At 43.6% G+C, this 144,179-nt stretch overlaps 1 long non-coding RNA gene across 1 annotated transcript; it reads right to left on the bottom strand.

Moving 5' to 3' along the window:
• Positions 1-55,629: 55,629 nt before the first annotated feature.
• LOC137382975 (uncharacterized) lies at positions 55,630-109,979 on the bottom strand. Its single transcript, XR_010977316.1, has 3 exons — positions 109,924-109,979; positions 107,818-107,920; positions 55,630-55,656 (listed from the first exon to the last, which is right to left on the bottom strand). It is a non-coding gene; the product is annotated as an uncharacterized lncRNA (long non-coding RNA).
• Between the last annotated feature and the right edge of the window lie 34,200 nt (positions 109,980-144,179).

Genomic DNA, 144,179 nt, shown 5'->3' on the forward strand with positions numbered 1-144,179 from the left:
TGGCCTTCTTTGGTCTACACTATGATATATTAACAATCTACATTAGTTCCATGAAGTTGCAACTCGAGCAGGTCACTGGAACAATAAGCCAGTCAAGAAAACATCAGAAAATAATTTTCCTTGCCGTATTTGGTTTCGCACACAAATTGCTGTTCTCCATTTAATACATTCTGTGTGCACCAAGGATAACTTCACCTCAGGTGCACATTTCTAGTGACATAGTGACTAGTGATGTAATTATGCAATTGTGCCGCTAATGTCATTCTTCAGCATTTTTCACAATTTGCCAAAAATATACGCAAGGCAATTTTTTCAGATTGGCTGACAATGTCCATTTAGGAGATGAGCAGTTTATACTAAGAATTATCTTGTTTAGTTATTCAATGATTATTTGTGTCACTCTTGATAAAAATTGACTGGTACATTGACAAAAATTACAGTTAGGGAAAGGTCTTATCAGTTTTGTGTTGACTGTGGTAACTGTTACATTTCTTTCAGTTGTGGATGTGCAATACGAAGTAAGGAAAGAACCTAAAGTTGAAACACCAGTGGAAAGTGATCAAACTGGTCAGTACAGATGATGTATGATTTCGTAGTTTTTTAATCAATCTTCAAATAACATCAATGACAAAACTTAAAAAGGCTAAGAGAAAGAGTACAGAACTATTTTTTAAATTTTAAGCACTTTAAATTATAAATGAAATATATTAATCCATTGAAGACTTCTAGACAGCATTGTAGTGGTAAATGTATTCACTTACCACTTAGATGCAAAGACAATTTCTGTCCATAGCATTTTAATTCACTGCTGGTGGAAAGACACCCAAAACATGCTCCCAGTATGTATCACCGCCAGAAGAGTGTTTTGAAAAATAATAGGTACACTCCCACAACTTTAGGATCATTAATTTTATTGAACTGAAAATCACATCGACAATTTTATGATATATGCTCAGTTGTGAGTTTCTTTACTGGGAGCATAATTTTGTAAAATTGGTCCTGTGAAGCCCAGCAGGAGGCAATGATAGCCATGTTTCCTGTGCATGAATTATTTGTTGGTGCAGTATAATTTAGAGATACCTAAAAGTAACACTGCTGACACCTGAATCTGAATAAACCACCTTAGCTGAAAAAATACATAAATTTATCAAATTGCATCAAGTCTTCCAGAATTGGAAAGGCATTGGAAAATAAATGGTATTATTGAAATGAGTTGATGTAAAAAAAATAGTAATCTGGTCAGAAGACAAATTTTCAAAAATATTCAAAAACATTCCTGAGGTTGAAATTTTCCCCGTGTCCCATGACCAGTAACATGTAATTTTGTCTGCCTTACAGACTGTCGTTATAACAAAAGGAGCTAGAAAAGTGTTGTACATTAAGCAGCACAACAGTAACAGTCTTTAATGTCTCTAATATATATACGAAAGCCACTTTATGCAATAGTTTATTGATGTGCATAATCTGCATATGTAAGTTTCTTGCAAAATGTCTCCAGTATTTTGTTGCCTCCTGACATTAGCTTATTTTGGGTCTTTATGCCAACTATTGGAGTGTAATTGCTTGGCTTAAATGGCATAAATGGCATAAATGACCAGCTACAGAACGAGGCTATAACTTAAAAATATTTGGAGTACTATTATTATTGGATTCAGTGCCCCATTTGCATTGTAATTGGCTGAGGCGATCATCCAAAATAGGAACGACTACTTACATGGCATAAAGGAATACAGCAATGCATCCCACCATCCCAGAAACAGCTACCTAGGAATCACTGATAAGCAATGGCTTAGGGAGACTAAGGCTAAGCAGGGAAGCACAAAGTCATCTGCTCAGTAAAGACGTCCAGACCTGTTTAAAATCTTTACAGCATTGCCAGTGACCATGAAAAGTCACTTGAGTCCTCAATTTAGAAGCATCAGGAGCTTTCTCGTCAGCGTGGTGATCTATGCAGTATTCATTTACTGTGCATCCATGTATCAAAGAGGCTCAACAAAGCTAATCATTTAATTATTCTTGACAGTGACTAACTACAACAGCACGATAAAGCAGGCATATTTCTATGAGTTTTCCGGCTTTCCAACAGTGCAGTAAGCTACTGATTCTACATGTTGTTTTGGGCTGATGACAGGTTAATTAACTGATTGCTAAGTTACACATTTAGCTATTCCCTGATTGACATTTTTTTCTGTGGCAGATGGGCTATTATGCGCATTAAGACCATATAAATATGAGTTCAGGTTTTGAGGGAATCCTGCCTTGAGGTGCAGTTGGCCTGAAATTATATTTGAGGAATTAAATCAATAGTTCTTGTGTTTATTATTAAACTTTTAAGAAAATTAGTTTAATTTAGTTTAGTGTAGGAGGACAGCAGAAGACAATTAGGTGCTAATGCAATTAAATGTCCCAGGGTGCTTTATAGGCATTATGAAACGAAATTTGACACTGGGCTACATAAGAAGATATTAGATCCAAAAGCTCAGTCAAAGAGACAGGTTTTAAGGAGTGAAATAGAGATAGAGTGGCAGAGATATTTAAGGAGGAAATTCCAGTGCGTAGGGCCTTGGCAGCTGAAGGCACAGCCACCCAAGGTGGTGCAATTAAAATTGGGAATGCTCAAGACTCCACAATTAGAGGACCACAGAGATTTTGAGGGGCTGTAAGGGTGGAGGAGATCACAGAGATAGGAAAAGGTGAAATGTGAGACCACAGAGGGATTTGAATCAAGGATGAGAATTTTTAAATCTAGGCATTGCTTAACCAAGAGGCAATATAGGTCAATGAGCACAGGGGAGATGGGCAAGTAACGTGGTGTGAGTTAGGACATGGGGAGTAGAGTGTTGAATGACCTCATGTTTGCGGAGAGTAGAACTAGGGAGGGCGGCCAAGAGTGTGTTGGAATAGTCAAATTTTGGAATAACAAAAGTATGGATGAGGTTTTAGCAGCAGATAGGCTTAGGCAAAGATGGAATTGGGCGATGTTACGGAGGTGGAAATAGGCGGTCTTATTGATGGTGTGGATATGTGGCTGGAAGCACATCTCAGGGTCAAATTCAACACCAAAGTTGCGAACAGTCAGGTTCAGCCTCAGACAGTTGGAGTCGGTGGCAAGGGGACTGAAAACAATAGCTTCTGTCTTCCCAATATTTCAGCTGCCAAGGCCCTAAGCTCTGGAATTTCCTCCTTACCTATCTCTGCCACTCTATCACTATTTCACTCCTTAAAACCTGTCTTTTTGAGCTTTTGGTCATCTGACCTAATATCTTCTTATGTGGCCCAATGTCAAATTTTGTTTCATAATGCATATATTTAGTTGGAGGAAATTTCTTTTCATCCATTACTGGTTGTTGGATAAGCAGTCTGATAATTTAGTGACAGTGGAGGAGCCAAGAGAGATCGTGGTGAAGTAGATCTGGGTGTCGTCAGCATACATGTGGAAACTGACACTGATTTTTCAGATGTGTTGCCAAGCGGCAGCATGGAGATGCGAAATAGAAGGGAGCCAGGGATAGATCTTTAGGGGACTCCAGAGGTACTGATGCAGGAGTGGGAAGAGAAGCCATTGCAAGCGATTTTCTGGCTGTGACTGAATAGATAAGAATGGATCCAGGCAATTGCAGTACCACACAGTCGAACAACAGTGGAGAGGCATTGGAACAGAATTTCATGATCAAACATGTCAAAGGCTGCAGACAGGTTGAGGGGGATGAAGAGAGATAGTTTTAGAAGAGGGAATTAAACATCAAGTTCCAAGAAAGATGGGCCCAGATTTGGAGGAATTCAAGGAATTTGGAGAGGAAAGGGAGGTTGGAGATGGGGCAGTAGTTTGCAAGGGTGTAGGGGTCAAGGGTTGATCTTTTGAGGAGAGTGGTGATGACGGCAGATTTTGAGGAGTAGGTTACAGTACCTGAGGCAAAAGAACTGTTAATAATATCAGCTAACACTGGAGCCAGAAAGGGAAGTTGTGTGATCAGCATTTTAGTAGGAATAGGATCTACAGAAATTGCACACAATGAGAAGCTTCAGTGTTATGACCCACCAGGTCATATTATCATATGACTAGATATTGGGCATTAAAGGTAAACTCCTGATCTTAGGGATTGCAGGGACTGTTTACGGGTGAGACCAGTGATGTTGAACCTGAGAGACTATGCAGTGTACCCTGAAATCTATAACAATTACTTTTAGTTAAATCTATCATTGAATAATTAAAGTCACCCATTAATGGGCACAGTTGATTATGCATTTATTCTAATTAATCTTTATATCTCTTCATGTATCTCCTTTCCACTCTTTGGCAGTATATAATAATTTCCTAATATAGTAGCAATTCTCTTCTTATTCCTTACCCTCAACCAAATCCATCTAGCTTTTGCACTATCACCTATTTTATCATTATGAAATGAATACTATCAGTCCTTTTATTCCTCTTCCATCCCTCCTGAATGTTTTGTAACCAGAAACAGTCATAGTCCTGACCTAACCTAAGTCACATCTCTGTTAATATAATTCTATCACTCTTCCCACAATGTCTACTGTCCCTCTAATGCAGATTGCCATTTTCCAATTATTTGCTCAAGTACCAATTGCCCCAAGAGCTTACTGTTCATTCTCCATGCTATTTACACAGCAACATGCATTTTTATAGTATCTTTAACATAGGAAATGTCCCAAGGCACTTCATGAAGCATAGACAGATAAAAGTCAGCACCAAGCCAAAGAAGATATTGAGAGTAGCGGTTAACCCTGGTCAAAGAAATGGGTTTTCATAGGAAACTTAAAGGAGGAGAGGGAGGTAGAAGTTTAGGGTTGGTATTCCAGAGTGCAGGGTCCAGATGTTGAAGGCACAACTGCAGATTGTGGGGCAAAGGGAGTAGCGGAATGCACAAAAAGCCAGAGTTAGAGGAACACAGTTTTTGGAGGTCTGCAGGGCTAAAGAAGGTTACAGAGATAGGGGGCTGAATTTTCAGGCCCCTGCCCCACCCCAAGGTCAGGAATGGAGGCGGGGTGGGCCCTAAAATGCCAGTGCTGGCTGGCGTGTCAGTTTCGAATCGCAGTTCCCGGCACCGGCAATGTTCACCAGGGCGAGGGAAGGGCAGGACCAGGGATACCCATCAACATGTACCACAGACACTTGACAAATTATTGACTCAGCCACGGACATGGAGGCAATTAATCTGTATATAAAGTGGATAGCCAATTTAATGCCATCAAAATGCAATCCAATTTAAAACACATTTCTCCCTATAAATAAAGTAACTAAGTGTACAAACGTCAATGGAGAGCAGAACACTGTATTAGCAATCAAAACATCCACAAGGAATCGCCTTGCCAACTGTCAGGTTGATTCTTGTCTACCTATTGCAACAACGAGCACAAAGGACTTTGATGTAGCAGTGGCAATGAGGTACATTCAGAATCGAAAACATTGTAGTGAGTTGAATGTATTATTATTATTAGCTTGCTAGCTAACTAGCACAGCTAGAAAATCACTTTATTCAGTGCGGAAAATTATTTGCTATTTGACTGGTGAATGACATGAAATTACTTCTCGCAGTCCTTGTTTTTATCACATAATGATGCAATGTTAGCACATGGTGTAGCTAGCTGTATTCTGTCAACAAAAGTAATTTGCGTTGGCATTGCATACTGTTTTGCTTGCGAACGGAAGGATCTAAGAAAGAACCTGCATTAGTATAGCACCTTTAATGATCCTGTGATTGAATTTAGGATGGATCCTGGGTCCAGTCCCAATTCCAAAGCCTACCTCTCCCTGACTGATAAACTGCTTGAGATATGCACCATTCCAGGAATTTCAGGTGCCCAAAGTCTGCTTTAAAGGCATGAGTGCCACTGACTGGGACAAGTGGCCCTCTGGAGTGAGATTGCCAGTTTAGTGCCAATTTGGGCCACTTGGATTCTGTGCTTCAAACCAGGAAGAGTTTCTCTGGAACTGAAGGAATCCAGGGGGAAATACAAATGGATGTTGTTGCTGAGAACTGAGTTTGAGCTGTGAGAGATTTACTCCTGTCTCTGAATTTTAAAGCATTGAACATAATTTGAAAATATATACTGAGCTATTTACTCCTTTCATTGGTATAGACTAACCAGTTTCTTTGTAAATTAAATCATTTTTTGATATGTAAAAATGTTTAAATGTGCCTACTGGTGCCTGTGTGATTCAGAGATGCTCAATTAGAAAATCCTCCTCGAAGGGGCTCAATCAGCAGAAACTCACGAGGCTCATTATTTCCATCTGGGAGTGGGGGCCGGCAACGAATTAAGTGACATTTACGCCAGGGTTAAAGTTACATCAAGTGTTAACTGAGTTGACTTGATCGTTTGTACTGGTTCTGCTGATTTCACCCGAATTGCACTAATAAAACTGGTGGAATGTCGACTCCCTTATGTGACTCCTTTTGCAAATAAACTTCAGGTGTAAACTGTGGCTTTATGGAAAAAAGAGTAATTTATGATGTAGAAAAATATTGCATTAGAATTAAACAATATCTATAATTGATGCACGATTTGGAATTGCTTTAACAACAATAAAGCTTCTGACTCCTAAAATCCATTGCCTTATCTGAAATCAAAAGCCTATCCCAGACTAACCTCTTAGTGAAAGTTTTATGCGCTCATGGTTAGCTCAGACTTGCTGAGGCCCTCGAAATATCTGTGTTCCCGGGTTGTGGTGTAGTTCATGCTCTGGAGTCAAGTTATGTGGTTCTTCAGCTGGTCCTGATTGTGTGTACCGTTACTACTACTAGCCCTTGCTTGTGTGTGAACTATGCAGTGTGACTCCACGTCCCATTGCTGCTTCGTGTTCAAGGACCTAACCTGATGCCCCAATGATCCTCATCCCTTATTTTCGCTGCTGGTAATTTAAAATGTCTTGCCCCAAGCCTTTAAGTTTGTGTTTTAAAATAACCTAGATGCAAACACAAGTTTACAGGCTTGGGGCAAGACATTTTAAGTTACCACAGACCTCAAAATTTTTACCACGGCCACTGGTGTCCATGTACGGACACATTGCTGACCCCTGGGCAGGTCAGCGATCCTGTCTGTCTCCCTATTGAGGCCAATTAAAATACTTCAGAAGCTCGTTGAGAGCTTGTTAGAAGGGGAGGTTCGAATTTTTAAGAGGGCTGTCAATTGCTGATCAGCAAGGGAGGTGGGTACAGAGTGGGGAGCCAGTCATGGCTGCCCTTGGGAATTACCCCAGCCCCATAAGAGGATCAACAGGGCAAAGGGGGCTTGGCATTTGCAAAGGAGTTTCTTTGGCACTGCACAGGTGTTGGGGAGAGTGGGCACTCAGTTCACAGGCATTGAATGGGTTCATCACCCCCCCTGGCATTGGGGTGGGGGGCAGAAGAGCACGGGGGGGTGGTGTGGCTGCCAATAGCAGTGGGACAGCCAACTGCCCAAAAGGAAGGCTGCAGCTGGCAATGGGGGCACAACTGTCAGACGGGGCCCAGTGGTGATAAGGGGTAACACCCTCTGCAGGAAGGGCAGAACCCTGAGCAGCAGGAAGGCATGGGTATCACTCCAACCTCCAAAGGGCATGGATGGATCCGAGGGGACAAGGGATATCCTTGAAGACATGGCTACTCACCCTTCTATGGGAGCCATACAGAGGCACAGAGACAATACAACTAATGCCACCTGCTGAGTAGGACAACCATTGAGCAGGCCATCAGGCTTCTGAAGATGCACTTCTGGTGCCTGGACCGGTCAAATGGCACCCTCCAATACCCTCTTGCAAGGGTCTTTGTCATTGTGGTGGTCTGCTGCGCTCTCCAGAACATGGCCGTCCAGAGAAGTGCGGACTTTGAGGACTGTGAGGCCTTAGAAGGTGACAGAAGCAGGAGCAGAAATTGAGAGAGGTGGAGGAATTGGACGCAGAGGGAGATAATGCTGAACAGAGCAGTGCCCCTGCCGTACAACAAAGTGGCCAAGCACAGTTCGGGGTGTGAAGGGCTCGTAAGGATGCCATGAATGTCAGGGTCCTCCTAGATCAGGAACGTTTCAACTGAGCTCCTCTTGCTCAGGTTGAGGGGCATGACATGGAAGGGAGTCTGAGATACGTGTGCTAACACATACATGGAAACGCAGCCTGGAACATCTAATTACTTATCTCAATGAAGGAAGCACATCTGCCCAGAGGCTTTGCCCTCACTGTGGAGGATCCTGTTACCTCTTTCACCACCTCATACCACTTTTCCTGTCATTGCCGGAAAAAAAGAGTCCCAGACGTTTGGCTTAGTCACCATTTATACAATGCAAAGAGAGGCAAACAGCAAGAACACATCCCAGTGACTCACTCAGTACTCTGTGCGACCTGGTGACCTCCTTCTGCCAGGCTTTGGTAAGAAGACCACCCCTTTCTCCTTCACAGTTTCCAACATTAGATCCAAGTCAACATCAATGAAGCGATGGACGGTCTTGCCACAGGTGCCAGGCTTCCGGCTCTCCTGTGACATCTTGGTTCCCTTTGGTGGCTGGGGAAGGCTTTGGCACACTCAGCAGATCACAATCAGCAGCCTCAGTGATGGCTGCCGTGGGGAGTCTAAATCAATACCCAGTTCATCTGACCCACCTTGGCTCCTGCCCCCACTGACTTTAATTGGATAGGAAATCCATCTCCAAATCAATTAAGGGCTCAACCTGTGAAAATTGGGAGTTGTCATGAAGACCCCACCTGCCAAGAATGAGGCATATTCATTTCATCATATCAACATTAATTTTAAACTTATTTTACAAGACAGCACCAGACACTTGGCTGGAAGGACATTTGCATGCTAAGAGACAGTGCTTGGAGAGACAAAGAACTACTCCCTGGTCCAATTTTTTTAAAATTCATTCATGGGATGTGGGCGTCGCTGGCCAGGCCAGCATTTATTGCCCATCCCTAATTGCCCTTGCCCGATTAACCCAAATGGATTTTGATCACCAGACATTGAAGGTGTAAGGAAGCTCGCATTCCAGGGTCTGCTGAGATGATAGAGTACACAAACGCAGAAGTGGTTAAACCAGCTGGTCACATGACTAACTAGCTGGTCTAGGCTTATTGAATTAGACACAGAACAGTTTGAAGTCACAGACTGCAGTTTGCAGCTGAATCTGGAACAAAACAGCCTCTCTCCTGGCTGGACTCCCCTCAGGAGTCATGACTGCTGGAGCTAGGCTCACTGGCAGAGGGGCTGAGGAGCCAGTGTCCATACTTGGAGCACCCTGAGGGGAGTCCCTAGCTGTGGAGGCCGGCCTTTCCTCCTGCCTTTCAAGGCTCACTTGAACCTTCCTGTTTACCAGAGCAGGACGAGGAGCTGGAGAAGACTCCAGGCGCCTTGTCCTTCTCCCCTTGCATTGAGCTCATGGCCAAAGCAATGGTGTGCTGGTCTGCGCTCATTTGTGGGCTCTGGCTCTCCATTGGGGGTCGCCAACCTCTCGGTGGAGGAAGCCATGTTGTCACATGCCTTGAGACGGCAACACATGGCATGGATGGACTCCTCCATCAACGCTTATGGCAGCGAAAGGCATCTCTCTCTCTCTCTCTCTCTCTCACCCCAATCCCCTCTCTCTCTGTCTCTCTCTCTCTCTCACCCCAATCCTCTCTCTCTCTCTCTCTCTCTCTCACACCCCAATCCTCTCTCTCTCTCTCTCTCACCCCAATCCTCTCTCTCTCTCTCTCTCTCACCCCAATCCCCAATCCCTCCCTCCCCTCTCTCTCTCTCTCTCTCTCTCACCCCAATCCCCTCTCTCTCCCTCTCTCTCACTCACCCCAATCCCCTCTCTCTCTCTCTCTCTCTCTCTGGCATCTCCGTCAGATGTTGTCTTACCTCTCTCTGCAATTCCAGCATGCCCTGTGCTGTCGATACCACAGGCTCGTCATTAGCATGGGCCTGGCTATCCATAATCCTCCAATTGTCAGAGGCCTCGCTGTCTCAGCCTCAGCCAGCCGCTCGGGCACGTTTGTGTTGCTTTCACCAGCTTGTGACCCTGATTCTTCAGCTGAGCAGAAACACACCTAGATGCACAGGTGGAAGGTGCAGGAGAGTCATGGGACGGTGCTTCCTCTGACTGCTGTGCCTCCTCAGAGGCTGACGGGTGTTGAGTCTTCTGCGGTCGCCGATCTGCACGAGAGAACACAAACATGTGTGGGCTAGGCTGTGCAGATCTCATCATGCCAACTATACGTGATGTGGGTCTCCAGAAGTGAACTGTATGTCGATGGAAGAGAATCGTCACTTTCTTATGCAGAGACTTCAGTCTCTCCATCAGATATGGAGCAGCCGCCCTGGGCCCCTGCCAATTCTAATGTCTCCTCCTCTACTATGGAGAGAGACCACAGATCTGGAATGCCTCTGCCAGTCTGGGCTGTCTCCCTCCTGTTATGGGCCTTCTTACCCTTCATGTGGAAAGAGGGAGATCATCTTACTTCGCAGAGAGATCAACCTGACAGTTCTGCTACTGTCAGCCCCTCGTCCCCTATTGGGGTATCAAATATAGCTCGTGCTCCCGTCCACTCTCAGAGGAGCTAATGGAGGTGAGCTGTGAAAGAAGGTAGCCTGAGTCCAAGATGCAGCCATGCCTAACCCGCTCTGCCAATCCAGTTGTAGTGTCTTCCTCCCCATGTCCTGCTTCCTCCGGTGCAGCCACCTGCAGTCCCTAAAAGGGACAAAGGTATGGCGCAGTCACCTTGGCAGAACAAAGGAGGTTGTTGACCCTCTTGCGGTACCGCACCAATGTCCAGGGGGTGACCCCACAGCTGCTGACTTCCCCAGCTGTCTCCATCCAGGTTTGCTTGGTCAGGTGGGAGGACCTCTTCTTGTCATCACTGGGCAAGAGGACCTCCTGCCTTTCTCTTGCAGCCTGGAGGAGTATCTGGAGGAAGTCTTCACTAAACTGTGGGGCCATTCTGTGTCTTGCCTCTGCCATCCAGTGGGGTCTGTATGTAAAGTGGCTGCCCGCCGTGTGATCATGGCGGGCAGGCCGCCCATATGACTAGCGGGAACAGCACCCACTTCCAGGTCCGCTGGAGGGACCCACAACGGGCTCACTAAATTCAGCCTATTATAGACCGGTGAGCCTGACGTCAGTGGTAGGGAAGCTGCTGGAGAAGATACTGAGGGATAGGATCTATTCCCATTTGGAAGAAAATGGGCTTATCAGTGATAGGCAACATGGTTTTGTGCAGGGAAGGTCATGTCTTACCAACTTAATAGAATTCTTTGAGGAAGTGACAAAGTTGATTGATGAGGGAAGGGCTGTAGATGTCATATACATGGACTTCAGTAAGGCGTTTGATAAGGTTCCCCATGGTAGGTTGATGGAGAAAGTGAAGTCGCATGGGGTCCAGGGTGTACTAGCTAGATGGATAAAGAACTGGCTGGGCAACAGGAGACAGAGAGTAGCAGTGGAAGGGAGTTTCTCAAAATGGAGACGTGTGACCAGTGGTGTTCCACAGGGATCCGTGCTGGGACCACTGTTGTTTGTGATATACATAAATGATTTGGAGGAAAGTATAGGTGGTCTGATTAGCAAGTTTGCAGACGACACTAAGATTGGTGGAATAGCAGAAAGTGAAGGGGACTGTCAGAGAATACAGCAGAATATAGATAGATTGGAGAGTTGGGCAGAGAAATGGCAGATGGAGTTCAATCAGGGTAAATGCGAGGTGATGCATTTTGGAAGATCCAATTCAAGAGTGAACTATACAGTAAATGGAAAGGTCCTGGGGAAAATTGATGTCCAGAGAGATTTGGGTGTTCAGGTCCATTGTTCCCTGAAGGTGGCAACGCAGGTAAATAGAGTGGTCAAGAAGGCATACGGCATGCTTTCCTTCATCGGACGGGGTATTGAGTACAAGAGTTGGCAGGTCATGTTACAGTTGTATAGGACTTTGGTTCGGCCACATTTGGAATACTGCGTGCAGTTCTGGTCGCCACATTACCAAAAGGATGTGGATGCTTTGGAGAGGGTGCAGAGGAGGTTCACCAGGATGTTGCCTGGTATGGAGGGCGCTAGCTATGAAGAGAGGTTGAGTAGATTAGGATTATTTTCATTAGAAAGGCGGAGGTTGAGGGGGGACCTGATTGAGGTGTACAAAATCATGAGAGGTATAGACAGGGTGGATAGCAAGAAGCTTTTTCCCAGAGTGGGGGATTCAAATACTCGGGGTCACGAGTTCAAAGTGAGAGGGGAAATGTTTAGGGGGGATATGCGTGGAAAGCTCTTTACGCAGAGGGTGGTGGGTGCCTGGAACGCGTTACCAGCGGAGGTGGTAGATGCGAACACGATAGCGTCTTTTAAGATGTATCTAGACAGATACATGAATGGGCAGGAAGCAAAGAGATACAGACCCTTAGAAAATAGGCGACATGTTTAGGTAGAGGATCTGGATTGGCGCAGGCTTAGAGGGCCGAAGGGCCTGTTCCTGTGCTGTAATTTTCTTTGTTCTTTGTTCTTTGTTCTATTGTTTCAGAAAACTATCCTGGACACACTTTCAAGAAATCCACTACCTTTCTAACACATGCTAGTCTGCTTAACCAAATCTGTATGAAAATTAAAATTCCCCATTAAAACTACACGCTTGACTGATCTCTGCATTTACACAAACCAACATTTCACAGCTACAACCAGGGTGCCCATATACAACTCCTACTACAGTCTTAAATCCTTTACTATTTCTTAATTCTACCCATAAAGTTTCCATTGTATGTTTACTTCTCATTATATCCTCTCTTATAATTGAAGTGACTTCACCCTTAATCGTTAGGGCTACTCCTCCCTGCAACCACTTTTCCGATCTTTCCTTTGGACCTGGTATATTTAGTTTGAAGTCCTGACCATCCTGCAGCCATGTCTTCATAATGGCTACCCTGTCATCTCCTCCAAGTTGATTTTGTGCCTGCAATTCACTCACTTTGTTCGTATTCTCTGTGTGTTTGCATAAAGAATGGCAATTTGGCCACCCTCCCTAACCTGTCCTGTTCTCATGTTTTGCTTCTACATTTCATATTTCTCCTGGTATGATTATGTCCTTCATGATGCAGAAAATCCCCTGTTTTACTTGCACAGCTTTTTCTAATTCAGCTATCTTTTGTTTACAAAAGGAATGATATATTTCTGGTCCCTTATAACTTCCTTTGTTGGCACTCGTACGGCTGTTTTTTGTTCATTCAATTGCATAACTATTTTTGTTAGTTGCTGTAATATTTCTTGTTAGGCTGTCTGATTTTGGGGCAAAATCATATTATTTAACTATTGCTTAGGTTTGAAAGTACAAATCGTGATCGTGGCTGCTACCAGGATAGTGAGAATTCACCAACATGATGTGCTGTGCATGATGGCACACTAACTGCACGTTGATGGAATGGTAGCCCTTACAGTCTCTATGCCTCTCCCATTGATATAAGGATTCACAGAGGCACATGTGTGCAGCCAATGGCGCCCTGCACCATTGAGAATCTCACTATCCTGCCAAAACCATGAATCTTCTCATCCGACTTCTCCCTGCGTAGGGAAAACACAATGTAATTGCCTCTCTTCACATAAAGAGCCTCTGTCACCTCCCAGATTGCAGCAATGGACAGCACACCGGGAGATATTGGATATGTCATTAGCTTAATGTCACTGTGTCCCTGATGGCCACTAGCAGTGCCACCCTCGCCATGGGAAGAGGCTCCCATCATGTTGAAGGAGGTGGCACAGTTCTGTGACAACCTCTTTGATGAACCTGAGTTGCCTCCTGCCTCAGATGGAGGTATGAGAAATGCTCTCAGAAGACCCATAGTAGGTAAGTCTTCTGTGAAGAGACCCCCTCCTCTTCCCTCTTCTCAGAGCTTCCCCTCACTGCAGCCTGCTCCATTTGTTGGTTGTGTTGCAGACCCAGAGGCAATGCAACCACAGCCCCCGTACCTCTTGCAGACTTGGGTGACTAATTCCTCTGGCCTCCCTGGATTGTTTGATAGGCTTACCAATAGACTTTCAAAAACAAGCCATGATACTTGAAGGTCTTGCACCTTTCACGACCACGTCCCAAAGCGCTTTTCAGCCAATGAAGTACTTTTGAAGTGCAGTGCCTGTTGCAGGAAATGTGGCAGCCAATTTGCACACAGCTAGCTCCCACAAACAGCAATGGGATATTGACCAGATAATCTGTTTCAGTGATGTTGATTGAGGGATAAATACTGGTCAGGATACCAGGGATAACTTCCTTGCTCTTCTTCAAATTAGTGCCGTGGGATCTTTTACGTCCACTTGAGAGGACAGATGGAGTCTTTGTTTTTTTTATTTGTTTCATGAGATGTGGGCATCGCTGGAAGTGTCAGCATTCATAACCGTAATTGGCCTTGAGAAGGTGGTGGTGAGCTACCTTCTTGAACCACTGCGGTCCATCTCATGTGGATAGACCCACAGTGCTGTTAGGGAGGGAGTTCTAGGATTTTGATCCAACAACAATGAAGGAATGGCAATAGGTGTGTGGCTTGGAGGAGAACTTACAGGTAGTGATGTTCCCACGCATTTGCTGCCCTTGTCCTTCTACATGGAAGAGGTCACAGGTTTGGAGAATGCAGTCGGAGGAGGCGTAGCGAGTTGCTGCGTTAGTGGTGGAATATTTAAAGTGGTGGATGGGATGCCGATCAAGCGGGCTGCATTGTTCTGGATAGTGTGGGACTTCCTGAATGTTGTTGGAGTCGCACCCATCCAGGCAAGTGGAGAGTATTCCATCACACTCCTAACTTGTGCCATGTAGATGGTGGACAGGCTTTGGGGAGGTGTGTTACCCACTACAGAATTCCCAGCCTCTGACGTGCTGTTGTAGCTACAGTATTTATGTAGCTGCTCCAATTCAGTTTTTGGTAACCCCCAGGATGTTGATAATAGAAGATCCAGGAATGGTAATGCCATTAAATGACAAGGGGAGATGATTAGATTCTCTGTTATTAGAGATTGTCATTGCCTGGCACTTGTGCGGCGCAAAGGTTACTACCCCCTTATCTGCCTAAGCCTGAATGTTGTCGAGGTCTTATATGGACACGGACTGCTTCAGTATCTGAGGAGTTGTGAATGGTACGGAACATTGTACAATCATCAGTGAACATCCCCAACTTCTGACTTTATGATGGAGGGAAGGTCGTTGATGAAGCAGCTGAAGATGGTTGAACCAAGGACACTACCTTGAGGAACTCCTGCAGCAATGTCCTGGGGCTGAGAGGATTGGCCTCCAACAACCAAAACCATCTTCCTTTGTGATAGGTTTGACTCCAACCAGCGGAGAATTTTCATCCTGATTCCCATTGACTCCAATTTGGCTAGGCTCCTTGATGCCATACTCAGTCAAATACTGCCTAGATATCAAAAACAAGCACTCTCACCTCACCTCTTGAATTTAGTACTTTTGTCCATATATGGACCAAGGCTGTAGTCAGGTCAGGAGCCAAGTGGCCCTGGCGGAACCCTAACAGAGCATCAGTGAGCAGTTTGTTTCTGTTTAAGTGGCGCTTAATAGCACAGTCGATGACACCTTCCATCACTTTGCTCACGATCAAGAGTAGACTGATGGGGTGGTAATTGGCTGCATTGGATTTATCCTGCTTTTTATGGACAGGACATATCTGGGCAATTTGACGTCTCATCTGAAAAATGCACCTCCGTCACTCCAACACTCCCTCAGTACTGCGCTAGAATGCCAGCTTTGATTTTTGTGCACAAGTCCTGGAGTGTAATTTGAACCCACAACCTTCTAATTCAGAGATCTAGCAGAATGCATGTTCAGCTGTGAATGATAAGCACAGGCGTTCAGTGGACCTTTGCATTCCAAGTTTCAGCCAGAACAGTTGATTGACATCACAATCCGACCTCTCCTAATGCTTTTGGTACACACATGGTACACCCATACTAGTGCCTTTCCCAGCATAGAGTGCCATGCCAAAAGTGGCCGAAAGCACGGCCCACATCATTTTATAGCTTCAGAGCTTCCATTACCCCAGTAACAGTGATGCTGTGGAGCCCAATCTTGCCGCATAAGAGTTTTTCCCTTACATAACATCAGAATATTAACAGCAATCCAAGAAGAAGAAAAGGCTTACTGCACCAAGATATTTCCTCGCTCTTCATTAAGCAATTCCTTGTATTGAACATCGAGAACTGGAAATCAGCTTTGTGAAAACTCCTAGTTCCTGTCTTCTGGCCTTGTTTACCTATTCTGGTGCTTCTATGAGGTGGTTCCCCAGTGGTTACAACAAGGGAGGTGAAGTCTGCTGAACTTCCATTGAGGACACAGCAGGACTATTGTGGGTGACCTCAAGATGGTTCTGGCCGTACAGGTCCCAGCTTCAGACTGCAATATCTTGGCAGTGACCATGACAGTCTGGCCAAGCTGGCTGTATGGTACTAACAAGGTTGAGAATCTGCTGGGGAGAATGTATGTTGGCCTCCTGAGAGAGTACAGCATGTGTCTCTCCTATGCAGCCAATGTTACTCTCATAGGGCTGTGCTTCAGCACTCCCACTGCTGTGTGTGAGATGTGATGCTCTGAATGCTCCGATTGATACTGTCCTTCATGCTTTGAAAATCATAAGATATGTTGAACCTCAGAGCCATGTAGGCAGCAGTGTGAGCTGTCACCAAAGATTCCAACATTGTGGGCTAAGATGCAGTATTTATGGAGCTGACCACATTTTTCATGATTGACTGCATGGTCTTGTTCCCATGTGGGAAGACCTCATGCAAGTTGGAACTAATCTCTCTGTGCATAAGCTTACTGGCAGGCAGACCAGTGCATTTAAAGGTTACTGGGGTGTAGCCATTGGACTTCTATAAGCTGATCATCCAAGGTTGATGTCTGTGTCTTCTGTCACAAGGCTAGGATGTATGATCATCCTCTGGCGAGCTAGTTCCTTGACTGTCCTATGCCCCTGCTCTAGTTCCTGTGTACTTGCACAGGGTGCTGCTCCCTGTGCAGAGCCCCTTTCGTCCTCTAAACTACACATGTGGCCACTCTCTGAGCTGGTGCTTGCTAGGGTAAAATTGAATGGGCCAAGTGTTCGCATTTAGTGGCAAGGGTAAGCAGAGACAGATGAATGGCTGCTCAAATCAACTGCATTTTGTCATGCAAAGGGAGAGATAGTAATGAGAAGGAAATAAGAGGATAGGTTGTGACCAAATCCTATGGGTCATGTCCTACAGTTTCATCAGTGTCCATGCTCATAACATGCCCCTGTGCACAACATCAGGCATCTACTCCTCAAATTGGGATAGGATGTGACCTTGCCCTCCGCTGGTCTTCACCTGCTGCAGCAAATAGTCTATCAGTTTGCCCAGAAAGAAGGAAGGGAATCTGTTAATGATGGCCCAGTGAGATGTTTTGACAATGTGCACTTGAGGGTACAGGAATGTGAATGTTGTGTGAAAGGTTGCAGAGTGTGGGAGGTGAGGGATGTATTAATGAAACTCACTCCCTAAACCTCTCAGTACTCTACCTCTCTTTCCTTCTTTAAGACACTCCTTGAAACCTGCCTCCTTGACCAAGTTTACCCTAATACTGACTTATGTGGCTCAGTGTCAAATCTGTTTTATAACACTCCTGTGAAGTGCCTTGGGGCATTTTATTATGTTAAAAGTGCTATCTAAATATAAATTGTTGTTTTGGTGAGGACGGCAAGTGGTGCAGAGTGTGGCAATAGCAACAGAAGGTGATGGAGTGATGTGTTGTGCAATAATTTGAGGAGAGTGAAGGGAAGCAAGGCTGGGAAGGATTGAGAGTACATACATAGTAACAGTTGGTGCAAGGCTGAGCAGAGAGATGAGAGTTAGAAGTCTTACTTTAAGAACCCTGATCAGGTTATTAAACATATTTCTGCACTGCAGCCAGTCCTTGGTGTAATACTCCTGGCATTGACTTGATTTGCCACCTCTTCCCACTGGCAACAGGGAAGTAGCCTGGAGATACTTCTGCCTCCATCCACCTCCCAAACTCTTCCACAAGGTCCTCCACTGCGGCGTTGGAAAATCTGGAGTCACTGAACCGTCAGTTCTTTCAGTCATTTCGTGCTTTTAAAATAGCATTTAATCAATACAGCCAAGGTGCACCACCATTTTCAGAATTGCTGGCAGTCTTCAAATTGCATCAAGGATGCACAATTTTCAGGCAAGGCCGACAGCTCTTGGAGGTGGGATCCCTGTCCTTCAAGGGATGGGAACCCCAGCGCTGTGCAGTTAATTACCTGAGTACCATAAAATGCAGCAGGGGCCCAGCAAACAGCCGAGGCAGGGTTCCCTTGCCATCATGGACAGGTGGCAGGACACCACCATCTGCATAAAATTCAGCCCATGGTCACAGAAAATTAGAGGTGGGTGAAGGGAAGCAGGGGTGAGAAGGTTGAGAGTGTTTACATGCCTCAAAGACAGGGCAAATCTGCCCCCACCCCTTCCCAGAGCACCTTCAACAAGCGAGCAACTAATTGTAATTAGTGTGGATGAAATGGATTGAGAAACTGGACAGGAATGAAAGCCGGAAAAGTTACTTTTGTATACCTCACCTGATGCTAATTACACTACTTCTGAAATATATTTCAGATAATGAATGTGCTTGCAGATATGGAGCTGGAAAATCAGATCTTCAGCCTTGTCACAAACGAAAATGTACATAAAATGCGTGTATATGGTAGTGTTTAAACTATATGTCATTACTAGGCGATCTCTCTATTTTCTAGTCAATATAATTATGTTCAAGGAAGTACTGCCCTTTACATCTGCAACTGGATGGATATTGGAGAGCATTACTAGCTGTCTCACAAATGAATGGCTGCTCAGAGCAGCTTCAGTTTGTCATGCAAAGTGTATAGGGGCGGCACAGTGGCATAGTGGTTAGCACCGCAGCCTCACAGCTCCAGCGACCCGGGTTCAATTCTGGGTACTGCCTGTGTGGAGCTTGCAAGTTCTCCCTGTGTCTGCATGGGTTTTCGCTGGGTGCTCCGGTTTCCTCCCACCACCAAAAGACTTGCAGGTTGATCGGTAAATTGGCCATTATAAATTGCCCGTAGTATAGGTAGGTGGTCGGGGAATATAGGGACAGGTGGGGATGTGGTAGGAATATGGGATTAGTGTAGGATTAGTATAAATGGGAGGTTGATGGTCGGCACAGACTCAGTGGGCCGAAGGGCCTGTTTCAGTGCTGTATCTCTAAATAAAAAAAAAGATAACAGTGAGAAGGGGAAAAGAGGGTAAAATGTGAAGAAACCTTATTGTTGTGTCATGCAGCCTTATTAGTTCCTATGCCCACTGCCCACAATGACAAGCATCTACTCCTTGAGTCTGTACAGGAAGTGGCCTCACCTTTCTCTGGTCCTCACCTGCTCCTGCATATTGTGAGTCAACTTGTACTACACGAAAGAAGGGAGTATGATCGTGGTGGCCTAGTGAGGTATTTTGAGGATATGCATGTAAGGGTAAGAGGAGTGTGAATGTTGTGTGCCGATTGCCAAGATATGGGCGATGAGGGAAGTAATAATATGCACAGTAGGAAGTGTAGAGTGTAACAGAAGCAGCTGGAGGAGATGGATTGAAGTACGGGGCTGATTTTATCAGCACTCTAAGGATGGACAGGGAGGTGAGGGACCCATATAATGCTGAGGAAGGCGGGGGTGGAGTGTCCATTGCTTTTCTGACACCATTGAATCTCCTCAGGGGCGGGGAAGGCCGAGGACAGCCATCCCGCCCAGAGGCCAACTGAGGCCCTTAAGCGGCCAATTAATGGCCACTTAAGGGTCTCTTGCCACTGCCGCTGGAACCCTTTGCCATTTGGGGAGGCTGCCCAGTAATAACTGATGGCCTTCCTGTGTGCTGGAAGGGGCAGAGGGGCCCCTCCTGCTTGAGCAATCTGTGGCCCACGGAGGGTCCCTGGCAGCAAAGTCCCACCCACCCCTGTGCCAACCACAGCCCCCCACCCTCACCAACCAGCCTTCCACCTACCCCCTGTAAGGATCTAATCTGTAAGGATTTAACCCTTACTCACACGTGGATTGGATATGATAAAAGTTCAGTTGTGAATCTACTTTATTGAGGCAAAGTAAGAACACGTTTATGACGTTTTACTCAAACCAAAGCAATAAACTCAGGCAACAATTTACAGTTTAACACGGGTTATACTACCCGTATCAAGACTGGACGGGAGACTGTACGCTTTTTCTTGCAGCTTTGATCTTCGGTCTTCAAGCTTCTCTCTCTCTCCTGTCTTTTGTTTTCTTGTTTCTGGTTCTTCTCTGCCACAATGGACCCAATTGGGAGGGTCTCTTTTATCCTAGCTCTTATCCAATTAACCCCTCCCCATCCCAAATCATGTTCATCCTTGAAGTGATCATGCACTGAGCATGCTTTTCTTGGCTAATCATGCTAACCTTACATATTTACATGACACCCTTTTAGTTCAGCATTCTCTTACTTCCTTTTATCTCAAGACTTCTACATCCCGTGGTCTCTTATTTCATTGACAGGCCCCTGTATTCCTGCTTTTCAGCTTGCAGAAGCAGTCTTCCAGGACTCCAGCTTTCCAGCTGCAGGAAGTTTTTGTTACAGCTTGACATTGTCTCCCGTAATCTCTCTACCTTGCCATCATTTATGTTATGCCCTACTTCTACTATAATATACTAGAAAAAAGGGGCTTTAGTAGGGTTAAATGTTTAATAATCTTCCAGAACTTCTCCCTTTGAGGGGAGGATACCCTTATCGATCCGTCATTGATTATCTCTGAGAAAAGTTGCAAACTCTAAGCTATGTGTCTTTTGACATACTTGTCAAATGAATCATTTAAGATAGCAAAGCATGAGAATTCCTACCACTAATATTACTGCCTGGGTCAGTATTATAAATATGGACAGAGCTTGGAGCCATGGGTGCTGTCCTACATTATATACTCTACCTCTTTCCCAAAATCCACAGACGGGACTGTCCCGGCAGACCCATTGTGTCAGCTTGCTCCTGCCCCACTGAACTTATTTCTTCCTATCTTGACTCTATCTTTTCTCCGCTGGTCCAGTCTCTTCCCACCTACATCCGTGACTCTTCTGACGCCCTACGTCATTTTGACAATTTCCAGTTTCCTGGTCCCAACCGCCTCCTCTTCACTATGGACGTCCAATCGCTCTACACCTCCATCCCCCACCAGGATGGTTTGAGGGCTCTCCGCTTCTTCCTGGAACATCAACGCAAGCTTGAGGAACAGCATCTCATCTACCGATTAGGCACACTACAGCCTTCCGGACTGAACATTGAGTTCAATAATTTCAGAGCATGACAGCCTCCCATTTTACTTTCATTTTTAGTTATTTTTTCTTTTTTCATTTTCCAGTTGCAATTTTCACAATTGGCCCTCATATTGCAGTTACTTTGCTACCATTCTCTCAGTTTTCCTTGGTGTCTTGTGCAATCGCTAGTCGCAGAAGTAAGCTTAGTACCAAGATGGTATACATTGGAAGCATGGTTGCTATCTGTTGAAGAAAATCCAGATTGTGCCCAATTGTTGAACAAATTCTCCGGACTCAGACGTTGAGAACAAACACTTTATTGCATGATATCATGGGGGAGCACACCTTACCTAAAGGCGGTCCAGTGCTGCTCCCCTAAAAGCTACAGATCGCCGTGGACTTATATAGTATAAAAGAGGCAGAGCTAACAGTTTCACAATTAGATAGGCACCCACAAGACTGCCTACGTAACGGTGCACCATTCAGGGTCCGAGGTCAGCAAAACATCAGTTTCAACAATAACAAGCTAGTTCCTTAATTCAATGCCCACTCCAGACACAATATCTGGCCGTAACGTCTGATTGTGGTTAGCTGCTCTGTCTACATTTTATGACCATTGGTTAAAATTAGCTACAAGCTGTGTCCTGTTTTTCTGCTTCTACAAAGTTAAGTAATAATTAGCAAAGCTAAGAAAATTTCTCCAACACTATCATGTTCTGTGGCCCCATTACCCTGCAATAAGACAAGATCAATGTAATATTTGTTCTCTCACAGTTTTCAGCTGAGTAATGCGATACCACTTTGTGTACTTTGAATCTCTTTTCCCCAGGAACTGAATCAAATAGACTGCAGGGCTCAAGCAGTCCACAATTGGGTATGGCCCCTTCCATTTGGGTTCATTGGTCATAATTCAGGACCATAACCATGTTTACCACTTGATACTCAAATGGTCGCACTTTCTTTTCAAAATATTTCTTGATCTTCTTTGGCTTCCTCAGCCTTTGTGCTACAAACTGATTCATTCGATTAGTATACTCTATCACTTGTTCCAACCACTTGGAACTACATGGTTCCAGTAGCAGAGGGCTCATGCATGGCAATGTCAGGTATCCCACGGTTTTCATTAGTCACCGGTGTGATCTGATGATACTCCCATTGTTTTGTGTCGGGTTGAGCAGATCGCCATTAGACACAATGGCTGCATACTCGCTCATTGAGTGGGGTGATCTGCACATAGTTTCTTCGACTCTTGGACCCACTGGTTCAGTTGCTGTATCTCATGATCTTTCTGGCTAATAATCTCACCATCCCTCTGAGTGCAGAAATGTAAGCTGGAATGCTCTTCGCCGTCTCCATTTTTAACTTTTTCTGGCCTATCCTATCTTGAATAAATTCTATAACACCCCTTATATGACATTCGGTTGCCTGCAGTCAGGCACCCCGCCAACAGCTCCTGTATCTCATTATCAGAGCATTTACCTAGTTTTTGCTCGAAGACCTGTTTAACATCTTTGGACACCATAATTATACTTATTCTCACGTAAGTACCTTCGATCGGTAGTGGTTCCGCAAAAGCCCTCACACACCAAGAAAGTCCCTCTCCTAAGACGCTTGTTGGCTGGACTCGCTAATCTTGAGATTCTTTCTTTCTCTCAAAAAGAATTCACAACCTAGTCACGTAGCATCTGGGTCGCTACTTATAAAGATCTAATCTGTAAGGATTTAACCATGTACTCTCAACAGGATCGGATGTGACAGAAGTTCAGTTGTGAATCTACTTTATTGAGACAAAGTCAGAGCAAGTTTATTAAGTTTTACTCAAACTAAAGTAATAAACCCGGGCAGCAATTTACAGTTTAACACAGGTTATACTACCCGTATCAAGACTGAACGGAAGAGTGCACATCTTCCCTTGCAGCTTTGGTCTTCGGTCTTCAAGCTTCTCTCTCTTTTTTTTTGTCTTCATGTTGGTGGTTCTTTTCTGCCATATGAGACCTGATTGGGAGAGTCTCTTATATCCTAGCTCTTATCCAGTTAACCAAACCCCCATCGTCCCCAATCATGCTCATCCTTGAGGTGATCAATGTGCTGAACATGTTCCTTGTGTCCATTTAAACAGGCACCTGCAGCGTGTGCTCAGCCCATTTCACACACATATTCAGGTGCAAACCAGACTCTCTGCGAAGGGTGAGAAAACCTTTTTTTGTGACACTGGAGTAGATTTTCATGTAAAATTGGCGCTGTGGATGTTCATTTCCATTGATTTAATCGTTTCAAAAATGGGCAACCAATCTGCATGCTAGTTTTAAACCTGAGTGGCAAGTTGAAAGTCTATCCCATTTTAGGTCAGGCTAATCAATACAACTAATTGTAATTGATGTGATTGAAATGGATTGAAAAATTGGACAGTAATGAAATCAGGAAGAGTTACCTTTGTATACCTCACCTGATGCTAAATACTCTACTTCTGAGATATATTTCTGTTACAGAAGATACTTGCAAACGTGGAACTGGAAAAGCAGATCTTCAGCCTTGTCACAAACGAAAAGGTACATTAAATATGTGTATATGGTAGTACTTTAAACTTTATGTCATTAATAGGCAATCTCTCTATTTTCCAGTCAATATAAATATATTCAAGGGGCACATCTCTGTGTCTTTAATATGTGCAACTGGATGGACATTGGAGAGAATTACTATCTATCCTACAAATGAATGGCTGCTCAAAGCAGTTTCACTTTATCATGCAAAGTGTCTAGGGGAGATAGCAGTGAGAAGGTGAGGTATAATATAAAATTGTGAGTTGTGCCCTTCAGCTTTGTTAGTTTCTATACCCGCTGCCCACAATGGTATACATCTACTCCTCGAGTGTGGACAAGATGTGGCCGAACCTTGCTCTGGTCCTCATCTGCTCCTGCATATTTTGGAGCAACCTGCCCTGCAAGAAAAAAGGGGGTTTGTTAGTGGTGGAATTGTGTGAATATACTGTGACAGATTGCAGAGATATGGAAAGTAAGGGAATTAATACTGTGGATGGTAGAAAGTGCAGAATGTGGCATTGGCAGCAGGAAGGGATGGACTACAATGTGGCAGAAGTGATTAGAGGTGGGTGAAAGAAAGTAGGGGTCTGAAGGCTTGAGAGCGTATAGCTGCCTCAATCAAGAAGCAATTCTGCACCTGCCCCACCACCCCACCTCACGCATCCCCATCAGGTGACTCCCCCCTCCATCAGTAGAAGCCTAAGTAGGACTAGCAGATGGCCTTTTTAAATCTAATTAGGACAGGGAACCAATACGACACGTTCCTTGCGGCCACTTAAATGGGCAAATGCAGTATGCGCTCACTCCATTTCAAACACATATTCAGGTGCAAACCAGACTCTGCGAAGGTTGGAAAACTTTTATTTGCAACATTGGAGCAGATTTTCATGTAAAACTGGTGTTGCAGATGGGATGACTGTAATATAAAATATCCAATTTTCATTTCCATTGATTTCATCGTTGAGAAAACAGGCAACTGATCTGCATTGCTAGTTTTAAGCGTGAGTGGCAAGTTGAAAATCTATCCCATTATTTTAGGTCAGGCTAATCAATGCAGGTAATTGTAATTGATGTGACTGAAATGGATTGAGAAACTGGATAGTAATGAAATCAGAAAGAACCTTTGTTACCTTTGTATACCTCACCTGATGTTAATTACGCTACTTCTGAAATGTATTTCCATTGCAGCAGATACTTGCAAACGTGGAACTGGAAAATCAGATCTTCAGACTTGTCACAAACAAAAAGGTATATAAAATGTGTGTACAAGGACAGAGAAGGGAATCTATGTGTGCAGCCAGAGGAAATGGGCGAGGTACTAAATGAGTACTTTGCATCAGTATTCACCAAAGAGAAGGACTTGGTGGATGATGAGCCTAGGGAAGGGAGTGTAGATAGTCTCAGTCATCTCATTATCAAAAAGGAGGAGGTGTTGGGTGACTTGCAAAGCATTAAGGTAGATAAGTCCCCAGGGCCTGGTGGGATCTACCCCAGAATACTAAGGGAGGCAAGGGAAGAAATTGCTGGGGCCTTGACAGAAATCTTTGCATCCTCATTGGCTACAGGTGAGGTCCCAGAGGACTGGAGAATAGCCAATGTTGTTCCTTTGTTTAAGAAGGGTAGCAAGGATAATCCAGGAAATTATAGGCCGGTGAGCCTTACATCAGTGGTAGGGAAATTATGAGAGAGGATTCTTCGGGACAGGATTTACTCCCATTTGGAAACAAACAAACTTATTAGCGAGAGGCAGCATGGTTTTGTGAAGGGGAGGTCGTGTCTAACTAATTTGATTGAGTTTTTTGAGGAAGTGACAAAGATGACTGATGAAGGAAGGGCAGTAGATGTTATCTATATAGACTTTAGTAAAGCCTTTGACAAGGTCCCTCATGGCAGACTGGTACAAAAGGTGAAGTCACACGGGATCAGAGGTGAGCTGGCAAGATGGATACAGAACTGGCTCTGTCATAGAAGACAGAGGGTAGCAGTGGAAGGGTGCTTTTCTGAATGGAGGGATGTGACTAGTGGTGTTCCACAGGGATCAGTGTTGGGACCTTTGCTGTTTGTAGTATATATAAATGATTTGGAGGAAAATGTAGCTGGTCTGATTAGTAAGTTTGCGGACGACACAAAGGTTGGTGGAGTTGCGGATAGTGATGAGGATTGTCAGAGGATACAGCAGGATATAGATCGGTTGGAGACTTGGGCAGAGAAATGGCAGATGGAGTTTAATCCGGACAAATGTGAGGTAATGCATTTTGGAAGATCTAATGCAGGTGGGAAGTATACAGTAAATGGCAGAACCCTTAGGAGTATTGACAGGCAGAGAGATCTGGGCGTACAGGTCCACAGGTCACTGAAAGTGGCAACACAGGTGGATAAGGTAGTCAAGAAGGCATTCGGCATGCTTGCCTTCATCGGTCGGGGCATCGAGTATAAAAATTGGCAAGTCATGTTGCAGCTGTACAGAACTTTAGTTAGGCCACACTTAGAATATTGCGTGCAATTCTGGTCGCCACACTACCAGAAGGACGTGGAGGCTTTGGAGAGGGTACAGAAGAGGTTTACCAGGATGTTGCCTGGTCTGGAGGGCATTAGCTATGAGGAGAGGTTGGATAAACTCGGATTGTTTTCACTGGAACGACGGAGGTGGAGGGGTGACATGATAGAGGTTTACAAAGTTATGAGCGGCATGGACAGAGTGGATAGTCAGAAGCTTTTTCCCAGGGTGGAAGAGTCAGTTACTAGGGGACATAGGTTTAAGGTGAGAGGGGCAAAGTTTAGAAGGGATGTGCGAGGCAAGTTCTTTACACAGAGGGTGGTGAGTGCCTGGAACTTGCTGACGGGGGAGGTGGTGGAAGCAGGTACGATAATGACGTTTAAGAGGCATCTTGACAAATGCATGAATAGGATGGGAATAGAGGGATACGGTCCCCAGAAGTGCAGAAGGTTTTAGTTTCGGCAGGCATCAAGATTGGCGCAGGCTTGGAGGGCCGAATGGCCTGTTCCTGTGCTGTACTGTTCTTTGTTCTTTGTATATGGTTGTGCTTTAAACTTTATAGGCTGAATTCTATAAGCCCGTCGCTGCGGATGAAAAAATGGTGGCCTGCCCTTGTGGATTGCAAGCCAAAGAGCCGCCGCGATTCCAAGCTGCCTCCTGCCCTGAGCATGTGGAGGGGACGGGTTTTCCGTTCCCAGCAATGGTGTCAGTTGCCTGTGTGCAGGCACTGATGCCATTTTTAAAGGGCTGTCAGCCCTAAAGGGACCTTTAAATATTTAAATATTTGAAGGTAAATTGAATTAAAATAAATAAATACATTTCTTTTGCCCCTCTCGCACCCCCCCCATATCAATTAAAGTAATTATTTGCCCTTCTCCCCCAAAACACTGACCTTCACAATCTGACCTTGCCCCCATAAACTGCACAAACTTTAAACTATGACCATTCCCACCATCCCCTACACCCATGATATTAATTTGACCCCATCCCCTCCACTCCCGCACTGAGAAACGTACCTCCTCCCCACTCCCCACCAGTATTGCACCTCCTTACGCCGGACGGGAATCTGAAGGCGCAGCAGTGCCGGCTGCAGGGGTGAAGATCACGGCGGGCCATTAGGAGGCGACGGGAGACTCATTAATTCAGGTAATTTAATTTATTTAAATATTTAAATAGTGGGCCCTGCCAGCGTCGTGGTCTATGCTGGGCCTCATCCTGGGCCAGCTTCATATGAACATACAAGTTAGGACCAGGAGTAGGCCATTCGGCCCCTTGAGACTGCTCCGCCATTCAATAAGTTCATGGCTGAACTGATTACTCCACATTCCCGCCTACCCCCGATAACCTTTCACCCCCTTGCTTATCAAGAATCTACCTTAAAATATTCTGCCTGTAAAATATTCTGCCTTAAAAATATTCAAAGACTCTGCTTCCACTGCCTTTTGAGGAAGAGAGTTCTAAAGACTCACAACCATCTGAGAGAAAAAATTTCTCCTCATCTCTTCTTAAGTGGGCGAACCCTTATTTTTAAACAGTGATCCCGAGTTCCAGATTCTTCCACAAGGGGCAACATCCTTTCCACATCTACCATGTCAAGACCCCTCAGGATGTTATATGTTTCAATCAAGTCACCTCTTACTCTTCTAAATTCCAGCAGATACAAACCTAGCCTGTCCAACCTTTCCTCATAAGCCAGCCCGCCCATTCCAGGTATTAGTCTAGTAAACCTTCTCTGAACTGCTTCAGTGCATTTATATCCTTCCTTAAATAAGGACACCAATATTGTACACTGTACTCCAGATGTGGTCTCACCAATGCCCTGTACAACTGAAGCATAACCTCCCCACATTTTTATTCAATTCCCTTCGCAATAAACAATAACATTAGTCATCGAGTCATCAAGTTAGACAGCACAGAAACAGGACACCCAGGTCCCTCTGCATCTCAGAGCTCTGCAATCTTCACCATTTAGATAATATGCCTTTTTTAAATTCTTCCAGCCAAAATGGACAATTTCACATTTTTCCACAATATACTCCATTTGCCAGATCTTTGCCCACTCACTTAACCTATCTATATTCCTTTGTTGCCTCCTTATGTTCTCTTCACAACTTACTTTCCGACCTACCTTTGTGTCATCAGCAAATTTAGCAATCGTACCTTCGGTCCCTTCATCTAAGTCATTTATATAAATTGTAAAAAGTTGAAGCCCCAGCACAGATCCCTTTGGCACACCACTTGTTACATCTTGCCAACCAGAAAATGAGCCATTTATGCCTACTGTCTGTTTGCTGTTAGCTAGCCAATCTTCTATCCATGCCAATATGTTACCCCCCGCCCCCACCACCCCCCCCCCCCCCCATACCATGAGCTTTTATTTTTTGCAATAAACTTTGATGTGGCACCTTATCAAATGCTTTCTGGAAATCTAAGTACAATACATCCACCGGTTCCCCTGCATCCACAGCATAGGTAATTCCCTCAAAGAACTCCAATAAATTGGTAAAGCATGATTTCCCTTTCACAAAACCATGTTAACTCTGCCTGATTACCTTGAATTTTTCCAAGTGCCCTGCTATAACATCTTTAATAATAGCTTCTACCATTTTCCCTAAGACAGATGTTAAGCTAACTGGCCTGTAGTTTCCTGCTTTCTGTCTCCCTCCCTTTTTGAATAAAGGGAGTTACATAAAGAGTTACATTAGCTATTTTGCAATCTAATGGAACCTTCCCCGAATCGAGGGAATTTTGGAAAATTAAAACTAACGCATCAACCATCTCACTAGCCACTTCTTTTAAGACCCCAGGGACTTGTCAGCCCGCACCTCCAACAATTTGTTCAGTACCACATGGCGCCCCTGCCATGATTCCCAAAAGAAGGGATTGTGTTAATGGTGGCTTAGGGAGATGATTTGAGGGTATGAGCAGTGTGAATGCACTGGGACAGATTGCAGAAATATGGAAAGTAAGGGAATTAATAATGTGGACAATATAAAGTGTGGCAGTAGCGACAGGAAGAGATCAATTAAAATGCTGCAGAAATAATTAAAGGTGGGTGAAAGGAAGCAGGGGTTTGAAGGCCTGAGAGTACATAGTTGCATCAATCAAGAAGTAATTGTACGCTGCCCCACTGCCCCACTTCATGTGCCCCATCAGGCAAGCAGCCAATTAGAAGCCTGAGTCGCACTGGCAACTGGCCTTTTTTAATCTAATTAGAAAGGGTAACCAATAAGACATGTTCCTTACGTCCACTTAAACGAGGACATGCAGTGTGCACTCAGTCCATTTCACACATATTCAGGTGCGAACCAGTCTCATTGCGAAGGGTTGGAACACTTTTTTTTTAACTTTGGAGTATATTTTCATGTAAAACGGGGCATAGAGCCATTTATAGTATATAAGGAGGCCATTCAGCCCATCGGGTCCATGCTGGCAGTCGGCGGAGCACTCCAGGAAGTTCCACTCCCCCACTCCATCCCAGTAGCCTGCCAAGTTCATTTCCTTCAACTGCTTAAATAATTTATTTTTGAAATTATTGATTGTCTCCGCTTCCACCCTCGTGGGCAGCGAGTTTCAGGTCATTATCACCCGCTGCGTAAAAGGCTCTTCCTCACATTTCCCCTGCATCTCTTGCCAAAACCTTCAATCTGTGTCACCTAGTCCTTGTACCACCAGTTAATGGGACCAAAATGAACAACTTCACATTTCCCTACATTATACTCCATTTGCCAGCTTGCTGCCCACTCACTTAACCTGTCTATCTCTCTTTGCAGCCTCTCTCCATCCTCCTGCACTGAGCTTTGTATCATCAGCAAACTTAGATACATGACTGTCTCTTCATCCAAGTCATTAATATAGCGTGTAAATAGCTGAGGCTCCAGCACTGATCCTTGTGGCACCCTGCCTGCCAACTTGAAAATGCCCCATTTATAATCACTCTCTGCTTCCTGTCTGTTAACTAATCCTCTATCCACGCTAATATATTACCCCCAAAACTATGAACCCTTATCTTGCCTATTAATCTTTTATGTGGCACCTTATCGAAAAATGTTTGAAAATCCAGGTACACTACATCTACTGGTTCCCCTTTATCTATCCTACTAGTTACATCCTCAAAAAACTCTAATAAATTTTTCAAACCGGATCTCCCTTCATAAAACCATGCTGACTTGTTCTAATCATATTATGCTCTTCCAAGTGCAATGTTAAGACTTCCTTAATAATAGTTTCCAGCATCTTTCCAAGGACTGATGTTAGGCTAACTGCCCTGTAGCTCCCTGCTTTCTCTCTACCAAACAACCATTTCCCACGACTCGCTGTTTTCGGTCTTTAAGACAATTTTTTTATCGAATTGGACACTGACCCTCCTATTCCATGGGCCTCACTTTCGTTAACCAGCCTTTTATGTGGTACTTTACCAAATGCTTTCTTAAAATCCATAAAGACAACATCCACTGCATTCCCTTCATCAACTTTCTCTGTTACTTCACCAAAAATTTAAATTAGATTAGTCAAGCATGATTTGCATTTTACAAATCTGTGTTGGCTATCCTTAATTAGCTCAAAGCTTTCCAAGCCCATTGCTTTTTTCCCTGATTATCATTTCTAAAATCTTACCAGTCACTGAGGTTAATGGCTTGTAGTTGCTTGAATTGTGCTTACACCCTTTCTTGAATAAGGGTGTCACATTTGCCACTCTCTAATCCTCTGACACCTCTCCCATATCTAGGGAAGATTGGAAGATTATGGCAAGCCCTTCTGATATCTCCACACTTTCTTTAGCAACCTGGCATGCAAGCCTTCCGGAACAGGTGACTTATCTACCCTAAGCATAGCCAGCCTTTCCAGTATCTCCTCCCTCTCAATTTTTACTCAATCCCATTGCCTCTACTCTCTCCACTTCTACCGATATTTTATCAGGTTCCTCTTACTCAGAAAACACTGATACAAAGTACTCATTGAGTATTCTAGCTTTGCCTTGTGCCTTTAAGCATATATTACCCTCTTTGTCCCAAATAGGATCCACTCCACCTCTTTCTATCCACTTATTATTTACACGCCGGTAGAAGATTTTTGGGTTCCCTTTTATGTTGGCTGCCATTCTTTTCTCATATTCTCTCGTTCCCAGTCTTATTTTTCTCTTCACCTCCCCTCTCAATTTATTGCATTTGGCCTGGTTCTTTCTTGAAGAATTCACCTGGCATGCATCAGACAGCCTCTTTTTTTGTTTCATCTTAATCTCTTTCTCCCTCGTCATCCAAGGAACCCTGTTTTTGGTTCCCTTATCTTTCGCCTTTGTTGGAATGTAGCTAGCTGTACCTGAAGCATTTCTTCCCTAAAGATAACCCATTGTTCTGCTACAGTTTTTCCTTTCAGTCTTTGGTTCCATTTTATCCTGGCTAGATCCCTCTTCTTCACATTGAAATTGGTTCTCTTCCAATCTAGCCATTCTACTTTATACCATTCCTTGCTTTTCTGCATTATGAGTCTAAACCTACCCAAGTGCTCCCCCACAGACACTTGGTCCACTGGTGCGCCTCACTCCCAGCACCAGATCCAGCAACACCTTCTTTCTAATTGGACTGAGAACATATTGATCAAGAAGGTTTTCCTGAACGCAAACCAGAAATTCCTCCTCTTCCTTTCCCTTTACCCGAAAATTATCCCAATCGCTATTTGGGTAATTCAAGTCCCCCAATATCACCACTCTATAGTCTTGCACATCTCTGTGATGTTCCTGCAGATTTGCTCTTCTATCTCTCTTTCTCACTATTTGGAGGCCTATAGACTACCCCTAGTAGCGTGATCATACCCTTTTTGTTTCTCAACTTAACCAAATGGATTTTGTCCTTGGCCCTTCAAGGACATCCCCTCTTTTCAACCCTCCAAAGTCTTCTTTAATAACTACTGCCACCGCACCTCTCTTTTTCCTTCTCTTTCTTTCCTGAATATTAAGTGCCCGGTCCTCACCATTTTTAAGCCACGTTTCTGTTATTACCACTACATCATATTCCCTTACTGCTATTTGTGCTTGTAGCTCACCAACCTTATTCAACACATTTTGTGAATTTACATACATACATTCTAATCCTGTCTTTGCATTGCTCGAAGCCCTTCTCAGTCTGCTCCTAATATGGAACGACTTCCTTCTCTAGTACTGTCTAACACTCATACATTATGCATCTTATTCTCCTTTTCTACTTGTATATGCTGGTACCCATTCCCCTGCCAATTTAATTTAAACCATCAGTGTTGCAGATGGGACGACTGCTATAAAAAACATATGATTTTCTGTTGTTGAAATGGATTTAGAATCTGAACAAAAATGAAAGTAGGCAAACCTATATTTGTATATCTTACCCTGATGCTAATTACAGTCCTGCCGAAACATATTTCAGATACAGAAGATACTCCCAAACATAAAACTGGAAAATCAGATCATGATCCTTGTCACAAACGAAAAGGTAGGTAAAAATAGGTATGCATGTTAGGGTTTAAAACTATATGTCATTAATAGGCAATCTCTCTAGTCAATGTTCTAGTCAATGTACTTGTACTTGTATTCAAGGAGACACTGCTCTGTGTCCATATATGTGAAACTGGATGGATATTGGAGAGCATTATTATCTATTCTACAAAATAATGGCTACTTAAAGCAGCTTCACATTGTCATGCATAGTGTATAGAGAGAGATAAGTGAGAAGGAAAAAAGAGGGTAAGATGTGAAGAAGCCCTGTGTGTTGTGTCCTGCATCCTTATTAGCTTTTATGCCCCTTTCCCACAATGGTAAGCATCTACTCCTCAAGTGTGGACAGGATGTGGCCTTATCCTGCTCAGGTTCTCACTGGTTCCTGCAAATTATGTGTCACCTTGTCCTGCAAGAAAGAAGGGTGTGTATTAGTGGCAGCCTAGTGAGACATTTCGAGGATGTCCATGTGAGGGTAGGGTAGTGTGAATGTATGTGATAGATTGCTGAGATATGGGAGGTGAACGATGTAATAATGAGATGGTAGGAAGTGCAGAATGTGACAGTAGCAGCAGGTGGAAATGGATTGAAAGGTGGTAGCAGTAATTAGATGTGAGCGACTGGCAGTGAGGAGGGAAGGCTCCTAGTTCATATATTTGTTGTATGTTAAATCCCTGGTTCAGTGCTAGCATTTAAATTGCTGGATTGTGCTAAGGTGTTGCATATGGACAGGCTCCTGGTTCTAACTGGGGTTTGGTCCTTGGAAAAAGACTCCCTGTTGGGATCAGATGTCGACTGCCTTAAAATAATGCCTGGGGAAACAGTCATTTCCTGCATCCTTGGTTGAACAAATGAGAAATTCTGCAGTGGCACAAAGAATAGAGGACTCAATGATTGCTGGATTTCAAAATAGTCCAGATACTGGCGCAGGCATCAGTACAATGGAAGAGTTACAGACAAGCAGAAAGGAATGAAAGCACCTTTAGCAGGTCTGGCAGTTGCAGAAGAAGACAGAATTGGAATTGGAACAGCAATAATACGTACATATGAACATATGAACTAGGAGCAGGAGTAGGCTATTCAGCCCCTCGAGCCTGCTCCGTCATTCTGTAAGATCATGGGTGATCTGTTTATGGACACAGCTCCACTTTCCTGCCTACCTCCGATACCCTTTGACCCCCTTGTCAAGGATCTGTCTACCTCTGCCTTAAAAACATTCAATCACCCTGCCTCCACTGCTCTCTGTGGAAGAGAGTTCCACAGACACAACCCTCTGAGAGAAAAACTTTCTCCTCATCTCTGTCTTAAATGAGAGATCCCTTATTTTTAAACTGTGCCCTTAGTTTTAGTCTCTCCCACAAGGGGAAAAATCCTTTCAACATTCACCCTGTCAAGTCCCCTCATGATCTTATATGTTTCAATAAGATCACCTCCTATCCTGCTAAACTCCAATGAATACAGACCCAACCTTTCCTCATAAGGATCGTTCCCTCCGCGACACCCTGGTCCACTCCTCCATTACCCCCACCACCTCGTCCCCGTCCCCGGGCACCTTCCCCTGCAATCGCAGGAGGTGTAATACCTGCCCATTTACCTCCTCTCTCCTCACTATCCCAGGCCCCAAACACTCCTTTCAGGTGAAGCAGCGATTTACTTGTACTACTTTTAATGTAGTTTACTGTATTCGCTGCTCACAGTGTGGTCTCCTCTACATTGGGGAGACCAAGCGCAGACTGGGTGACCGCTTTGCGGAACATCTCCGCTCAGTCCGCAAGCAGGACCCTGAGCTTCCGGTTGCTTGCCATTTCAACACTCCCCCCTGCTCTCATGCTCACATCTCTGTCCTGGGATTGCTGCACTGTTCCAGTGAACATCAACGCAAGCTCGAGGAACAGCATCTCATCTACCGATTAGGCACACTACAGCCTGCCGGACTGAACATTGAGTTCAATAATTTCAGAGCATGACAGCCCCCCATTTTACTTTCATTTTTAGTTATTTTTTCTTCCTTTTTTTTACATTCCATTTTGCATTTTTTACAATCTTTTTTTGCATTTATTTCATTTCATCTTAGTTTGTTCAGTTTGCTTACCCACTGTTTTTTTCAGGTTATTTTTCTTCAGGTTTGCACTTGCTGCTGTTCAATATTCAGTGTATTCACACCTAAGCTGTACTAATGCTTTGTCTTTCAACACACCATTAACATATTGTTTGCCTTTGCTCCGTGACCTTTTGGTCAGCTATGTGGCCTGGTCCAATCTGCACCTTCTCCTTTGTTATCTCTTGCCCCACCCCCACCTCACTTGTTTATAATCTGTGACTTTTCTAATATTTGTCAGTTCCGAAGAAGGGTCACTGACCCGAAACGTTAACTCTGCTTCTCTTTCCACAGATGCTGCCAGACCTGCTGAGTGATTCCAGCATTTCTTGTTTTTGTTTCAGATTTCCAGCATCCGCAGTATTTTGCTTTTATCTCTACTTTTATATTCCATTTCCCTTGCAATAAACGACATCGTTTTGCCTTCTTAATCATTTGCTGTCCCTGCATGCTAATGTTTTGTGTTTCATGTACTAGGACACCCAGATTCCTCTGCATCTCAGAGTTCTACAATCTCACTTCATTTAAATAATATGTTGCTTTTCTATTTTTCCAGCCAAAGTGGACAAGTTCACATGTTCCCACATTATACTCCATGTGCCAAATCTTTGCCACTCACTTAATCTATCAATATCCCTTTGCAGACTCCTTATGTCCTCTTCACAACTTACTCTCCTACCGATCTATATGTCATCAGCAAATTTAGCAACCATAATTTCTGTCCCTTCAACCAAATCATTTATATAGATTGTAAATAGTTGAGGCCCTAGCACTGTTTCCTGTGGCACTCCACTAGTTGCAGCTTGCCAACCTGAAAATGACCCATTTATGCCTACTGTTTCCTGTTAGCTAACCAATCCCCAATACAATGGGCTCTTATTTTGTTTAGTAACCTTTGATGTGGCATCTTGTCAAATGCCTTCTGGAAATCCAAGTACACCACATCCACAGATTCCCCTTTATCCATGTTGATTGTTACTTCCTCAAAAAACTCCAATAAGTTCGTCAAACATGATTTCCCTTTCACAAAACCATGTTGAGTCTGTCTGATTGCATTGAGATTTTCTAAATGACTTGCTGCAACCTCCTTAATAATAGATTCCAGCATTTTCCCTATCACAGATGTTAAGCTAACTGATCTGTAATTTCCTGCTTTCTTTCTTCCTCTGTTCTTGAGTAGCAGAGTTGCATTTGCTATTTTCCAATTTGATGGGACCTTTCCAGAACCTAGGGCATTTTGGAAAATCAAAACCTTTGAATTTATTATCTCAGCAGCCTCTTCTTTTAAGACCCTAGGATGAAGTCCAGCAGGACCTGGGGACTTGTCAGCTTTTAGTTCTAATAATTTTCTCAGTACCCTTTCCCTAGTGATGGTAATTGTTTTAAGTTCCTCCCTCCCTTTGAACTCTTAATGCACAATTATTTCTGGCAATTATTTACAGTGAAGACAGATGCAAAATTCTGTTCAATTCCTTCGCTATTTCCTTATTTCCCATTATTAATTCCCAAGACACACTCTCTAGAGGGCCAACACTCACTTTACTTACTCTTTTCCTTTTTAAATATCTGTAGAAACTCATACTATCCATTTTTTATATTTCTAGCTAGCTTTCTCTCGTACTCTAATTTCTCTCTTATTATTCTTTAAATCATTCTTTGCTGTTTTTTATATTCTGTCCAATTTTCTGACCTGCCGCTACTCTTGGCTGAATTGTACGCTTATTCTTTCAATTTGATACTGTCTTTAACTTCCTTAGTGAGCTGCGGATGGTGCATCCTTCCCCTAGAGTCTTTCTTTGTCACTGGAATGTATCTTTGCTGAGTGTTATGAAATATCTCCTGAAATGTCTGCCACTGCATCTCTAATGATCTATCCCTTAACCTAATTTCCCAGTTTACTTTTGCTGGCTCCGTCCACAAATCCTTATTTAAGTTTAAAACACTAGTGTTACAACCGGGGTGGGAGGACTTTTTCTTTAGGTTTTCACAGGATGTGGGCATCGCTGGCCAGGTCAGCATTTATTGCCCATCGCTAATTGCCCTTGAGAAGGGGTGGTGAGCTGCCCTCTTGAACCGCTGCAGTCCATGTGGGGTAGATACACCGACAGTGCTGTTAGGAAGGGAGTTCCAGGATTTTGACCCAGCAACAGTGATGGAACAGCGATACAGTTCCAAGTCAGGATGGTGTGTGGCTTGGAGGGGAACTTGCAGGTGGTGGTGTTCCCATGCATCTGCTGCCCTTGTCCTTCTAGGTGGTAGAGGTTGGGGGGAAGTGAGTGAATGTTGAAGGTGATGGATCGGGTGCCAATCAAGCAGGCTGCTTTGTCCTGGATGGTGTCGAGCTTCTTGAATGTTTTGGAGGTGCACCCATCCAGGCAAGTGGAGAATATTCCATCACATTCCTGACTTGTGCCTTGTAGATGGTGGACAGGCTTTGGGGAAACAGGAGGTGAGGTACTCGCTGCAGGATACCTAGCCTCTGACCTGCTCTTATAGCCACAGTATTTACTTGGCTATATCAGTTCAGTTTCTGTTCAATGTTAACCCCCAGGATGTTGATAGTGGGGGATGCAGCGATTGTAATGCCGTTGAATGTTAAGGGGAGATGGTTAGATTCTCTCGTGTTGGAGATGGTCATTGTATGACGCGAATGTTACTTGCCTCTTATCAGCCCAAGCCTGGATATTGTCCAGGTCTTGCTGCATTTCTACACGGACTGCTTCAGTATCTGAGGAGTTGCGAATGGTGCTGAACATTGTGCAATCATCAGCGAACATCCCCACTTCTAACCTTATGATTGAAGGAAGGTCATTGATGAAGCAGCTAAAGATGGTTGGGCCTAGGACACTACCCTGAGAACTCCTGAAGTGTTGTCCTGCAGCTGAGATGATTGACCTCCAACAACAACAAGCATCTTCCTTCGCACTAGGTACGACTCCAACCAGCGGAGGGTTTTCCCCCGATTCCCATTGACTCCAGTTTTGCTAGGGCTCCTTGATGCATACTCAGTCAAATGCTGCCTTGATGTCAAGGGCAGTCACTCTCACCTCACCTCTTGAGCTCAGCTCTTGTGTGCATGTTTGAACCAAGGGTGTAATGAGGTCAGGAGCTGAGTGGCCCTGGTGAAACACAAACTGAGCGTCACTAAGCAGGTTGTTGCTGAGCAAGTGCCGCTTGATGGCACTGTTGATGACCCCTTCCATCACTTTACCGATGATTGAGAGTAGACTGATGGGGCGGTAATTGGCCGGGTTGGACTTCTCTGCTTTTTGTGTACAGGACATACCTGGGCAATTTTCCACATTGCCGGGTAGATGCCAGTGTTGTAGCTGTACTGGAACAGCTAGGCTAAGGGTGCGTCAAGTTCTGGAGCACAGGTCTTCAGTCCTATTGCGGAATGTTGTCGGGGCCCATAGCCTCTGCAGTATCCAGTGCCTTCAGTCTTTTCTTGATATCATGTGGAGTGAATTGAATTGGCTGAAGACTGGCATCTGTGATGCTGGGAACTTCAGGAGGAGGCCGAGATAGATCATCAACTCGGCACTTCTGGCTGAAGATTGTTGCAAATGCTTCAGCCTTATCTTTCGCACTGATGTGCTGGGCTCCCCCATCATTGAGGATGAGAATATTTGTGGAGCCACCTCCTCCAGTTAGTTGTTTAATTGTCCACCACCATTTACGACTGGACGTGGCAGGACTGCACAGCTTAGATTTGATCTGTTGGTTATGGGATCGCTTAGCTCTATCGCATGCTGTTTCCACTGTTTGACACGCAAGTAGTCCTGGGTGTAGCTTCACCAGGTTGACACCTTATTTTGAGATATGCCTGGCGTCGACCCTGGCCTGCCCTCCCGCACTCTTCATTGAACCAGGGTTGGTCCCCCAGCTTGATGGTAACGGTAGAGTGGGGGATATGCCGGGCCATGAGGTTATAGATTATGGTTGAGTACAATTCTGCTGTTGCTTATGGCTCACAGCACCTCATGGATACCCAGTTTTGCATTGCTAGATCTGTTCGAAATCTATCCCATTTAGCATGGTGGTAGTGCCGCACAACACGATGGTGGATATCCTCAATGTGAAGACGGAACTTTGTCTTACAAGGACTGTGTGGTGGTCACTCCTACCAATACTGTCATGGACAGATGCATCTGCGGCAGTTAGATTGGTGACGACGAGGTCAAGTGTATTTTTCCCTCTTGTTTGTTCCCTCACCACCTGCCACTGACCCATTCCAGCAGCTATGTCCTTTAGGACTCGGCCAGCTCGGTCAGTAGTGGTGCTACTGAGCCACTCTTGGTGATGGACATTGAAGCCCCCACCGAGTGCACTGTCTTTCTCAAATTCCACTTCTCCACAGGTCACAACATATATTTAAATGTTTACCCAGTTATAGATATGGCCAATTATGTACTCTATTTTTATTTCAGAATAAAATATACCAACCAGGTTTCTTTAATAAACAACAAAAGTATTAATTTATTATAAAACAAGACATAGTCAGTAAAGATGCAAAGCTTTAGCACACAGTTTAATATCTGACAGTAAATATTGTGATGGAAATCCCACATGCCAAATGGGAAATATAAATTTTGTCATATGGAACATTGCCTGAGACTTTTACTGAAATTGTTCCTTAATACGTTTGAAAAAAACAGAAGAGCAGCTCAAGATGGCGACGCACGAATTTGCACATGAAAAGCCAAAGGCCGACTGGAGACCAATATGATTACCCAGTCTGGCCAGAACATTCGGGGTGCTCTCTGATTAAATTACCTGGAATGATTTTGCCAATGTTGATAGTCAAAAGCCATCGACACCCACTGACTTTGAAAGAGCCAAACGCCCCATACCAAGTATGTTTGAACAGCTTGAGGAAAGCCTTGAATCTCAAAGAACATTCCAGAAGACTTTGACTCAAACACAAAGAGGTGGTCACATGACATGACTGCCTGTGTAAATCAGGGTATGTGAATTGTGCTTAGAAAGACAGTAACTGAAATCCAAGAAAAGACCTGTCTCTCTGTCTCTCTCCAGCAAAGTCCCAGGAAGCCTCGTTGGCAGCTACTAAGCCTCAAGACTACAGATCCTTACAGTCAACAACAGGGGACACGGATAAAGCCCCTCTCCTGCCTTCTGGAACCAGAGAAACAAACCCGAATTGTGCACATGGCCCAGCGAGGACTTCAAGACTTTAACTTCAACTAAAGACACTAAGACTCAGTATTTGAATTCCATTTGTTCTGGACTTTACTTCAACCTTCCAACTCTATTTTTACTCTGTAATCTTTTTGTATGTGTGTGTGCCTCTCGTGTGAATGTGAGTGTGGATGCGTCGCAAATTTTAGTAATTTTAACTGGTTTAGAGTGATAAGGTTAATAAACTTACATCTTTTTTGTTTAAACTCAAGAAAACCTGTCTGATTGGTTCATTTGCAATTATAATTAGAGGAACAGGAGCAGGTTCTCACTGAGGTTGTAAGCTATATCACTGTGTTAAAAGAATAAACCCTGTTGTGGTCAAACCAGAGAAAGGGCGAAAGGGGAGCCGAAGCCCCTTCCTCACCTGGTTGTAACAGAAATTTGGGGGCTCTAGTCTGGCACTGTACCCACAGACAAACAAGAAATTGGAAGTGGAAAACCAAATTGATCCCTATCAAAGAAAAGACTTCAGTATAGGTTTTCTTGTGTTTTGTGTTACTAGAATACCAGCATGTCTGCATCTGAGGCCAGAACCTCCCCAAGCCAGGGTGAAGTAACTTGGGATAAGTTAAAGGCCCTATCTATGGAAGAGTTGAGGAATATGGCTGGGAAGTGTGGGATCACTTTCTGTGCCAAAGCTAAAGAATATGAAAGACGAGTGTCTAACCATTTTTCCCTCGAACCTGAAGAGTCAGAGGCAGGGTTGGAATTGATTCAGACAGGATAATGTTAGCTAAGATACAATTGGAACAAAGGAAATTTGAATTAGAATACACAAAGAGAGAGAATGTTCCAGAAGGAGCAGGAGGAAAGGGAGTTACGGCAGCTTGAATTAGCTAGGGAGTAACCCCAGCGAAGGCATGGCCAATCTGGAGGCTACACTCAACTCAGGTTAGTTTGCTGTGTTCTATAAAATTCTCCCAATTGATTCCAAAGTTCAATGAGGGAGACGTGGAAGCATTTTTTATAACTTTTGAAAAGCTTGCTAGACAGTTAAAATGGCCAGCCAAGAGCTGGTCACTGCTGCTACAAAGCAAGCTAACAGGAAAAGCCCATAAGGTTTATTCCTTGTTGCTAATTGAAAATTCATTAAATTATGAACTGACCAAAAATGCTCTCCTTGTGGCATATGACGTAGCACCGGAAGTCTACTGCTATAAATTCCAAACCCTCCTGAAACAAGCTGATCAACCTTACTTGGAGTTTGAGAGAAGTGGTTAAGGGCCCTTAAAGTGCAGCCCACAAGTGAAAACCTCAGAGAAGTGATTCTACTGGAGGAATTTTAAAACTCTCTCCCTCTTTCTATAAAGACCCATGTGGAGGAACAAAAAGTGCACAGAGTGCAGCAAGCCACAGTTCTGGCTGAATGAGTTTGCTCTCATACACAAGTCAGTTCCCCAGGGGAAAACCTTTCCTAGTCACCCCCACAACCCCAAAATGAAAACTGGTGGGAGGGTGATAGGAGCCCAAACAAACCTTGGAGAGAAAGGAAAACAGGACACACAGGGGGCCCTGCTCAAGACAAAAAAGATAGTGCTGAAATCAGGAGTGAGACCTGGAGACCTGTGTGTTTCCATTTTAACAAGGCAGGTCACCTCAGAGCTCACTGCTGAAAACTATGGGGAAACCGTAGGGTTAATCAGGGCACACCTGCTGTTACGACTGTGGTGGGAGCAACGCACTGTCAATTCAGTCCTGTCACTCCACAGGTCGCAGCATGTTATTAAGCTTTCACACCGAATCAGAAAACAGCCAAATTAAACCCTCCAGTAACCCCATGAATAAAACAGACCAAACCAGGTATCTGCAGACAACAACAAATTAACGATTTATGAAAACTAAATCTTGAACACTATTAAGATAAACCTATGTCTAAAGACCTTATAACTTCTTCTTTTAATCTAACTTCCCCATTCACACAAATATTCCCAAAAATAGCAGTAGTTAACCAGTTTTTAAAAGTAGTGTTTTTTTAAAATTAGCTGCTTCTTAAGAATAAATAAAATAAGTAAGTCTTTGTGGATTACGTTCCTTGTGGATGGGGTATTCTAATATGGCAATAGTCAAAGGCCACTCAAAGTCTTCATGTGAATTTGATGCAGTAGTCGATTCTTAATAGGCATTCAACTCTTTTAGCTGCAGTAGGCATCAACAGTTCCTTCAGCAATACAGATGGTTTCTTGAAAAAGAAGGCTTTTCTTCTTTCTTTACGGAATTAACTTGGCCTGTAGCTCTCTGGAGCATTTCTGCTGAGAGAAAATAAACAGCTCTTTTCTCTTCAGTAAGCCGCACTGGAAAGTATGGTTTCAGCCAGTTTTTGCCAGTTTTTACACACAGCCAAGTGGAAACATTACACCATGTGATCTCTGTCTCCTGTTGTTGGCCAGGGTAACAAAATGCAGCTGTGGCACACTGTGCCTCAGAAATACAGAACCTTCTCTCCCTGAGAGGTGCAGAATTTTTGAACAGCGTCTTTATTTATTTATTTATTTAGAGATACAGCACTGAAACAGGCCCTTCGACCTACCGAGTCTGTGCTGACCATCAACCACCCATTTATACTAATCCTACATTAATCCCATATTCCTACCCCATCCCCACCTTTCCTCAATTCCCCTACCACCTACCTATACTAGGGGCAATTTATAATGGCTAATTTACCTATCAACCTGTGGGGGGGAAACCGGAGCACCCGGCGAAAATCCATGCGGTCACAGGGAGAACTTGCAAACTCCGCACAGGCAGTACCCAGAACTGAACCCGGGTCGCTGGAGCTGTGAGGCTGCCACTGCGCCACTGTGCCGCCCCAAAGGCACACTGTTTTTAATCCAAGGAGAAAAATAATTAAAAGTCTGTGATACCGCCCATGGGATACAAGGGAATGTGACAGGTTGGATCCAAAATTGGCTCAGTGACAGGAAACAAAGGGTAGTAGTCGACGGATGTTTTTGCAAATGGAAAGCGGTTTCCAGTGGCGTTCCACAGGTCTCAGTGTTGGGTCCCTTGCTGTTTGTGGTATATATTAATGATTTGGACTTAAATGTGGGAGGCATGATTGGGAAATTTGCTCGTGACACATAAATTGGCCATGTAATTGATAGTGAAGAGGATAGCCATAGACTCCATGATATCAATTGTTTGGTTGAGTGAGCGGAAAAGAGGCAAATGGAATTCAATCCAGAAAAGTGTGAGGTAATGCATTTAGGGAGGGCAAACAAAGCAAGGAATACACAATAAACAGGAGGATATTGAGAGTGGTAGAAGTGCATGGAGTGCATGTCCACAGCTTCCTGAAGGTGGCAGGACAGGTAGACAGAGTGGTGAAGAAGGCATATGGAGTGCTTTCCTTTATTTGCTGAGGTATAGAATACAAAATCAGGGATGTAATGCTGGAACTGTATAAAACGCTGGTTAGGCCACAGCTGGAGTATTGCGTACAGTTCTGGTCACCGCATTACAGGAAGGACATAATTGCTCTGGAGAGAGTATACAGGAGATTTACAAGATTGTTGCCAGGGCTTGAAAGTTGCAACTATAAGGAAAGATTGGATAGGCTAGGGTTGTTTTCCTTAGAACAGAGGAGCCTGAGGGGTGATTTAATTGAGGTATACAAAGTTATGAGGGGCCTAGATAGAGTGGACAAGAAGGGCCTGTTTCCCCTAGTGGAGAGGGGCACAGATTTAAGGTGATTGGTAGAAGGATTAGAGGGGACTTGAGGAAAAAAATGTTCATCCGGAAGGTGGTAGGTGTCTGGAATTCACTGCCAGCAACAGTGGTGGAGGCAGAAACCCTCAATTCTTAGAAAAGGTACCTGGACATGCACCTGAAGTGCTGTAACCTGCAAGGCCATGGACCAAGTGCTGGAAGCTGGGATTAGATTGGGTGGCTAGTTTTTCTCAGCCGGCATGGACACAATGGGCTGAATGGCCTCCTTCTGTGCCGTACTCTTTCTATGGTTCTGTGTTAGTGAACAGTATTGGAGGGCGGTATAAGCCCATACCTTAATATCAGGTGCACCTGGAATGTGACCTCGTTTCAGGACTGGCAACGGTGGGGATTGTCCCCAGCTTACCTGTGGACGGGGTCGAACTGCTCCTAGGTAACGATCTGAAGGAGGCGAAGGTGGTAGCTTCCCCAGTAGTTCTAGAAAGACCGAAAGAGGTCAGGGAGACGGAACAATTGCAGGAGAAGGTCCACAGCATTTTCCCTAACTGTATGGTAACTTGGTCCATGACCAAACCAGCTCCTTCAGAAGACTGAACTGGTGATGCAGACAGCTGACCCCACTGTCTGGTTGTCTGAAACCTTCTTTGGGGAATTAGACGACCCAAAGGATGGATTAGACAGGTCTTCCCTAGTCGAGGCTCAACAAGCCGACGCATATTAAAGAAGTTAGCACAGACTGCCCAAACCAAAAGTGAAGCAGAAGGGTCCCGGAGTGGTGCTATGTAGAAAATGAGGTTCTGATGAGGAAATGGAGACCTCCTCACAGACTTGCAGATGAGGAGTGGACAGTGGTTTACCAAATAGCGGTGCCCCCGAGGTACCGTAAAGAAATACTAAGACTGACCTACGAACATGACATGGCAGGACATATCGGGATATGGAAAACCCAAGCCCGCAGCACTTTGACTGGCCAAAACTCCACAAGCATGTGGTGGAGTTCTGCAAAACTAGCCACACATGCTAGGTTGTGGGGAAGCCCCAACCTGCAAAAAAACCTGCCCCCCCCAACCCCCATACTGGCTTTCGACGAACCATTCAGCCAAATGCTGGTGGACTGTTTGGGACCCCTACCGAAAACAAGTGGCGGCTACCAGTACCTCCTTACAATCGTGGATGTTGCTACCCGATTCCCAGAGGCCATGCCCCTACAAACTATCTCTGCAAAGGTGGTGGTGGACGGGCTAATCCAATTCTTCACTTGATATAAAAACAAGAAATGCTGGAAATACTCAGCAGGTCTGGCAGTATCTGTGGAGAGAGAAGCAGAGTTAACGTCTCCGGACAGTGACCCTTCACTGACCTGAAACGTTAACTCTGCTTCTCTCTCCACAGATGCTGCCAGACCTGCTGAGTATTTCCAGCATTTCTTGTTTTTATTTCAGATTTCCAACATCCACAGTATTTTGCTTTTACTTCACTTGATATGGCCTGGCGGTCAAAATCCAGACAGATCAGGCACTAATTTCATGTCTGGGATCTTTCAAAAAGTCATGGACAACATGTGCATAACCCAGCTGAAGTCCTCCGCCTACCACCCCCAGTCCCAAGGGGCTTTAGAACGGTACCACCAGACCCTAAAGACAATGATCATGGCATACTGCTATGAGTATCCACATGACTGGGACAAAGGGCTGCGATTCCTCCTGTTTGCCACCAGGGCCTTGCCCAATGAGTCCACCGGCTTTAGTCCCTTTGAATTAGTTAATGGTGAGAGGTCCCCTTAAACTAATCAAAGAGAAGTTTTTGGGGCATGGGACTGAGTCTCCTATGTTGGTCTACATTTCCATGTTCCGGGAAAAGCTCACGAGAGCCTGCACAGTGGCTCAGGAGCACTTAAAGACCTCCCGGGCAACTATGAAAAAGCAAGCAGACGAACATGCCAAAACCAGAATATTTCAGCCTGGAGACCATGTATTAGTATTGTTCCCGATTCGGGGAGAACCCCTGAAAGCCCGGCCCACACCGAATGGCAAAAAGAATTAGCCAGGTTAATTATTTGATTGACACTCCAGACTGAGGGAAAAAAACAAAGGCTGTGCCACATTAATATGTTAAAGCAATATCACAGCCGGGAAGGAGACAGACAGGCACAGGTCTGTCAGACAGTCCGGGAGGAAGGGGCGAACAGGACAATGGGGACAAGCTAGAGGAAGGCCTCGGGGACCCCCAAATTGAACTCCCTCCAGCCTGTTTAACCAACAACAAAGTGTTAAATAACTTAGACACCACGCTTTCCTGTTTAGAGGTGGAACAAAGAGAAGTCCTCGCAAGGCTGCTCACTGCCTCTAAAGAAGTCTTCCAGGGCACACCAGGGTGTACGACCTTAACCCGACATGGATCTGAATTTTATTGGGGCACTGTGCTCTGCGGCAGTGCCCTTTGAACTCGGTGGCGCACCCGCATTCGCGGGCCGCCGTCAAGCCCCCACGATATTAATCGCATGGGCTCATTTCCATAGAGGCCGCGCGCCGTCTCCCCCATATTACATGGGGAGAGGCAGGACATTCGGTGCAGCGAGAGACCTTTTGACAGCTGTGCAGCAGGTGCTGGGGCCCTATTTTAAGCACCTGCTTCCTGACGGCTGTCAAAGAATACTTACCTGACTGCTGAAGAGTGGGGTTGCTGTCAATCTGGCAGCAAAGCAGAAGGTACTGCAGAAACCCAGCAGGTCAGGCAGCATCTGTGGGGAGAGAAGCAGAGTTAACTTGTCCAAGTTCACAGACCTGAAAGTTAACTCTGCTTCTCTCTCCACAAATACTGCTGAGTGACCCCAGCACTTTCCGCTTTGCCATCACATACTTACCCTGCTGTGTCCCAGTGTCCTGTGAAGTTGTGATCCTCTTCTCCCACTCAAGTGTAACATTCCTTCTTGTAGGCGTGCTGCACCTGGATGAATAATCGTACATTTACACATTCCAGGAAGTGAGACTTAAATAGACCATAAAAGCTATTACAGAGATTTACAGAGAACACACTGAAACAAATGGGAATGCACAGGTGTCACAGCAATGTAAATACATCTTTCACTAAATGCTCCTCACCAAAATGTGTGTCCATTTCTCTGTGTGAATGATGTGTGACAGCATGTAGCGCCAGTGTCACATCCCTTTGCACCGTTAGTCCTTCAGGAGAGCCAACGTTTGCAATAACATCATTGTCATGTCACCATTACTCATGAGCATCTCCACAGATGCAGTGACATGGACATTGGCTCAGTCAGCTGCTGCCTTTAATGGTTTACACAGGGATGCTGCAGATGTGGACTGGTACACAGCAGGTGAGCGAAGGTGATGTGTGGCTTGCAGATCTCATGTCGATTCCTATGGTGCAGAGTGCCTTTCTCTAATAAGCTACTTCAGTACATCCCTACCTCACTGCTAGCCCTGTGTGCAGAGCCTGGTGCCATCTGCCCTCCCATGCCATCGTTCATGTTGTAGGTCCTCAGCGTCCTCATAGACCGAGGAGGAATCCTGTTGACGTCTCTCCTCATCATGCCAGGCCTGGCCCCTATTGGGTGCATGGTTGTGCAGAGCAGCACAGAAAGGAGCTGGCCTTTTCGGCCCCTAGTACAGGGCATCACCCTATCCATCCAGGCATTGGAGACGCTCTTTCAGCATGCCGATCTCCTGCTCACCGGTGGCTCATTTAGCTCAGTTGCTGACGTAGTATCTCTCCTCTGCAGCAGTGGTAGAGTCTCTCACTGGTGTCGGGAGCCATGTCTGCAGAGGATAGCCCTTATCTCCAAGAAGCCACCCCTCCATCTGAGCCAGTTCAGTGAACAGCGGTGGCAGCCGGGACTGGCGCAAAACCCAGGTGTTATGGCAGCTGCCTGAGATGCAGTGACACATTCGCTGCAAGCATCTGCGATGTTCACATACCAGCTTCACCTTACAACCTATGGTTCTCCGGCAATGGTGCCAGAAACAATGGCCCTCTGGACCAGGCTGTAAGAGTCTGTCCTGAAGCAGACATACTCACTGGCCCTCCGGTGCAGGGCATTGGTGACCTCCCTGATGCAGTGGTGCACTGCTGACTGTGTGACCACACAAAGGTCTCTGGTGGGCCCCTAAAAGGCTGCAGAGGCATCAGGTTTGAGAACCGCTGCCACTATGACGTACAAAGGCATGGGATGTCCACTGGATCCTGTGGGTCATCCTTGAGCAGGGCACAGAGATGTGTCATCACCCTCTCTATATGCGCAATCTCCTCTGACACTGGTGACATCCGATTGCATGTCATGTGGGGCCTGTAGATGCACGGCAAATGTAATGGCGACCTCCCCTTGGGGGCTGCTGCTCACGATGGGGGCTTCTATGTGGATCGCACCTGCCTGTTGATATTGCCTCTGGTGCGTACGGATCCTCACGTGCAGAGGATCACACAATGTAGGATGAGTCATACCTATTTCAGGGGCGGCACAGTGGCGCAGTGGTTAGCACTGCAGCCTCACAGCTCCAGTGACCCGGGTTCAGTTCTGGGTACTGCCTGTGCGGAGTTTGCAAGTTTTCCCTGTGTCTGCGTGGGTTTCCGCCGGGTGCTCCGGTTTCCTCCCACAGCCAAAGACTTGCAGGTTGATAGGTAAATTGGCCATTGTAAATTGCCCCTAGTGTAGGTAGGTGGTAGGAGAATGGTGGGGATGTGGTAGAGAATATGGGGTTAATGTAGGATTAGTATAAATGGGTGGTTGTTAGTCGGCACAGACTTGGTGGGCTGAAGGGCCTGTTTCAGTGCTGTATCTCTAAACTAAATAAATAAATATTTCAATGTGATAGATAAAGTTGAACCCTGCATGTATTCGAAGGTTCCTACCAGGGCAGGGATTGGTGTTGACGGGTACATCAGCTGCTTTCCTGGATCAACTATGTGGCGTGCCATGGCATTGCCCATATTGGCCAACACTCAGAGTGGCACAGCATGACCACAACAAGATCCTACTAGCTGAATTGATTGCCCCCACCATCCATATAACCTTTCTGGCACCCTCCCCACACACAGGGAGCCTAGTGTGCCATTGCCCCCTCACAAAAACAGAGCATACACTGTTAATGGAGGGATGGTAAACAGTACCTCCCTTCATGCCAGTACAGCTTTCCTTCCAGTAATCCCAGACACTCTCTCTTTAAGAATGCAGAGTGAGACCCCTGTGTATCCCCGCCCCCTTCTCCCTTTAGGAATACAGTTAGACCCCTGAATATCCCCCTCTCTCCTCCCTTCCAGAATGCAGAGTTAGACCCCTGAATTATCCCCCTCCCTCCTCCCGCATTGCAGAGTTAGACCCCTGAATATCCCCCATGTCTCCTCCCTTTAGGAATGCAGAGTTAGACCCCTGAATATCCCCCTTCCCTTCCACAATGCAGAGTTAGACCCCTGAATATTCCCCCTCCCTCCTCTCTTTAGGAATGCAGAGTTAGACCCCTGAGTCTCCCCCCCCCCTTTAAGAATGCAGAGTTAAACCCCTGAATATCCCCCCTCCTTCCTCCCTTTAGGAATGCAGAGTAAAACCCCTGCATATCCACACCCCCATCCTCCCTTCCAGAATGCAGAGCTAGACCCTTGAATAACAGAACTTACCTTCGCTGGCGACAACTTCTGCCTCAGAGGACCCACCGGCTTTTCAAATCATGAACGGGACGGCACGTGACGGCCGCCCGTTCTGCGAAAAATCTGAAAGTGTTAGTGGAGATGCGGCAGGCTGCATAATCAGCAAAGGTACATACTCTTTACCATATGCTAATTGTGGTGCCGCTGCCATGCGGCGGGGGGCCGCACCGAGGTCCTACCACCGCCAGTAATATGCGGCGGTCCCTTCTCGACATCGTGGGTCGTGGCGGGCCTCTCCCCGGAGCATTTTACTGGCCCCACACCACGACCCGTGGCCGAGAATGGCATTTTAATTTGAGTTTTGGTTTATTTTTCTGTTTTAATATAGTTATTTTTGTAAATATGTATATAAAGGGGGCCTGAGGAATAAAGGCCCCCTCAATATGAAAACTATAAAAGGGGCCTGGGGTATAAAGGCCACCTTAAAAAGAAAAAAAAAAAACGGGGTTAGATACAGAGTAAAGCTCCCTCTACAAAAAACAACCACGACCCGTGGTGTCAAGGAGCTGGTAAAATTCAGCCCAAGATGTGGAGGTGGGAGAGATCCCTCCCATTAAACAGAACCCTTATCGCATGAGTCCTTCATAATGCCACCTACGCAACAAAAATAGATTTACGAAAGGGATATTGGCAGGTTCCCTTAACATCCTAAGCCAAGGGGATATCAGCAATTGTCACCCCAGGTGGCCTATTCCAGTGCCAAATGATGCCCTTTGGGTTAAAGAATGCCCCAGCCACCTTCCAAGGGCTGATGAACCAGGTGGTGGCTGGCCTACCCAACTGTATGGTATATCTAGATGATTTGCTGGTATACAGTGAGACCTGGGGGTACCACTTAGCCCAATTAGACAATCGCTTCCAACTGTTACAGGCAGCCCAGCTGGTAGTAAACCTCGCTAAAAGCAAGTTTGCTAAGCCCCAAGTGACCTACCTTGGGCATGTTGTAGGTCAGGGGCGAGTGCAAGCACTGGGAGATTTTCCTGTCCCCACCTCGAAATGGGAAATCATGCATTTTCTGGGGATGTGCGGGTTTTACAGAAAGTTTGTTCCAAATTTCAGCACTATAGCTGCCCCACTAACTGACATACTGCAGAAAAGGGCCAAGGTGATGTGGTCAGAAAAGTGCCATACTGCTTTCAAGAGGCTGAACGCCATATTGACCAATGAACTGATCCTGGCAGCTCCCAACTTTAATAAACCCTTTAAAGTGGCAGGTGATGCCAGTGACCTAGAGGTAGGTGCTATCCTGCTCCAAGATGATGAGACAGGTATTGAGAGACCTGTAGGGTCTGAACCAAAAAGTTAAGTCGGCACCAGAAAAAGTACTGTGGAAAAGGAGATGCTGGGGATGTTGCTAGCTCTCAGCACTTAGACATCTATGTACAAAATGGATATAGGGAGATGGTGGTTTACACTAACCATAACCTCCTAACTTTTCTGGAGAAGTTCAAGACCCAAAATGCAAGGCTGTTTCGATGGAGCCTGTTCCTACAACCCTACCATTTAAAAATTACCCACGTCGCAGGGAAAAGCAATAAAATTGTTGGCCCTTGTCCAGGGTCTCACCCAACTCATAACCCTTACAGACAAACTTCGATGGATTTGTGCTGAAGAAGTTGTTGCAGATGAGACTTGTAAGGCTAAAGCGAGACTAGTTGCCATGGGTTTTGAAGAGCAACTGGGTGATATTGATATGAGAGTGGACTTTCTCACAGCTGGACAAGTAATCTTGAATATCTTTTTAACTTTTTTGGCTGCATATTCATGGGGGTGTAGATCAATTAACATAAAAGCTGCGTTTTTGCAGGATGATACTTTTCAGAGAAGTGTTTATGAAACCGCCCAAAGAGGCAGCAGATGCAGAAAGAAAACTTTGGAAACTAAACAAATGTCCTATGCTTCCAGGGTGTGGTATTTCTCAGTGAGATTTGTTTTGCTGAAAATAGTTGTGTTCAACCAAAAGCAGATCCCGCAATGTTTTATTGGTTTAAATCATGCACGTTGAAGATTTCTTATGGGGTGGTACTATGGAATTTGAGAAATGTGTTATTAATAAGATTAGAGTAGAATTTAAGATTGGGGGTCAGGCTTCTGGGGCTTTTAAATATATTGGTTTAGAAAGTCAGCAGAGTAGGTCTTGAATAACTTTAAATCAACATTCCCATTTAGAGAGTGTTACTCCTGTCTCGGTTAATCATGCTTGGTCATCACAAGAAGATGATGTTGTATCTAAAGCAGAGACATAACAATGGTTAAACTTGATTGCTCAGTTGAACTGATAGTGTACTCAGACTAGACCAGATGCTAGTGTTGATGTGTTGGAGTTAAGTACTACAATGAAACATCTAAAAGTAGAGAATGTTTTAAGAGCAAAAAACATTTACAAAAATTAAATCTGGAGAAATGCATAATTAAGGTCCCATCCTTAGGTGACCCAGAGAACATGAAGTTAGTCATTTTTAGCAATGTTTCACATGCTAATCTTCCTGACGGGTATTCAAGTGCAGCTGGTTTCATAATATTTCTGATGGGTGAAGATGGGAAATGTCCTTTAGTTTGGGAAGCTAATAAAATAAAAAGGGTTGTTAAAAGTACTTTACCTGCGGAAAGACTGGTTCTTGTGGAGGCAGTCGATATGGGGTTCTATTTGTCAAATATTTTAGGTGAGATTCTGTACAAGGGGCATACTGAAGATAGGATACCCATTGAATGTTATGTGGATAATCATTCCTTGTGGGATAATGTACACTATGCAATTTGTCCTACAAGAACGAAGGGGGTGTGTTAGTGGTGGCCTAGGGAGACGATTTGAGGATGTGCATGTAAGGGTGGAATAGTGTGAATGTTGTGTGACAGATTGCAGAGATACAGGAAGTAAAGGAATTAATAATGTGGATGGTAGTGTTACGGCCAGGTGGTAAGGGGTGTGGGTGGTTTTCATTGTTCACCTCCGAATTGACCGCCATCGTGTTTTGTTTAAAAATGTTGAGTTAGCCCCTGAGTGTTTTTAGGGCCAAATAAATAGACAAATGATAGTTTTGTCGTAGGTTAATAAAACTATTTCTTTTTACACAATTCCCAAAATGCTCGCAACCTCACCTATCAATGCATTCATTCACACACACACATACAGACACACAGATACGTAGACAAACACAAGAATAGATAGAGAGAAAGGGGTCGGATGTAGTTCAAAGTGAGGTAAGTGTCTGTGGTTTATGGTAAATCTGTTGAAACTTCTCAGGAGGACAGTCTCTTTTAAAGTTGCAGGCCTGGTTGTTTGTAGTCTTGAACTTGTTGAAGTGTTGTAGGTTTCTGATGGTTAGGACTTCAGTCTGGAGGTGATGGTCACTTTCAGTTCTCTGCTGAAGTGTAGAATTTGTAGCAGGGTTTCTTCTTCTTGCCTGGCTTGTTCCTTCCCCTGGCTGGACTGCTGTCTGTGATGTTGTTGTGATCTCTCCTCTCTCTCCAAAGGGCTACCTTTTAAGGTCAAAATCCATCATATGAGCATTTCTGTTAGATGACACATGGCCTTCTCCCATGCTGTGACTACATAATGGGCCAGGATGTGGAATCCATAGCTATCTATTGATGTCTGGATAGTACCATTCTGTTAGAATGTGGCTACAGTTTCTTTCTTTAATAAGAAGCCTATTCAATTCAAGAATGTCTCTTGGTGGTTTCAGGGTATAGTTGACACCTTTTAGGACTGGAATGTATCCTTTTGTCCTTTCGAGATAGTGAGGCAGTTTTTGAATTACACAGGCCAAGTCATCTGACCTTCTGTGGCCATGTTTGCAGCACATTGTCCACTTTTTAAAGGGAAAGTCAATCTCTAAGAGTGCACATTGAATAAAGTTTGAATCTTAAAAGTTAGGAATATAATATCTCTTTACTGGGCATAAGTGCAGAATGTGGCAGTAACGGTAGGAAGAGATGGATTGCAATGTAGTAGAAGTAATTAGAGGTGGGTGAAAGGAAGCTGGGGTTTAAAGGTCTGAGAGTATGTAGATGCCTCAATCAGGAAGAAATTCTGTGCCTGTCCCACACTCCTGCCCCACCTCAGGCACCCTCATTACACAAGCAGCCTGAGTAGTGCTGGCATCTGACCTCATTTAATCTAATTAGGAAGGGGAATCAAGATGACATGTTACTTGTGTCCACTTAAACAGGCACAATGCAGCATGTGCTCAGCCCATTTTGCATAGATGTTTAGGTGCGAAACAATCGCTCTGCTAAGGGTCGGAAAGCTTTTTTTTTGTCACATTGGAGTGGATTTTCATATAAAACTGGTGTTGCCGATGGGACGACAGTTATAAAAATCATCCGATTTTCATTTCCATTGATTTCATCATTTCTATCATGGGTAACTGATCTGCATTGCTAGTTTTATGCCTGAGTAGCAAAGTTGAAAATCTATCCCTTTATTGTTGCTAATTAATGCAGGTAATTATTATTACTGTTGTTGAAATGGGTTCAGAAACTGAACAAAAATGAAAGTAAGTAAACTTATCTTTGTATACCTTATCTGATGCTTTTTACAGTCATTTTGAAACATATTTCAGGCACAAAATATACTTCCAAACATAAAACTGGAAAATCAGATCATGATCCTTGTCATGAACGAAAAGGTAAGTAAAAAGACTGTATATTTGATGTTTTAAACAATATGTTATTGAGAGGCAATCTTTCTATTTCTAATCAATGTAATTGTATTCAAGGAGGCATTGCTCTGTATCCATATATGTGAAACTGGATGGAGATTAGAGAACATTATTATCTCGCCTATCAAAGAATGACTGCTTAAAACAGCTTCAAGTTGTCATGCATAGTGTATAGAGACAGATAAAAGTGAGAAGGAAAAGAGAGCAAGATGTGAAGAAACCCTATGATTCTTTCCTGCATCCTTGTTAGTTTGTATGCCCCCTGCCCACAATGGTAAGCATCTACTCCTCAAGTTTGGACAGGATTTGGCTTTACCCTGCTCTGGTCCTCACCTGCTCCTGCATATTATGTGTCAACTTGTCCTGCAAGAAAGAAGGGAGTGTGTTATTAGTAACCTAGCGAGACATTTTAAGGCTGTGCATTTGAGGGTAGGGTAGTGTGAATGTTGTGTGACAGATTGCAGAGATATGGGAGGTGAGGGATGTAATAAAGTATCGAATGTGACAGTAACAGCAGGTGGAGATGGATTGAAATGTGGTAGCAGTAATTAGAGGTGAGCAAATGGTAGTGAGGAGGGAAGGCTTGTAAGTGCTTTGCTGCCTCAATCAAGAATCAATCCTACCACCTCCCCACGCACCCCCAACTTCAGCGCTCCCTGATCAGGTGAGCAGCCAATTAGAAGACTGAGTAGTGGTGTATGGTGGCCTCTTTTAATCTACTTAGGAAGTGGGACCAATATAGCATGGCCATAGTATCCAATTAAACAGGCACATGCAGCGTGCGCTCAGACCATTTCACACACATATTTAGGTGCGAACCCTCTGCCGAGGGTTGGAATTTTTTTTTGTGACATTGGTGTAGATTTTCACATAAAACCAGTGATGCAGATGGCACAACTGTTCTTTAAAAAAAACCTGATTTTTATTACCATTGATATCATCATTTGTATAACAGGCAACCAATCTGCATTGCTAGTTTCATGCCTGAGTGGCAAGTTGAAAATCTATCCCATTATTCTTGATAATCGATGCAAGTAATTGTGATTATGGTTATGGAAGTGGATTAAGAAACTGGACAGAAATGCAAGCAGAAGTTACCCTTGTATATCTTACCTGATGCTAATTACACTACTTCCAAAACATATTTCAGACAAAGAAGGTACTCCCAAACATAAAAATGGAATATCAGACCCTGAACCTTGTCACGAACCAGAAGGTAAATAAAAATATGTGTACATGATAGTGCTTTAAATTATGCATCATTAACAGGCAATCTCTCTCTTTTCTAGTAATGTAATTATATTCAAGAAGGCACTGCTCTGTATCATTTATATGTGCAATTGGATGGATATTGGAGAGCATTTCTATCAATCCTGCAAGTGAATGGCTGCTTAAAGCAGCTTCACTTTTTCCTACAAAGTGTATAGGGAGAGATAGCAATGAGAAGGAGAAAATAGGGTAAGATGTGAAGAAACCCTGTGGGTTTTGGTCTGCAGCCTTGTGAGTTTCAATGCCTTTTTCTCACACTGGCAAGCATCTACTCCTCGAGTCGGGATAGGATGTGATCTTACCTGCTCTGGTTCTCACCTCCTCCCACATATTGAGTGTCAGTTTGTCCTGCAAGAAAAAAGGGAGTGTGTTAGTGATGCCTAGGGAGACAATTTGAATATGCGCATGTACGTGTAGGGTAGTGTGAATGTTGTGTAACAGATTGCAGAGATGAGGGAAGTAATCGTGTAGGTGGTAGGAAGTGCAGAATGTGACAGTAACAGCAGGTGGAGTAATGTTGAAATGTGGTAGCAGTAATTGGAAGTGAATGAAGAGAAATGGGAAGGGAAGGCTTGAGAGTGCATAACTGCCTCAATCAAGAAGCAATTCTGCACCCCTTCCGCCCACCAACTCAATGCATCTCATCAGGTGAGCAGCAAATGAGAAGCATGAGTAATGCTGGGAGCTGGCCTCTTCTAATGTAATTAGGAAGGGACATGTTCCCTGCTTCAGTTAAAAAGGCACATGCAGCATGGGCTCAGCCCATTTTACACATATATTCAGGAACAAAACAAACTCAATGCCAAGGGTTGAAAAACATTTTTTGTAACATTAGAGTAGATTTTCACATAAAACTGGTGGTGTGGATGGGATGACTGTTATAAAGAAGCATCTGATTTTCATTTCATCATTTGTATAACGGGCAACCAATTTGAATTGCTAGCTTTAGGCCTAAGTGACAAATTGAACATTATTCTTGCTCTTCGATGCAGGCAATTATAATTGCAGTTGTTGAAATGGATTGAGAAATGGAACAGAAATAAAAGCAGGAAAATGTATCTTTATTTAACCTTTCCTGAGGCTAATTAATATTCATACAAAGGCAAAATGTTGCAGATGCTGGAAATCTGAAAAACAGAAAATGCTGGCAATACTCAGCAGGTCAGGCAGCATCTGTGGAGAAAGAAACAGAGTTAATGTTTCAGGTCCGTGACCTTTCATCAGAACTGTCAAAAGTTAGAAATGTAATAGGTTTTAAGCAAATGAATGGTATGAGGGGGTAGGAAGAGCAAAAGAGAAGGTCTGTGATCAGGTGGAGGGCAGGTGAGATCAAATGACAAATGGTTTCATGGTACAGAGCCAAAGGGAGTGGTAATGGGATAAGTAAAGTAACAAAAAATGTGTCTGGGTGAGGTCTGAATTGCAGGATAGCAGCCGTCCAAACACAAAGTAAAGAGATTAAGAAATAAACAAGAGATGGAGAAGAAAAAAGAAGCAGCAAAAAAAATGAATAAAGAAAAAATAGGTCAGAGGTTATGATCTAAAATTATTGAACTCAATGTTGAGTCGGAGGGCTATAAAGTGCCCAGTCCACAAATTAGGTGCTGTTCCTCGAGCTTGTGTTGAGCTTTATTGGAACACTGTAACAGACCAAGGACAGAAAGATCAGAGTTGGGAACAAGGTGCAGAAGTGAAATGACAAGCAACAGGAAGCTTGGTTATCGCGCTTACAGACTGAACGGAAGTGTTCCACAATGCGGTCACCCAGGCTGCGTTTAGTCTCCCAAATAAAGAGGAGACGACATTGTGAGCAATGAATACCGTATACTAAATTGAAAGAAGTACAGTAAATTGCTGTTTCACTTGGAAGGATTATTTGGGGCCCTGGATTGTAAGAAGGGAGGAAGTAAAAAGGCAGGTGTTGCATCTCCTGCCTTAGGAAAGGTGTGAGGTGACTGAGGAGTGGACCAGGTTGACGGAGGAGTGGACCAGGATCTCCCAGAACAATAATTGGGTTTCCCTTGCCCTTCGATTCTACCTCACCAGCCTCCGTTTTCAACCGGCTGACAGCGGCACGCTTTGAAGATGGCGGTCCGCCCCTGTGGAACACCTGTCGTGGAGCCACCATGATATTTAGTGAGGTGGCTGAGTCGCATCATGGTGATGCGCCACCACCTCCCCCCCCCCCACTGCCAACTTACATGGCGGGAGGCAGGACATCCGGCGCCATGATGGACGTCGGCTCAGCTGAGGACCAGCTGCTGGGGCCCTATTTAAAGCACCCCAGCACCTGGTTCTTAACAGCTGCCAGATACTTACCTCAGTATACAAGACTGTAGATACTGGCAATCTGGCAGAAAAGCAGAAAATGTGGTGGTCACAAACCTGAAAGTTAACTCTGCCTCTTTCTCCACAGATGCTGCCAGACCTGCTGAGTTTCTCCAGCACTTTCTGCTTTTCTGCCACATACTTACTCTGCCTTGTCCCAGTATCCTGTGCAGTTGAGATCCTCTTCTTCCACTCAGGTGCAACATTTCTTCTTGTAGGCTTGCTGCACCTGGGTGAATAATCTTACTTTTGCACGTACTAGAACGTGAGACTGAATTGTATCATAAAAGGCAAATACACTATAAGAAATAAAAGCATCATTTAAGAATATCTACATTTTATGGGCTTTTAATTTCCTGAATGTGAAAAGCTGCAGACTAATATAAATTTGGAATCTGTATTCATTTCTTTACTAACTGTTATATGAAAATACATGTAACTGAATTAAAAGTACTTCTTAAATAACCAGGAAAATATGTTTATATTCTGGCTGCATTGCAAACCAGAAATATTGCATTAATAATTATGATCAATTGCTGCAGAAGCAAAGTGTACATGAACATGTAAATCTGTGTCGATCTGTCATAGATGAAAAACCAGGACAACAGCGCAGATTTCCGCACTAGTCCTGCATTAGATTTCAAACATGTGACAGAAAACCCACATGCCAAATGGAAAAGTATTAATTTCATCATATAAATCTTTGCCTGAGACCTTTTACTGGACATTATTACAAATAACTTTTAAAAAGCAGAACAGAACAGCTAAAGATGGCCACGCACAATTTGCACATGAGAAGCCAAAGGTCGGCTGGGAGACAGAGGCAATTACCCAGTCTAGCCAGAATAATAGGGGTGCACTTTGATGTAATCAACTAGAATGGTTTTGTCAACGTTGGTCATCAAAAGACATCGACACCCATTGACTTTGAAAGAGCCAAACCCCCACCGCAAGTATGTTTGCACACCTTGAGAGAAGAACTTTGAATTTCAAAAAAACCTTCCAGAAATGCCTGTTTCAAACAAAGAGGTGGTCACATGACATACCTGCCTGTGTAACCCTGAGTTTGTGAATTGTGGCTCAGAAGAAAGACAGTAACTGAACCCCAAGGAAGGAACGCCTCTCCTGTCTCCTTCATCTGCAACTGAACCTCAAATCTACAGACCCTGACATGCAAAAACCAAGTGGATGGATATAGCCTCTATTGGGCCTTCCGGAACCGGAGAAGCAAGCCTGAATTGTGAATATGGCCCAGTGAGGACTTCAAGACTTTAACTTCAACTAAGGGCACTGAAACTCAGTATTTAAATTCCATTTATTCTGGACTTTACTTCAACCTCCCAACTCTTTTTTCCCTCTGTCTATTTGTGCATGTGTGTGCCTCTCGTATAATTGTGAGCGTGGATGCATCGTGTATTTTAGTAATTTTAACCGGTTTAGAGTGATAAGGTTAATAAACTTACATCTTTCTTGTTTAAACTCAAGAAAACCTGTCTGATTGGTTAATTTACAAATGACAATTAAAGGAACAGTGAGCAAGTGCTCACTGAGGTGGTAAGCTAAATCACTGTGTTAAAAGAATAAACCCAGTTGCGGTCAAGCCAGAGAAGGGGTGAAAGGGGAGCCTGAGATCCCTTCCTCACCTGGTCATAACAATGTGCAAAAAAACAACCTTGCAGCCAGAAGTTAGAACAGTTACACTGTGGAATAACCTTTGCATTTAAAGGACCAGACCAAAAACCAAAGGTGGGAGAGGGGCACTCTAGGGGGGGCCCCACGGTTCAGCAATACCTCCTTGCTCACTCTCCTCCAGGCTGTGCGGGCAAGGCGGGAGGTCCTGTTCCTCAGCAATGGTAAGAAGACTCCCTCCTGCCTGACCAAGGCAGCCTGGCTGGAGGTGGCTGAGGAGGTAAGTAGCCATGGGGCCATCTGGTGTGAAAGGGTCCAATGAAGAGGATGAATAATCTGCTTCACAACTCAAAAGTAAATGGCACTTTGGATCATGGACCCACTGAACCTGTGTGTCCCCACACAGAGTGGCACATGTATGCCATTGCCATGCCAAAGACAGGGAGGTTGGTCAGGGATGAATGATGTGACACGAATGGATGAAAGTATGACAGAACTCACCTTTGTTTGCAGCTCAGAATATGGGACCTACATGAGTGACTCACTCAGTAGTCCACACCTAGCCTTCCCCACCTTTGGTACCAGTACCATACTTGTGACATGTTTCAGGTTGCCATCCTTAATCTCTGCCTCCTTGCTCCTCCGGGCAAAGAGAGGCCACAATGCTCATGAGGTAAGTCAGACTGTTGGAAGAGTGCCAGATATGTAGACACTAACACAGTCTGAGGACGAAGCCCCTGAACTGGCTGCAACACATGTGGACCATGCATTTGGTGATGTTGAGCTCAGGGTCCTGGGCGAACCTGCATCTATTTAATATACACAATGATCAGTGTGAAAATTGTGCTGTTTGACACAATGCTGTCACAATCGTTACATGCTCAATTTAAAGAGTGACAGTGTGCTCTTCTCATTGTACCTTCCAGGTCAACACTCTGAGTTTTTTTTCATTCATGGGATATGTGCAGTGCCAGCTAGGACAGCATTTATTGCCCATCCCTAATTGCCCTTGACAAGCTAGTGAGCCACCTTCTTGAACCGCTGCAGTCCATGTGAGGTAGGTACACCCACAGTGTTGTTAGGAAGGGACTACCAGGATTTTGACCCAGTGACAGTGAAGGAACAGTGATATAGTTCCAAGTCAGGATGGTGTGTGGCTTGGAGGGTAACCTGCAGCTGGTGGTGTTCCCAAGCAACTGCTGCCCTTGTCCTTCTAGGTGGTAGAGGTTGCGGGTTTGGAAGGTGCTGTCTCAGGAGCCTTGGTGCGTTGCTGCATTGCTTCTTGTAGATGCTGTCACACTGCTGCCACTGTGCGTCAGTGGTGGAGGGAATGAATGTTTGTAGATGGGGTGCCAGTCAGTGGGTTGCTTTGTCCCGGACAGCATCAAGCTTCTTGAGTGTTATTGGAGCCGCACCCATCCAGACAAATGGAGGGTATTCCATCACACTCCTGACTTGTGCCTTATAGATAGTGGACAGGCTTTGGGGAGTCAGGAGGTCAATTACCTGCTGTAGGATTCCTAGCCTCTGACCTGCTCTTGTAGCCATGGTGCTTATATGGCTACTCCAGTTCAGTTTCTGGTCAATTGTAACCCCTAATACGTTGATAGTGGGGGATTCAATGATTGTAATGCCATTGAATGTCAAGGGGAGATGGATATATTCTCTCCTGTTGGGGATAGTCATTGCCTGGCATTTGTGTGGCGTGAATGTTACTTGCCACTTATCAACCCAAGGTCCAGGTCTTGCTGCATTTGTATACGGACTGCTTCATTATCGGAGGAGTCATGAATGGTTTTGAACATTGTGCAATCATCAGCGAACATCCCCACTTCTGACCTTATGATGGAGGGTAGATAATTGGTGAAGCATCTGAAGATGTTTAGGCCTAGGACAGTACCCTGAGGAACTCCTGCAGTGATGTTTTGGAGCTGAGATGATTGACCTCCAATAACTACAACCATCTTCCTTTGTGCTAGGTATGATTCCGACAAGGGGAGAGTATTCCCCCGATTCCCATTGACTTCAGTTTTGCAAGGGCTCCTTGATGCCATACTCGGACAAATGCTGCCTTGATGTCAAGGGCAGTCACTCTCACCTCACCTCTTGAGTTCAGCTCTTTTGTCCATGTTTGAACCAAGGCTGTAATGAGATCAGGAGCTGAGTGGCCCTGTCAGAATGCAAACTGAGCGTCACTGAGCAGGCCATTGCTAAGCAAGTGCCGCTTGATAGCACTGTCAACAGCACCTTCCATCACTTTACCGATGATCAAGAGTAGATTGATGGGACGGTAATTGGCCAGGTTGGATTTGACCTGCCTTTTGTGTACAGGACATACCTGGGCAATTTTTCTCATTGCCGGATAGATGCCAGTGTTGTAGCTGTATTGGAACAGCTTGGCTAGGGGCACGGCAAGTTCTGGAGCACAATTCTTCAATACTGTTGCAGGAATGTTGTCAAGGCCCATAGCCTTTGCTGTATCCAGTACCTTCAGTCATTTCTTGATATTACGTGGAGTGAATCGAATTGGCTGAAGTCTGGCATCTGTGAAGCTGGTGACTTAAGGAGGAGGCCAAGATGGATCATCCTCGGCACTCTGTCTGAAGATTGTTGCAAATGCTTCAGCCTTATCTTCACACTGATGTCATGTGCTCCCCCATCATTGAGGGATGGGGTTATTTGTGGAGCCACCTCCTCCAATATTGCATATATATCCATATTATACCACACCATACCAAATCCATATGTCAGGCAAATCCCCCAGCTGCCAAGACTGAGGCACACATTATTTCACCACATGAACAAAAACCAAACATTGCAAGCCCTGACTGGAAGGACATGTGCATAGTACCAGAAAATATTGAAACAATGGGGACCCCAGCAGTTGCTTCCCCAATACACAGAAGTGGTCAAACCAGTTTTAGTCACATGACTAGCTGGCTGGAGTTTTGAATTTGAACTTCCAATGAAGGATTTGAACTCAGAACACTGTGTGCTCATAGACTGAGAACATCACCTCTCCTGTCTGCCTGCCTTCATCTTTTCCCACGGAACTGACTCTTGTGAAAACACGTGAAACTCAAAGAGACAACAGTTTCCTATGTGAACAAGGTTTTTAAGAAGACTACTGGTCCCCAACAAAATGCAAGACCATATCTTCAATCAAGGACTACAGCGAGCTTGAGAAAGTAACAAGATATTGTCTCAAACTGTTCCACTTATCTTTTCTTCTCCTTTTTTCTGTTCTTATCTGCATATTTATATTGCATGTGCATGCTAGCATGTGCGCGCCGTATATCCGTGGGCATGAACCATATTAGATTTTAAGTTTGAAGTTTAATAAATTTCATCTTTCTTCTTGAAACCAAAGAAAGCCTGTTTGTGCTCATTTCTTGCCTTATAATTGGAAAGTTGTGAACAAGGATTCACAAAGGGGGAACTCAAAACACAGTGTGTTTAAAATTAAACCCTGTTTCAATAAGCCCAAGTGAAAGCAGCAAAAGACCTTTAGACACATTGTTCACCCGGTCATAACAAAAATTGGTTGCTACCCACAGACAAACAGTTAAATTGAAGTGGGAAGCCAAATTGTTCCCAATCAAAAAGAGCAAACCAATCCAGGTTTTCTTGTGGTTGTGTGTGATTGTATACTTAAATGTCTGCAACTGAAGTGAGTAGCTCTCCAAGCCAGGGTGAAGTATCTTGGAATAAGTTAAAAGCACTGTCGATGGAGTAGTTGAGAAAAATGGCTGAATAGTGTGGGATCATTGTACGTGACAAGGCTAGGAAGTCTGAACTCCTAAGGCTAGTGACCCCCATTTTTCCCTTGAATCTGAAGAAGTAGATACAGGCTTAGAAGCAGAATCTGACAGGGTAGTGTTAGCAAAGATACAATTGGAACAGAGGAAGCTTGAATTAGAGGAAGGAGAAAAAGAGAGAGAGAGGCAGGAGAGGGAGAAAGAAAGAGCCTTCCAGAAGGAACGGGAATAAAAATAGAGAGCCTTCCAAAAGGAACGTGAAGAAAATGAAAGGCAGGAGAGATAGAGAGAGAGAGAAAGAAACACAGGAGAAAGAAAGAGAGAGAGAGAAAGAATATTCCAGAAAGAATACGAAAAATGAGAGTTGAAGCGGCGTGAGTTAGCTAGGGGGCGACAGAGTAACCCTGGTGAAAGCATGGCCAAGATGGAGGATCAGAATTGGGTTCAAGATTGCTAAAACACACCCAACTAATTCCAAAATTCAGTGAGGAAGATGTGGAAGCATTTTTATTTATTTTGAGATACAGCACTGAAACAGGCCCTTCGACCCACCGAGTCTGTGCCGACCAACAACCACCCATTTATACTAACCCTACAGTAATCCCATATTCCCTATCACCTCCCTACACTAGGGGTAATTTACAACAGCCAATTTACCTATCATCTGCAAGTCATTGGATGTGGGAGGAAACCAGAGCACCCGGCGAAAACCCACGCAGACACAGGGAGAACTTGCAAACTCTGCACAGGCAGTACCCAGAATCGAACCCGGGTCCCTGGAGCTATGAGGCTGCGGTGCTAACCACTGCGCCACTGTGCCGCCCTTGTTTGTTGTTCATGTCCTTCCAGAAACTGGCAAGGCAGCTAAAATGGACAGCTGAGACCTGGTCTATTTTACTGCAAAGCAAACTAACTGGAAAAGCCCATGAGGTTGATTCCTTGCTGCCAGATGAGAATTCATCAAACTATGAACTGACCAAAAATGCTATCCTCGGGGCATATGAATTAGTACCCGAAGCCTATCGCCAAAAGTTTAGAACCTCAAAAAGCAAGCCAATCAAACTTATCTGGAATTTGAAAGAAGTAAGCAGCTGGCTTTTGACCAATGGCTGAGGGCTTTAAAAATACAACTCAGCTATGAGACTCTCAGAGAAGTGATTGTTAGAGGAATTTAAAAACTCTCCCATTCTCAATAAAAACTCATGTCGCGGAGTAGTGGGTTCAAGGAGCCCGGCAAACGGCCGTCCTGCCCGATGAGTTTGCTTTAACTTATAAGTTGGTTTCTCAGGGGAGAACCTTTCCTAATCACCCCACAAATCTGAAAAGGACTAAGGGTGGGAAGGTGATAGAAGCCCAGGCAGTCCTGGAAGAGAAAGGAAAGCAGGAGACACAGGGTGCCCCCCTCCAGCCAAAAAGGAAGGTGCTGTGTGCAAGAGTGAGACCCGGACACCTGTGTGCTTCCATTGTAACAAGGCAGGGCATTTAAAAGCTGACTGCTGGAAACTAAAGGGGAAACCGGTAGGGTTAATCAGGGCACACCCGCTCAGTGAAGACGAGGGCCTGATGGAAAACATGGAACGGGCTGTGGCTTTGACTGCAGTAAGGGTGCTACCCAGGAAGCTTACTACGGCCAGTGCAGGAAAAGTTAATAGATTCCTGAAGGTTATCAGGGTTTTGTATCTGAAGGGAAAGTAACCCCATATCCCTCGAGTGGGACAAGCAAGCTCATAGTGATTCTCAGGGACGCAGGGGCCACCAGAACCCTTTTACTGGGAAAAGGCCTGGCCTTTCTCCCAGAGATGCAGTGAACACCAAAATGGTGGCGAATGGTACTGGAGGGCAGTGTATATCTGTACCTGGAGTGCAACCCAGTTTCGGAACCGGTGACTGTAGGGATTGCCCCTAGTTTGCCTGTGGACGGGGTTGACCTGCTCCTAGGTAATGATCTGGCAGGGGTGAAGGTGGTAGTCCCCCCAGTAATGAAAGAGAGACCACAAGAGGTCAGAGAGACAGGGCAGTGGCAGGAGCTGGTCTCCTGCAGAGTCCCTGAATGGGTAGTGGGTCAGGCCATGATTAAACCAGCTCCCCCAGAGGAGACTGCATTGGCACTGCAGGCAAATGATCATGAGGTCTGCCTGTCCGAGACTTTCTTTGGAAAGTTAGGAGACCCGGGGAATGAATTAAATGGATTTTCCTTAGCTGAGGCTCAGCGAGCCAAGCAAGTATTGCAAGAATTAGCACAGGCTGCTCATCCTGAAAGAGGAACAGACGGAGAGCCTGACTCCTACTTTTTTAAAGAATGAGGTACTGATGAGAAAATGGAGTTCTCTTCACAGACCTGAGGGCAAGGAGTGGACAGTGGTTCACCAGTTAGTGGTGCTTCAGAGGTTCCGGGGAGAAATATTAAGAAGGGTCCACGAGACTACAGTGGCTGTACATGCCGATATACGAAACACCAAAACTCGCATAAGGCAGCAGTTTGATTGGCCAAAACTACACAAAGATATGGTGGAGTACTGGAGGAGTTGCCACATGTGCCAGGTTAAGGGGAAACCCCAACCTACAGTGAAATCTGCACCACTAACACTGGTGTTAGGAGGACACTCCAGCAGAGGAGTGGTGAACTGTAAGGGATCCCCGCCGAGAACAAAAGGGGACAGGCAGGCACATGGCTGGCAAAAGCTTAGAAAGAGAAGGGGAAAAGGTGACCTAGAGGGCAGGTTAAAGGAAGTCTGGGAAGAATCCCAGATGAAAATCCCCACCGCCCAGTCAACCAGCCCAGGAAAATGTGAAAAGCTAGACCCCACATCCTCCTATGTAAATACAGACTCAAGAAGCATCCCACCAGAGTTGCTAACAGCATTTACAGGAACCTGCAGTAACAAAGAGAGACCACTAGGGGGCAGAGAAACTGTGAGGGTGATGCCTCACCTAGTCGAAGTGCCATAGGAGAATGCTGTTAAGTGTGCACAAATACCTGCAGGTAGGAGTGTCCCAGAGAACAAATGGGAGAGTAACAGAGACTCCTCTGCCGCGCACCCCCCCCCACCCGCCACACAGAGGAAAAGGGAACCATCCATCCCATGAAGCCAAAAGTCTTTGCATGAATCAGGGAGTTCAGAATAGACCCACCCCCCTACTAACTCTCCTGAGGTAAGAAAAGGTGAAATTAAAGCAGCCCTGACACCCAGAACAGAACATTTTTATGAGCTTCAAGTTTGGTGAATGAATGGAAATGAATGCGAGAAATGCATGGTTTCTTTCTGTACCTTATATTTCTCTCAAATTCTGTAATGAAATGCGCCATTTTCTTCAAATTGTATTTCATTCCCCTGGGTGCGGAGGTGTCAGGCAAACTCTCCATCTGCCAAGACTGAGGCACACATTATTTCACCACATGAACAAAAACTTATCATTGCAAGCCCTGACTGGAAGGACATTTGCATAGTACCAGACAATGTTGAAACAATGGGTACCCAGTAGTTGCTTCCCCAATATACAGAAGTGGTCAAAGCAGTTTTAGTCACATGACTAGCTGGCTGGAGTTTTGAATTTGAACATCCACCAAAGGATTTGAACTCTGAACGCTGTGTGCTCATGGACTGAGAACATCTCCGCTCCAGTCTGCCTGCCTTTCATTTCTCCCCACGGAATTGACTCTTGTGAAAACACGTGAAACTCAAAGAGAGAATAGTTTCCTCTGTGAACAAGGTTTTTAAGAAGACTACTGGGCCCCAACAAAACACAAGACCATATCTTCAATCAAGGACTACAGCGAGTTCAAGAAACAGTAACAAGATATTGCCTCAAACTGTTCTACTTATCTTTTCTTCTCCTCTTTTCTGTCCCTATCTGCATGTTTATATCGCGTGTGCATGCTAGCGTGGGCGCGTCGTCTATCCGTAGGCATGAACCGTATTAGATTTTAAGTTTGAAGTTTAATAAATTTCATCTTTCTTCTTTAAACCAAAGAAAGCCTGTTTGTGCTCATTTCTTTGCCTTATAATTGGAAGGTTGTGAACAAGGATTCACAAAAGGGGAGCTCAAAACACAGTGTGTTTAAAATTAAACCCTGTTACAATAAGCCCAGGTGAAGATGGCAAAAGACCCCTAGACACATTGCTCACCTGGTCGTAGCACCATATGATATGCTGGGCTGCCCCAACATTGAGGATGGGGATATTTATGGAACCACCATCTCCAATAGTCCATATATATCCCTTATATCCATAATAGTAACTATTGTTTTCGGTAAAGTCTGCTAACACCCTACTAAATGGTTCCCCAAAAACTGGTATGGGAATTAGAGGTACCAGTTTTATGGCAGGTTGCAGTTTTCTCAAACTCTGGCGCGTATGGCAAATTTCACAAAACTGCACCATGTCTTTGTAAAGACCTGGCCAGTAAAAGTGACAACTTATACGCAATTGGGTCTTCAAGATCCCCACATGTCCTACGAGAGGAATTTAATGCGCTATCCTTAATACTTCCTGGTGATACTTGGGTGGTACCGCTATCTGATGAACAACCATCCATTCTTGCTCCACAGATCTGTGAGGAGGTCTCCACTTCCTCATCAAAATCACATTTTTAATATAGTAGCCTTCCGGAACTCTCTTTGCTTCAGTTTCAATTTTCAGAGTCGATTGTGCCACTTTACTTAACTCTGGATCAGCTTGCTGAGCCTTAATCAGAGAAGACTGACTGAATATTTCCTTCGGATTATCCAAATCCCCAAAGAAAGTTTCAGATATTCGGCTATCTGTCTGTGGTGCCAATTTTACCTCCAACAATGGAACTTGTTAAGCCATTGCTCGGGTCACAACACATGAGGAAAAAATTCCTGGAACCCTTTCCTGCAACTGCTCTGTCTCCTTGACTTCACTTGGTCTTTCCATGACTACTGGAGAAGCTACTATCTTTGCTGCGGCCATATCATTCCCCAGGAGTAGGTTAACTCCGTCTTCATTGCAACTATGACCAACTCCTTCAGTTACCGTTCCAGACATTAGGTCACACTCCAGAGTTTGAATGGCTCCTGTATCCCTAAGTATAACTATAGGTTTACCTGCCTCACTTGAGGGATAAGGGATTACTTTTCCTTTTGACAAGAATTCCCTATAACTCTTGGGTATCTTGTTCACCTCCCCCTCACTCATAGCAATTTTGTACTTGACCTTAAAGCTGCAGTCAGAGCTACAGCCTGATCTGTCATACTTTCAGCCAAGACCCCTTTCTCTGCATTGGCCTTGTGTACCCCAATAAGTCCCGTGGGTTTACCCCACAACTTCCAGCATTCTGCATGAAGTGTCCCACCTTGTGGAAATGGAAACACTTAAGACTTTCGGACCTCACTTCCACCCTCAGCATCTTCCTTCCTGGCCTGAAGTGGTGATCCCGAGGCATTTCCAGCTGTCCCTTCTTGTCTAGCCTTCCTTTCCCCCTCCCACTTTCTATCCTTCTTGGGTTTGTGGGGGTGACGGTCAAAGTGTTTGGGCTTGTAAACAAGCTCATAATCATCAGCGATCTCAGCTGCCTGTCTAGTTCTCTACCTGAGTGCTTACTAACGGATGGAGTAAACTTTTAAATTATTCCAGGAGAATTATTTCCCTAAGGGTCTCATATGTGGCCTCTACCTTTAGTGCCTGTATCCAATGATTAAACTTAATTTACTTTACCCTCTCAATTTCTATATAAGTCTGCCCAGGCTGTTTCCAGAAGATCTGAAATTTCTGCCTGTAAGCTTCAGGCGCTAACTCATAAAGAGCGAGAATAGACTTTTTTGCCATCTCATAATCTGCAGAAGCCTCCTCAGAAAGCATGGCATAGACTTCATGAGCTCTAACAATCAATCTGCTTTGCATCAGCAATGTCCAGTTTTCCTTCGGCTACTTTATCTGTCTAGCTATATTTTCCAAGGGCATGAAAAATGACTCTACGTACCTTTCCTTACCCATCAACAGAGAGAGCAGGGAAACAGAGAGCCGCCGGGGTGAGTATACACTGCGACACATCAGGGAGAGGAAGTTACCTGGACATTTTGTACCAGGAGGCGGTCACACCCCTTAGGGTGATTTGGTCAGTGGTCAGGGACAGGAGAGTGTGGCTGCAGCTGAGGCAGGTAAGGGAACCCAAAGGGCAGGTGTGCAGGAGCCTCAGCCTTTGTGATTGTCCAACAGGTTTGAGGTTCTTTCAGCTTGTTTGGATGAGAGTGTGGGCTGCAGGGTGGATGAGCAACATGACCATGGCACCGTGTTACAGGAATCCATTCAAGTGGAGGGAGAAAAAAGGAATGTAGTGGTAGTAGGGGACAATATAGTTAGGAGGATTGACATTGTTCACTGCAGCAAAGAGCGAGAGTCCAGATGGCTGTGTTGCCTGCCAGGGGCCAGGGTTCAGAACATCTCCTCAGGGCTGGAGAGGAACATACAGTAGGAGCGGGAGGAACCAGTTGTTGCGGTCCATGTTTGGTACCAACGTACCATGTAGGCAGGACAAGGAAAGATGTTCTGCATAGTCAGTATGAGGAACTAGGTGCCAAATTAAGAAGCAGAACCTCAAAAGTAATAATCTCTGAATTATTACATATTGGCATGGATAGAAGATTGGTTAGCTAACAGGAAACAGAAACATTTTCTGGTTGGCAAGATGTAACAAGTGGTGTGCCATAGGGATCTGTGCTATATAAATGACTTAGAAGAAGGGACTGAAGGTATGGTTGCTAAATATGCTTATGACACAAAGATAGATAGGAAAGTAACTTGTGAAGAGGACATAAGGGGGATACAAAGGGATATAGATAGGTTAAGTGAGTGGGCAAAGACCGGGCAAATGGAGTATAATGTGTGAAAGTGGCAAATTGTCCATTTTGGCAGGAAGAATAAAAAAGAAGCGTATTATCTAAATGGTGAGAGATTGCAGAGCTCTGAGATGCAGATGGATCTGGGTGTTCCAGTGCATGAATTGCAAAAGGTTAGTATGCAGGTACAGCACATAATTAGGAAAGCTAATAGAATGTTATCGTTTATCGCGAGGGGAATTGAATACAAAAATAGGGAGGCCTTGGCGAGACCACATCTTGAGTACTGTGTACAGTATTGGTCTCCTTATTTAAGGACGGATGTAAATGCATTGGAGGCAGTACAGAGAAGGTTTATTAGATTAATACCTGGAATGGGTAGGCCATCTTACGAGGAAAAATTGGACAGGTTAGGCTTGTATCTGCTGGAATTTAGAAGAGTAAGAGGCGACTTGATGGAAACCTATAAGATCCTGAGGAGTCTTGACAGGATGGATGTGGAAAGGATGTTTCCCCTTGTTGAAGAATCTAGAACTAGGGGTCACTGTTTAAAAATAAGGGGTCGCCCATTTAAGACAGAGATGAGGAGAAATTTTTTCTCTCAGAGGTCGTGAGTCTTTGGAATTCTCTTCCTCAAAAGGTGGTGGAAGCAGAGTCTTTGAATATTTTTAAGGCAGAGGTAGATAGATTCTTGATAAGCAAGGGTGTGGAAGGTTATCGGGGGGAGGTGGAAATGTGGAGTAATCAGTTCAGCAATGAACTTAATGAATGGCGGAGCAGGCTCGAAGGGCCAAGTGGCCTACTCCTGCTCCTAATTCGTATGTTCATATGTTCCTCAAACTTCAGGAGAGTTTGCACAAATTTAAACAGCTCTCCACTGGGTCCTGGGCTGGAGTCAGTTCGTTCCTCACCAGAATTTTCATCAAGGTCAAGGCCACCCTGTTTTTTTAGTTCCAGCTATTTTAATTTAAATACCCTTTCTTTGCAACCTTTCTTCTTTTTCTCTTGCTCCTTCCTTTCCTCTCTCCTTCCTCTCTTCTCCTTCCTTTTGAAATTGTATTTCGAATTTTTCATTTCTTTTTTCTGTTCAAGCTCAAGTTTTTTCATTTCCAATTCTCATGCTGCTTCATCTGTAACTGAATCCTGGCTAATTCAACTGAATTACCATCTGCATTCCATGTTCTTTCTTCCAATTTCAAATGCTGTGCTATTACTTCAATTATATCTGCTTACTTTGCCCCTGATCTTAACTCTAACTCCAACATTGCTGCCAATTCCTTTAGCCTAGCCTTGGTTATGATTTGCAAATCAGTCAGGGATAAGTCCTCCCTCTCCAGAAAGGTCATGGCAACTGACAAAGCCACTCTGGGAGTATAAAGTTTACTCTAATGCACAAGAAATCTGGTGTTTTCCTTTTCCCTTTTCAATTATTATTACCCACTTACAATTGCACATCGTCAGCTTTGGGTTATCCAGCACAGAGCCCCCAATTATATGTTGCAATCAAGGTGGGAGGAGTTCTCTGTCTTTGTCTAGTTCCACTTCTCCACAGGTCACAACATATATTTAAATGTTTACCCAGTTACAATATGGCCAATTATATACTCTATTTTTATTTCAAAATGAAAACCACCAACCAGGTTTCTTTAATAAACAACAAAAGTATTAATTTATTATAAACCAAGACTTAGCCAATAAAGATGCAAAGCTTTAGCACACAATTTGTAATATGACAGTAATTGTATTGTCGCAGAACTGTGTTTATTTTCTCCTCTGTTTGAAACAGTGTGTCTTTAAGACAGGTAGAGAAGTGTTAAATTTCTGAGAACGGTGTACCACTGCTGTATTTGTTACCTAGGTAACAGCAAGAGAGTGAGGAGGTCACATGGTATAATGTTTCAAGTTAACCGTGTGGAAAAAACAGCTAAAATCAGTTTTGAGACACACCAACAAAGCGTGCTTACTGAAGAAAATTCAGTACTGCAGAAATTCTACGAAGAGCTACAGGCCATGTTAATTGCCTAAGGAGGAAAAAAAACCCTTGAAGAGACCATTTGTATTGCTGGAGTAAAGTTTTGACTGAGAGACTGTCAAGTTTAAAATCCGAGTGGATCTATTGCTATATTCCTTGTCTAAATGACTGTGTGATGCCTGCTGCAGCCTAAGTGCTTTGAATGCCTATCAAGAAAGGTTTGTTTCATCAAATCTGTGTGGAGACTTCAAGTGGCATTTTAAAAATTTGTTTCATGGTCTGTGGGCATCACTGGTCTGGCCAGCATTTATTGCCCATCCCTAATAGCCCATGAGAAGGTGGTGGGCTGCCTTCTTGAACTGCTGCAGCCTATGTGGGGTAGGTACACCCACAGTGCTATTAGGAAGGGAGTTCCAGGGTTTTGACCCAGTGACAGTGAAGGAACGGCAATCTAGTTCCAAGTCAGGATAGTGTGTGACTTGGAGGGGAGCTTGCAGGTGGTGGTGTGATTATTTTTGCATTAGTATACCTCACCCATCAGGAACGTAACCCACAAAGACTTATAACCCTGTTATTTATTTATTCTTAAGAAACAGATAATTTTGAAAACATTTTTTCAAAAAAAACTGTTAACCATTGATTTTTGAGTGTTTGGGCTGAATTTTACCAGCCCCTTGACGCCGCCAGTCGCGGCATGAGGGCTGGTAAAATCCTGCAGGGAGAGGCCTGCCTCAACCCACGAGATCGAGAAGGGCCCGCCGCAAATTACCTGCAGTGGGGGGAGCCTTGGAGCGGCTCCCCGCTGCACAGCAGTGGCACCCCAATTACAATATATTAAACAGTACTCATCTCTATAGATTATGCAGCCCGCTGCCTCTGCATGGACATCTCTGGATTTTTTGCTGAACGGGCAGCCGTCACGTGTTGTCCTGTTCACAATTTGAAAAGCCGGCGGGCCCACAGAAGCAGAAGGTTTCGTGACAGAAGGTAATTTCCTTTTCAGGGGTCTCACTCTGCATTCTTATAGGGAGGAGTGAGGGGGGCATTACAGGGGTCCCACTCTGCATACTCGAAGGGAGGAGGGATGGGGGTGGATACACAGGGGTCGGGTCTCAGTTTGCATTCTTAAAGGGAGGAGAGAGGGGGGCATTACAGAGGTCTCACTTTGCATTCTTAAAGGGAGGGGATCTGGGATTACTGGAGGGAAAGCTCTGCTGGCATGAAGGAAGGTACTGTGTACCCTCCCTCTATTAACAGTGTACGCTCTATGTTTGTTTATGTTTGTGAAGGAGCAATGGCACACTAGGCACCCTGTGTGTGGGGAGGGTGCCAGAAAGAGCAGGAGCATTAAGGTTATATGGATGGTGGGGGCAATCAATTCAGCTGGTAGGATCTTGATGTGGTCGTGCTGTACCACTCTGAGTGTTGGCCAAGATGGGCAATGCCATGGCACACCACATAGTTGATCCAGGGAAGCAGCTGATCTACCCATCAACACCAATCCCTGCCATGTTAGGAACCTTCGAATACTTGAAGGGTTCAACTATACTTATCATATGGAAATAGGTATGGCTCATCCTACATTGTGTGATCCTCTGCTCGTGAGGATCCGTATGCAGCAGAGGCAATATCAACAGGCAAGTGTGATCCACATAGAGGCCCCTGGTGGTAAGCAGCAGCCCCCAAGGGGAGCTCACGATTACGATTGCTGTACATCTACAGGCCCCACATGACATGCAATCAGATGTCAGAGCACCAATGATGGAGGTGATTGCGCATGTGGAGAGGGTGGTGACACGTCTCTGTGCCCTGCTCAAAGATGACCTGCAGCCCATGGGCCTCGGTGGACATCCTATGCCTTTGGTACTCATTGTAGCAGCAGTTCTCAAGCCTGACGTCTCTGCAGCTTTTTGGGGGCCCACCAGAGACCTTTGTGTGGTCACACTGTCAGCACCACTGCATCAGGGAGGTCACCAATGCCCTGCAGCGGAGGACCAGTGAGTATGTCTGCTTCAGGACGGACTCTCACAACCAAGTCCAGAGGACCATTGGTTCTGGCACCATTGCCAGAGAACCATAGGTTGTAATGTTCATAGACTGCACTCATGTGGACAGCAGGCCTCCCACCAGGCTACCACCTGCAGACGTCATCATTAAAGGAGCCCTCTCAATCAAGGTGAAGCTGGTATGTGAACACCGCAAATGCTTGCTGCGAATGTGTGACCGCTTCTCAGGCAGCTGCCATGACACCTGGGTCTTGCGCCAGTCCGGGCTGCCACCGATGTTCACTGAACTGGCTCAGATGGAGGGGTGGCCTCTTGGAGATAAGGGCTATCCTTTGCAGATATGGCTCCCGACACCGGTGAGAGACTCTATCACTGCTGCAGAGGAGAGATACAACGGCAGCAACTGAGCTACATGAGCCATCATTGAGCAGGAGATCGGCATGCTGAAAGAGCGCCTCCAATGCCTAGATGGATAGGATGATGCCCTGTACTAGGGGCCGAAAAGGCCAGCCCCTTTCTTTGCTGCTCTGCACAACGACGCACCCAATAGGGGCCAGGCCTGGCATGATGAGGAGAGATGTCAACAGGATTCCTCCTCGGACTATGAGGGTGCTGAGGACCCACAACATGAAAGATCCATGGGAGGGCAGATGGCACCCAGGCTCTGCATGCAGGGCTAGCAGTGAGCTAGGAAACCACTGCAGTGGCTTATTAGACAAGGGCTCTCTGCAACATAGGAACCGACATGAGCTCTGCAAGCCACATATCACCCTCGCTCACCTGCTGTGCGGCAGTCCAAATCTGCAGCATCCCTGTGTAACCCATTAGACGCAGCAGCTAACTGAGCCAATGTCCATGTCACTGCATCTGTGGAGACGCTCATGAGTAATGGTGGCATGGTAATGATGTTATTGCATACGTTGGCTCTCCTGAATGGCCAAAGGTGCAGAGGGATGTGACATTGGCGCTACATACTGGCACACATCATTCGCACAGAGAAATGGACACACATGTCGGTGAGGAACATTTAGTGAAAGATGTATTTACATTGCTGTGACACCTGTGCATTCCCATTTGTGTCAGTGTGTTCTCTGTAAATCTCTGTTATATCTTTAATGGTATGTTTAAGTCTCATGTCCCGGAATGTGCAAAATTAAGATTATCCACCCAGGTGCAGCACGTCTACAAGAAGGCATGTTATACTTGAGTGGAAGAAGAGAATCGCAACTTCACAGGACACTGGGACACAGCAGGGTAAGTATGTGATGGCAAAGCAGAAAGTATTGGGGTAACTCAGCCGGTCAGGCAGCATCTGTGGAGAGAGAAGCAGAGTTAACGTTCAGGTCTGTGAGCATGGACAGGTTAACTCTGCTTCTCTCTCCACAGATTCTGCCTGACCTGCTGGGTTTCTGCAGCACTTTTTGCTTTGCTGCCAGATTGACAGCAGCCCCACTCTTCAGCAGTCAGGTAAGTATTCTTTGACAGCTGTCAGGAAGCAGGTGCTGGGGTGCTTAAAATAGGGCCCCAGCAGCTGCTGCACAGCTGTCAAAAGGTCTCTCGCTGTGCCGAATATACCCCCTCTCCCCATGTAATATGGGGAGGGTGGCTTGGCGCCGTGATGCTAAAGTGCCCCCAAAGGCGGTGGCTCTGCGGCAGCCACAAAATGTAGGCACCCCACTGAGTTTAAAGGGTGCCGCCGCAGAGCACAGCACCCGAATAAGATTCAGCAATATGTGTGTGATTGGGGGAGTTCAGTTAAAATAAGAAGTTATAAGGTCTTGAGACATAGGTTTATCTTAATAGTGTTTAAGATTTAATTTTAATGAATAGTTAATTTGTTGTTGTCTAAAGATACCTAGTTTGGTCTGTTTTATTCTGGAGGTTACTGGAGTGTTTAATTTAGCTATTTTCCAGTTGAGTGGGAAAACTTTAATAATATGCTGCAACCTGTGGAGTGATGGGACTGAATTGACAGTGCATTTCTCCCGCCTCGGTCGTAACATATTGATTGGGCGTCTCGTCCAGGATCAGATTAATTGGGGGACTTGCCTTTGGTATCATATTAATTGCTCGTCTCTGGGATAACATATAAATTGGGGTCTTGCACCTGGCATCATATTAATTGCTCTCGCGTCTGGGATCATATTAATTAGGCACTCAATTGTCGGGATCCAAATCCAGCGCAAATTATGAAAAAAAATAAAAGGAACCAGGTTTTTTGTGTAATAAGGTACAGTCTACACCATCAGAATGGCAGTAGCAGTTGCAGCAGAGTTTCTGGGAAAGGAGAATGTGTCCCTCAGTGACTTGACAACTTTAACAAAGAAGAAATTAAAAGAATTGGCGGCAAGATTGGGGTTAGAATTGAAATCAGGTGCCAAAAATGCAGTGATAATTGACATAATAGCCTAACATCTAAAATTAGAAGAAGAGGAAGAAGAAGATCATAAGTAAGAGAGTGATACAGTGGTATTGGCTGGGATTCAGTTAGAAATGGAAAAACTTAGGCTTCAGCAGGAAAAAGAAATAGCAATAAGAAAACTTGAATTGGAAAAAAAGAGAGAAAGTGAAAGAGAAGAAAGGGAATTTAGGTGAAGAGAGATAGAACTAATCTCTTGAATCCAAGGAAAATTTGGGTCAGGAAGAATCTGAATTCAACCCAGGACCCAGCGAAAACCTGTTTAAATTTGTACAAGCTCTCCCTAAGTTTGAGAAAAGGGACATAGAGGCATTTTTTCATATCTTTTGAAAAAATAGCCGAACTGATGAAATGGCCAAAAGAAAGCTGGACACTGTTTATGCAAAACAGATTGGTAGGCAGAGCTCAATAAGTTTATGCCATGCTTCCTGAAGTGGCTTCTGCAGATTATGAGATGGCAAAAAAGCTATTCTCGCTGCATATGAGTTAATCCCTGAAGTTTACTGTCAGAAGTTTTGGAATTTACGGAGATTGGCTGGGCTGACGTATGTAGAATTTGAGAGAGTGAAGAAAATTAATTTTGACTGTTGGATCCAGGCATTAAAGATGGAAACCACATATGAGAAGCTTCGAGAATTGATTCTTTTGGAAGTGTTTAAAACTTCAATTATTTCAGTAGTGAGAACTCATGTAGATAAGCTGAAATTTTTGAAAGCTAGGCAAGCAGTGGAAAATTGCTGATCATTTTGAGCTTGTGAATAAGCCAAAATCTTTTGTCCATCACCCGCATAAACCCGAGAAGGATAGAAAGTGGGAGAGTGAAAGGAAGGCAAGTAGATGGGGACAAGAAGGAAAAGAGTGAAAGGAAGGCACTGAGGGTAGAAGTGAGGTTTGCAAGCCAAAGTGTTATTATTGCCACAAAACGGTTCATTTTTGTTCAGAATGCTGGAAATTGTGAGGTAAACCCATAGGACATGTTGGGGTATGCAAAGCTAATTCAGAGGAAAAGACTGACTGAGAATACAGCAGACCAGGCTATAGCTTTAATGGCAGCTGTAAAACCAGATACAAAAACTAAAGTGAGTGTAGAGGTTAAGAATAAGATACCTGAAAATTCTAATGAATTTTTGTCAAAGGGGAAAGTAACTCCATACCCTTTAAATGAGGCAGGAAAACCTATCATTATACTCAGGGATATAGGAGTGACCCAAACGCTCTTGCTGGGGAAAGATATAACCTTTCCACCAGAGAGCACCTTGAACGCTAAAGTTTTAGTTAATGGAATTGGCAGTGAGTATATACCTATACCTTTATTTATTTATTTAGAGATACAGTACTGAAACAGGCCCTTCGGCCCACCGAGTCTGTGCCGACCATCAACCACCCATTTATACTAATCCTACACTAATCCCATATTCCTACCACATCCCCACCTTCCCTATATCCCCCTACCACCTACCTATACTAGGGGCAATTTTTATAATGGCCAATTTACCTATCAACCTGCAAGTCTTTGGCTGTGGGAGGAAACCAGAGCACCCGGCGAAAACCCACACGGTCACAGGGAGAACTTGGAAACTCCACACAGGCAGTACCCAGAATTGAACCCAGGTCGCTGGAGCTGTGAGGCTGCAGTGCTAACCACTGCACCACTGTGCCGCCCTCTGAGCCACTGTGCCGCCCTCTGCGCCACTGTGCCACCCTATACATCATATAAAGTATGCCTAGAGAGTGACTTAATATAACTGGGAAAGTAACTGGATGAGTTGTCCACAGTTTGCCAGCAGAGGGAATTGATCTACTCCTAGGAAATGATTTGGCTGGATCAAAAGTGACAGTTTCTCCTATAATTACAGAGGAACCAAGTGAAGTTAGGGAAGCAGAACAATTACAGGAACAAGTTCCAGGAATATTTCCTGTGTCTGTAGTCACCTGAACAATGACTAAACAGGATCCATTGTCAGAGGTAAAGGTGGCACCAAACAGATAGCTGAGTATCTGAAACCTTATTTGGGGATTTAGATAATCCAAATTACATGTTTAACAGATCATAAAATCATAGAAAGTTTAAGGCACAAAAGAGGCCACTTGGCCTATCGTGTCTGTGCTAGCCGAAAAACAATCCACCTATTCTAATCCCACCTTCCAGCATTTGGTTCATAGTCCTAGAACTTATGGCACTTGAGGTGCATATCCAGACTCCTTTTGAATGAGTTGAGGGTCTCTGTCTCTGCTACCCTTTCAGGCAGTGAGTTCCAGACCATCACCACCCTCCGGGTAAAAACGTTTTTCCTCATCTCCCCTCTAATTTTTCTACCAATCACTTTAAATCTATGCCCCCTTGTCACTGACCTCTCTGCTAAGGTGAATAGACCCTTCACCTACACTCAATCCAGGCCCCTCAAAATTTTGTACATTTCAATCAGATCTCCCCTCAGCCTTCTCTACTCCAAGGATCTTCTATCATTGCAGCACAGCAAGCTGATCCAGAGTTATACCAAATGGCACAGATGGCTCTGACAGAAGCTGAGGCAAAAGGAGTTCCAGAAGGCTATTATATGGCAGATGGGGTTTTGAGGAGTAAATGGAGACTGCCTAATAGATCTGCAGACGGCGACTGGACAGTTGTTGAACAGATAGCAGAACCACCTAAATATCACCAGGGATTATTAAATTAGCACATGACATACCTTTTGCAGGACATAGGGGGATTCGGAAGACCAAATCACATATAAGCCAACAATATTACTGGCCAGGCCTTACAAAGGATGTAAAGCAGTTTTGTAGGGCTCAGGAACACCTTAAAGCATCCCAAACCAATATGAAAAAATGGGCAGACAAGAATGCAAAAACCCGCAATTTTCAACCAGGGGATGAAGTATTGGTGTTGTTACCATTACAGGGGGAACCATTAAAAGCATGGTTCCGTGGCCCACATAGAATGATCAAAAGAGTGGGTAAGATGGATTACTTGATTGACACTCCTGGTCGCCCTAAGAGGAATCGGTTATGTCATATCAGTATGTTAAAGCAATATTATTGCAGGGAGGAGGATAAGCCAGTACAGTTATGTCAGGTAATGGGGACTATTGAGAAGGAAAAGGATAGTGAGGATGAGGCAGAAGAAGACCTAGACAATTCTCAGATTGAACCTCCAACTATCAGATTAGCGAATACAGAATGGCTAGGAAAATTGGACAACATTCTTTTGCACTTAGAGGCAAAACAATGTGAAGACCTATCCAGGCTTTTCACAACATTTAAAAGAGTCTGTAGCGATAAACTGGGATGTACAACCTTAGCCACACATGATGTGGAGATAGGGGGAACTGCTCCTTTAAAACAACATCCTTATTGCTTAAGTCTGGACAAACAGGCCCAAGTAAAAGCAGAAATCCAATACTTTCTGGAAAACAACTTGATTGAATCTGGTCAAAGCAGCTGGAGTTCACCAATAGTTCTAGTATCTAAACCTGACGGGTCAACCCGATTTTGTATAGACTACTGAAAAGTCAATGCAGTAACGAAGGCAGACTCCTACCCAATTCCCGCGTTTAGAACACTGTATTGACAGAGTGGGCTAAGTTTCTTATCAAGATTGACTTGTTAAAGGGATACTGACAAGTTCCTTTGACTCCTCAAGCCAAAGAGATATCAGCTTTTGTAACACCTAATGGTCTTTATCCGTGCCGAGTGATGCCATTCAGCTAAAAAATGCCCCAACCACTTTTCAAAAAAGAATGAATCAAGTTGTAGCCAGTGTTCCCAACTGTGTAATGTATCTCGATGATGTACTTATATACAGTAATACTTGACAAGAACACTTAAAACAGCTAAAAATTCTGTTTAAAAAACTACAAACCGTGGACTTAGTGATAAATCTGGAAAAAAGCAAATTCGGAAAAGCAAGAGTAACTTACTTCGAACACATAGTGGGGCAAGGATGGGTATTGCCAAGAACGGCAAAGGTAGAAGCTTTAGTAGAGTTCCCTATCCCTAAATCTAAATGGGAAATAATGAGGTTTTGGGGGATGTGCGGTTTTTTGCAGGAAATTTGTACGGAATTTTAGTACTGTGGCTGCTCCATTAACCGATTTGCTACAAAAAAAGGAAAACAAAGTAGTATGGTCAGATGAATGCTAGGCAACATTTGAAAAGCTAAAGACAATCTGAACTAATGAACCAATGTTGGCTGCTCCAAATTTTGTTACACCTTTTAAAATAGCGATCGATGCTATTGACCTGGGCGTTGGTGCAGTCCTATTGCAGGATGACGAATCGGGCACAGAGAAGCCAGTAGGGTACTTTTCAAGAAAACTAAATTGCCATTAAAAAAAGTAATCCACTGTGGAAAAAGAAACATTAGGACTTTTGCTGGTTCTCAAATATTTCATAGTATATGTTCGCCAAGACTATAAAGAAAGATTAATATATACTGACCATAACCCATTAACGTTTGTGGAAAAATTTAAAAACCGAAATGTTCGAATATTTAGATGGAGTTTGTTGTTACAGCCTTATCATTTGAAAATTGTACATATTTTGAGTAAAAACAATGTTAGCGCCAAAGCTTTGTCACGAATTTAACCATGTTGTTATATGAATAGCGATGATACAAAGAAAATGCTGTAAATTATCAATAGAGTGAATGAGGGCATGAATGTGGAATATGTTAGAGTGTTTTTTCCCAGTTTCTATTTTTTTTTTGCATTGTAATGAAACGCATTTTTAGAATGCCGTTTCATTTCACCAAGGGCGGAGGTGTCACGGAACTGTATTTATTTTCTCCTCTGTTTGAAACAGTGTGCCTTTAAGACTCTGTTAAAAACAGTGTACCTTTAAGACAGAGAGAGAAGGGTTAGATTTCTAAGAACAGTGTGCCACAGCTGCATTTGTTACCTAGGTGACAGCAGGAGAGTGAGGAGGTCACATAGTATAATCTTGCAATTTAACTGTGTGTAAAAACCATCTAAAGCCAGTTTTGAGAGACACCAATGAAACGTGCTTACTGAAGGAAAGAGCTGTCAATTTCTCTGAGCAGAAATTCTACAAAGAGCCACAGGCCATATTAATTGTCTAAGGAGGGAAAAAACCCTTTGAGGAGACCATTTGTATTGCTGGAGGTAGCAAAATTCCTTTTGTTTACTTCCAATCCAAGAGTCTTTTCTTCAAGATTGACTCTCTCTCTTTACTGATTGTGTTTTTTGGATTTCACAGTAAAGCTTTTCCAAAAGACTGCCGATTTTTAACAATTCACGTAGACCTGTTGCTGTGGTCATCGTTGAAATAACTGTGTGACACCTGCTGCAGCCTAAGTGTTTTGAATGCCTATCAAGCTAAGTTTGGTTCATCAAATCTGCGTGGAGATTTCGAGTGGCATTTAATTATTTTTACACTAGGATACCTCACCCATCAGGAACATAACCCACAAAGACTTATGACCCAGTTATTTATTTATTCTTAAGAATTAGCTAATTTTTAAAACTTTATTTTAAACGGTTAATGGTTGATTTTTGAGTGTATGTGTGTGAATGAGGAAGTTAGGTTAAAATAAGAAGTTATAAGGTCTTTAGACATAGGTTTATCCTAATCGTGTTTAAGATTTAGTTTTAATAAAATAGTTAATTTGTTAGAGAGAGATACAGCACTGAAACAGGCCCTTTGGCGCACTGACTCTGTGCCAACCAACAGCCACCCATTTATACTAATCCTACATTAATCCCATATTCCCTACTACATCCCCACCTTCCCTCAATTCTCCTACCACCTACCTACACTAGGGGCAATTTATCATGGCCAATTTACCTATCAACCTGCAAGTTGGCTATGGGAGGAAACCAGAGCACCCAGCAGAAACCTACGCGGTCACATGGAGAACTTGCAAACTCCGCACAGGCAGTACCCAGAATTGGACCCGGGTTGCTGGAGCTGTGAGGCTGCGGTGCTAATCACTGCGCCGTTGTGCTGGCCACTGTTGCTGTCTAAAGATGCCTGGTTTGGTCTGTTTTGTTCTGGGGGTTGCTAGAGTGTTTAATTTGGCTGTTTTCTGGTTGTGTGGGAAAGCTTTAATAATATGGAGTGATGGGACTGAATCAACAGTGGATTGCTCCCGCCTCGGTCATAACAGCATATATTCCCTTCTAAATACCCAACACACACACACACATACACACACCGGTTAAAGGAGAAATAAAGATGCTTTGGCCAAAGTACTTGTTAATTCTTGAAGTAAAAGGATAAGATATGTTATGTTCTAGATGGCACTCAGTCTGGCATCCGAGTACACGTAGACAGGTCACTGAGATCATTTCAGAAGCAGTTCATTCAGGAGATGTTGAGAGGAAGTCTTCCAAAGGCTTCTCAGGAGAAATGTGGCATCAGGCATTACACCTATCATACACTGGATTTTTTTTTTTGTAGGGTTTCTCAGAGAGGTGGAGAAAAGATGTCTTCTTTCAACAGACTACTAATCCAACTGAAATAAAACAGTAATCAAAAATGAAACCCACTCTTGAGCACCATTAATCTTGACATGTCACTTCTCTTGTAAACAACTCCCATAGTCAGAAGGCACCTGTTGTTTACTTAGCTGAAGATATGTGGCATCCATCTCCACAATTTTAAAACACGAGTCCTCAAAAAATGTTTTAAAAATTGAATCACTTTCATAACACAAATGTGACACCCTTATTCAAGAAATGGTTTAAGAACCATCCCATCAACTATAGGCCAGTTAGTTTAACATCATTGGTGGGTAAGGTTTTGAAAACAATTATCAGGTAAAATATCAATGCGCACTTAGTGAGGTTTGAGTTAATTAAGGATAGCCAACATGGATTTGTAAAAGAGAGATCTTGCTTGACTAATCTAATTGAATTTTTTGATGGAGTAACAAAGAAGGTTGATGAAGGGAATGTGGTGGATGTTGTTTATTTGGATTTTAAGAAAGCATTTGATATAGTACCACATAAAAGGCTGGTTAACAAAATTAAGGCTCATGGAATAGGAGGGTCAGTGCCCAATTGAATACAAAATTGGCCTAAGGACAGGAAACAGCGTGTTGTAGTGAAAGGTTGCTTTTCAGACTGGAGGACAGTAGACAGTGGTGTTCCCCAAGCGTCAGTGCTGGGACCACTGTTTTTTTTTCTACATATAAATGACTTGGATCTTGGAATACAGAGTAGAATCTCAAAATTTTCTGATGACAAACGGTGAAGGCGATATGAACCACCTGCAATAGGACATGGCAGAATAGGTAGAGAGGTGGCAGATGGAATTTAATATTGACAGTGTACATTTTGGCAGAAGGAATAGGGAGAGGGAATATATACGTAATGGTACAGTTCTAAAGAGTGTGCAGGATCAGAGGGACCTGGGGGTGCATGTGCATCGATATTTGAAGGTGACGGAACATATTGAGAGAATGGTTTGTAAATCATATTGGATCTTGGGCTTCATAAATAGAGGCATTGAGTATAAAAGGAGGGAAGTTATGCTGAACCTTTAGAAAGCTCTGGTTAGGCCCCAACTGGGGTATTCTGTCTAATTCTGGTCACCACTCTTTAGGAAGGATGTGAGGGCCCTTGAGAGGGTTCAGAGGAGATTTACCAGAATGGTTCCAGGGATGGGGGAAATTTAGGTACAAGGTTAGGTTGGAAACAGTAGGTTTGTTCTCCTGAGAACAAAAGAGATTGAGAGGAGATTTAATAGAAGTGTACAAGATTATGACAGGCTTAGATAAGTTAGACAAGGAAAACCTGTTCCCATTAACAAATGGTACAAGGACTAGGGAATGCAGATTGAAAGCTTTGGGCAAAAAATGCAGAGGAAATATGACTAAGCACTTTTTTACGCAGCATCTGGTAATGGCCTGGAACTCGCTGCCCACAAGGGTGGTAGAAGCAGAGATGATCAATGACTTTAAGAGGAGGTTGGATGGCTACCTGAGAGAACTAGGCTTGCAGGGCAATGGGGATTGAGCCAGGGAGTGGGGCTGAATGTATAGCTCTGTGAAGAACTGGCGTGGACTTGATGGGCCAAATGGCCTTCTTCTGCGCCGTAAATGACTCTGTATGACTCTATGACTTTAGAGGTGGGTGAAAGGAAGCTGGGGTGTAAAGGCCTAATAGTGCGTAGATGCCTCAATCAGGAAGCAATTCTGTACCCGCCACCACCAATCCCCAACCCCCGCCGCTCCACCCTCAGGCAACTCCATCATACGAGCAGCCAATTAGAAGCCTGTGTAGCACTGGCAGCTGGCCTTTTTTAAAATCTAATTAGGAAAACGAATCAATATGACATGTTCCTGGCATCCACTTAAACAGGCACATGCAGCGTGCGCTCAGCCCATTCCACAAACATATTGGATCTTGGAATACAGTGCAAACTGATCTCTCTGGCAAGATTCTAAAACTATTTTTTGTAACATTGGAGTAGATTTTCATTTAAAACTGATGTTGTCGATGGAACGACTTTGATAAAATCATCCGATTTTCATTTCCATTGGTTTATTGCTGAAAATAGAGACATGTTGTCAAAGCTTTTCATCTGGCACTCATCAGGACAATCTGAAAGAATACCAATGTAAGGGAATATAACACCTTTATGCTGTATGAGAAGAGAGTGCTGATTGGTTGACAAGTGAACTCTGCTTGGTAGAGGTGTTGCCATGGAGAATGGATCAGTTTATGGTGATTGACAGTAACATTGTAGTAGATTTTCACATAATGTCATGGACTTGTATTATTTTTCTCCTCGGATTAAGACTGTGTGCCTTTAAGACTCTGTTTGAAAACAGTGTGCCTTTAAGATAGAGAGAAGCTTTGGATTTCTGGGGACAGTGTGCCACAGCTGCATTTTGTTACCCAGGCAACAGCAGGAGCTAGCGCGGTCACATGGTATAATGTTTCGATTTGACTGTGTGTAAAACTGGCAGAAACTGGTCTGAACCAGTTTGTTTGGAGAGACTCACCAGTGAAGCATACTGAAGAAAAAAGAGCTGTCCATTCTCTCTTAGCAGAAATTCTACAAGGCTGAGTTAATTGCCTAAAGAGGAAATAACCCTTTTAAAAGACCATTTGATGTTGCTGAAGGAACTGTTGATGCCTGCTGCAGCTGAAGAGTTTGAATGCCTATCAAAAAACAGATTGCTTTATCAAATCCAAGTGAAGACTTTGAGTAGCATTTGATTATTTTCACATTAGAATTCCTCATCCATCGGGAACGTTACCTACAAAGACTTATGTATTTATTCTTAAGAAACAGCTAATTTTTAAAAACACCACTTTTAAAAAACAGTTAACTACTTTATTTTTGAGTGTATGTGTGTGAATGGGGGAGTTAGATTAAAATAAGAAGTGTTACGACTGATCGCTCCAGTCAAAGCCGCCGATCAAAATATACGATTATGATTGTGGTGGGAGAAACGCAGTGTTAATTCAATCCCGTCCCTCCAAAGATCGCCTAATGTATCATTTTAAACTTTCCAAGTTAAAGAAAGACCCAGCCAAATTGTATCATCTGTTAGCCCCCAAATGAGGCTAACCAAACCAGGTATCTTTAAATCAGCAAATTAGCTGTTTCATTCGAAAAACTAAATTCTTAAACACTACTAAGGTATAAACAACATTTAAAATAGTAAAAATTAGAGTCCTTGCAAGTTTACACTCCTGCTGGAGGTGAAAAAGTCCAAGGTTGCTAGAAGTCCTCACAGCCGTCCGATGGGGAGAAAAAGGTTCTCCAACAGTAGAACAGTCCGTCGTCTAATTCCAGCAGTAAGTGATGCTTTCCTTCTCCAGCGATGAACTTCCACAATTAACAACTTGCAAACACTTTTTAAATGAATCAGCTTGGCTTTAGAACTTTTGAGGGATACAAGATTGTCACAGTCTAACTTCACTTCCTTCAGTTTAAATTATCAGAGATCTCTGTTTTGGCTTGACGTTTTTTAGAATTTTGAGAGATTATAATAAATAAACAGACTAAATTCTCTTCCTTCAGTTTAAATGGTCTGTTTCTTCTTTCAGGTGCTAACGCACAGCTGTCTCACTGTGTCCCCAGCTAGAACAGTCTGTTTTCAACTATAAAGCCAGTTCAAAAGATAATTGCAACATTGTATATCCAGTCCTTGGTCCCTGAATGGCTGTTGCCGGGTAACCAGGATGCATTCTTTGAAGCTGGTTTGCTCCCTTTCTGTATGCTTGCATCTAACAGAAACCAAAATGCACTTTCCCTAACTCCTTAGACTTGCTGGTTCTTAAACCGCTCCTTTGCTGTCTTAAAGACACACCACATATTTCCCGGAGAAAAAAAAAACAGGATCATGACAGAAGTTATAAGGTTTTTAGACATAGGTTTATCTTAATAGTGTTTAAGAATTAGTTTTAATACATAGTTAATTTGTTGTTGTCTAAAGATACTTGGTTTGGTCCGTTTTATTCCGAGAGTTACTAGAGTGTTTAATTTGACTGTTTTCCGGTTGGGTGGCAAAACTTTAATAATATGCTGCAACCTATGGAGTGATGGGACTGAATTGACAGTGCGTTGCTTCCACCTCAGTCGTAACAATAATACTGGTGTTGCGATGGGACAACTGTTATAAAAAATATCCGATATTCATTTCCATTGATTTCATCATTTCTATCACAGACAGCTGATCTGCATTGCTAGTTTTATGCCCAGTGGCAAGTTGAAAATCTGTCCCTTTTTTCTTGCTGATCGACACAGGTAATTGTAATTACTGTTGTTGAAAAGGGTTGAGAAACTGAACAAAAGTGGGAAAACCTATCTTTGTATACCTTATCTGATGCTAATTTAAGAGTAAAAGGGTAGCTAGGGAGAGAGTAGGTCCCCTTAAGGATCAGTGTGGTAATCTATGTGTGGAGCCATGGGAAATGGGCGAGGTCTTAAATGAATACTGTATTTACCATGGAGAAGGTCATGGAAGCTAGTGAGTTCAAGGGAGGGAACACCAATATCCTGGAGCATATCAACATTACAAAGGAGGAGGTGTTGGAGGTTTTGGAGCGCATTAAGGTGGATAAATCCCCAGGGCCTGACCTGGTGTGTCCGAGGATGCTATGGGAAGCAAGGGAGGAGATTGCTGGGGCCCTGGCAGAGATTTTTGTATCATCGTTAGCCACGGGTGAGGTACCGGAAGACTGGAGGAAAGCTAATGTTGTGCCTTTATTTAAGAAGGGCAGCGGGGATAAGCCAGGGAACTACAGGCCAGCGAGCTATACATCAGTGGTGGGAAAGTTATTGGAAGGGATTCTGAGAGACAGGATTTATATGCATCTGGAAAGGCATGGTCTGATTCGGGATAGTCAGCATGGCTTTGTGTGTGGGAATTCATGTCTCACGAATTTGATTGAGTTTTTCAAGGAGGTGACCAAGAGGATTGACAAGGGCAGGGCGATGGATGTTGTCTACATGGACTTTAGCAAGGCCTTTGACAAGGTCCCGCATGGTAGGCTGGTCCAGAAGGTTCAAACACATGGGATCCAGGGTGAGCTAGCCAATTGGATACAAAATTGGCTTGGTGATAGGAGGCAGAGGGTAGTAGTGGAGGGTTATTTTTCAGATCGGAGGCCGGTGACCTGTGGTGTGTCGCAGGGATTGGTGCTGGGCCCTCTGTTGTTTGTCATATATATTAATGACTTGCATGTGAATGTAGGGGGCATGATTAGTAAGTTTGCAGATGACACCAAAATTGGTGGTATAGTGGACAGTGAAGAAGGTTGTCTAAGGTTACAACAGAATAATGGGAAAGTGGGCAAGGGATTGGCAAATGGAATTTAACGCAGACAAGTGTGAAGTGATGCATTTTGGGAAGTTAAACCAGGGCAGGACATATACAGTGAATTGCAGGGCCCTGGGGAGTGTTGTTGAGCAGAGAGACCTTGGGGTGCAAGTACATAGTTCCCTGAAAGTGGCAACACAGGTAGACAGGGTGGTGAAGAAGGTGTATGGCATGCTTGCCTTCATCGGCCGAGGCATTGAGTACAAGAGTTGGGACGTCATGTTACAGTTGTACATAACGTTGCATTTGGAATACTGTGTGCAGTTCTGGTTGCCGCACTACAGGAAAGATGTGATTAAGCTAGAGAGGGTGCAGAAAAGATTCAGAAGGATGTTGCCTTGTTTGGAGGGCTTGAGTTATAAAGCGAGATTGGATAGGCTGGGTCTGTTTTCCCTGGAGCGAAGGAGGCTGAGAGGGGACATGATAGAGGTATATGAAATTATGAGAGGCATAGATAGGGTAGATAGCCAGAGTCAGTTTCCCATGGTAGGGGCAACTAAAACTAGAGGGCATAGATTTAAGGTGAGAGGGAGGAGGTTTAAAGGGGATCAAAGGGGCAGATTTTTCACACAAAGAATAGTGGGTATCTGGAATGAGCTGCCAGAGGAAATGGTGGAGGCAGGAACAGTAGCAACATTTAAGAGGCATCAGGACAGGTACTTGAATGAACAAGGCATAGAGGGATATGGAATTAATGCAGGCAGGTGGTATTAGTATAGATAGGCATTATGGTTGGCACGGATGCGGTGGGCCGAAAGGCCTGTTTCTATGCTGTACAACTCTATGATTTGAAGATGTGCATGAACACGTAGAGTAGTATGAATAACTGCCTCAATCAAGATGCAATTCTGCAACCCCCACCAACTCAATGCACCCCCATCAGGTGAGCAGCAAATCAGAAGCATGAGTAGTGCTTGCAGCTGCCCTCTTTTAACGTGATTAGGAAGGGGACCAATAGGACGTGATCCTTGCTACACTTAAATGGGCACATGCAGAGTGGGCTCAGCCCATTTCACGCACATATTCAGAAGTAAACCAAACTCTCTGCCAAGGTTTGAAAAACATTTTTTGTAACATTAGAGTAGATTTTCACATAAAACCGATGTTGCGGATGGAACGACTGTTCCAAAAAAGCATCCAATTTTCATTTCCATTCATTTCATCATTTGTATAACAGGCAACCAATCTGCATTGCTAGTTTTATGCCTGAGTGGCAAGTTGAACATCTATCCAATTATTTTAATTATGTAATTGCTGCTGTTAAAATGGATTGAGAAACAGAAATGGAAGCTGGAAAAGTTATCTTTTTTTAATCTTTCCTGATGCTAATACTAATACAAAAGCAAAATATTGCAGATGCTGGAAATCTGAAACAAAAACAGAAAACACTGAAAATACTCAGCTGGTCAGGCAGCATCTGTGGAGAGAGAAACAGAATTAATGTTTCAGGTCTGTGACCTTTCATCAGACCTACCAAAAGTTAGAAATGTAATTGGTTTTAAACAAGTGAAAGGTACAAGGGGGTAAGAAGAACAAAGGGCAGGTCTTTGATAGGGTGGAAGGCAGGAGAGATTAAATGACAAATGGTTTCATGGTACAAAACCTTTTGTTCTTCCTCCCCCCCTCCCCATTTCACTTGCTCAAAACCGATTACTTTTCTAACTGTTGACAGTTCTGAGGAAAGGTCACAGACCTGAAATGTTAACTCTGTATTTTTCTCCATAGATGTTGCTTGACCTGCTGAGTATTTCTCGCATGTTCTGCTTTTGCTGCTAATTAACCCTACCCCAGGTATACATTTTAGATACAGAAAATACTTTCAAACATAGAACTGGAATATCAGATCTTGATCCTTGTCACAAGCAAAAAGATATATAAATATGTGTGTATATGTTAGTGCTTTAAGCTATGTGTCATTAATAGGATAATTCTCTATTTTATAGTCAATGTAATGATATTCAGGCAGGCACTGTTCTGCATATGTTCAACTGGATGGTGTTACAATTCTGTTAACTTTGAAAAAGGGAAAGTCGAATTCCAATTATTACTGAAATAATTCGGCGACAAGATTTCAGGTTTTAAACAAAAACTTAACTGTATAAGAATTAAACAAAGCAAAACACTACTAACTTAACAATACAACCTGGGGCATTTATATTTCAAACCTAAATATCTTACAGAACACTCCCCTTTAACTTTTGCTTCCACCACAAAAATGTCCATATATGTTACAGGATCTTGGTGGTTTGCTCACTTCTCCTCGGACTAATCCGAAGTGTACTACAGTTCTTGGGATTTCACTTCGATTTCCTTAATTTCTCAGCTGTCTTTTGAGGTTTGGGATTTCTTGGGAATTCTCCCTCTAGCTTCGGCTAGGCAAATCCTCTAGTTCACCTTCAACACATCATGAATCTGTATTTCCCAGCTTGAATTATAGTAAAAGAGGAAATAGGAGCAGGATTAGGCCATTTGGCCCGTCAAGCCTGCTTCGCCATTCAAACAGATCATGGCTGATTATCTACCGCTATGCCATTTTGCCCACTATCCGCATATCCCTTGATGTCATTGGTACCCAGAAATTCTGTCTTGAACATGCTCAATGATTCAGCTTCCACAACCCTCTGGGATAGTGAATTCCAAATGTCACCACTGTCCAAGTGAAGAAATTCCTCCTCATCTCAGTCTTAAATGGCCTGCCCCTTAATCTGAGACTGTGTCCCCTGGTTCTAGATTCACCAGCCAGAGGAAACATCCTATCCAAATCTACCCTGTCAAGCCCTGGAAGAATTTTGCAAGTTTCAATGAGATCACCTCTCATTCTTCGAAACTCTAGAGAATACAGGCCCAGTTTCTGCAATATTTTCTCATAAGACAATCCCTCCATCCCAGGAATTAGTCTGGTGAACCTCCGTTGCACTCCCTCTATGGCAAGTATATCCTTCCTTAGATAAGGAGACTGTACACAATACTCCAGGTGCAGTCTCACCAAGGCTGTATACAATTGCAGCAAGATATCTTTACTCCTGTACTCAAATCCCCTTGCAATGATGGCCAACATACCATTTGCCTTCCTAATTGCTGCACCTGCATACTAGCTTTTAGTGATCATGAACAAGGACACCCGGGTCTCTTTGGACATCAACTCCTCCCAAACTCTCATCATTTAAGAAATACTCCGCATTTCTGTTTTTGCTACCAAAGTGGATCACTTTTTAAAAATTAATTCATGGGATGTGAGCGTCGCTGGCTAGGTCAGTATTTATTACCCTATTTGCCCTTGAGAAGGTGATGGTGAGCTGCGTTCTTGAACCACTGCAGTCATTGGGGTGTAGGTACACCAACAGTGCTGTTAGGAAGGGAGTTCCAGAATTTTGACCAGGCGACAGTGAAGGAACGGTGATATAGTTCCAAGATGGTGTGTCGCTTGGAGAGGAACTTGCAGGTGGTGGCGTTCCCTTGCGTCTGCTGCCCTTGTCCTTCTAGGTGGTAGAAGTCGCGGGTTTGGAAGGTGCTGTCGAAGGAGTCTTGGTCAGTTGCTGCAGTGCATCTGATAGATGATGCACACTCCTGCCACTGTGCATCGGCGGTGCAGGGAGTGAATGTTGAAGGTGGTGGAAGGGGTACCAATCAAGCAGGCTGCTTTGTCCTGGATGGCATCGAGCTTCTTGAGTGCTGTTGGAGCTGCACCCATCCAGGCAAGTGGAGAGTATTCCATCACACTCCTGACTTGTACCTTGGGAAACAGAAAGTGAGGTACTCCCCACAGAATTCCTAGCCTCTGACCTGCACTTATAGCCCCAGTATTTATGTGACTGGTCCAGTTCAGTTTCAGCGATAGGATGCCATTGAACATCAAGGGGAGATGGTTAGATTCTTCTTGGTGGAGATGGTCATTGCCTGGCACTTGTGTGGTGGGAATGTTACTTGCCACTTATCGGCCCAAGCCTTGATGTTGTCCAGGTCTTGCTGCACCTGAACACAGGCTGCTTCATTATCTGAGGAGTCGCGAATGGTGCTGAACATTGTGCAATCATCAGCGAACATCCCCACTTCTGACCTTATGATGGAGGGAAGGTTATTGATGAAGCAGCTGAAAATGGTTGGGCTTAGGACACTACCCTAAGGAGCTCCTGCAGTGATGTCCGGGAATGAGATGATTGACCCCCAACAACCAAAAACGTCTTCCTTTGTGCTAGGTATGATTCCAACCAGCGGAGAGTTTTCTCTCTGATTCCCATTGACTCCAGTTTTGCTGGGGCTCCTTGATACTATACTCAGTCAAATGCTGCCTTAATGTCAAGGGCAATCACTCTCACATCACCTCTGGAGTTCAGCACATGTTTGGACAAGGCTGTAATGAAGTCAGGAGCTGAGTGGCCCTGGCAGAACCCAAACTGAGCTTCAGTGAACAGGTTATTGCTAAGCAAGTGCTGCTTGACAGCATTGTCGACGACCCCTTCCATCACTTTGCTGGTGATTGAGAGTAGACTGATAGGGCAGTAATTGGCTGGGTTGGATTTGTCCTGCTTTTTGTGTACAGGACATACTTAGGCAATTTTCCACATTGCCGGGTAGATCAGGGCCCATAGCCTTTGCAGTATCTAATGCCTTCAGCCATTTCTTGATATCACGTGGAGTGAATCAGATTGGCTGAAGATTGGCATCAGTGATGGTGAGGACCTCAGGAGGAGGATGAGCTGGATTATGTGCTCAGCACTTCTGGCTGAAGATGGATACAAATGTTTCAGCCTCGTCTTTTGCACTGATGTACTGGGCTCTCCCATCATTGATGATGGGGATATTTGTGGAGTCTTCTCCTCCTGTTATTTGTTGAATTGTCCGCTACCATTCTTGACTGGATGTGGCAGGACTGCAGAGCTTAGACCTGATCCGTTGGTTGTGGGATCACTTAGCATTGTCTATCACTTGCTTCTGCTGTTTGGCATGCAAGTAGTCCTGGGTTGTAGCTTCACCAGGCTGACACCTCATTTTGACGTGTTGCTGCTGGCATGCCCTCCTACACTTTTTATTGAACCAGGGTTGGTCCCCCGGCTTGATCGTAGATTCCATTTAGCATGGTTGTAGTGCCACACAGCACGATGGTGGCTATTGTCATGCAGGCCCCCACCTGCCAAGAATGAGGCAGATCAGTTTTGTCATGTAAACATTGATTTTGAACTATTGCTGGAGCGAGGAAATGACTTGAACAGCTCAGCTGTGGCTGGAAAAAACATTTGCATACTAACTGACGGTGCTTGTGTAGACAAAGGATCATTCCCTGACACATTTAACCCACAATGGATGTTGATCACCGGACAGTGAGCGGGTGGGGGAGCGCATTCCAGGGCCTGCTGGGCTGATGCAATTCACAGGGGCCAGGACTGGTTGGACCAGCTGGTCACATGAATGACTGGCTGTTCCAAGGTTTTTTGAACTAGCCACAGAGCATTTGAACTGAGAAAGACTGGTTGCTCCTGAACTGAGAAGATCTCTCCTGTCTGCTCCCATCTTTCTCACAAGCCTCTGAATCCACTGAAGACACATGAACCCCAAGAGAGAAAAGTCTCCTACAGTGAACAAGGTTTAAGAAGAATACAAGGTAACAAAAACTATTCAGATATTGCATCAAACTTTTCCATTTTATTTTTCTTCTGCTCTTTTCTGTCTCTATTTGCATGTGTGTATCACGTATGCATGCTAGCGTGGGTGCGTCGTGTATCCGCAGGCATCAACCAAACTAGAGTTTAAGTTCAAGTTTAATAAATTTCAGCCTTTCTTCTTTAAACCTAAGAAACCCTGTTTATACTGGTTTCTTTGTCTTATAATTAGAAAGTGGTGAACAAGGATTCACCAAGGGGGAGCTAAAACACGGTGTTTTAAAAATTAAACCCTGTTACAGTAAGACCAGGTGAAGGCTGAAGGGGAACCCGAGATCTCTTTCTCACCTGGTCATAACACTTAGTCTGTCCCCTTGAAGCCTCCTTGCATCATCCTCACAACTTACATTCCCACCTAGTTTTGTGTCATCAGCAAATTTGGAAATATTACATTTGGTCTCTACATCGAAATCATTTATATAGATTGTGAACAGCTGTGGCCCAAGCACTGCTCCTTGCACTACCCCACTAGTAACAGCCTGCCATCCTGAGAATGACTCACTTATTCCTACTCTCTGCTTTCTGTCTGTTAACCAATTCTCAATCCATAACAGTATATTACCCCCAATTCCATGTGCTCTAATTTTGTTTACTAACCTCCTGTGTGGGACTTTATTAAAAGCATTCTGAAAATCCAAATGCACCACATCCACTGGTTCTCCTTTATCCATGTTACAAGTAACATCCTCAAAAAACTCAGACAACTTTATCAAACATGATTTTCCTTTCATAAATTCATGTTGACTCTGCCCAATCATATCATTATTTTCTAAGTATCTAGTTATCACATCCTTTATAATAGATGTTAACATTTTCCCGACTACGTCAAACTAATGACAGAAGTATTGTACTCCTTAATGGAGAATGCACTATTCTGCTAAGGTGGAGTTGCATCCTTTTAAGGGCACAAGGTCTGATTGTTAGGGAAAGACAGGTTCATAGGTCTTTTAGATCAATTGTTTGATCAGGAAATTGGAATGTGCTTGTCGTTTTCAGACTTCAAATATTTTGAGAGTCCTCCCTGCAACCGGCAGACCCATTCACCCACCTCCAGCATTCTCGCTCCACCTGGACCCCTCCCTCTGGCCAGTTACCCACTCTTGATCTTTTTATTGAGAACTGTCGGCCTGACATCGGCCGCCTCCAGTTGTCCGGTCCCCTCGCTCACTCTAACCTGTCTCCCTCCGGACTTGCTGCACTCCATTCTCTCAGGTCTAATCCCAACATTCTGATCAAACCTGCTGACAAGGGTGGTGCTGTTGTTGTCTGGCGTACCGACCTCTCTCTTGCAGAGGGTAAGTGCCAACTCTCAGACACTTCTTCCTACCTCCCCCGGACCATGGCCCCATCACTGAACATCAAGCCACTGTCTCCAGGACTGTCACTGACCTCATCTCCTCTGGAGATCTTTCCTCTACATCTTCCAACCTCATAGTCCTAAAACCCTGGACAGCCCGCTTCTACCCCTTTCCTAAAATACACAACAGGACTGTCCTGGTAGACCCATCATTTCAGCCTGTTCCAGCACCACTGAACTTATTTCTTCCTATCTTGACTCTATCTTTTCTCCCCTGGTCCAGTCTCTTCCCAATAACATCGTGACTCTTCGGACACCCTACATCATTTTGACAATTTCCAGTTTCCTGGCCCTAACTGCCTCCTCTTCACTGTGGACATTCAATCTCTCTACACCTTCATCCCCCACCAGGATGGTCTGAGGGCTCTCCGCTTCTTCCTTGAACAGAGGCCCAACCAGTCCCCGTCCACCACCACCCTCCTCCGCCTGGCTGAACTTGTTCTTAGGTTGAGCTACTTCTCCTTCAACTCCACTCACTTCCTTCAAATAAAAGGTTTTGCTAAGGGTACCTGCATGGGTCCTCGTTATGCCTGTCTTTTTGTGGGTTATGTCGAACATTCCTTGTTCCAGTCTTACTCAGTCCCCCTCCCTCACCTCTTTTTCCAGTACATTGATGACTGCATCGGTGCCACTTCCTGCTCTCGCCCCGAACTGGAAAACTTCATCAAATTTGCTTCCAATTTCCACCCTTCTCTCACCTTTACATGGACTATTTTGGACACTTCCCTTCCCTTCCTTGACTTCTCTCTTTCCATCTCTGGGAATAGGCTGTCTACTAATATTCATTATAAGCCCACCAACTCCCATGGCTACCTTGACTACACTTCCTCAGACCCCTGTTTCCTGTAGGACTCCATCCCATTCTCCCAGTTTCTCCATCTCCGACACATCTGTTCTGATGATGCAATCTTCCACAAGACAGAGAGTAGCAGTAGAAGGGAGTTTCTCAAAATGGAGACGTGTGACCAGTGGTGTTCCACAGGGATCCGTGCTGGGACGACTGTTGTTTGTGATATACATTAATGATTTGGAGGAAAGTATAGGTGGACTGATTAGCAAGTTTGCAGACGACACTAAGATTGGTGGAGTAGCAGATAGTGAAGGGGACTGTCAGAGAATACAGCAGAATATAGATAGATTGGAGAGTTGGGCAGAGAAATGGCAGATGGAGTTCAATCAGGGCAAATGCGAGGTGATGCATTTTGGAAGATCCAATTCAAGAGTGAACTATACAGTAAATGGAAAAGTCCTGGGGAAAATTGATGTCCAGAGAGATTTGGGTGTTCAGGTCCACTGTTCCCTGAAGGTGGCAACGCAGGTAAATAGAGTGGTCAAGAAGGCATACGGCATGCTTTCCTTCATCGGACGGGGTATTGAGTACAAGAGTTGGCAGGTCATGTTACAGTTGTATAGGACTTTGGTTCGGCCACATTTGGAATACTGCGTGCAGTTCTGGTCGCCACATTATCAAAAGGATGTGGATGCTTTGGAGAGGGTGCAGAGGAGGTTCACCAGGATGTTGCCTGGTATGGAGGGCGCTAGCTATGAAGAGAGGTTGAGTAGATTAGGATTATTTTCATTAGAAAGACGGAGGTTGAGGGGGGACCTGATTGAGGTGTACAAAATCATGAGAGGTATAGACAGGGTGGATAGCAAGAGGCTTTTTCCCAGAGTGGGGGATTCAATTACTAGAGGACACGAGTTCAAAGTGAAAGGGGAAAAGTTTAGGGGGGATATGCGTGGAAAGTTCTTTAAGCAGAGGGTGGTGGGTGCCTGGAACGCGTTGCCAGCGGAGGTGGTAGATGCGGGCACGATGGAGTCTTTTAAGATGTATCTAGACAGACACATGAATGGGCAGGAAGAATAGAGATACAGAACCTTAGAAAGTAGGCGACATATTTAGAGAGATGATCTGGATCGGCGCAGGCTTGGAGGGCCGAAGGGCCTGTTCCTGTGCTGTAATTATCTTTGCTCTTTGTTCTTTGTACAACAGTGCTTCTGACATGTCTTCCTTTTTCGTCAACCAAGGATTCCCCCCACTGTGGTTGACAGGGCCCTCAAACATGTCCGACCTATTTCCCGCACTTTTGCCCTCACTCCTTCCCCTCTCTCCCAGAAGCACAACAGGGGTCCCCTTGTCCTCACTTTCCACCCCACCAGTCTCCACAGCCAAAGGATCATCCTCCGCCATTTCCGCCACTTCCAGCGCGATGCCACCACCAAGCACATCTTCCCTTTCCCTTTCTTGTCAGCATTCCGAAGGGATCGTTCCCTCCGCAACACCCTGGACCACTCCTCCATCACCCCTAACACCCCGTCCCCTTCCCACGGCACCTTCCCATGCAATTGCAGGAGGTGTAATACCTGCCCTTTTACCTCCTCTCTCCTCACCACCCAAATAGTCCTTCCAGGTGAAGCAGCGGTTTACTTGTACTTCCTTCAATTTAGTATACTGTATTCGCTGCTCACAAAGCGGTCGCCTCTACATTGGAGAGATAAAACGCAGACTGGGTGACCACTTTGTGGTACACCTCCGCTCAGTCCAAAAGCATGACCCCGAGCTTCCGGTCGCTTGCCATTTCAACACCGCCCCCACCTGCCCCTTGCCGTCAATCCCACAGTTCTGTCCTTGACCTGCTCCAATGTTCCAGTGAACTTCAATGCAAGCTCGTGGAGCAGCATCTGATGTTTCGATTAGGCACTCTACAACCTTGCGGATTGAACATTGAGTTCAATAATTTCAGAGCATGACTGGTCTTATTTTATATATTTTTTTGTTTTATTTTATTTTATTTTATTTTTAACCATGTGCCTGTTTTTCATGTAGACAGAGCTGCTCATTATTCTGCCAATAACACTCTCTCTGGACTAATGCTTTGTCTTTCATCACAACCATTAACATACTCTTTGCCTTCGTCCCAAGTTAGCTTTGTTATTTAATCTCTCCTGCCCTCTGCCCTATTACACACCTTCCCTTTTGTTCTCTTCCCCACCAACCGCACCCCACCCACTTTCACTTGCTTTATACCTAATTCTTTTCTAACCTATGCCAGTTCTGATGGAAGGTCACAGACCTGAAACATTACCTCTGCTTCTCTCTTCACAGATGCTGCCTGACCTGCTGAATATTTCCAGCACTTGCTGTTTTTATTATTTCCAAGTGTCCAGTTATCACATCCTTTCTAATAGATTCTAACATTTTTCCCACTACTGACGTCAAACTAACAGGATATGAGGTTCTCCATTTTTTCTCTGGTTCCGTTGTTAAATAGTGGGGTTGCATTTGCTACTTTCCAATTTGCAGGAACCTTTCCAGAATCTATAGAATTTTGAAAGAAATCACAGAATTGTTACAGTGCAGAAGGAGGCCATTCGGTCCATCATGTCCACACCGGCTCTCTGAAAGAGCAATTCACTCAGTTCCATTCCCCCGCCTTCTCTCCATAACTCTGCACATTCTTCCTTTTCATATAAAAGTCTAATTCCCTTCTGATTGCTTCAATTGCTCCACCACAATTTCAGTCAGTGCATTAACCACCCGCTGCGTGAAAAAGATTTTCCTCATGTCAATTTTACTTCTCTTACCAAATACTTTCAATCTGTGCCCTCTTGTTTTCGATCCTTTCACAAGTGGGAACTCTGTCCAGACACCTCATGATATTGAATACTTCTATCAAATCACTTCTCAGCCTTCTCTTCTCCAATGAAAACAGTCCCAACTTCTCCAATCTATCTTCATAACTGAAATTCCTTATCCCTGGATCCATTCTCGTGAATATTTTCTGTACTCTCTCCAATGCCTTCACATCTTTCCTAAAGAGCAGCGCCCAGAACTGGACACAATACTCCAGTTGAGGCTGAACTAGTGTCTTATACAAGTTCAACATAACTTCCTTGCTCTCGTACTCTATGCCCCTAATAATAAAGTCTAGGACACTATATGATTTATTAAGCACTCTCTCAACCTGTCCTGCCACCTTCAATGACTTATGCACATATACACCCAGGTCCCTCTGCTCCTGCACCCCCTTTAGAATTGTACCCTTTATTTTATATTGTCTCTCCATATCCTTCCTACCAAAATGAATCACTTCACATTTCTCTGCATTGAACTTCATCTGCCACCTGTCTGCCCATTCCACCAACTTGTCTATGTCCTTTTGAAGTTCTACACTATCCTCCTCACAGTTCACAATAGTTCCAAGTTTCGTATCATCTGAAAACTTTGAAATTGTGCCCTATACACCAAGGTCTAGGTCATTAATATATATCAAGAAAAGCAAGGGTCCCAACACTGACCCCTGGGGAACTCCACGACAAACCTTCCTCCAGCCTGAAAAACATCCATTAACTCTTTGTTTTCTGTCTCTCAGCCAATTTCCTATCCATGTTGCTCCGTCCCTTTCATTCCATGAGCTATAAGTTTGCTCACAAGTCTGTTGTCTGGCACTGTATCAAACGCCTTTTGAAAGTCCATGTACAGCACATCAATGGCATTGCCCTCATCAACCCTCTCTGTTACCTCCTCAAAAACTCCAGAAAGTTAATTAAACATGATTTTCCCTTCAGAAATCCATGCTGGCTTTCCTTAATTAACCCACATTTTTCTGTGACTCTTAATTTTGTCCTGAATTATTCTTTCAACAAATTTTCCCACCAAAGTTAAACTGGCTGTCCTGTAGTTGCTGGGCTTATCTTTACACCCTTTTTTGAACAAGGGTGTAATGTTTGCAATTCTGCGGTCCTTGGGCACCACCCGCGAGTCTGAGGAAGGCTGAAAAATTATGGCCAATGCCACTGCGATTTCTACCCTCACTTCCTTCAGTATCCTTGGATACATCTCATCCAGTCCTGGTGCTTTATCCACTTTAAGTACAGACAGCCTATCAAATACATCCTCTTCATCAATTTTAAACCCTCTAATGTCTGAATTACCTCCTCTTTCACAATTGCCTGGGTTGCATCTTCTTCCTGGTAAAGACAGATGCAAAGTATTCATTTAATACCTCAGCTATGCCCTCTCCTCAACTTAAACAAGTGCAATTACAGAGGTATAAAGAACGAGTTGTCTAAAGCGGGCTGGGAAAATAGACGAAGGGGAAGGTCAGTGGATGAGCAGTGGCAGACATTTAAGCAGATAAATTTATCCTGATCAAAAAGAAAGACTCAATGAGAAGGATGAACCACCCGTGGTTAACAAAGGCAGTCAAGGAGAGTATCCAGTCAAAAACTAAGGCATACAAAGCGGTGAAAACTAGTGCTAGGCCAGAGGAGTGGGAATTTTTTAGGAACCAGCAGTGGATGACTAAAAAGCTAATAAAGAGGGAGAAAATTGATTATAAAAGTAAATTGCCAAGAAATATAAAATCAAACAGCAAGAGCTTCTACGGGTATATAAAAAGAGAGTAACTAAAGTGAGTGTGGGACCCTTGGAGGGTGCGACTGGAGAATTGATAATGGGGAACAGGGAAATGGCAGATAATTTAAACCAATATTTTGCATCAGTCTTCACGGTGGAGGACACAATAAACATCCCACAGATATCAGATAAGCAAGGAGCTAATGGGAGGAAAGATCTTGCGACAGTCTCTATCACGAGGGACAAAGTATTTGACAAACTAATGGGACTAAAGACAGACAAATCGCCAGGATCTGATGGCCTGAATCCAAGGGTTTTAAAGGAAGTGGCTGCAGAGATAGTGGAGGCATTGGTCGAAATATTCAAGAACTCACTGGATTCTGGGAAGGTCCTAGCGGATTGGAAAACCGTGAATGTTATGCCCCTGTTCAAGTAGGGAGGAAGACAAAAAGCAGTAAACTATAGGACAGTCAGCCTATCATCGGTCATTGGGAATATGCTAGAGTCCATTATTAAGGCAGAAATAGCAGGACGTTTAGAAAAGCTTAGCGCAATCAAACAGAGTCAACATGGTTTTGTGAAAGGGAAATCATGTTTGACAAATCTGCTAGAGGTCTTTCAGGATATAACAAGCAGAGTTGATAAAGGGGAACCGGTAGATGTAGTGTATTTAGATTTCCAGAAGGCATTCGATAAGGTGCCACATAAAAGATTATTGCACAAGATAGGAGCTCACAGTATTGGGGGTAATGTATTAGCATGGATTGAAGATTGGTTAACTCACAGAAGACAGAGAGTCGGGATTAATGGGTCTTTTTCAGGTTGTAAAGACGTAATTAGTGGAGTGCCACAAGAATCAGTCCGAGGGCCTCAATTGTTTACTATCTATATTAATGACCTAGAGGACGGGGGCAGAGTGTAAATATATCCAGATTTGCTGACGATACAAAAATAGGTGGGTGGGCATGTTGTGATGAGGACATAAGGAATCTGCAAGGGGATATAGATAGGTAGAGTGAGTGGGCAAAAACGTGGCAGATGGAGTTTAATGTAGGCAAGGGTGAGGTCATGCACTTTGGTAAGAAGAATCAAAAGGCAGACTATTATTTAAATGGAGAGAGACTCCAAAAAAGTGCAGCACAGAGGGATCTGGGTGTCTGTGCATGAAACACAAAAAGTTAGCATGCAGGTGCAGCAAATAATTAAGGAGGCAAATGGAATTTTGGCCTTTATTGTTTGACCCGATGCCATGAAACTTCATGGGGTCCGGAGTCGATGTTGAGGCGTCCCAGGGCAACTCCCTCCCGACTGTATACCACTGTGGTGCCACCTCTGCTGGGACATAGCCAAGGATGGTGATGGTGGTATCTGGGATGTTGTAAGGTATGATTCGGTGAGTATGACTATGTCAGGCTATTGCTTGACTAGTCTGTGAGACAGCTCTCCCAACTTGGCACAAATTTCCAGATGTTAGTAAGGAGGACTCTGCAGGGCCGCTCACAAATATCCCCATCCTCAATGATCAGTGCAAAAGATAAGGCTGAAGTATTTGCAACAATCTTCAGCCAGAAGTGCCGAGTTGATGATCTATCTCAGCCTTGTCCTGATGTCTCCAGCATCACTGATGCCAGACCTCAGCCAATTCGATTCACCCCGCATGATATCAAGATATGACTGAAGGCATTGGATACTGCAAAGGCCATAGGCCCTGACAATATTCCGGCAATAGTACTGAAGGCCTGTGCTCCAGAACTTGCCGCACCCCTAGCCAAGCTGTTCCAGTACAGCTACAACACTGGCATCTACCCGGCAATGTGGAAAATTGCCTAGGTATGTCCTGTATACAAAAAGCAGGACAAGTCCAACCCGGCCAATTACTGCCCCATCAGTCTCCTCTCAATCATAAGTAAAGTGAAGGAAAGTGTCATCAACAGTGCTATCAAGCGGCACTTGCTTAGCAATAACCTGCTCAGTGACGCTCAGTTTAGCTTCCGCCAGGGCCACTCAGCTCCTGACCTCATTACAGCCTTGGCTCAAACATGGACAAAAGAGTTGAACTCAGGTGGTGAGGTGAGAGTGACTGCCCTTGACATCAAGGCAGCATTTGACCAAGTATGGCATCGAGGAGCCCTAGCAAAACTGAAGTCAATGGGAATTAGGGGGAAAACTCTCCACTGGTTGGAATCATACCTAGCGCAAAGGAAGATGGTTGTGGTTGTTGGAGGTCAATCATCTCAGCTTCAGGACATCACTGCAGGAGTTTCTCAGGATAGTGTCCTCGGCCCAACCAGCTTCAGCCGCTTCATCAACGATACTGAAGCAGTCCGTGTAGAAATGCAGCAAGACCTGGATAATATCCAGGCTTGGGCTGATAAGTGGCAAGTAACATTCGCGCCACAGAAGTGCCAGGCAATGACCATCTCCAACAAGAGAGAATCTAACCATCTCCCCTTGACATTCAATGGCATTACAATCGCTGAATCCCCCTGTATCAGCATCCTAGGGGATCTCGTTGACCAGAAACTGAACTGGAGTTGCCATATAAATACCGTGGCTACAAGAGCAGGTCAGAGGCTAGGAATCCTGCGGCGAGTAACTCGCCTCCTGACTCCCCAATGTCTGTCCACCATCTACAAGGCACAAATCAGGAGTGTGATGGAATACTGTCCACTTGCCTGGTTGGGTACAGCTCCAACAACACTCAAGAAGCTCGACACCATCCAGGACAAAGCAGCCCGCTTGATTGGCACCCCATCCACAAACATTCACTACCTCCACCACCGACACACAGTGGCAGCAGTGTGTACCATCTACAAGATGCAATGCAGCAAAGCACCAAGGCTCCTTAGACAGCACCTTTTCAACCCGCAACCTCCACCAACTAGAAGGACAAGGGCTGCAAATGCATGGGAACACCGCCACCTGCAAGTTCCCCTCCAAGTCACACACCATCCTGACTTGGAAATATATCGCTGTTCCTTCACTGTCGCTGGGTCAAAATCCTGGAACTCCCTTCCTATCAGCACTGTGGGTGTACCTACCTCACATGAACTGCAGCGGTTCAAGAAGGCAGCTCACCACCACCTTCTCAAGGGCAATTAGGGATGGACAATAAATGCTGGCCTAGCCAGCGGCACCCACATCCCATGAATGAATAAAAAAAAATCCTGCAGCGCCAACTTGCCAACATACCTTCATAGTTTCCTTAGTTCAGATTTAAGACCCTCATTTCAGAATGAACTGCAGCTCTTTCAAATTTAATGTAAAATTCTATCATATTGTGGTCACTATTTCCTCATGCCTCCTTTACAGCCAGGTTATTAATTAGCCCTTTCTCGTTACATAATACTAAATCTAACATAGTCCAATCCCTAGTTGGTTCCTCAACATACCGCTCCACAAGCCCAGCTCATACATGCTCCAGGAATTTGACTGAGGGAGATGTTTTGTGTATGTGCATATGAGGGTGGAGTGGAGTGAATGCTGTGTGACAGATTGCAGGGATATGAGCAGTGAAGGAATAAATAATGTGGATGGTAGAAAGTGTAGAGTGTGGCAATAGCAGCAGGAAGAGATGGATTGCAATGTAGTGGAAGTAATTCAAGGTGGATGAAAGGAAGCTGGGGTGTAAAGGCCTGAGGGTGTGTAGTTTCTTTAAACAAGAAGCAATTCTGCTCCCGCACCCCATGGACCTGCCTCAAAACAGAAACACCCTGGTTCCTGATGGCCTCTCTGTTCTTGAGTCGAACTGCTTTCAAAGCCAACAGCTTTCTAAAAGCCAACTGCTTGTCTGAAGCCACCAGCTTTACAAAAGCCAACTGACTGACTGAGTCAGCAAACACCCCCCCAAAAAAAATCTGACCCCAAAAAGCTATATCGAGCAATATCTATCTCCATAGCATGTACCTGCACATGGGATGTCCCAGATAGCAATTTAAATTAATTATTTCCAATTCCAAATCTTCTTTTTGATTCCTGATACCCACATGAATAATTGATGTTTCTAACAATGACAGAGCAAACTCTTCTCGACTTATTGATTCCAACTGCCCAACTAAACAAGACCATCTGTGGTTTTACAGTTTTCACCACTCTAACTCTGTCTTTGTAAGCACTCATGGAGAGGTTTTTGAAGTTTAAATCTTCTCTTGGTTCTGGGAAATTATGTAAATAATTTAAACCCCTGATGATGGCAGCTGCAGACACACTGTCTCCATAAACAAGTTAAGAGGGGTTTTCATTTTGTTGCATCTTTACACCTCCCAATCGGACCTTACTAAATAAACATGGGCCACCCTTTGATTTGTAACCACCTGAGGTTTGTTTGCAGCAGAAGTTCTGAACATCATTTTCCAGTCCTCACTGGATACCGGTGGTGCTGGAGTATTGGAGAACTAATAACGTACCTCTGCTTAAAAAGGGAGCTAAGGATAGGCCCAATAATTACAAGCCAGTCAGTCCAACCTCAGTAGTTGGCAAATTATTGGAATCTACTCTGAGATAGGATAAACTGTCACTTAGAAAGGCACAGGTTAATCAAGGATAGTCAGCATGGATTTGTTAAGGGAAGATCTTGTTTGACCAACTTGATAGAATTTTTTGAAGAAGTAACAAGGAAGATAGATGACAGTAGTGCAGTTGATATGGTCTACATGGATTTTAGCAAGGCTTTTGACAAGGTCCCACATGGCAGACAGGTTAAAAAAATAAAATCCCATGGGATCCAGGGAAATGCAGCCAGGTGGATAAAAAATTGGCTCAGTGGCAGGAAACAAGGGGTAATTGTTGGCGAGTGTTTTAGCAACTGGAAGGCTGCTTCCAGTGGCGTTCCACAGGACTGGGTCCCCTGCTTTTTGTGGTATACATTAACAATTTGGACGTAAATATAGGGGGCATGATCAAGAAGTTTGCAGACGACACAAAGATTGGCCGTGTGGTAGGTAGCGAGGAGGATAGCTGTAGACTGCAGAAAGATAGTGATGGTCTGGTCAGATGGCAGAAAAGTGGTAAATGGAATTCAACCTGGAGAAGTATGAGGTGATGCATTTGGGGAGGTCAAACAAGGCAAAGGAATACACGATTAATGGGAAACTACTGAGAAGTGTAGAGGAAGTGAGGGACCTTGGAGTGAATGTCCACAGGTCCCTGAAGGTAGCAGGACAGGTCGATGAGGTGGTTAAGAAGGCATAAGGAATCCTTTCCTTTATTAGCTGAGGTATAGAATATAAGAGCAGGGAGGTTATGCTGGAACTGTATAATTCATTAGTTAAGCCACAACTTGAGTACTGTATGCAGTTCTGGTCACCTCATTACAGAAAGGATGTAATTGCACTAGAGAGGGTACAGAGGAGATTTACGAGGATGTTGCCAGGACTGGAAAAATGCAGCCATGAGGAAAGATTGGATAGGCTGGGGTTGTTCTAGTTGGAACAGAGAAGGCTGAGGGGAGATCTGATTGAAATGTACAAAATGTTAAGGTGCCTGGATAGTAACTGGACCTTCTTAATGTAATTAGGAAGGGATACCAAGATGGCATGGACAACTCAAATGGCCACATGTAGCGTATGCTCAGCCCATTTCATGCATATATTCTTGAGTGAAACAATCTCTCTGCCAAGGGTTGGAAATTGTTTTTTGTGACATCAGAGTAGATTTTTACAGAAAACTGATGTTGCAGATGGGCGCCTGTTCCAAGGAAAAATCTGATTTTCATTTCCATTCTTTTCATCATTTGTTTAACAGCAACCAATCTGCATTGCTAGTTTTATGCCTAAGTGGCAAGTTGAATATCCATCCCAATATTCATGTTAATTGATGTAAGTCATTGTAATTGCAGTTGTGAAAGTGGATTGAGAAACTAAGCAGAAATGAAAGCAAGAAAAGCTACCTTTGCATACCTTACTTCATACTAGTTACACTACTTGTGAAACATATTTCAGATTCGGAAGGTACTCCCAGATATAGAACTGGACGATCAGATCCTGAACCTGGTCACACATCAGAAGATAAATAAAGATGTGTGTATATGTTTGTGTTTTCAATTATATCTCATTAACAGGCAATCTCTCTATTTTCTGGTCAATGTAATTATATGCAAGGAGGCATTGCCCTTTATGTGTGCAATTTAATGAATCCCAGTGAGCATTACTATCTGTCTGACAAGAGAATGGCTGCTCAAAGCCGACAAAGTGTATAGGGAGAGGGAGCAGTGAGAAGGGAAAAGATGGTAAGATGTGAAGAAACCCTGAAGGCTGAGTTCTATCAGCCTTATTAGTTTCTGTTCCCTCTAACCATGATGGCAAGCATCTACTTCTCAAGTGGGGACAGGGTGTGGCCTTACCCTACTCTGATTCTCACCTGCTCCCGCATATTAAGTGTCAATTTGTCCTGCAAGAAACAAGGGAGTGTGTTAGTGGTGGCCTAGGAAGACGAAAATGTGCATGTACAGGGAGGATAGTGTAAATGTTGTGTGAAGATTGCAGAGATATGGATGACGAGAGAACTAATAATGCAGATGGTAGGAAGTACAGACTGTGACAGTAGGTGGAGATGGATTAAAATGTGATCGCTGTAATTAGAGGTGAGTGAAGAGAATTGTAGAGGAAAGGCTTAAGAGTGTGTAGCTGCCTCAATCAAGAAGCAATTCTGCACTTCCCCACCTCAGTTTACCTAATCAGGTGAGCAGCAAATCAGAAGACTGAGTCATGCTAGCAACTGGCCTTTTTTAATCTAATTAGGAAGGGTAACCAATAGGACACAATCCTTGCTCCACTTAAATGGGCACCTGCAGTTTACGCTAAGCCCATTTCACACACATATACAGGAACAAACCAAACTGTCTACTAAGGGTTGGAAAACTTCTTTTGTAACACTAGAGTAGATTTTCACATAACCCTGGTGTTGCGGATGTGACATCTGTTCTGAAAAAAAGTGTTCTATCTGCATTTCCATTGATTACATTATTTGTATAACGGTCAACCAAGCTGCATTGCTAGTTTTATGCCTGAGTGGCAAGTTGAACATCTATCCCATTACCTGATACTAATTAATACTACTTCTGATAGACATTCCAGTGACAGAAGATACTTCCATACATCGAACAGAATTATCAGATTTTGATCCTTGTCACAAGCGAAAAGGTAGATCAATATGTGTGTATATGTTAATGCTTTAAATTATGTGTCATTCATAGGTAATCTCTCTGTTTTCTAGCCAATGTAATTATTTTCAAGGAGGCATTGCTCTGTAAATGTGCAATCGGATGGACATTGAAGCCATTACTATCTATCCTACAAATGAATGGCTGCAGAAAGCAGTTTCACTTTGTCATGCAGAATGTCTAGGGAGAGATAGCAGTGAGAAGGTGAAAGGAGGGAACAATGTAAAGTTGTGAGATGTTTCCTGCAGCCTTGATAGTTTCCATACCTGCTGCCCACAATGACATGCAGCTCTCCTCAAATGGGGACAAGATGTGGCAGTACCCTGCTCTGGTCACGTCCTACTACCACATATTTTGTGGCAACCTGTCCTGCAAGAAAGAAGGGAGTGGGTTAGTGGTGGCCTAGGAAACTGTTTTGAGGATGTACATGTGAAGGTGGAGTAGTGTGAATGTTGTGTGACAGATTGTAGGGATATGGGAAGTGAGGGAATTAATTATGTGGATGGTAGAATGTGCAGAATGTGGAGTAGCAGCAGGAAGAGATGGATTGCAATGTCGTAGAAGTATCTGTGTGTGAAAGGCAGCTGGAGTGTAAAGGCCTGAGAGGACGTAGTTGCCTCAATCAAGAAGCAAGTCTGTGCCCACCCTGACTGCTTCCAGTCCACCCATCACCTCACGCACCCCCATTGGGACAGCAGCCAATTAGAAGCCTGAGTAGCACTGGCTTCTGGCCTCTTTTAATCTAATTAGGAAAGGGAATTAATATGACATGTTGTGTCCATATAAACAGGCACAGCCCCTTTCACACACATATTCAGCTGCGAACCAATCACTCTGCCAAGTGTTGGAAAACATATTTTTTTGAACATGGGAGTAGATTTTCACACAAAACTGGCATTGCAGATGCAACAACGGTTATGGAAAACAGCCGACTTTCATTTCTATTGATTTACCATTTCCATATTGGGCAGCCAATCTGCATTGCTAGTTTTATGCCTGAGTGGCAAGTTGAACATCTATCCCATTATTCATGCTAATTGATGCAAGTAATTGTAATTGCTGTTGTTGAAATGGATTAAAAAACTGAACAGAATTGAAAGCAAGAAAAGCTACCATTATATACATTATCTGATAATAAATACACTGCATCTGATATTAATTTCAGATTCAAAATGTACTCTCAGACATAGAACTGGGCGGTCAGATTCTGAACCTAGTCACACATCAGAAGGTAAATAAAGGTGTATGGTAGTGCTTTAAATTATGCTTCATTAACAGACAATCTCTCTATTTTCCTTCAATGTAATTGTATGCAAGAAGGCACTGCTCTGTATCCTTTACATGTGCAATTGGATGGATCTTGGTGAGCATTACTATCTGTCCAACAAATGAATGGCTGCACGAAGCAGCTTCACTTTGTCATGCAAAGTGCATAAGAAAGATAGCAGTGAGAAGGGAAAAGAGTGTAAGATGTGAAGAAACCCTATGAGCTGTGTTCTATCAGCCTTGTTAGTTTCTATGCCCTCTTCCCACAATGACAAGCATCTATCTGCTCATTGAGTGGGGACAGGAGCCTTACCCTGCTCTAGTTCTCACATGCTCCTGCATATTGAGTGTCAATTTGGTTTGCAAGAAAGAAGAGAGTGTGTTAGTGGTGGCCTAGAGAGACGATTTGAAAATGTGCATGTACAGGTCGGGTAATGTGAATGTTGTGTGACAGATTGCAGAGGTATGGGTAATGAGGGAAGTAATTAAGTGGTTGGTAAGAAGTGCAGAATGTGACAGTAGCAGCAGGCAAAGATGAATTGCTGCTGTAATTAGAGTGAAGAAAGTGGAGAGGGAAGACTTGAGAATGCGTAGCTGCCTCAATCAAGAAGCAATTCTGCCCCTCCCCACCTAATTGCACCCCCATCAAGTGAGCAGCAAATCCGAAGCCTGAGTCATGCTTACAGCTGGCCTTTTTTAATGTAATTAGGAAGGGTAACCAATAGGACACCATCCTTGCTGCACTTAAATGGGGACATGCAGTGTACGCTAAGCCCATTTCACACACGTACTCAGAAGTGAATCAGTCTCTCTGCTAATGGTTGGAAAACGTAATTTCCATCATTATAATAGATTTTCACATAAAACTGGTATTGCAGATAAGACACCTGTTCTAAAAATAGTGTCCTACTTTCATTTCTACTTATTTCATTATTTGTATAACAGGCAATCAAGCTGCATTGCTAGTTTTCTGCCTGAGTGGCAAGTTGAACATCTATCCCATTATTCTTGCTGGTTGATTAAGGCAATTGTAATTGCAGTTGTTGAAATGGATTGAGAAATGCAACAAATGTGCAAGCGCAGAACATTACCTTTCTAGACCTTACCTGATACTAATTAATACTACTTCTGATAGACATTCCAGTGACAGAAGATACTTCCATACATCGAACTGAACTATCAGATCTTGATCCTTGTCACAAGCGAAAAAGTAGATCAATATGTGTGTATATGTTAATGCTTTAAACTATGTGTCATTCATAGGTAATCTCTCTGTTTTCTAGCCAATGTAATTATTTTCAAGGAGGCATTGCTCTGTACTCTGTAAATGTGCAATCGGATGGACATTGGAGCCATGACTATCTATCCTACAAATGAATGGCTGCAGAAAGCAGTTTCACTTTGTCATGCAGAATGTCTAGGGAGAGATAGCAGTGAGGAGGTGAAAGGAGGGTACGATGTAAAGTTGTGAGGTGTTTCCTGCAGCCTTGATAGTTTCTATGCCTGCTGCCTGCAATGGCATGCAGCTACTTCTGAGTTGGGGACAAGATTTGGCAGTACCCTGCTCTGGTAACCTCCTGCTCCCACATATTTTGTGGCAACCTGTCCTGCAAGAAAGAAGAGAGTGTGTTGGTGGTGGTCTAGGAAGACGTTTTGAGGATGTGAATCTGAAGGCGGAGTAGTGCAAATGTTGTGTGACAGATTGTAGGGATATGGGAAGTGAGGGAATTAATAATGTGGATGGCAGAAGCAAGAGTTGGATTGCAATGTAGTAGAAGTGAGTGAAAGGCAGCTGGGGTGTAAAGGCCTGAGAGTACGTAGTTACCTCAATCAAGAAGCAAGTCTGCGCCCACCCTGACCGCTTCTGTCCGTTCCAGCATCCCAGGCACCCCCTTTGGGACAGCAGCCAATTAGAAGCCTGAGTAACACTGGCATCTGGCCTCTTTTAATCTAATTAGGAAGGGGAATCAATATGACATGTTCCTTGTTTCCATTTAAATAGGCACAGCCCATTTTACACACATATTCAGCTGCAAACCAATCTCTCTGCCAAGTGTTGGAAAACATATTTTTGTACATGGGAGTAGGTTTTCACAGAAAACTGGCATTGTGGATGGGACATCTGTTCTAAAAAAAAGCATCCTATTTTCATTTCCATTTATTTCATTATTTGTATAATGGGCAATTGAGCTGCATTGCTAGTCTTATTACTGAGTGGCAAGTTGAACATCTATCCCATTATTCTTGCCAATTGATGAAGGCAATTGTAATTGCAGTTGTTGAAATGGATTGAGAAATGGAACAAAATGCAAGCACAAAACATTACCTTTCTAGACCTTACCTGATACTAATTAATACTACTTCTGATAGACATTCCAGTGACAGAAGATACTTCCATACATCGAACTGAATTATCAGATCTTGATCCTTGTCACAAGCGAAAAGGTAGATCAATATGTGTGTATATGTTAATGCTTTAAACTATGTGTCATTCATAGGTAATCTCTCTGTTTTCTAGCCAATGTAATTATTTTCAAGGAGGCATTGCTCTGTAAATGTGCAATCGGATGGACATTGAAGCCATTACTATCTATCCTACAAATGAATGGCTGCAGAAAGCAGTTTCACTTTGTCATGCAGAATGTCTAGGGAGAGCTAGCAGTGAGAAGGTGAAAGGAGGGAACAATGTAAAGTTGTGAGATGTTTCCTGCAGCCTTGATAGTTTCTATACCTGCTGCCCACAATGGCATGCAGCTCTCCTCAAATGGGGACAAGATGTGGCAGTACCCTGCTCTGGTCACGTCCTACTACCACATATTATGTGGCAACCTGTCCTGCAAGAAAGAAGGGAGTGGGTTGGTGGTGGCCTAGGAAACTGTTTTGAGGATGTACATGTGAAGGTGGAGTAGTGTGAATGTTGTGTGACAGATTGTAGGGATATGGGAAGTGAGGGAATTAATTATGTGGATGGTAGAAAGTGCAGAATGTGGAGTAGCAGCAGGAAGAGATGGATTGCAATGTCGTAGAAGTATCTGTGTGTGAAAGGCAGCTGGAGTGTAAAGGCCTGAGAGGACGTAGTTGCCTCAATCAAGAAGCAAGTCTGTGCCCACCCTGACTGCTTCCAGTCCACCAATCACCTCACGCACCCCCATTGGGACAGCAGCCAATTAGAAGCCTGAGTAGCACTGGCATCTGGCCTCTTTTAATCTAATTAGGAAAGGGAATTAATATGACATGTTGTGTCCATATAAACAGGCACAGCCCCTTTCACACACATATTCAGCTGCGAACCAATCACTCTGCCAAGTGTTGGAAAACATATTTTTTTGAACATGGGAGTAGATTTTCACACAAAACTGGCATTGCAGATGCAACAACGGTTATGGAAAACAGCCGACTTTCATTTCTATTGATTTACCGTTTCCATATTGGGCAGCCAATCTGCATTGCTAGTTTTATGCCTGAGTGGCAAGTTGAACATCTATCCCATTATTCATGCTAATTGATGCAAGTAATTGTAATTGCTGTTGTTGAAATGGATTAAAAAACTGAACAGAATTGAAAGCAAGAAAAGCTACCATTATATACATTATCTGATAATAAATACACTGCATCTGATATTAATTTCAGATTCAAAATGTACTCTCAGACATAGAACTGGGCGGTCAGATTCTGAACCTAGTCACACATCAGAAGGTAAATAAAGGTGTATGGTAGTGCTTTAAATTATGCTTCATTAACAGACAATCTCTCTATTTTCCTTCAATGTAATTGTATGCAAGAAGGCACTGCTCTGTATCCTTTACATGTGCAATTGGATGGATCTTGGTGAGCATTACTATCTGTCCAACAAATGAATGGCTGCACGAAGCAGCTTCACTTTGTCATGCATACGGAGCGATAGCAGTGAGAAGGGCAAAGAGTGTAAGATGTGAAGAAACCCTGTGAGCTGTGTTCGATCAGCCTTGTTAGTTTCTATGCCCTCTTCCCACAATGACAAGCATCTATCTGCTCATTGAGTGGGGACAGGATGTGGCCTTACCCTGCTCTAGTTCTCACATGCTCCTGCATATTGAGTGTCAATTTGGTTTGCAAGAAAGAAGAGAGTGTGTTAGTGGTGGCCTAGAGAGACGATTTGAAAATGTGCATGTACAGGTCGGGTAATGTGAATGTTGTGTGACAGATTGCAGAGGTATGGGTAATGAGGGAAATAATTAAGCGGTTGGTAAGAAGTGCAGAATGTGACAGTAGCAGCAGGCAAAGATGAATTGCTGCTGTAATTAGAGTGAAGAAAGTGGAGAGGGAAGACTTGAGAATGCGTAGCTGCCTCAATCAAGAAGCAATTCTGCCCCTCCCCACCTAATTGCACCCCCATCAAGTGAGCAGCAAATCCGAAGCCTGAGTCATGCTGACAGCTGGCCTTTTTTAATGTAATTAAGAAGAGTAACCAATAGGACACCATCCTTGCTGCACTTAAATGGGGACATGCAGTGTACACTAAGCCCATTTCACACACGTACTCAGAAGTGAATCAGTCTCTCTGCTAATGGTTGGAAAACGTAATTTCCATCATTATAATAGATTTTCACATAAAACTGGTATTGCAGATAAGACACCTGTTCTAAAAATAGTGTCCTACTTTCATTTCTACTTATTTCATTATTTGTATAACGGGCAATCAAGCTGCATTGCTAGTTTTCTGCCTGAGTGGCAAGTTGAACATCTATCCCATTATTCTTGCTGGTTGATTAAGGCAATTGTAATTGCAGTTGTTGAAATGGATTGAGAAATGCAACAAATGTGCAAGCGCAGAACATTACCTTTCTAGACCTTACCTGATACTAATTAATACTACTTCTGATAGACATTCCAGTGACAGAAGATACTTCCATACATCGAACTGAATTATCAGATCTTGATCCTTGTCACAAGCGAAAAGGTAGATCAATATGTGTGTATATGTTAATGCTTTAAACTATGTGTCATTCATAGGTAATCTCTCTGTTTTCTAGCCAATGTAATTATTTTCAAGGAGGCATTGCTCTGTACTCTGTAAATGTGCAATCGGATGGACATTGGAGCCATGACTATCTATCCTACAAATGAATGGCTGCAGAAAGCAGTTTCACTTTGTCATGCAGAGTGTCTAGGGAGAGATAGCAGTGAGGAGGTGAAAGGAGGGTACGATGTAAAGTTGTGAGGTGTTTCCTGCAGCCTTGATAGTTTCTTTGCCTGCTGCCTGCAATGGCATGCAGCTACTTCTGAGTTGGGGACAAGATGTGGCAGTACCCTGCTCTGGTCACCTCCTGCTCCCACATATTTTGTGGCAACCTGTCCTGCAAGAAAGAAGAGAGTGTGTTGGTGGTGGTCTAGGAAGACGTTTTGAGGATGTGAATCTGAAGGCGGAGTAGTGCAAATGTTGTGTGACAGATTGTAGGGATATGGGAAGTGAGGGAATTAATAATGTGGATGGCAGAAGCAAGAGTTGGATTGCAATGTAGTAGAAGTGAGTGAAAGGCAGCTGGGGTGTAAAGGCCTGAGAGTACGTAGTTACCTCAATCAAGAAGCAAGTCTGCGCCCACCCTGACCGCTTCTGTCCGTTCCAGCATCCCAGGCACCCCCTTTGGGATAGCAGCCAATTAGAAGCCTGAGTAACACTGGCATCTGGCCTCTTTTAATCTAATTAGGAAGGGGAATCAATATGACATGTTCCTTGTTTCCATTTAAATAGGCACAGCCCATTTTATACACATATTCAGCTGCAAACCAATCTCTCTGCCAAGTGTTGGAAAACATATTTTTGTACATGGGAGTAGGTTTTCACAGAAAACTGGCATTGTGGATGGGACATCTGTTCTAAAAAAAGCATCCTATTTTCATTTCCATTTATTTCATTATTTGTATAATGGGCAATTGAGCTGCATTGCTAGTCTTATTACTGAGTGGCAAGTTGAACATCTATCCCATTATTCTTGCCAATTGATGAAGGCAATTGTAATTGCAGTTGTTGAAATGGATTGAGAAATGGAACAAAATGCAAGCACAAAACATTACCTTTCTAGACCTTACCTGATACTAATTAATACTACTTCTGATAGACATTCCAGTGACAGAAGATACTTCCATACATCGAACTGAATTATCAGATCTTGATCCTTGTCACAAGCGAAAAGGTAGATCAATATGTGTGTATATGTTAATGCTTTAAATTATGTGTCATTCATAGGTAATCTCTCTGTTTTCTAGCCAATGTAATTATTTTCAAGGAGGCATTGCTCTGGAAATGTGCAATCGGATGGACATTGAAGCCATTACTATCTATCCTACAAATGAATGGCTGCAGAAAGCAGTTTCACTTTGTCATGCAGAATGTCTAGGGAGAGATAGCAGTGAGAAGGTGAAAGGAGGGAACAATGTAAAGTTGTGAGATGTTTCCTGCAGCCTTGATAGTTTCCATACCTGCTGCCCACAATGACATGCAGCTCTCCTCAAATGGGGACAAGATGTGGCAGTACCCTGCTCTGGTCACGTCCTACTACCACATATTTTGTGGCAACCTGTCCTGCAAGAAAGAAGGGAGTGGGTTGGTGGTGGCCTAGGAAACTGTTTTGAGGATGTACATGTGAAGGTGGAGTAGTGTGAATGTTGTGTGACAGATTGTAGGGATATGGGAAGTGAGGGAATTAATTATGTGGATGGTAGAAAGTGCAGAATGTGGAGTAGCAGCAGGAAGAGATGGATTGCAATGTCGTAGAAGTATCTGTGTGTGAAAGGCAGCTGGAGTGTAAAGGCCTGAGAGGACGTAGTTGCCTCAATCAAGAAGCAAGTCTGTGCCCACCCTTACTGCTTCCAGTCCACCCATCACCTCACGCACCCCCATTGGGACAACAGCCAATTAGAAGCCTGAGTAGCACTGGCTTCTGGCCTCATTTAATCTAATTAGGAAAGGGAATTAATATGACATGTTGTGTCCATATAAACAGGCACAGCCCCTTTCACACACATATTCAGCTGCGAACCAATCACTCTGCCAAGTGTTGGAAAACATATTTTTTTGAACATGGGAGTAGATTTTCACACAAAACTGGCATTGCAGATGCAACAACGGTTATGGAAAACAGCCGACTTTCATTTCTATTGATTTACCATTTCCATATTGGGCAGCCAATCTGCATTGCTAGTTTTATGCCTGAGTGGCAAGTTGAACATCTATCCCATTATTCATGCTAATTGATGCAAGTAATTGTAATTGCTGTTGTTGAAATGGATTAAAAAACTGAACAGAATTGAAAGCAAGAAAAGCTACCATTATATACATTATCTGATAATAAATACACTGCATCTGATATTAATTTCAGATTCAAAATGTACTCTCAGACATAGAACTGGGCGGTCAGATTCTGAACCTAGTCACACATCAGAAGGTAAATAAAGGTGTATGGTAGTGCTTTAAATTATGCTTCATTAACAGACAATCTCTCTATTTTCCTTCAATGTAATTGTATGCAAGAAGGCACTGCTCTGTATCCTTTACATGTGCAATTGGATGGATCTTGGTGAGCATTACTATCTGTCCAACAAATGAATGGCTGCACGAAGCAGCTTCACTTTGTCATGCAAAGTGCATAAGAAAGATAGCAGTGAGAAGGGAAAAGAGTGTAAGATGTGAAGAAACCCTATGAGCTGTGTTCTATCAGCCTTGTTAGTTTCTATGCCCTCTTCCCACAATGACAAGCATCTATCTGCTCATTGAGTGGGGACAGGATGTGGCCTTACCCTGCTCTAGTTCTCACATGCTCCTGCATATTGAGTGTCAATTTGGTTTGCAAGAAAGAAGAGAGTGTGTTAGTGGTGGCCTAGAGAGACGATTTGAAAATGTGCATGTACAGGTCGGGTAATGTGAATGTTGTGTGACAGATTGCAGAGGTATGGGTAATGAGGGAAGTAATTAAGTGGTTGGTAAGAAGTGCAGAATGTGACAGTAGCAGCAGGCAAAGATGAATTGCTGCTGTAATTAGAGTGAAGAAAGTGGAGAGGGAAGACTTGAGAATGCGTAGCTGCCTCAATCAAGAAGCAATTCTGCCCCTCCCCACCTAATTGCACCCCCATCAAGTGAGCAGCAAATCCGAAGCCTGAGTCATGCTTACAGCTGGCCTTTTTTAATGTAATTAGGAAGGGTAACCAATAGGACACCATCCTTGCTGCACTTAAATGGGGACATGCAGTGTACGCTAAGCCCATTTCACACACGTACTCAGAAGTGAATCAGTCTCTCTGCTAATGGTTGGAAAACGTAATTTCCATCATTATAATAGATTTTCACATAAAACTGGTATTGCAGATAAGACACCTGTTCTAAAAATAGTGTCCTACTTTCATTTCTACTTATTTCATTATTTGTATAACAGGCAATCAAGCTGCATTGCTAGTTTTCTGCCTGAGTGGCAAGTTGAACATCTATCCCATTATTCTTGCTGGTTGATTAAAGCAATTGTAATTGCAGTTGTTGAAATGGATTGAGAAATGCAACAAATGTGCAAGCGCAGAACATTACCTTTCTAGACCTTACCTGATACTAATTAATACTACTTCTGATAGACATTCCAGTGACAGAAGATACTTCCATACATCGAACTGAATTATCAGATCTTGATCCTTGTCACAAGCGAAAAGGTAGATCAATATGTGTGTATATGTTAATGCTTTAAACTATGTGTCATTCATAGGTAATCTCTCTGTTTTCTAGCCAATGTAATTATTTTCAAGGAGGCATTGCTCTGTACTCTGTAAATGTGCAATCGGATGGACATTGGAGCCATGACTATCTATCCTACAAATGAATGGCTGCAGAAAGCAGTTTCACTTTGTCATGCAGAATGTCTAGGGAGAGATAGCAGTGAGGAGGTGAAAGGAGGGTACGATGTAAAGTTGTGAGGTGTTTCCTGCAGCCTTGATAGTTTCTATGCCTGCTGCCTGCAATGGCATGCAGCTGCTTCTGAGTTGGGGACAGGATTTGGCAGTACCCTGCTCTGGTCACCTCCTGCTCCCACATATTTTGTGGCAACCTGTCCTGCAAGAAAGAAGAGAGTGTGTTGGTGGTGGTCTAGGAAGACGTTTTGAGGATGTGAATCTGAAGGCGGAGTAGTGCAAATGTTGTGTGACAGATTGTAGGGATATGGGAAGTGAGGGAATTAATAATGTGGATGGCAGAAGCAAGAGTTGGATTGCAATGTAGTAGAAGTGAGTGAAAGGCAGCTGGGGTGTAAAGGCCTGAGAGTACGTAGTTACCTCAATCAAGAAGCAAGTCTGCGCCCACCCTGACCGCTTCTGTCCGTTCCAGCATCCCAGGCACCCCCTTTGGGACAGCAGCCAATTAGAAGCCTGAGTAACACTGGCATCTGGCCTCTTTTAATCTAATTAGGAAGGGGAATCAATATGACATGTTCCTTGTTTCCATTTAAATAGGCACAGCCCATTTTACACACATATTCAGCTGCAAACCAATCTCTCTGCCAAGTGTTGGAAAACATATTTTTGTACATGGGAGTAGGTTTTCACAGAAAACTGGCATTGTGGATGGGACATCTGTTCTAAAAAAAAGCATCCTATTTTCATTTCCATTTATTTCATTATTTGTATAATGGGCAAATGAGCTGCATTGCTAGTCTTATTACTGAGTGGCAAGTTGAACATCTATCCCATTATTCTTGCCAATTGATGAAGGCAATTGTAATTGCAGTTGTTGAAATGGATTGAGAAATGGAACAAAATGCAAGCACAAAACATTACCTTTCTAGACCTTACCTGATACTAATTAATACTACTTCTGATAGACATTCCAGTGACAGAAGATACTTCCATACATCGAACTGAATTATCAGATCTTGATCCTTGTCACAAGCGAAAAGGTAGATCAATATGTGTGTATATGTTAATGCTTTAAACTATGTGTCATTCATAGGTAATCTCTCTGTTTTCTAGCCAATGTAATTATTTTCAAGGAGGCATTGCTCTGTAAATGTGCAATCGGATGGACATTGAAGCCATTACTATCTATCCTACAAATGAATGGCTGCTCAAAGCAGTTTCACTTTGTCATGCAGAATGTCTAGGGAGCGATAGCAGTGAGAAGGTGAAAGGAGGGAACAATGTAAAGTTGTGAGATGTTTCCTGCAGCCTTGATAGTTTCTATACCTGCTGCCCACAATGGCATGCAGCTCTCCTCAAATGGGGACAAGATGTGGCAGTACCCTGCTCTGGTCACGTCCTACTACCACATATTTTGTGGCAACCTGTCCTGCAAGAAAGAAGGGAGTGGGTTGGTGGTGGCCTAGGAAACTGTTTTGAGGATGTACATGTGAAGGTGGAGTAGTGTGAATGTTGTGTGACAGATTGTAGGGATATGGGAAGTGAGGGAATTAATTATGTGGATGGTAGAAAGTGCAGAATGTGGAGTAGCAGCAGGAAGAGATGGATTGCAATGTAGTAGAAGTATCTGTGTGTGAAAGGCAGCTGGAGTGTAAAGGCCTGAGAGGACGTAGTTGCCTCAATCAAGAAGCAAGTCTGTGCCCACCCTGACTGCTTCCAGTCCACCCATCACCTCACGCACCCCCATTGGGACAGCAGCCAATTAGAAGCCTGAGTAGCACTGGCATCTGGCCTCTTTTAATCTAATTAGGAAGGGGAATTAATATGACATGTTGTGTCCATATAAACAGGCACAGCCCCTTTCACACATATATTCAGCTGCGAACCAATCACTCTGTCAAGTGTTGGAAAACATAATTTTTTGAACATGGGAGTAGATTTTCACACAAAACTGGCATTGCAGATGCAACAACGGTTATGGAAAACAGGTGACATTCATTTCTATTGATTTCCCGTTTCCATATTGGGCAGCCAATCTGCATTGCTAGTTTTATGCCTGTGTGACAAGTTGAACATCTAACCCATTATTCATGCTAATTGATGCAAGTAATTGTAATTGCTGTTGTTGAAATGGATTAAAAAACTGAACAGAATTGAAAGCAAGAAAAACTGCCTTTACATACATTATCTGATAATAAATACACCGCATCTGATATATATTTCAGATTCAAAATGTACTCTCAGACATAGAACTGGACAATCAGATTCTGAACCTAGTCACACATCAGAAGGTAAATAAAGGTGTATGGTAGTGCTTTAAATTATGCTTCATTAACAGACAATCTCTCTATTTTCCTTCAATGTAATTGTATGCAAGAAGGCACTGCTCTGTATCCTTTACATGTGCAATTGAATGGATCTTGGTGAGCATTACTATCTGTCCAACAAGTGAATGACTGCACGAAGCAGCTTCACTTTGTCATGCAAAGTGCATAGGGGGAGATAGCAGTGAGAAGGGAGAACAGTGTAAGATGTGAAGAAACCCTGTGGGCTGTGTTCTATCAGCCTTGAGAGTTTATGCCCTCTTCTCACAATGACAACCATCTATCTGCTCCTCGAGTGAGGACAGGATGTGGCCTTACCCTGCTCTAGTTCTCACATACTCCTGCATATTGAGTGTCAATTTGTTTTGCAAGAAAGAAGGAGTGTGTTAGTGGTGGCCTGGGAAACAATTTGAAAATATGCTGTTACGAATGCTTTCATTTTTTTGCTAAATTTTGAAGATTTGTGTTTTCAAACTGAAAAGGAGTCCATGGATTTTTTTACAAGGTTCTCTGAGCGGTCTGGATAGTAAACAATTACTAGAATGCACCTGTTTTCAAATAATTACCCAGCAGGGGTTGTTTATGACTTGGGGAAAGATGTTTACAAAGAAGTGACAGGTCAAGATTTATAGGGGTCAGGAGGCTGGAGTCTTGTGACATTGTGTTTGGTTTTGCTTTGGACAGTGAGTTGGGATATGGATAATGGTTTGAAAAGACAGTTGGAGAAAACTTGCCAAGGGAGCAACACCCAGCTCAGTCTATTCCAGCTCTTTGATAAAGCCTACTAGTTTTCCATCCCTTAAGAAGCTGAGAAGCACATGTAAAAACCAGCCTGAAACCACTGTTACTGCATTTTCCCTGGAAAGCAGGGCCAAACTGATCTTCAACATTGCCTGTCAAGAATTGTTCTCGGAAGATCCCATTGACAGCCGTCTATATGTATTTGGGACGCCAACCAGAAAAGGACTTCTGACGTCTTTAAATATATTTTTTTCAAGAGTTAGCAAGTATTTTTGGCCAACGTATATTTTTTTTGGTTTTTTTGGTACTAGAGATCTGAAGAATAAACCTCTTTATTTTTTCAGTGTGTGTATATGTGTGTGTGTATGTGTTTGTGTGTGTTCCTAAGGTAAAAAGGGTACTTTTATATTTCAATGTGTATGTTTATACTTTGCTGCATTATTTGTTAAGACTTGTTTTATAATGAACTGATAATTTTGTCGTTTATTAAAGAAACCTGGTTGGTGTGTTTTATTCTGGGATAAAAATAGAGTCTATGTTTGACCGTATCATTAGGTGGAAGAAAAATTTAAATATATCTTGTGTCCTGTGGAGAAGTGGAACTAGAACAAACAGTGCATTCGTCTCACCTCGGTCATCACATATAATTGGGGGCTTGTCCACGATAACGTAAAGCTGGCGACGTGTAATTGTGATTGGAGTAATAGTAATTGAAAAGTTGATTAAAGTTTACTCTGCTGAAATGTCAGTTGCTGTGACTTTTCTTGGGAAGGAAAATGTATCCCTTAGTGATTTGGGGAACTTAACCAAGGTTAGACTGAAGGATTTAGCAGAACTGTTGGTGTTCGAGTTAAAACCAGGAGCTAAGAAAGCAGGCATAATTGAAGTAACATCACACCATTTGAAATTGGAAGAAGAAAGCAAACCAGAAGGTAGTGCAGTTGAATTATCTAAAATTCAGTTACAGATGAAGCAGCTTGGGCAGGAACAGAAAATGGAAAAACTTAAGCTTCAACAGGAAAAAGAAAAAACAATTGAATTGAAAAACTTTGAGCTTGATTGAGAATTGACAATGAAGAAGCTTGAATTTGAAAAAGAGAGAGCATTTCAAAGAGAACAAGAAGGGAGGGAATTCAAAGTTAAAAAGATGGAACTAACACAAAGGAGTGGTCTTGACTCCAGTGAAAGTTCTGGTGAGGAAAGATCTGGCTCCAGCTTAGGACCCAGTGGAGAGCTGTTTAAATTTGTACAAACTCTCCCTAAGTTTGAGGAAAAGGATGGAGAAGCATTTTTCATTTCTTTTGAAAGATAGTCAGACAGATGAAGTGGCTGCAGGAAAGCTGGACACTGTTCATGTAAAGCAGGTTGATGGGCAGAGCTCATGAGTTTATGCCATACTTTCTGAGGAGGTTTCTGCAGATTATCAGATGTCAAAAAAGGTCATTCTCGCTGTGTATGCGTTGGTTCCTGAAGTGTACAGGTACTTTGCATCGGTCTTCATTATCGAGGATACAAGTAACATCCTAGAATTAGCTGTAAGTCAGTAAATGGAAGGGAGGGAGGAACTCAAGAAAATTACAATCACCAGGGAAGTGGTACTGAACAAATTGTTGGAGCTGCTGGCTTAGAAGTCCCTGGATCCTAATGGACTTCATCCAAGGGTCTTAAAAGAAGTGGCGAGTGAGGTAGTTGACATGTTAGTTTTAATTTTCCCTAGATTTGGGGAAGGTTCCATTAGATTGGAAAATAGCGAAAGTAACTCCTTTATTCAAAAAGAGAGGGAGACAGAAATCAGGAAACCACAGGCCAGTTAGCTTAACATCTGTCTTCGGGAAAATGCTAGAAGCTGTTATTAAAGATTTTTTAACTTAGAAAAATTCAAGGTAATCAAGTGGAGTCAACATGGTTTTGTGAAAGAGAAATCATGTTTAACCAATTTATTGGAGTTTTTTGAGGGAGTTACATGTGCTGTGGATGAAGGGGGATGTATTGTACTTAGATTTCCAGAAGGCATTTGATCAGGTGCCACATCAAAGGTTATTGCAAAGAATAAAAGCTCATGGTGTAGGAGGTAACATATTGGCATTGGATAGAAGATTGGCTAGCTAACAAGAAACAGAGAATAGCATAAATGGGTCATTTTCTGGTTGGCAAGATGTAACGAATGGTGTGCCCAGGGATCTGTGCTGGGGCCTCAACTTTTTATAATGTTTATAAATGACTTGGATGAAGGGACCGAAGGTATGGTTGCTAAATTTGCTGATGACACAAAGATAGGTAGGAATGTAAGTTGTGAAGAGGACATAAGGAGGCTACAAAGGGATATAGATAGGTTAAGTGAGTGGGCAAAGACCTGGCAAATGGTAGTATAATGTGGATAAATGTGAAATTGTCCACTTTGGCAGGAAGAATAAAAAAGAAGCATATTATCTAAATGGTGAGAGATTGCAGAGCTCTGAGATGCAGAGGGATCTGGGTGTCCTAGTGCGTGAATCACAAAAGGTTAGTATGCAGGTACAGCAAGTAATTAGGAAAGCTAATAGAATGTTATTGTTTATCGCGAGGGGAATTGAATACAAAAGTAGGGAGGTTATGCTTCAGCTGTGCAGGGCATTGGTGAGACCACATCTGGAGTACTGTGTACAGTATTGGTCTCCTTATTTATGGAAGGATGTAAATGTGTTGGAGCCAGTTCAGAAAAGGTTTACTGAAGTAATACATGGAATGGGCGGGCTGTCTTATGAGGAAAGATTGGACAGGCTAGGCTTGACATGATTGAAACATATAAGATCCTGAGGGGTCTTGACATGGTGGATGTGGAAAGGATGTTTCCCCTTGTGGGAGAATCTAGAACTAGGGGTCACTATTTAAAAATAAGGGGTTACCCATTTAAGACAGAGATGAGGAGAATTTTCTTCTCTCAGAGGGAATTCTCTTCCTCAAAAACAGTAGAAGCAGAGTCTTTGAATATTTTTAAGGCAGAGGTAGATAGATTCTTGATAAGCAAGGGGGTGAAAGGTTATTGGGGGTAGGCAGGAATGTGGAGTAATCAGTTCAGCCATGAACTTATTGAATGGTGGAGCAGGTTCGAAGGGCCAAGTGGCCTGCTCCTGCTCCTAATTTGTATGTTCGTATGTACAGGCAGAAATTTCAGAATCTCCGGAGATTGTTTGGCAGACTTACATAGAACTTGAGAGGTTAAAGCAAATTAATTTTGATTGTTGGATACAGGCACTAAAGGTAGAGGCCACGTATGAGAACCTGAGGGAAGTAATTCTTCTGGAAGAATTTAAAAATTCACTCTTGCCGTTAGTAAGAACCCATGTACAGAACCAGAAGGTTTCAACTGCCAGACAGGCAGCAGAAATTACTGATGATTATAAACTTGTTTATAAGCCCAAATCCTTTGTCTGTCACCCCCACAAACCCGAGAAGGATATAAAGTGTTGAGTGAAAGGAAGGCAAGTACCCAGGTACAAGAAGGGACAGCTGGTAAGACGCTTGGATCTTCGCCTCAAGCTAGAAAGGAAGATGCTGAGGGTGGAAGTGAGGTCCGCAAACCTAAATGTTATCACTGTTACAAAGTGGAACACTTTCGTGCAGAATACTGGAAGTTGCGGGGTAAACCCATGGAGCTTATTGGGATATACAAAGCCAATGCACAGAAAGGGGCCCTGACCGACAGTAAAGCAGATCAGGCTGTATCTCGTACTGCAGCTGTGAGGCTAAATACAAAAACCACTGTGAGTGCCGGGGTTGTGAATAAGATACCTGAGAATTATAGGGCATTCTTGTCAAAAGGAAAAGTAACTTCTTATCCCTCAAGTGAGGCAGTGTTACGATCAGATGTGAAAGGTGTCCAGGAGTCCCTTTTAGCTTTCACCTGGTCTTATTGTAACAGGGTTTATGTTTTTAAGCACACTGTTTTGAGCTCCCCCTTAGTGAATCCTTGTTCACCACTTTCCAATTATAAGGCAAAGAAATGAGCATAAACAGGCTTTCTTAGGTTTAAAGAAGAAAAGTGAAATTTATTAAAACTTAAACTCCAACTCGGTTAACGCCTAGGGATACACACCGTGCCCTACGCTAGCATGCATAAGCGATATTCACATGCAAATAGAGACAGAAAAGAGCAGGAGAAAAATAAGTTGAGAGGTTTGAGGCAATATCAGAAGAGTTTCTTGTTACTGTGCTTCGAGCTTGCTGTAGTCCTTCTGTAGGTAGTTCTTGCTTTTTGTTGGGGCCCAGTATTATTCTTAAACATTGTTCACTGTTGGAGACATTTGTCTCTTGGGGTTCATGTTTCATCAGTTCTTTACTTATTTATTTAGCGATACAGCACTGAAACAGGCCCTTCGGCCCACCGAGTCTGTGCCAACCAACAACCACCCATTATACTAATCCTACATTAACCCCATATTCCCTACCACCTACCTACACTAGGGGCAATTTACAATGGCCAATTTACCTATCAACCTGCAAGTCTTTGGCTGTGGGAGGAAACTGGAGCACCCGGTGGAAACCCATGCGGTCACAGGGAGAACTTGCAAACTCCGCACAGACAGTACCCAGAACTGAACCCGGGTTGCTGGAGCTGTGAGGCTGCGGTGCTAACCACTGCGCCACTGTGCCGCCCTAACTGCACCACTGTGCCGCCCTGTGAGAAAGAGATGGGAGCAGACAGGAGAGAGATCTTTTCAATCCAGGGGAAAACATTTTTCTGAGTTTTTAAAACTCTGTGGCAAGTTCAAATTTTAAAAACCGCCAGTTAGTCATATGACTAAACTGGTCTCACCAGGTCTTCTGTATATTGGGGAAACAGGGACTGGGTCCTTTGTTCCAACACTGTCTGCTAGTCTGCAAAAAAGAGGGACCTGACAATTCCTTTTCTTCCCAATAGCAATCTTTGGGTTTTAATGTTCATGTGGCAAAATAATGTTTGCCTCATTCTTGGTAGGTGGGGGCCTGTATGACAGGTGGGTAAACCTATAGTCATACTTAGGGATACAGGAGCCACACAAACTCTTCTGCTGGGGAAAGGCATAACATTTCTGCAAGAGAGCGCACTGAATGCCAAGGTTTTAGTGAATGGTGTTGGTGGGGAGTATATACCCATACCTTTGTATTGGATGCACTTAGAGTGTGACCTAATGTCTGGAACGGTAACTGTAGGAGTTGTCCATAGTTTGCCAGGAAACGGAGTTGACCTACTCCTGGGGAATGATTTGGCTGGAGCAAAGGTAGTAGCTTCTCCTGTAGTCACGGAGAAACCAAGTGAGGTTAAAAAGACAGAACAGTTGCAGGAAAAGGTTCCAGGAATTTTTCTTTCATGTGTCATAACCCAAGCAATGGTTAAAAAATTCCAGTGTCGGTGGTAAAATTGGCACCACAGACAGATAGCCGAATATCCTAAATTTTCTTTGTGGATTTGGATAATCCGAAGGAAATGTTTAATAACTCTTCTCTGATTAATGCTCAGCAAGCCGATCCAGAGTTAAATAAAGTGGCACAATCAGCTGAAGCTGAAGCAAAAGGAGTTCCAGAAGGATACTATATTAAAAATGGGATTCTGATGACAAAGTGGAGACCTCCTCACAGACCTGTGGACAAAGAATGGACGGTAGTTCATCAGATAGTGGTACCACCAAAGTGTCGCCAGGAAGTATTAAGGATAGCCCGTGAAATTCCTATAGTGGGATATGTGGGGATCCGGAAGACCCAATCACGTATAAGTCAACATTTCTACAGGTCAGGTCTTTCCAAGGACATGGTGCAGTTTTGTAAAACGTGCCATACATGCCAGATTGTGGGTAACCCGCAACCTGCCATAAAACCGGCACCTCTAATTCCCTTCCCTGTTTTTGGTGAACCATTTAGTAGGGTGTTGGTAGACAAAAACAAAAAAAACAAAAGCGGGACACCAATATATGCTCATTATTATGGATATGACAGCTCAGTTTTCAGAGGCCATTCCCTTGAGAACAATTTCTGCTAAGGTAGTGGTAGAGAAGTTAACCCAGTTCTTCATTAGATATGGATTATCGATTGTCATTCAGTTGGATCAAGGTTCCAATTTTATGTCTAAAAATTTTCTGGAAGTTATGGGTAATTTGGGTAATACACAGTTAAAGCCTTCAGTATGCCACCCTTTAGTAAGGCACCATCAGACCCTCAAAACAATGATCGGGGCATACTGTCATGAATGTTCCCTTGATTAGGATAAAGGGCTAGAATTTCTTTTGTTCGCTGCTAGGAATTCACCTAATGAATCTACCGGTTTTAGTCCTTTTGAATTAGTTTATGGACATGAGATAAGAGGTCCTCTAAAACTAATCAAAAAAAGGTTTGAATAACAGAGGGTCGTATCTTCCGTGCTGGATTATGTATCCGTATTCTGGGAACGGCTCACAAGAACTTGTAAAGTGGCTCAGGAACACCTGAAAGCTTCCCAAACAACCAAGGAGAAATGGACAGACAAGCATGCCAAGACCCGACCATTTCAACCAGGGGATGAGGTGTTATTATTACTGCCTTTACAGGGTGAACCCCTGAAAGAATGGTTCAGTGGTCCATATCAAGTGGTCAAGAGAATTAGTAAAATAAATTATTTGATTGACATCCCAGATCACCAGAAAAAGAATCAGCTATGTCATATCAATATGTTAAAACAATATTATCACCAGGAGGAGGATAAGCAAGCACAGGTGTCAGGTAGTAGGGATAGTGAAGGATGAAAGGGATAGTGAGGATGAGGCAGAAGGAGGCCAAGACAATTCTCAATTTGAACCTCTTACTATCCAGTTAACTAATACTGAATTGTTAGGGAGATTGGACACTATTCTTCTATATTTAGATGCAGAACAATGAGAAGACCTAACAAGGCTACTCACAGCATTTAAGAGAGTCTGTAGGGATAAGCCAGGATGTACAATCTTAGCCACACATGATGTGGAAGTCGGGGAATCCTTTTCTATAAAATATCCTTATCGCTTAAGTCCAAAGAAACAGGCAAAAGCAGAAATCCAATACATGCTAGAAAACCACCTAATTGAACACAGTTTAAGCATCTAGAGTTCCCCAGTGATATTACTGCCTAAACCTGATGGTTCAAGTAGACTCTGTATAGACTTCAGAAAGGTTAATGCAGTAACAAAGGCAGACTGCTACAGCTTGGAAGACTGTATTGACAGAGTGAGCAGTGCCACATTTCTTACAAAAATAGATTTGTTAAAGGGATACTGGCAAGTTACTTTAACACCCTGAGCTAAAGAAATATTGGCCTTTGTGACACCAGACAGTCTTTTCCAATGCCGAATGATGTCATTCGAACTAAAAATGTCCAGCAACCTTTCAGAGACTAATGAATCTGGTGGTAGCCAGTGTTCCTAACTGTACGGTTTACCTTGATGATGTGCTGGCATACAGTGACACTTGGAAGGACCACTTGAAACAACTAGAAGCTCTGCTTAGAAAATTACAGTTGACTGATTTGGTAATAAACTTTGCCAAAAATTCAAAAACCAGAATGGTAGACTATTCTGGTGGGGTTTACTATTACAGCCCGATCACTTCAGGATTATCCACATTGCAAGCAAAAATAATGTAATTGCAGATGCTTTATCTAGAATCTAACTTTGTTTGAAGTTATATGAGTGCAAAGATGGTCAAAACAGAACTATATTAGCTACTGGTAAGGAGTGAATGAATATCAGTGTGAAAATGTGTTTTAAAATTTTTAATCTTTTTTTTCCACACTTGGTAACAAAATGCATTTAAAAATGGCATTTCAATCCTCCAAGGGTGGAGGTGTTATGAGTGCTTCCATTTTTTTGTGAAATTTTGAAGATTTGTGTTTTCAAACTGAAAAGGAGTCCATGGATTTTTTTTACTGAGAGGTCTGGATTGTAAACAGTTACTGGAAGGCACCTGTTTTCAAATAATTACCCAGCAGGGGTTGTTTTTGACTTGGGAAAAGATGTTTACAAAGAAGTAACAGGTCAAGATTTATAGGGGTCAGGAGGCTGGAGTCTTGTGACATTGTTTTTGGTTTCACTTTAGACAGTGAGTTGGGATATGAACAATAGTTTAAAAAGACAGTTGGAGAAATCTTGCCAAGGGAGCAACACCCAGCTCAGTCTGTTCTAGCTCTTTGAAAATGTCTGCCAGTTTTCCAGCTCTTAAGAAGCTGAGAAGCAAGCGTAAGAAACTGCCTGAAACTCCTGTTACTGTGTGTTCCCTGGAAACCTGCCCAAACTGATTTTCAACGTCGCCTGTCAAGAACAGTTCTAGGAAGATCCCATTGACAGCCGTCTATACGTATTTGTGATGCCAAACCAGAAAAGGACTTCTGACATCTTTTCATTTCTCTTTCTTTCTTCAAGAATTAGCAAGTATTTTTGGCCAACATATTCTTTTTTGGGGGTTTTTTGGTACTAGAGCTCGAAAGAGGAAATCTCTTTATTTTTTCAGCTAACCAGTGTGTGCGTGTGCGTGTGTGTATGTGTATGTAAGTGGCTAAGGTAAAAAGGGAACTTTTATACTTTGATCTGTGTGTTTATGCTTTGCTTCATTACTGGTTAAGACTTGTTTTATAATGAACTGTTAATTTTATTGTTTATTAAAGAAACCTGGTCGATCTGTTTTATTCTGGGATAAAAATAGAGTCTATGATTGACCGCATCAGTAGGTAGGAAATAATTTAAATATATGTTGTGACCTGTGGAGAAGTGGTGCTAGAATAAACAGTGCACTCCTCCTGCCTTGATCACAACAGTGCATGTACGGTAATGTGAATGTTGTGTGCCAGATTGCAGAGATCTGGGTGATGAGGGAAGTAATACTGTGGATGGTAGGAAGGGCAGAATTTAACAGTTGCAGCAGGCAGAGATGGATTGAAATATGGTCACGGTAATTAGAGGTGAGTGAAGAGAAGTGGAGAGGGAAGGCTTGACAGTGTGTAGCTGCCTCAATCAAGAAGCAATACTGTGCCTCCCCACCTCAGTGCACCCCATCTGGTGAGCAGCAAATCAAAAGCCTGAGTAGTGCTGGCAGCTGGTCTTTTTTGACGTAATTAGGAAGGGTAACCAATAGGACTTGATCTTTGCTCCACTTAAATGGTCACATGCAGTATATGCTCAGCCCATTTCACACACATATTCATGAGTGAACCAATGTCTCTGCCGAGGATTGGAAAACTTCTTTTGTAACATTAGAGTAGATTGTTGCAGAAATTGGTGTTGTGGATGGGACAACTGTTCTAAAAGAATCATTATTTGTACAGCAGACAATCAAGCTGCATTGCTAGTTTTATGCCTGAGTGGCAGGTTGAATATCTATCCCATTATTCTTGATAATTGAAGGCAATTATAATTGCAGTTGTTGAAATGGATTGACAACGGAACAAAAATGAACGCACAAAACATTACCTTTCTAAATCTTTCCTGATGCTAATTAATGCTACGTCTGATAGACATTTCAGTTACAGAAGATACTTCCAAACATCGAACTGAATTATCAGATCTTGATCCTTGTCACAAGCGAAAAGGTAGATCAATATGTGTGTATATGTTAATGTTTTAAACTATGTGTCATTAATAGGTGTCATGAAAACCACACCTGACAAAATGAGACATATTGATTTTGTCATATGGCACATTAATTTTAAAGTATTACTGGACTGAAAAAATAGTTTGGTTCAAAAGACCACTGAAACATGACTGCTTATTTTGCATTCTAAAAGACAGTTGAAAAAAAGACAATAGGAACTGCTCACTGATTCAATTAACAGAGATTGGTCTGGGCAAGTATGATCCACGTGTTATCTTTGTAACAAGAGCCCAACAAGAGCTTTGAAATCCACAAACCACAGGAGTGGTTGTTGCAAATAAGGGATTAGTCACATGACTAATCTGCTGGCCAACTTGGAGTTTTAAATTGTGCTCACAGAACAGTCGGAAGATAGACTGAAATTTGAAGACATCAGAGAAGGAAGGTCTCTTTTTCTCTCTCTCTTTCTCTCTCACCAAGTTCCAGGGGGCTCCACTGATGCCACTCAAACCTCATGAGAGAAGACTCCTGCAACTAAACAGGTGAAAGTGTGCACTGGGCCCCAACAAGAACTGCAAGATTTAACTGCAATCAAAAACTGTACATCTAATCCATAAGCAGTAAATGAACTCCAGCTATTGCCTCAAACCTTTCCCTTTATTCTTTCTCCTTTTCTGTCCCTATCTGCGTGTGTGTTTATCATGTATGCATTCTAGCATGGTCGGGTCACGTATTTGTAGTAGTTTTAACCGAGTTAGAGTTTTAAGGTAAATAAACTTACACCTTTCTTGTTTAAATCTAAGAAAATCTGTCTGGTTGATTTCTTTTGATTAGAGAGCGGTGAACAAGAATTCACTGAGGGGAAGCTTAAAACACGGTGTTTTAAAAGTTAAACCCTGTTGCAGCCAAATCAGGCAAAGGCTGAGAGCGAATCCCTAGATCCCTTTCCCACCTGGTCATAACAATAGGCAATCTCTTTGTTCTCTAGCCAATGTAATTCTATTCAAGGAGGCATTGCTCTGTACCCTTTAAACGTGCAATTGGATGGGCATTGGAGCCATTACTATCTATCCTATAAATGAATGGCTGCTCAAAGCAGTTTCACTTTGTCATGCAGAGTTTCTAGGGAGAGATAGCAGTGAGAAGGTGAAAGAAGGGTACGATGTAAAGTTGTGAGGTGTTTCCTGCAGCCTTGATAGTTTCTATGCCTGCTGCCTGCAATGGCATGTAGCTACTCCTCAGTTAGGGACAGGATGTGGTGGTACCCTGCTCTGGTCACCTCCTGCTCCCGCGTATTTTGTGGCAACCTGTCCTGCAAGAAAGAAGGGAGTAGGTTAGTCGTGGCCTAGGAAGACGTTTTGAGGATGTGCATGTGAAGGTGGAGTAGTGTGAATATTGTTCGACAGCTTGTAGGGATATGGGAAGTGAGGGGATGAATAATGTGCATGGTAGAAAGTGCAGTGTGTGGAGTAGCAGCAGGAAGAGATGGATTGCAATGTAGTAGAAGTATTGGTGAGTGAAATGCGACTGGGGTGTAAAGGACTGAGTGTGCCTCAATCAAGAAACAAATCTGCGCCTGCCCCGACCTGCTTCCAATCCCCTCATCACCTCGTGCACCCCCATTGGGACAGCAGCCAATAAGAAGCCTGAGTAGCACGGGCATCTGGCCTCTTTTAATCTAATTAGGAAGGGGAATCAATACGATATGTTCCTTGTGTCCATTTAAACAGGCACATGCAGTGTGCACTCAGTTCATTTCACACATATATTCAGGTGCAAACCAATCTCTCTGCCAAGTGTTGGGAAACATTTTTTGTACATGGGAGTAGATTTTCACACAACTGGTGTTGCAGATGGGACAACTGTTATGAAAAACATCCAATTTTCATCTCCATTGATTTCATTGTTTCCATAATGGGCAGCCAATCTGCATTGCTAGTTTTATGCCTGAGCGGCAAGTTGAACATTTATCCCACTTTTCATGCTACTCGATGCAAGTAAATGTAATTGCTGTTGTTGAAATGGATTGAAAATCTGAACAGAAATGAAAGCAGGGAAAGCTACCTTTGCATACTTTATCTAATACTAAATACACTGCTTCTGATATATATTTCAGATTCAGAAGGTATTCCCAGACATAGAACTGGACGATCAGATTCTGAACTTTGGCACACATCAGAAGGTAAATAAGATGTATGTATATGTTAGTGCTTTAAATTATGCTTCATTAACAGGCAATCTGTCTATTTTCAAGTCAACGTAATTATCTGCAAGGAGGCACTGCTCTTTATCCTTTGCATGTGCAATTGGATGGATCTTGGTGAGCATTACTATCTGTCCTACAAAGTGTATAGGGAGAGATAGCAGTGAGAAAGGAAAAGAGGGTAAGACATGAAGAAACCATGTGGGCTGAGTTCTATCAGCCTTGTTAGTTTCTTTGCCCTCTTCTCACAATGGCAACATTCCACTCCTCTAGATGGGACAGAATGTGGCCTCACCCTGCTCTAGTTCTCAGCTGCACCCGCATATTGAGTGTCAGTTTGTCCTGAAAGAAGGAAAGGAGTGTAATTAGTAAGGGCTAACCAATAGGACACAATCCTTACTCCACTTACATGGGCACATGCAGCATGAGTTCAGCCCATTTCATACACATGTTCAGGAGTGGACCAATCTCTCTGCCAAGGTTTGGAAAATATTTTTTGTAACATTGGAGAAGATTTTCACACAAAACCAGTGTTGCGGATGGGATGCCTGTGAAAAGAAAAATCTGATTTTCATTGATTTCATCTTTTGTGTAACAGCAACTGATCTGCATTGCTAGTTGTATGCCTAAGTGGCAAGTTGAAAATCTCTGCCACTATTCATGCTAATCGATGCAAGTAATTGTGATTGCAGTTGTGGAAGAGAATTGAGAAATTGAACAGAAATGAAAGCAGCATGCCTTACCTGATACTAGTTACACTACTTGTGAAACATATTTCAGATGCAGAAGGTACTCCCAGACATAGAACTGGACAATCAGATCCTGAACCTTGTTCCACGTCAGAAGGTAAATGATTTTATATATATATGTTAGTGCTTTAAATTATGCTTCATTAACAGACACTCTCTATTTTCCTTCAATCTAATTGTATGCAAGAAGGCACTGCTCTGTATCCTTTACATGTGCAATTGGATGGATCATGGTGAGCATTACTATCTGTCCTACAAGTGAATGGCTGCACGAAGCAGCTTCACTTCATCATACAAAGTGTCTAGGGAGAGATAGCAGTGAGAAGGGAAAAAGAGGGTAAGATGTGAAGAAACCCCGTGGACTGAGCTCTATCAGTCTTTTTCGGTTCTACGCCCTCTTCCCACAATGACAAGCATCTACTTCTCGAGTGGAGACAGGATGTGGCCTTACTCTACTTTGGTTCTCACCTACTCCTGCGTATTGAATGTCAGTTTGTTCTACAAGAAAGAAGGGAGCATGTTAGTAGTGGTTTAGGAAATGATTTGAAGATGTGCATGCATGGTTAGGATAGTGTGAATGTTGTATGACAGATTGCAGAGATATGGGTGATGAGGGAAGTCATAGTGCGGATGGTAGGAAGAGTGTGACAGGTGGAGATAGATTGAAATGTGGTAGCAGTAATGAGAGGTGAGTGAAGAGAAGTGGAATGGGAAGGCTTGAGAGTGCGTAGCTACCAGAATCAAGCAGCAATTATGCTCCCACAGCCCCAACCTCATTGCACCCCTTCAGTTGAGCAGCAAATCAAAAACCTGGTTAGTGCTGGCATCTGGCCTCTTTTAATCTAATAACAGAGAAATCAATATAGTATGTTCCTTGCTACACTTAAACGGGCACATGCAGCGTGCTCTTATCTTACTTCATATCCAAATTCAGGAGCGAACCAATCTCTCTGCCAAGGGTTGTGTCATGCTAAACCCCCACCTGCCAAGAGTGAAACACATTAATTTTGTCATGAACATTAATTTTAAGCTGTTACTGGAGTGAGGGGAGGACTTGTTGACCAGATCAGTTATGGCTGGAAAAGACATTTGCATTTTGCAGACAGTGTTTGGAAGGACAAAGCAGCCATTCCCTAACATTCAACCCACAATGGACTTTTGATCACCAGACGTTGAAGGTGGGGGAGCTCGCATTCTAGGTTGACTGCTAAGATGGCCGAATACACAAACAGACATGGTCAAACCAGCTAGTCACATGATTAACCTGCTGGACAACCTGAGTTTTGAATTTGTACAGAACAGTTTGGGCAAAAGTCTGTTTGCTCCTGGACTGAGAAGATCTCTCTCCTGTCTGCCCCCATCTCTTTCTCACAAGCTTCTGAATCCATTGAAAACACTTGAACCCCAAGAGAGAAACGTCTCCTACAGCGAACAAGGTTTAAGAATAATACTGGGCCCCAATGAAAAGCAAGATATACCTACAATCAAGGACTCTACAGTGAGCGCTAAGAACCGTAACAACAACTCTTCAGATATTGCCTCAAACCTTATTTCTCCTGTTTTCTTCCTGTCTCTATCTGCACGTGTGTATCGCATGTGCATGCTAGCGTGGGCACATCTTGTATCCGTTGGCGTAAACCGAATTAGAATTTAAGTTTATGTTTAATAAATTTCAACTTTTCTTTAAAGCTAAGAAAGCCTGTTTGTGCTGGTTTCTTTGCCTTATAATTGGAAAGTGGTGAACAAGGATTCACCAAGGGGGAGCTAAAAACACGGTGTGTTTAAAATTAAACCCTGTTACAGTAAGGCCAGATGAAGGCTGAAAGGAAACCCTCGACCTCTTTCTCACCTGGCCATAACAGTTGTAAAAAAAATGTTGTAACATCGGCGTAGATGTTCACAAAACTGGTTTTGCAGATAGGACGACTGTTATGTAAAACATCCGATTTTCATTTCCATTGATTTCATTGTTTCCATAATGCGCAGCTTATTTGCATTGTTAGTTGAGTGGCAAGTTGCAAATCTATCCCATTATTAATGCTGATCAATGCAAGTAATTGTGGTTGTGAAGTGAATTGAGAAACTGAGTAGAAATGAGAGCAGGAAATGTTACCTTTATATACCTTACCTGATACCAGTCTCACTACTTGTGAAACATATTTCAGATTCAGAAGGTACTCCCAGATACAGAAGTGGACGATCAGATCCTGAACCTTGTCACACACCAGAAGGTAAATAAAGATGTGTGTATATGTTAGTGCTTTAAATTATGTCTCATTAACAGGCAATCTCTTTATTTTCTGTTCAACATACTTATATTCAAGGAGGCACACTCTGTATCCTTTATATGTGCAACTGGATGGACATTGGAGAGCATTACTATCTATCATACAAATAAATGGTCGCTCAAAGCTGTTTCAGTCTGTCATGCACAGTGTCTAGAGAGAAATAGTAGTGAGAAGGTGAAAAGAGGGTATGATGTAAAGCTGTGGGTTATGTCCTGCAGCCTTGTTAGCTTCTATGCCCGCTGCTCACAATAGCATTCACCTGCTCCTTGAGTGGGAACAGGATGTTGTGGTACTCTGCTCTGGTCCCCTGCTGCCCCCACATACTTTGTGGCAACTTGTCTTGCAAGAAAGAGGATTGTGTTAGTGGTGGTCTAGGGAGATGTTTTGAGATGTTTATATGAAGGTAGAGTCATGTGAATGTTGTGTCTCAGATTGCAGGGATATGGGAAGTGAGGGAATTAATAATATGGTTGGTAGAAAATGCAGACTGTGGCAGTAGCAGCAGGAAGAGATGGAATGCAATGTGGTCGAAGTAATTAGAGGTAGCTGAAAGGAAGCTGGGGTGTGAAGGCTTTAGAGTGCATAGCTGCCTCAATCAAAAGGCAAGTCTGCGCCCGCACACCCCCACCCTCACCTCCTTCCACTCCTTCAACCTCACACACCCCCACCAGAAGAGCAGCCAATTAGAAGCCTGTGTGACACTGGCACCTGGCCTCTTTTAATCTAGTTAGGAAGGGGAAGCAATATGTCATGTTCCTTGCGTCCATTTAACAGGCACATGCAGCGTGCACTCAGCCCATTTCACACAAATATTCAGATGCGAACCAAACTCTCTGCCAAGGGTTGGAAAACGTTTTTTTCACATACGAATAGGTTTTCACATAAAACTGTTGTGGAGGGGGCAACATTATGAAAAACATCCGATTTTCATTTCCATTGATTTCATCATTTCCATAAAGGGTAACAGATCTGCTTGCTAGTTTTATGCCGTAGTGGCAAGTTGAACATCTGTCCCATTAATCATGCTAATTGATGCAAGTAATTGTAATTGCTGTTGTTGAAATGGATTGCGAAACTACACAAAAATGAAAGCAGAGAAAGGTAGCTTTGTATACTTTACCTGATTCTAAATACACTGCTTCTGATATATATTTCAGCTAAAGAAGATAGTCCCAAACATAGAAGTGAAATATTAGATCTTGATCCTTGTCAGAAACTAAAAGGTATGTAAGCATGTTTGTAGATGTTAATACTTTAAACTATATGCCATTTATAGGCAATCTATTTCCTAGTCGATGTAATAATATTCATGGAGGCACTGCCCTGTATTTTCTATATGTGCAACTGGATAGACATTTGAGAGTGTTAGCATCTATCCACAAATCGTTTAAATTATGCATTTCTTTGGTAATTTGTTCAGCTGTATAAAATAATTTCAGTGACAACAGCTGAAAGAAAATTTGATTTAATTTTTAAATTAGTTCTTATATTTTCTACATCACCTAATAACTGTGAATTTTCCTTCCAAATGTATTTTGATCTAATTGTTTGGAATCTGTTTTGAATTCATCATAGCCCTGATCTCATGATTACCATTTGTTCAATCTCCCTGTGCCTTCAAATAATTTAAGCACAGCAGATTGGCACAAAATGAAGGCATCATTAGAATATATTGGATAGTGGCTTTTATATTTTTTGCAGTGGAATAATGCTTGCACATTAATGGATTGGAAATCCTTTCTCTTCATGTCAGCCCTAGGGTTACTGTGGCCGTGTGTATTTGGGCACCCCACCACCTAGTTAACAATACATGACCCATCCAGCTAATACCTATTTCCATAGGGAAAATAATGAAGGTGTTACCCCACGTCATGCATCCATTTGTCATTTTTTCTCATTGCATCTATGAACAGCAGATCAGGTGATTGGGCATGATCTCCAGTGGCTGCTTGGGAGGAGAAAACTGTAAAAAAGCTAAATGCAGTGTTGACTTTTGCATTACGTGAAGAGGCATCTTGTTGAAGTAATCTGTAGGTTGACTAGCACAGTGACAGCCTTCTTTGTGAAATGGAGGCTCCCTTTTCAGAAAAATTTCCTTCTGTAACCCCCCCACCCCCCTCCTAACTACTTCCTAAAGTGGTTTTTAGAATCTCCGTTACTATCGACATTTACACTTGTGAATAGCATTTTCACTTTAAGGTCAACCAGCAGGCTTTGAAAAGCATCTGGTGCCAGATATCATGCCGCGTGATCCCAGCAGGATCCCAGCTCATCACATGCTGAGCACCAGTAATGTTACAATGGGATGAACTTAAATAGTGTGAGGTCAGCTCCCAGTGTTACAAGAAGAAATGGTTCCTGTGCCCCTGCACTGTGACCAAAATATCTGCTCCATTGTTTCTTTGTCCATTTTAACCCTTCCAGTATTTGGAATGTTGGATGTTTTCTGCAATACCGGCAAGGAAATATTTCAGGTGTAGATATACTGACTGATCCAGAAGATTTGTTTCTGTTTACTAATATACACTGTTGTTATCCTTAAAAGTATTTTCTTCTTTCACGGATACTATTCAAGAGGAATTCCTGTCTATTCAGAAAGGTAAAATTCATGAGCTATTTTACCATTTCTTCCATTCTTTTTCACTTCATTATTTCTTTTAAAATGATTTATTTGTACTCTTTGACTTCCTACTGAATTTGTTGTAATCTGTAAATATGGAGCTGTGGATGCAACTAACAAATTATCCCTTCATGTCTTCATCAACCTCTCTATGGCATTTGAAATAGGTGACACCTCCATCTTCCTTCACCATCATCCTTCCAAATTTCTTCTCCTGCCTTTCCCAACACAACCAGCACATCTCCTGCAATTGCTTGTGTTCCTAACCCTACATGTTGAACATACCCCCAGATTCTATTACAAAACAAAATACTGCAGATGCTTGAAATCTGAAATAAAATAGTAAATGTTAGAAATACTCAGCAGGTCGGGCACCATCTGTGGAGAGAGAAACAAAGTTAGCGTTTCAGGACCTTTTATCAGAACCCGAGCTTCTGAATTTTGCTACTTCCTATTCCTCAACCATTTGTTATTCCCCCCAGCAACATTGCCTGTCTTGCCACTGCTCTGAACACTACTTATCCATTATCAAGTCATGAATGTGCCAGGATATTCCCCAACATAATAGTGACAAAATCCAAGCCATCCTGTTTTCCTCAAGTAAGAACTGCTCACCTGGTACCCAGATTTGATTCCCTTCCCCAGCTGTTTGCTTATGGTGACCCATATAGTACACACACTTTTTACCCTGAATTGACCTTTAAACTCAATACACCATCAAAAAGTCTATCAATTTCCACCTAGACAATACTATCCAGCTCCCCATTTTCCTTAACCCCAACACTTTCCATTCCTTTGTTGCCTCCAGGCTCAACTTTTCCAATGCTCCCCTTGCTGGCCTTCTGTGCTTTTACATATTCTCCAAGTTTTCCTAAACTCTGCCCCCCACATCCTACCCTACTTAATCCCCACTCTTCTATAAGCCAACATTCAAATTCTTCAGGAGTGTTTACAAACTCCTTCACAACCTCATCCTAGCTTACCTCTCTAACCTCCAGCCCTATGTGCTGGCATGCATCCTTCACTCTACCGACATTGGCCACCTTTATACTACCCTCTATCTTCTCCACTTCAGTAGTAGACCTTCCACCTGCTATACTCTAAAACTGTTCCCTGTATCTCTTAATGTTGCTTTCTTCCCAACTTTAAAAGCCTCCAAGACTATACTGTAGTGTACAACTCTAAATTTAAGTGTAAATGTCTATAGTTTTCTACAGCTATCACCTGAAAGGACAGAGGAAACAAATGCATTAGTGACTTTTAAGAGGGAATTGGATAGATATTTGAAAAGGAAAAATTTTCAAGGCTATGGGAAAGTGCAAGGGGGTGAGACTAATTGGAAAGGTCTTTCAAAAGAGCCAGCACAGATATGATGGGCTGAATGGCTGTCTTTTGTGCCATATGATTCTATGATAATTATTCTCAAGTTAGGTTTCAAACCAACAAAAGTAGACCTCATCTGTCATTAGACCTCTAATTCTTGTCCTGTTACTCTTTAGCATCCCTTTTGGATTCTCTGAAGCCCCTTGGTATATTTACTTTGTTAAAGGTATTGTCTAAATACAAGCTGTTGTTACTGTCAAGATTTAATATTACCATGCTGTTTGTCCTTGACTCTCTACTGGTTACACCAGTATGTCAGGTCCAAAATGACAAAGACGACTTGAGTTGTCTTTCCTTGTTTTATGTCTTTTTTTGTCCACTATGTATTATTTTCAGTACATCATGACAAACTGCAACTCCAACCTTAAGGTCAAACCAGAGCTCATGTTCCAGACCTTTGGAAATTCTGTGCTATAGCAAGGCCTCCAGAGTGTGTGCTGGCATCATGCAATGAAACTAGACTTACAATTTTCCTCCCTTCCTCAGTTACACTATTGAGATCAAAAAACTAATTTCTGAGGAATTGTGAGTGTAAACGCACATCCTATCACTGTACAATACACATTAGAAACTTCTGGATTGCAAGCATCCGCAGTATGTTTGATTTCTTCAATAATCTTCTCACTGTCCTCGGAATTCTCTCCCTAATCCTCTTTGCCTCTCTACCTCTCTCTTCTCCTTTAAGCTGCTCCTCTAAACCTATCTCTTTGGCCAAGTTTTTGGTCACCTGTCCGTATACCTCTTTATGTGGCTCAGTCAAGGATAAACAGTATAGTAATGTTAAATCTTGACAGTAACAACAGCTTCTATTTAGACAACACCTTGAACAAAGTAAATATACCAAGGCATAAAAAGAGCCCAAAAATATAGAGCCCAAAAGGCATGCTAAAGAATAATAGGACAAGAATTAGAGGACTAATAACAGTTGAGGTCGACATCTGTTGGTTTGAAACCTAACATGAAAATAATTAGCATAGAATCAAATTTTGCTTGATCCTCCTGTGAAGTTGTTTGAGATGTTTTACTATGTTAAAAGTGTTGTATAAATGCAAGTTGTTATTTAATTACAGTTAATGAAATTAATATGAGAATTGACCATAAAAAGGCAAAGACCACAAAATTGGGCTCCGTAGCACCAGTTGTTAAAGCGCTACAGGAGCCAGTTCTGGGAACAAAATGATCGGAGAGGGTGGGAGATCAGTATGGCCCATGCTGATTACCATGTTTTCAAAGGTGATAGCGTAGGCGTCCCATGAGTGTGCCAGCAGTATGCAGAGTAGGCTTTTTGTGACATCAGTCAGCGTCTAAACCTGCCATTTTCGACCTCATTGATCCTGTTAACATCCTCTCTCAAACATGCATAGCTGAATGCATGAGGGATCTCACACCAGTGCTATTTAAAGGCATCACTATCCAACTTTCAGGTGAGGTGCCTTTGACTACTTGCTACTTCAGAGTTAGTGGAGCTACTGAGTTGTTGGAGCAGTTAACAGAAGGTCTTTTAGTCAGAGGGAATGGTACTGGACCTTAGCAAGGCTTCATGTAGTTTTGAAAGACCTCCGAGTTCACTACCTGTTCCCAGTCATGGGGCTATCATTGCAGTTCCTCGGGCTACAGCATCACATTGAGCAGAGGCTGCAAAGAGAAGCTGTTCACAGAGGGAGGAGGATTCTCAGCAGGAGGCCCGACATATCTAGGGTCTTCAGAGAGCAGTTCTCCTACCCAGTACCTTGGACAGGAGCAGTCTTTGAGATGACTGCGCTTCACTAAGAAGCTGTCACAGAACTGTACTCTCACCTGAACTGGACCTTCAGCCTGAGTGCAGGGTGAAGACAACACTGCCAGTGGCTGTTAAGGTCACTGTGGCCCTCAATTTCTATGCCAGTAGACCCTTCCAGACTGGAGCCAGTGCCATCGCCAACATATGTAGGTTCGCCATCAATCGCTGCATTTGGGAGGTCATCAAGGCTCTGCACGCCAAGAGTGGAGATTCATTGTCTTCTCTCTAAGTGAAGAGAAGCAGGCATGTGTTTTTGCCTGTTTAGTAGGCTTGCCCATGGTGCAGGGAGTCAACAACTGTACACACACAGTCTTTCGACTGCAACCACAAAGTGTTACACTCCCTGAACATATAGTTAGTCTGTGACCAAGCCCAGACCAACTTGTTGGTAAATTCCTGTTATCCTGGCAGAAGTCACAATGCTTTCATCCTGTGCCAATCAGCTGTTCCAGCCATCTACAAGCCATCACGTCAAACCAGAGGGTGGCTGCTCAGTGACAAATACTACTGACTGACTGTACATGTGGCTCATGACTCCCCTCTGCCATCCAACCACACATGGCCAGCAGTCCTACATTGAGAGCCATGCTACAATTAGGGATGTCATGGCGTAGGCCATTGGCACCCAAAGCAATGATCTCACTGCCTGGACTGTTCGAGGGAGTGGGGAGCCCACCAGTACCCACTGGAGTATGTCTCCTGATTCCTGATGGTCCTCTGTGTCCACCTCAACCTGGCCATCATGGTGACACAGCCATTGCCAGTAGGCTTGGGCAACCACCTCTGGGGGAGGAGTAAGGGAGGAGGCTGCCAGCATATCATCACTCCAAATGGGTTATTCGTTAGTGTCTCATCAGACTCCATTTATCCTGAAAAAAAATCCCACACTTCTACACCTTACCATCTATCTGTTCCTGACCATCACAGTGTCCTCATAGCCAAAATTCTGAAATAAAAACCACAAAACAACCATTCCATACAACTGTATCCAATAATACTTCCGATAATACCCACAATACTCAACTATTGACCCTTGTATTTTCCCTTAGTGTCTGTCAAGCAGGTGTCTTTGCTTGTCTTAGTGCTCCCACACAGTGCTTCTCCAATGGCTGCAGCATGGAAGCTTGCTGACTTTCAATGGGGGAGACTGCAGATGGCCTTGCAGGATGCCCTTGAGCAGCACTAGCCTTGAGGGCCCAACTGCAGACTGCAAGCCTCAGGATGTGTGACAGCAGTCTGGGTTGGGTGGCTCATAGGCAACAGCGGCTGACCTGACTGAGTGGCAGTAGTGGGACCACAAATGCTGTCATTCTGAGAGAGGGCTCCACGTTGCCACTGTCATTCCCCCAGGATGGCACCTCAGCAGGTCACAGACTGCTGGACTGCTGTAGAACCCTGCAAACCCCTTTGAACACTGCTATTCACAGCCACGAAGACAGCAGTCTGAGCTTCCATGGCACCAGGCTGGGCTTGCATGGCAACAAGCAAAGATCTCATGACCTCAGTCTGAATTCCCACTGCAGTATTCAGCAATTGCATGGCTTCTGCCTGTGCTTCAAGGGAAGCTAAGATATCAGCCTTCAAATGCTCATGGCTGGGTCCGGAACTGCCCTCATGGAGTTGGCCACCACTTCCATGGTGGAAAGAATAGGAGACCTGTACCATGCTCCTTGACCAGAGGATCCCTGCCAATAGACTGAGCATTTCAGCGTGCATGCCCATCAGCTTTTTTCTCTATGCCGCCCCATCTAAGTCCTTTTTTGAGTTCTCTGCAACAGAACTTGTTTGTGACCTCGCTCTCAGGGACTATCTGTGGCTGCTGCCCTAGCTGCAGCCACTCATGCCTGTGACTCCCTACATGCCAGTGCCAACTCTACACTACCTTCTAAAGTACATGCAGTGCCAGTATCTGAGCTGGTGTCTGCAAGTGTCAGATCAAGTGATGAGGCTTCTTCTTCAGAGGTCTGCTCTTCTGCTAGGCCTTCCTCCTCAGACAGCACTGGCTGGCCAGGCATCAGTTCTTGTGTATCTGAAAGCATATGTGGAGGGTTGGGGTGAGAGAAGGGCTGTTGGGCAGGAAAGCAAGAAGTATATGGTTATACCATCTGCAGCTTGTTCATTAGACCAGATTGTGGGATGAGTGTGATGTGGGATTTCATTAAGTCCAATAGGCAAAGAGCATACCGTATTCCTGGATGTGTCAGCAATGCTGCTTGCCGTGGTTTCAGCGACAACCATGCCAATAATGCCAGGTATTGTGGCCTCCAAGTGGGTGAGATGATACAGCCTGCCTGTCCCCCATTGTTTTGTTGCTGCTTCTTCCTTTTATTGCCCACCTTATCCTGCAAGAAAGAGGGAAGCATGCCAGTGTGTGATATAATATGTTTGGGTGATATGCCTGTCATAGCTGAATAGCTGGTAGTATGTGAAAGCCGTGAGATGTGGATGTGAGGCTTGGAGCAGCTATAGGCGTGTGAGGGTGAGGTGGAGCATTTGAATGCTAACCATGAGTCCTGGTTGCTAGAAATTGTCGATGGGTCAGTGATGGAGGTGTGCTGCATTGAGCAGTATGTGAGGTTGGTGGTGGAGTTACTGAAATATGGCATTTGAAGAAGCATTCACTGACCTTGACAACTCATGTGAAGTTAGTGAACTTCGTCCATCACTGCAGCCAGGTCCTTGGGCGAGACACCTGGCATTGACCTCCATGGCTATTTGCTCCCACTGTTTTTGCAGTGTCCATCTGGAGCGCCTCCTGGTCCCCTACAGAGAGATTGTCTCTTTCCTCCTTTCATCCTTCTGGACAAAGGCCTCTAGCATCGCATTGGAGAACCTCAGAGCCCTCTCTCTAGCCTGCTGT

This window comes from Heterodontus francisci, chromosome 23, assembly GCF_036365525.1.
Source record: "Heterodontus francisci isolate sHetFra1 chromosome 23, sHetFra1.hap1, whole genome shotgun sequence".
Taxonomy (NCBI): Eukaryota; Metazoa; Chordata; class Chondrichthyes; order Heterodontiformes; family Heterodontidae; genus Heterodontus; species Heterodontus francisci.